The sequence below is a fragment of the Neoarius graeffei genome, chromosome 1 (assembly GCF_027579695.1).
Source record: "Neoarius graeffei isolate fNeoGra1 chromosome 1, fNeoGra1.pri, whole genome shotgun sequence".
NCBI classification, from domain to species: Eukaryota; Metazoa; Chordata; class Actinopteri; order Siluriformes; family Ariidae; genus Neoarius; species Neoarius graeffei.
In genome coordinates, this window is record NC_083569.1 from 84,500,014 (window position 1) to 84,607,493 (window position 107,480).

Here is a 107,480-nt window from a genome sequence, read left to right on the forward strand (position 1 = left end):
CAACTATTGAAAAACTAAATGTAGAACAGGGGGAAGAAAACTGTTATGTAACTATATGTGTATATGTTGATATTGAATATAGTACAAGGGAAATACTAGTTTACTATATGTTATGTTGTGCTGCTTTCCTATTTTTTTTTCTCAGCACTTTGATGTCTGTCCTGTCTCTGTCCACGTATGGGAGAGTGAAAAACGTAATTTCAGCTCCTTTGTATTTATGCTATTTGTAAAGAGAACACATCTGAGTGCTTGTTTCGTTTCCCTGCAGTCTTGACGCACTGAGATTGTTTCTTGTTTTCAACGCGTTTATTATATTTTCCTCCAGGAAGCTCTTCGCAACATGGTTGCTTGAATGAGCTGCTAAACTGTCATTTTAATGAGAACACAGATCAACAAAGCAACTTTGTTTTATTAAAAAAAAAATGTGCCAGGCACCATTGGAATATCTCGCTGCGAAATGTGTTCGGTGCATAAAAGACCTTTACTTCAGCCCAGACTGCTCAACGACACCGACAGACTGCTCCAAGTGCAGCCATATTCAAAACAAGCAACAGATCTATGTCAGTTATCTACGTTATGCAAAAACACTCTTTAGCCAACAACACTTAGGCTATTACATGGCCAAAACAGAGAATAGCCGCGGATGCGCACTTGCGCGCCCGAAGACACACTATAGACAGGGCGAACCATTGTTGAGCGCTTATTGTTTCATGATTAACAACCACCACCACACCCCGCTTTTTTTGACAAATCGCACCCTGACTACATGCTTTGCTGTACAATTAAATTAGGCTAAGACATTATAATGCTGACTTGTTTTCAGAATAGTGGAAGTCATAATTTTTCTCCCCCCGTTTCTGCGCCCCTGGATGGACACAGCGCCCTTACCATTTGCCTATATTGCCTATGCCACAGGCTGGCTCTGAATTACATGCCAACTAAAATGTTTCAAGCATTTTTCTATTTTAATTTTGATAATTATGGCCAACAGCACAAAAAAATCTCATGAGAGAATATTTAATTTTGAGTCTGAGGTTTTTTTTTTTTAATAAAAAGTAAAAATAAATCTGTCTAGTTCAGTACATGTTCAACAAGCATATATGGGCATACTGATCAGGTGTAATAATCAGACTATTGACCATATATTGAAGTTAATTAGACCTGTTATAATGTATTAGCACACAGACTGCAATTTGTCTTAAAGGTGCCCTTCCACCAAAAAGGTTTAATACTGGCTCTTTTTGAAATACCATAGTTCACTCCGAGTTGCATATGCATGCGAAAATGTAATTCTACTCCCATTCCCTGTATCAGCTTATGAAAGAAAATAGTCGGAAAAACGAGTGAATCTGAAAAAGCCCTACGAACTTACGTCACTTCCAAAATTAGTATTCATGGCCTCGCCCACCTTGGCTTGCGACTGCCCACAGGAAGAAAGTTCGGATTTAAGCACGAGGAGAGATAGCAGAGCCCATCTCGTCAGTAGCTAACGAAGAGGACCTAACAGCAAGTTGAAAACATGTCTGAACAAGTTCGTGCCTGTGTTATTTGTGGCATTTTTTGCCCAAGATAGAAGAGCTGAAGAAGAAATGGTTGGAATTTATCTTTGGAACACCACCAGTGAAGTATAATGCAGCGTTAGTACTGTGTTCTGATCATTTCAACCACAATGACTTTTCAAACTTCGGTGCCTTCAGTAGTGGTTTTGCTTCGAGGTTGTTTTTAATACCTGGATCTGTGCCGTCAAGACGATCGACCACCAGCTCACAAGCTGTACTGTAAGTAAAACAACTTTTTGTTCGAAGGTTTTTGTCACAAAATAGCATGTTCATATTCTCCATGTTAGCATGCATGACATGGTTACAAGCTAGGCAGGGATGAGAGTTTTCTGCTTTTTCTGAGTAAAAAAAAAAAAAAAATGACCTTTTTATATTATGCCAAATCCGTTGAGAATTTTTTTTTTATTAATTTCGGGGGGTTGGGGTATGTTCCTTCATGCTGTTCAAACTTTATTAACTCCAACGATGTTTACACATTATTTGTAAGTTGCCATCTTTAGTCTCGTTTAAATCTCGTTGAATGTGATGTAAAATTCGTGTTATCTACATTGTTATTCGTCAAAACATCAATGTTGAGACCATAATAGCCAATCAAAACAGTTTTTACAAAAAGACACCAACATCCGCTTGTTCTGACCCACTGGAGGTAGCGTCACAGTGCTGTTAGCCAATCAGAGGTAACACGTTTACATGTCATGAATATTAATGAGTAAGAGCTGAAATCCTGTCATTCTCCCGCCACCCGCTCCTCCACCAAACTAGAACAGCCTGAAACAGGAGAACCACAGCATTTTTCACCAAAACCGGCTCACAGGGCATTCATTCATACTAGAGACCACCACACAATTAATGACAAAACGATGCAATGAGACCTTTAAAAGTAACAATTCCACACTTCCTGGTGGCTTCTGTACCTTGTTAGTGCTTTGCATAAGTGACACATTTTATATACACTTACTGTATACTGTATGTTTAAATCAATAAATTAAAAATCCAAATCCAGAGTTTTGCATCATTTTATTAAAAATAGTCAGCGTGCATAAAATGTACATCACATCAGGGCACTGGATTCTGTACAGTCCACACGCCACAGTCACAGGTCTCCTGATCAAACTGAGGTGTCCAGTGTACGTGTGTGTTAGTGTCCCTGCTCTGTCTGTAGATGTGGAGGGAGACTGAGGCCTTTCTCCTGAGCGTGGCATCTCCAGTGCTCATCATCCGAGTCATGAGTGAGGTAACGGCAACCCAGACGCTGCTCAAACTGACGCAGGTCACACCACAGTTGGAAGTTCTGTAGGCACACATGCACATGAAAACATATTTACAAATTATATTACTGCATCATTTTCACATTTTCTTTCTTTCTGATTCAGCCCAAGTTTTGTTTTTCAGCTTTGTTGGACTCATTGTTGGAAGTAGAAGATCCTCCACAAGTGGGTGCTGCTGTATAACTGAATCCTGGCAATATTTTATCCTCTTCAATAGTCTTCTCTCTGTCGTTTTGGCTTTTATAAGCACAAAATCAAGCATTGCACGTGGATTGAAAACACAACACACTGTTTTATAAGTGTGAGGGATTTTAAGGGTTAAAACACTTTACCCTGATTAACTAGAATCACAATCATCTTGTGCCATGGTACTCATAGTGTGACCCCTGAAGCAGAGCCAGATGATCTGTGATTTGTTTTAATATTAGTATAATTCGGTACAGCTGAGGTCTGTAAATTTTTTTCTCTTTTTTACAGGATCCAAAAAGTTAAACTCCTGATCTTGTGCATCACATAAAAATATGTGTGGATGTATAGGATTTTAGGATTTACTATCATCAGCTTGCCTCGCCTCAACCCCCATACTGAGACCAGGATTAAAAGGTAATTTTACCTGGAGCCAGGGGTGTCCCATAGCTTTCCCCACACTGAACCTGCGGCGCACCACCACCTGCAGCAGGTTATTAATCAAACTCACCGCTGTGAGAAAAAAGCAGAGAAAATCAGTCATCAGTAAAAGTCAAGTTGATTAATCACAGATTCATCAAAGTTTTCAGCATCAATTTAATCAAGCCAGATGTACATTCAGGTTTCTAGAACAGTCTGAGTTTTATGTCTCACCCTCGAGAGAAATGAGGGCCCACAGATGACGTGGGTACATGAAGGCAGCGTTAGTGATCTGCTGGTGAATGTCTTCATCCTCGTTGAAGGGAAACGTGCCGCTCAGGCTGACATGCAGGATCACCCCTACAGCCCACATGTCCAGGGAGCAGTTATAGCCATGGCTGCTGATCACCTCGGGGGCAAGATACACTGGCGTACCCACCACCGAGTGCCGGAAAGACTTCTCACCAATGATCCGCGCAAAACCAAAGTCACACAGTTTCACCTGAAACAGACTGTGTGGATATGTTTCAGCTTGTACTGCAAATGTCTGGGGTTTATTTAAATGTAGATATTGATACACTCACTGTGCAAATCATCCTATATCATATAGTAGTACAATAGTAAAAAAAGAGCACACCATTTAAATAGACAAGTCCAAAATCCTGTTCCTTGATGACTTCATCCAGTCTACAATCCTACTCTATTACAACTCATAAAACGTTTGATCCAATAAATCTGCGCTAATACAAGTAAACCGTACAGGGAGATTAGGAGCATGGACAGAATCTGATCTCTGCTCGGACATGTTTGGGGAAAGTAGGCACTGGACAAAGCGAGTCAAGAGACACACCTGAGGAAAAGGATCTGGTGAGGCAAGCAGCACGTTCTCAGGTTTAAGGTCACAGTGAGCGATGTGTCTCATGTGCAGGTAGCGCAGAGCCTCCAAAATCTACAGAAACGCCCAGACACACCCAGATATCAACATCTGACATCCAATAGCAAACAAGCATCATCATGGTGTGGCAAAATATGTAAGGAATAGAACACCTGAGGGTGCGCAGTTACAGGAAAACAAGTACCATACAGTGTCTTGCAAAAGTATTCTCCCTTGGTGTTTGGCCTGTTTTGTCACATTACAAGCTGGAATTAAAATGGATTTTATGGAAGGTCAGCACCATTTGATTTACACAACATGCCTACAACTTTAAAAGTGAAAATTGTTGTTTTATTGTGACACAAACAATAAAGATGAAAAAACAAAACTGGAGTGTGCATAGGTATAATGGATGTCAGATGTTGATATCTGGGTGTGTCTGGGCGTTTCTGTAGATTTTGGAGGCTCTGCGCTACCTGCACATGAGACACATCGCTCACTGTGACCTTAAACCTGAGAACGTGCTGCTTGCCTCACCAGATCCTTTTCCTCAGGTGTGTCTCTTGACTCGCTTTGTCCAGTTCATACCCTTTTATACGGTATGAAACCCCTAAATAAGAGCTGTAAAGTTCTTGAATTAAACACCAAGACAAAGAAAATTCTGTAAATGAATATTTCTTGACTTCACTCTCTCGAACACATTACAGATTATGTTATCCGCCTTCTGGCTTCTTCCTCTCTCGCTCCTTCCGCTTCCCACCTTTCTAGCTTACCCCCAAACAGTAAACCTAGCGCCCCCTTGTGGACTGAATTAAACAATGAACATATCATTGTGAATCATGAACATTACAAGAGCCGGTCCAGAGTGCGAATTACCCCACCATAAATGGGGGGGGGGGGGGGGGGGGGGGGGGTACCATCATGGTCCACTATCATATCAATCGCCCCCCCCCGGTCCCGTCTCGTCTATGGAAGTCGGTGTCAGTAACTCAACACAATAACTCTGAACAATAATTTTTAATGTCATTAAGAAGCATGACAAACCATACAGTACTACCACAGAAGGAAAAACAGCAGTACAACCTGATAACCTTCTTTGTCAGAACAAACTGGGTATCAACACTACAAATGAGTCACATACAGTATATACACACATGCAGAACAGTCCTGCTGAATGTCTTGCTCTCTTTCGTCCTGCTGTGCTTCTCCTGTCTGCTGGAAACCCATTTTCTTTATTCACATGAACAGTGTATAAAACCTAACTGCACCTACACTTGTACTGTAATTGTCTGTAGATCTTAGTGCTAATATTTACTACTTTTTTAGCACCAAAAAAATGCCTGATGTCTGGCCCTTTTCTTTTCCTCATGTTTGGCCTACTGTCTCTGTGAATAAAATCAAACAGGGTACTCAGATGAAACTATGAATATCTTAAAAATAATACAAAAGGAATGTAAGTAAAAACAATAGAAAACAAATTCAAATACTAGCATATGTACTAGGCTATTTTGCCTAGGCTTGCCTACTACCTGGCTCTTTTTATGTTGCCCCCAGAGGTTCTGATTGTAATTGTACATAGGCTTAGCTCGGCCTACATCAGAACTTCTTGTGCCTAATCACACACACAGGATGGGCCTATGTGCCAAATGAATTTCAGGAGGGCACAATTTATTCATGATAAAATGAGAATGGAAACATATGGAGTTCTCCTTTGAAATGAGAATCGTTTCTATACCACACTGTAATAAGCTTGATTTAAATAGAGACTTAGCTTATCTTGCTAATTAACGTTGGTAACTAACGTTAACGTCCGTCCACTGTAGCCTACTGGCCTCAGTGGGTAAGTAATTCAACATATAAAGACGTGACATGAGCTGAAAGAAGAACAAATCACTTTAATAAATTAAAGTTGTAACATAACACATTTTCAACAGGCTAAAAGTTGGTTAGCAACTAACATTACCAATGCACGGCTTCTGCTGCAAACCATAGATTGTATAATTTGCTGCAAACCCATGGACTGTATCTGATGAATCCACTGAATACGGTGTGGACTAGAAGCTGTTGCTTCTAGTGCATTCTAGCGCTGCGGTGACTAAAAATGGTACGGTCCATAATAGGGGTGTCTGTCTGAAATCGATTTACATTAAAATGTTCCTACAATAAGAATGCTGAATGGGAGTTGGTTTGAATTACATATTCCTTTTCACAATATCAGAAAAAATATCAGACCCCCCCAAAACTTATATTTTTGTCTCTTTGGGGGGTACTGGGTCTTCATTGGGGGGTATAGTACCCCCCAGTACCCCCCGTAATTCGAACTATGAGCCGGTCCAACCAATTCACTTCACAAGTCACATAATTAGTTGATTAAGATTCACCTGTGTGCAATCAAAGTGTCACATGATCTGTCACATGATATCTATATAAATCCACCTGTTCGGGAAGGACCCTGACTCTGCTACAGTACTAAGCAAGCAACATGGAAACAGGGATGAGAATAAAAAATATTTAAAAAGTCTGAAAAAACCAGGGCGGGGCCCATGGCCCAGGGGTTCCAGGCGCTAATGATTTTTGGCTATTTTTTTATTTATTTATTTTATTATTAGACAGGGAGATGATTATTAGACACGGAGATTATTATTAGACACGGAGATCTGTGTAATCTGAGCTGAAGTGGGTTTTGTGCTTTGGTTTTTTGGGGCACTCGCGTGCTCTCTCTGCCATGCCGATCCTGTAGGCTGCGCTGACTCAGCTGAAAACTCCGGTCCTCGAGAAAAAGAGATAAAAGCCCTCCCACACTGAAAGCTGATTGGCTTATCTTGCTGAGTAACCCAATCAGGATGCTCTTTGTCTGGCATGCGCTACATGAACAAGCACACAGTCTCCCTCGCGCGCGCACATTCTAAGATGCATGATGCAGACCTTAATGTTGCGCGCGCATGCTCAAAAACAATCATTTTGGTCTGAAAAAGTCGGAAATCCGCCGATCGGCGGAAAATTCTCATCCCTGTGGAAATCAAGGAGCCTCCAAACAGGTCAGAGACAAAGTTGTGAAGACGTATAGGATCAGGGTTGGGTTATAAAAAAATATCCCAAACTTTGAATATCCCACGGAGCACCATTAAATCCATTATAAGAACATGGAAAGAATGTCACCACTACAAACCTGACAAGAGAATGGTGGTGGTGTGGTTAGCGCTGTCGCCTCACAGCAAGAAGGTCCTGGGTTCGAGCCCAGTGGCCAGTGAGGGCCTTTCTGTGTGGAGTTTGCATGTTCTCCCCATGTCAGCGCGGGTTTTCTCCGGGTGCTCCGGTTTCCCCCACAGTTCAAAGACATGCAGTTAGGTTAACATGGGGTGGCCTTGGGCTGAAGTGCCCTTGAGCAAGATACTTAACCCCTGACTGCTCCCCGGGTGCTGTAGCGTGGCTGCCCACTGCTCTGGGTGTGTGCGCGCGCGCGTTCACTGCTTCAGATGGGTTAAATGCAGAGGATGAATCTCACTGTGCTTGAAGTGTGCATGTGACAAATAAAGGTTTCTTCTTTCTGCTGCTTCTTCTTCTTGAAAGAGAAGGCCACCCGCCAAAGTTCACAGACCAGACAAAGAGAGCATTTGATGCAACAAAGACACCAAAGATAACACTGAAGGAGCTGCAAAGACCCACAGTGGAGATGGGAGTATCTGTCCATAGAACCACTTTAAGCCATACACTCCACAGAAAGGGGCTTTATAGAAACGGGGCCAGAAAAAAGCCATTGCTTAAGAAAAAACGTTTGGAGTTTGCCTAACAACATGCGGCAGACTCCCCAAACACATGGAAGAAGATTGATGAGACTAAACTTGATCGTTTTGGCCATCATGGGAAATGCTATGTGTGGCACAAACCCAACACCCTGAGAATACGATTCCCACAGTGAAGCATGGTGGTAGCAGCATCATGCTGTGGGGATATTTTTCATCTGCAGGGACAGGAAAGCTGGTCAGGACTGAAGAAAAGGTGGATGGCACTAAATACAGGGCAATTCTGAAGGAAAACCTGTTTGAGTCAGCCAGAGGTTTGAGACTTGACGAAGGTTCACGTTCCAGCAGGACAGTGACCCTAAACATACCGCTAAAGCTACATTGGAGTGGTTTAAAGGGAAACATTTAAATGTCTTGGAATGGCCATGTCAAAGCCCAGACCTCAATCCAATTGAGAATCTGTGGTCAGACTTGAAGATTGCTGTTCACCAGCGGAACCCATCCAACTTGAAGGAGTTGGAGCAGTTTTGCCTTGAGGAATGGGCAAAAATCCCAGTGGCTAGATGTGCTAAGCTAATAGAGACATACCCCAAGAGACTTGCAACTGTAATTGCAGCAAAAGGTGGCTCTACAAAGTACTGACTTTGGGGGAGGGGGTGAATACATATGCACACTCCAGATTTCGGGGGGGGATCTTAATGATCTTTTGTGTCACAATTTTAAAAAAATACAAAAAAAGCCTTTAAAGTTGTAGGCATGTTGAGTAAATCAAATGGTACTAACCTCCCCAAAAATCCATTTTAATTCCAGCTTCTAATGTGACAAAACAGGACAAACACCAAGGGGGATGAATACTTTTGCAAGACACTGTATCTTATCCTTTCTAAATTAAGACCAGGAACATCCATAGTGCTACAGATTCCAGTGTTTTCCTGGTTTAATACTTAAATAACAAGAGCTTGAGAATCAGTATCTGAGTGGTGGTGTGGAGTAAACACAATAGAATAGTTTCCATTTCAGACTGATAATAATAATAATAATAATAAAATAATAATATAATAATAAAACAACATCTGATTATAATATAGCACAGATTTCCATGGCTACCTGCATAACAAGGAAGCGTGTGGTGCATTCAGGAAGACGTCCGTTCTCGTTGGACAGAATCATCTCCAGCATGTCGCTATGGAGCTTCTCCATGATGACAAAAGTCTGCTCAGGTGTCTCAAACATGCCTTCGAGTACAATGACTCCAGGATGGGACAGACTCTGGACACACAAACATACAGCATTCTCATCTCATCTCATTATCTCTAGCCGCTTTATCCTTCTACAGGGTCGCAGGCAAGCTGGAGCCTATCCCAGCTGACTACGGGCGAAAGGCGGGGTACACCCTGGACAAGTCACCAGGTCATCACAGGGCTGACACATAGACACAGACAACCATTCACACTCACATTCACACCTACGGTCAATTTAGAGTCATCAGTTAACCTAACCTGCATGTCTTTGGACTGTGGGGGAAACCGGAGCACCCGGAGGAAACCCACGCGGACACGGGGAGAACATGCAAACTCCACACAGAAAGGCCCTCGCCGGCCCCGGGGCTCGAACCCAGGACCTTCTTGCTGTGAGGCGACAGCGCTAACCACTACACCACCGCGCCGCCCAATATAGCAATCATTTTCTGAAACTAATTCCACTATAAAGAACACACTCATTCAACAGACCTGCAGTATTGCCACCTCATTTGTGCTCGGTCTCTCCTGCTTGGCCGGGAAGCGAGTTTTCTCAATGACCTTAATGGCTACTGGTCGTCCCGTCTGCCTGTGAGTACCTGCACACAAACCCAACTCTGTACATGGCCAGCTCTTAATGGACTAACAGTGTAAATTACTTATCACTCTGAATGAACACCTTACCTCCGTACACCACTCCAAACTGACCTGATCCCAACACTTCAGAGAAAACCTGATACAGCAAACTAATATCCTGAGAAACACCCATGACAGTGTTAGCCCACACAGAATACAGGTATTTCCTGCAACAGCTGTATGAGAATAAATACTCACCTGGATTTCTTCACTGATGGCTCGATCATCTAGATAAATAACAAACAGCAAAACTTTATTCTCAAGCAATTTTTTTTCTGTTCTCTCATATTACATTCACCAATCCTTACACTTCAGTGATTAATGCACACTGTGCTTTCCTCAATAAATATGGATCAAAAAGATTTATATTAAAAAAAAAAAACCTCATACAGGAGACATAGTGGGCCTAAAGTGTGAAAGTGGACTTATAGATTATCATTTAATTCTAATCTGATTTGCGTATTTAGTAGTTTTCAATACTTTTGCATCATTTCATTTACAGAACATGCCTACAACTTTGAAGATGTGATTTTTTTTTTTTAAATTGAGAAGCAAACAACAAATCGCCAGATTTGACCTAGACACAGAAACGCTGTGTCCAGGTTCACTGCCGCTGTTTCCCAAATGCAGGAAATTCCAATCTTGGACACCGCCACTCTCGACCAGTCAGAAAGAACAAAACAGCAATCTCTTTCTTCCGGTCAAATCTGGCAGGCATTTAAACTGTTGAAGATGGGGGGGGTCGGAGATGCTCGACACACCATTTGAAAGTTGGGAGCACTTCAAAGGGGTTTTTAGTGTGTGGTGCAAAACAAAATGGTCACCTTTTTACTGTGAAGAATTCCAGAACCGTTGAAAAAGCTAATAAGAACATCAGGCCTGGACAGCCACTGTATGATGCCAAGTTTACGTACTCCTACGTGCGCTTTGAGTGCAAACACCTTTGATGACCTTTACTTAGCTGATGTACACTAAGGCCGGTAACATACAGGGCCCTTGGCCCATTTTTTAGTGATATTAATGTAAGATCAGTACATGAATAAATATATACATGTGTCAAAATTATGGCTCTCTTCGAGTATGGACATGGAAGGATTTTTCTTTTCGTTTACATGAATGTGCATGCACAAATAGACCGTCATACTTGAATAAAGTACATAAGCATGTGTATGCACACGTCAGTGCAGAAATTTAGTGCCACGGCACAACTTGACACGTATTGGTGTCCTGCAGATGTTCTATATATGGAAAATGTAATAATTATTATTTTTTTTTATCTATGCGCTATATACCGGCATATTTTACAACAAGTTGTAGTTTCCTAATTAACCATTTTTTTGAGGAGAAAGTGTGCCCGGTACCCGCAAGTAGGAACATTATTTTAGGGAAATAGCGGCAGTGCCCACAAGTAAGATATTTATTTTAGGGAAACAGCGGCGGTGTCCTTAGCCTCAGCCAAACAGAAAACTTCAACGTGCATAACTATTCACCCCCCTAATGTCAGTACTTTGTAGAGCCACTTTTGCTGCAATTATAGCTGCAAGTCATTTGGATAAGTCTCTGTGAGCTTGCCACATCTAGCCACTGGGATTTTTGCCCATTCCTCAAGGCAAAACTGCTCCAGCTCCTTCAAGTTGGATGGGCTCCACTGGTGAACAGCAATCTTCAAGTCTGACCACAGATTCTCAGTTGGATTGAGGTCTGGGCTTTGACTAGGCCATTCCAACACATTTAAATGTTTCCCTTTAAACCACTCCAGTGTAGCCTTAGCAGTATGTTTAGGGTCATTGTCCTGCCGGAACGTGAGCCTTCGTCCAAGTCTCAAACTTCTGGCCAACTCAAACAGGTTTTCCTCCAGAATTGCCCTGTATTTAGTGCCATCCATGTTTCCTTCAGTCCTGACCAGCTTTCCTGTCCCTGCAGATGAAAAATATCCCCACAGCATGATGCTGCCACCACCATGCTTCACTGTAGGAATGGTGTTCTCAGGATGTTGGGTTTGCGCCACACATGGCATTTCCCATGATGGCCAAAATGATCAAGTTTAGTCTCATCTGAGCAGAGAATCTTCTTCCATGTGTTTGGAGAGTCTGCCACATGCTGTTGGGCAAACTCCAAACGTGTTTTCTTAAGCAATGACTTTTTTTCTGGCCACTCTTCCATGAAGCCCCATTCTGTGGAATGTACAACTTATTGGGATTCTATGGATAGATATTCCAGTCTCTGCTGTGGAACTCTGCAGCTCCTTCAGGGTTACCTTTGGTCTCTGTGCTGCCTCTCTGATTAATGCCCTCTTTGCCTGGTCCATGAGTTGTGGTGGGCGGCCCTCTCTTGGCAGGTTTGTTGTGGTACCATATTCTTTCCATTTGATGATGGATTTGATGGTGCTCCGGGGTATCATTAAAGATTTGGATTTTTTTTTTTTTAAGAACCCAACCCTGACTTGTACTTCTCAACAACTTTGTCCCTGACTTGTTAGGAGAGCTCCTTAGTCCTAATGGTGTTATTTGGTTAGTGGTGCCTCTTGCTTAGTGGTGTTGCAGCCTCTGGGGCCTTTCAGAAAAGGTGTATTATATACAACCCTGATTCCAAAAAAGTTGGGACAAAGTACAAATTGTAAATAAAAACGGAATGCAATAATTTACAAAAATCTCAAAAACTGATATTGTATTCACAATAGAACATAGACAACATATCAAATGTCGAAAGTGAGACATTTTGAAATTGCATGCCAAATATTGGCTCATTTGAAATTTCATGACACCAACACATCTCAAAAAAGTTGGGACAGGGGCAATAAGAGGCTGGAAAAGTTAAAGGTACAAAAAAGGAACAGCTGGAGGACCAAATTGCAACTCATTAGGTCAATTGGCAATAGGTCATTAACATGACTGGGTATAAAAAGAGCATCTTGGAGTGGCAGCGGCTCTCAGAAGTAAAGATGGGAAGAGGATCACCAATCCCCCTAATTCTGTGCCAAGAAATAGTGGAGCAATATCAGAAAGGAGTTCGACAGTGTAAAATTGCAAAGAGTTTGAACATATCATCTACAGTGCATAATATCATCAAAAGATTCAGAGAATCTGGAAGTAAGTATCTCTGTGCATAAGGGTCAAGGCCGGAAAACCATACTGGGTGCCCGTGATCTTCGGGCCCTTAGACGGCACTGCATCACATACAGGCATGCTTCTGTATTGGAAATCACAAAATGGGCTCAGGAATATTTCCAGAGAACATTATCTGTGAACACAATTCACCATGCCATCCGCTGTTGCCAGCTAAAACTCTAATTCAAAGAAGAAGCCGTATCTAAACATGATCTAGAAGGGCAGACGTCTTCTCTGGGCCAAGGCTCATTTAAAATGGACTGTGGCAAAGTGGAAAACTGTTCTGTGGTCAGAAAAAATCAAAATTTGAAGTTCTTTATGGAAATCAGGGATGCTGTGTCATTCGGACTAAAGAGGAGAAGGACGACCCAAGTTGTTATCAGCGCTCAGTTCAGAAGCCTGCATCTCTGATGGTATGGGGTTGCATTAGTGCATGTGGCATGGGCAGCTTACACATCTGGAAAGACACCATCAATGCTGAAAGATATACAGGTTCTAGAGCAACATATGCTCCCATCCAGACGACGTCTCTTTCAGGTAAGACCTTGCATTTTCCAACATGACAATGCCAAACCACATACTGCATCAATTACAGCATCATGGCTGCGTAGAAGAAGGGTCCGGGTACTGAACTAGCCAGCCTGCAGTCCAGATCTTTCACCCATAGAAAACATTTGGTGCATCATAAAACGGAAGATACGACAAAAAAGACCTAAGACAGTTGAGCAACTAGAATCCTACATTAGACAAGAATGGGTTAACGTTCCTATCCCTAAACTTGAGCAACTTGTCTCCTCAGTCCCCAGACGTTTACAGACTGTTGTAAAGAGAAAAGGGGATGTCTCACAGTGGTAAACATGGCCTTGTCCCAACTTTTTTGAGATGTGTTGTCATGAAATTTAAAAATCACCTAATTTTTCTCTTTAAATGATACATTTTCTCAGTTTAAACATTTGATGTGTCATCTATGTTCTATTCTGAATAAAATATGGAATTTTGAAACTTCCACATCATTGCATTCCGTTTTTATTTACAATTTGTACTTTGTCCCAACTTTTTTGGAATCGGGGTTGAACCAACAGATCATGTGACACTTGATCTGTTGGTATATAATACACAGGTGGACTTTATTTCACTAATTATGTGACTTATTAAAGTAATTGGTTGCACCAGAACTTTTTAGGGGCTTCATAGCAAATGGGGTGAATATATATGTACACGCCAATTTTCAGTTTATTTATATTTTTATCTTCATTTCACTTCACCAACTTAGACCATTTTGTGCAGAACCATTACATAAAATTCAATTTAAAAAAAAAAAAATTAAATTACAGGTTGTAATGTAACTAAATGGGTAAAAAGCCGGGGGGGGGGAATAATTTTGCAAGGCACTGTAATAAGTAAGGAATGAAACACTTTGGGGCATGCTGTAATAGGAAAATAATCAATGACAGGCTGGTGTAACTGTTACAGCTCTGAATTTGACCCACACCCCAAACAACAGCACTTACCTCTTCTACCACAAAAATGTTTCAACAATTACATTTTTAATTATTAAAGAATGGCACGTCATGCTTTTTAACTGTTACTCTAGTTAGAAACAAGTTACTTCCTGCTAGCACTTGTATTGTAGGTGTTAGAGTCACTCCTTCACCAGCCTCTCTTTTTTCAGCTTGTGGAAGAGAAACCACAAAGTGTAACATCCTCTGGCTTGTAGACTTGTTGGAACATTTGCTGACCATTACAAAGCTGACACAAACCCTAACCCTTACAGAAAATGGCACATTTTTCTTTGATAACTAACAAAGTCTTAGGTTTTGTAGAGTATCCACCATACAAGGCTCTGTGAAAGAACCGTTACTATAATAATACTAGTGTAACAGAATGATTGCATTAAATATAAAGATATTGCACTTGAATTACAGCCAGAGCTGCTGTTACGGAAAAGTAAGCAACACCCTTATGACCAGTCAGATTAAAAAATTTAAACGGTACTGTCGTCCAAGAGTTTTTTTTTTTTAATTTACTTGTTTGCGCCATTAAACCTTGCAGCACCAGTGCAGAACTAAAGAAGCAAACATGTCTCGGTTGCTTGACTGCATTTGGGTTAAAGTGGAAAGTGCTGTAATTTTTATTTTTTGTAAAGGTTTTAATTTCGGGTGTAATATTATGGGACATTTAGGAATACCTGGAATAAGTTCGTATAAACAATTTGTGTGTGTGTGTGTGTGTGTGTGTGTGTGTGTGTGTGTGTGTGTGTGTGTGAGAGAGAGAGAGAGAGACCGAGACCGAGACCTGCAGGCCATGCTGTGCTGAGGCCAATGCTCTGTAAAGGCATGAGCGCGAGTCTGATGGCCGACTCCCAGGCTGCTCCTTCTGTATTTGCGAACACACAGTAGACCACAAAACTCGTCAGCAGCTCAAATGAATGACCAGCGTCATCCGACTGCACAGTAACAGTGAGCTGAGATGAACCTCGAACCTGCAGCACTTCAGACAGAGGCAGCTCCTGTACAGCAAGAAGGAAGGATTAGGAACAATGTGTGACAGCTTATGAGAGCCAAACACAGAACATTTACATTTTTAAAGATGCCATATGAGATAAACAACAAATTATTTTTTATAAGTGGACATACTAAAAAGGATGTACTAAAAAGGATGTGTTAGATTTTTGTGAAGTGAGGAATAGAACACCTGGGTGGGGGGGCATGATGTTATAGGAAAATTATCAAAGGCGGAGTGGTGTGTGGGAGAGTTACTGTTAAAACCCACAAAATGATTATTCTGCATTATACACCAGTTAGTTCCATTTGACTAATTTGACTGGTCACACAGTTTACCAAGAGTGCCCATATTTCCGATAAATGCACTGGGACATTTCACGGTGTTGACCACTCTGCTTGTCTGTGTCCACCACGTAAATTACACTTCCTATTTTGAAACCGTTACTGCAGTGGTGTTCGTGACATCAACAACAAACATGGCAAAAATGACACTTTTCAGGAATATAACTTTTGGTTGATAATATGAAAGCTCATCAGATGAAGATGAAAGAGAATGCAGGATGCCGATTTTACCTGAGGTACTTTTAACGGGAATGTACGAATCAATGTGAGCTAGCTAGCCAGTTACCTGATGTGCTATAAAGTGAGTGTGGCTTCTTTGGGATCAAAAAGAAACAGTGTTTGGCCATACTGGCGTTGAGTAGTACGTATATCAGATATATTCCATTCAGCTAGCATGATATTGAATAAGTCGAAGATGAGTTCAATATTATGCTAGCTGAATGGAATATATCTGATATACCATGAAAAAAGCCAGCCAATATTATTAATAAGTCCCAGGTATGATTTTAAACTGCAACCAGTTGAGAGTCTTAGGTCCAGGAGGACTTGAGCATTGGGGGAAGTGGAGTTACCCCTTAATCACCATTGCCCCCAGGTCCGCGCTGACCCAAAGTGGCTTCCAGCTATGGGTTAAATAGTACATCACCAATAAGGCGCTGGCAGCTGGGCACTTTTCGGTGCAATGTGGTAGATGAACCCAACAGGGTCAATGGCACACCACTAGATGGCATGCAGAAGTGCCACTGAAATGGCCAACGGATGGCATCACTCGGCAAGTCGGTTGTCACTGTGGGGCAACTTCTATACCCGTCAGGTCTGTGGCACTTTTGTGCACCAACTGGCATCAGGTCTGGAGGTCCAGAGACAACATGATGGGGGCATGACATTGTTTGTCTGACCTTACCGTGCAACTCTCAGTTTTTCGATGTCTGTTGGTATGTTTCTCTCTTGTAAATCTATGAGAAGAATATCTAATGAAGTTTTGGGAGTCTTTTGGGTGTTCAATGCATCTTTCTCTTTCCCAGCGAACAAAGAAATGCTTCTGTGCATGAGCAGCAGAAGCCTCTCACTGAATATTTGTATCAGCTCCAATGTGTGACATGTTGTCTTGACAACCATGCAATATAAACCATATTCAACGCTCATTCTCCATTAGGTAGAGTGACGTAATGCACATAGGATAAACGATATGCTAGCAATACTGCATGCTATCAAACCAAATGAATTAAACCTGCTAGAAGGGAATAGAAAATTTTTATTCCATCGAAAAAGTGCCCTGTATGTATAATAATCAATATTAATGTCTTGCTTATAGAACCGTTGTATAAAAGTAATATTGCACTCGTAATTGTGTGGTTATACTGAATAATCAGCACAGCTGTAATTACCTATTGCACTTGGCCTGCAGGCTGGTACCTACACAGAACCAGTAGATATTCATTATAATCACACTCTTGCTTGTATGATACTGCTTAAATAACGCATCCTGAAGTGTTTCATTCCTCTAATATCACATCTGCTATTATGGAAAATTAATCAACACCTTCTGACCAATCAGATTTGAGAATTGAATAGTGCTGTAGTATAAGGTACAATAACGTTCTGGGAGGTTGTGTGATTCACAGGGAATACAAAGCACCTTGTAGTACTTGTTGCTGTTCTCGTTCTGGTACAGTGTGATGCTTTTCCCATCTAGAACCCAGTAGTGCCTTTTTCTCTGCAAGACAAACCAAACTGATGTTCATTATCTAACATTTACAAATCGACACAATTTTCCCCTGACAACAAATGTCAGTGTGTTCTTCTGGTGTGTGTATTAGTGTTCACTCACCAGTGTATCTACATTGGTATGGTGCAACAGCCAGCCTTTCTTCAATATTCCACTGGATCTCCTCTTAGTTTGTTTAACTGACTGCACCACCCTCATCAAGGGGATATTACTGCTGAAACATGGACTGAAAGACAGACAGGGACAGAGAGAAGAGATGGATGGCTGGCGAGTGTAGTGTTTATGCAGGATACATGATGTACTGTATAAACACTAAATGTAATATTAGTACAGACTATAGTACTGTACTATAGTCCATGATGTGTGGTTACCCGATTGGTGGTTGTTCGGCAGAGTCCTCAACGTGAGGTCGCGCTTTAAAGGGATACTCTTCATAAATAGCGTTCACTGTTACCACAGCAATGTCCTCCTCAGATTCAGGCTTCTGGTTTGAGTTGCTCTCTGTGTGAGATGGGTGGGAGAAAGCATGTGGTTTGTCACTTCTTGTGTTAACTGGAAGTGTGTGTGGGTTCTGACTCTTCGAAAAAAAATTTAATTTGTTACAATAAATTGCCCCTAGGAGTGAATGTGTGTGTGATGGGTCTTAATTCCTTTCCAGGGGGTATTCCTGCCTCAGTAGACTCTAGATCTATTGTGGCCCTGACCAGGATAAACCACTTACTGAAGATGAACGAATAATGAGTCACAACATCTGTATTTTCTCCATTTCCTGTTTTGTAGACGAGAATTTAACTGATTGGTTTGTACGGTGTGGTAGAAATGTAACAATACATTGCAATGCAAAAACATGTGTAATATCAGTGATCTATTAATTAGTGTGAGTGCACAAACTGTCACTTATTGTTCATGTTTTTCCAACTCGAACACCTCATTATGTTTAAGCTTTTCTATTTCCAATAAACGATCTTTTTCCCTTTCCTGCGTTTCCAATTTCTTTTGTTCCAACTGCATCCTTAGCAACTCCACTTGTTGCTCGAAAGTCAGCTGGCTAGAGGAGCGCATACTGGAACTCGAGGACGTGTCTAACAATTGTGTTGCCGTCGGATCTACCCCAGCTGATGTATCTACAAGTGGTATTTCCAGCTTACCAGTCTCGCTCGGTGAACCCACCGGCAGCACCTCTCTCTCTCGCTATTAATTTGTTATGAATAAAGTCAAACAATTGGTCTTTTTTAGATGACTTAGGAATGGTTATTTCCGGCTCATAATGGTCCGCTATACTAAACAGCGGATCTTTCGTGAACTTCACACAACTCCTCTGATGGAGCTCGCAAAAACTCCTCCACTGCACTCATAACAGCGCTGTAAGTGTACCAACTACCCACTCAACAAACTAACAACCAACACTCATACAAAATAAACAAATTGATCTTCCAGACTATCCAACCCAAATAACTACCACGCGAAGTACAGACAGCTCACAAAACTGGACAAACTATGGAGCTTCCCCATATCTAAAGCATTTACCCACCATATGCTAACCTAGCTTCGCAATGTGCCCAAGAGCCAAGTTCTTTACTCACCCGTACCGCTGGAGTCGAGCTGCCCCGACCAAAGCCAGTTCAGCCCGAATTCCCACGGCGATGTCCTCGGCCCAGGCACAGTGACAGTCCAGCCTAAAGCCCCAGCGCAATGGCGCTCTAAGCCGAGGATGAACGATAGCTCCAAAATATTTTCATCCAGTTACATAAACTGCCAAAATACACCGCGAAAAAAATAAGGCTGGACATAAAACTAAACCAAATTTATCTCCCACAAACCCAAACAAAAATGCAACCTGTGGCTCCCCCCAAACAGTAAGCCAAACTGACGCCAATTGAGGTTTTTCACCTGACGTCACAGGGTCACGTGACGCCCCGGTGTCTGCCATTTTGAAGGTCAAGCTAGCTAATGTCAACATCATAGTAGCTAGTATGTTACTGTAGCAATGTTTACGTTCAGTCATTTGGATGACTGTTAAAACCTTTCAGTCTCAAGTTTTTCCTTTACTGTATTTACTAGTTTACTGAGCTAGCGCGCTCCGGCAGGCTGGGAGCTAGCGCGCTCCGGCAGGCTGGGAGCTAGCGCGCTCCGGCAGGCTGGGAGCTAGCGCGCTCCGGCAGGCTGGGAGCTAGCGCGCTCCGGCAGGCTGGGAGCTAGCGCGCTCCGGCAGGCTGGGAGCTAGCGCGCTCCGGCAGGCTGGGAGCTAGCGCGCTCCGGCAGGCTGGGAGCTAGCGCGCTCCGGCAGGCTGAGCACGCTAGCTCCCAGCTTGCCCGAGCGCGCTAGCTCAGTAAACTAGTAAATGAAAAACTTGAGACTGAAAGGTTTTAACAGTCATCCAAATGACTGAACGTAAACATTGCTACAGTAACATACTAGCTACGATGTTGTTGACATTCGCTAGTGCTAACAGCTAGCTGCTAGTACACTGCTACAACACAGACACCGACCCTAATAATACAGTTCTTGGTCATTGCCTGGTAACAGCAAATTTATAACGGGCCATGTCTCAACAGACTAAGAAGTTATTTCAATGACATTTAATAACATTTTGTTTATCCTGAGGACCGAAAGTGAATGAAAATGTGAACAAACCTTAGCTGTAATAAGATGGCGACCACCGGCTCCAGGGACGACCCGCTGATGTAGGCATGTTACCCAGCCTGACAAAATATTTGTAGGCATCCAAACTCATACACTTTCAGATCAATACCTGTGTATGGCGATGGGTTTTTAACGACATAGGTATACAGATCATGTGGGCCGAAGTCAGGTAAAGACGAGGGCTTCGTGTACTTCCGTACGTCAGTGAACAATCCTGGTGGAAGCAGGTAAACGTCGTTCTCTAAGCCTGCTAACCTCAGTTTTTGCAAATACCTCTCCCTCTGCTCGCCCTGTAAATGCCCTACGTCGCTGGATAGTGATGGTGTTTTCTGCATCTCGCTCCTTTTTCTTTTATGTTTTTCGTTTGTCGCCTTCCTCGCATTCAAACTGATTCGAGCCGTGACGTCCAAAATGGCAGCCTCACATGACTTGGCCACGTGGGTGAAAAACCTCAATACGTTTCATTCAACACCCCAACGTTACCCCAACGTCAATTACGTAACTAATGGGAATCGCAGCGTAGCCTACCTTCCAAAGTCCAAAGTGCACCGAAAAGTGCAGGTCAATTTAACCAGATCGAGCCCCCACATATCATGGTCACCTGGCTCAAGGCAGGCACAACATAAAGGGGAGACCACACAGTTGCTCCAATTAACGAAAGATATTTATTAAAATAAACTATGTACAAAAATCAGGGAATAAGAGATAAAGCAAGACTATAATATATATCAACATAGTAAAGTGCAAAAAAACCCCAAACCATAAACCACAGCCCGCTCCGGCTGCCAGCGCCGCCGCCAGGCGAGGAAGGGGGGGTGGGGGGGAGGGAAGGAGAGAGAGAGCTCTCTCGCAAACTGCCAGGACCCGGCTTATACCGAGGTATTTCACCTGACGTCACAGGGTCACGTGACGCCCCGGTGTCCACCATTTTGGACGGCAAGCTAGCTAATGTCAACAACATAGTAGCTGGTATGTTACTGTAGCAATATTTACGTTCAGTCATTTGGATGACTGTTAAAACCTTTCAGTCTCAAGTTTTTCCTTTACTGGATTTACTAGTTTACTGAGCTAGCGCGCGATGGCTCCGGGCTCGGCCGGAGAGCGCGCGATGGCTCCGGGCTCGGCCGGAGAGCGCGCGATGGCTCCGGGCTCGGCCGGAGAGCGCGCGATGGCTCCGGGCTCGGCCGGAGAGCGCGCGATGGCTCCGGGCTCGGCCGGAGAGCGCGCGATGGCTCCGGGCTCGGCCGGAGAGCGCGCGATGGCTCCGGGCTCGGCCGGAGAGCGCGCGATGGCTCCGGGCTCGGCCGGAGAGCGCGCGATGGCTCCGGGCTCGGCCGGAGAGCGCGCGATGGCTCCGGGCTCGGCCGGAGAGCGCGCGATGGCTCCGGGCTCGGCCGGAGAGCGCGCGATGGCTCCGGGCTCGGCCGGAGAGCGCGCGATGGCTCCGGGCTCGGCCGGAGAGCGCGCGATGGCTCCGGGCTCGGCCGGAGAGCGCGCGATGGCTCCGGGCTCGGCCGGAGAGCGCGCGATGGCTCCGGGCTCGGCCGGAGAGCGCGCGATGGCTCCGGGCTCGGCCGGAGAGCGCGCGATGGCTCCGGGCTCGGCCGGAGAGCGCGCGATGGCTCCGGGCTCGGCCGGAGAGCGCGCGATGGCTCCGGGCTCCGCCGGAGAGCGCGCGATGGCTCCGGGCTCCGCCGGAGAGCGCGCGATGGCTCCGGGCTCCGCCGGAGAGCGCGCGATGGCTCCGGGCTCCGCCGGAGAGCGCGCGATGGCTCCGGGCTCCGCCGGAGAGCGCGCGATGGCTCCCGGCTCCGCCGGAGAGCGCGCGATGGCTCCCGGCTCCGCCGGAGAGCGCGCGATGGCTCCCGGCTCCGCCGGAGAGCGCGCGATGGCTCCCGGCTCGGCCGGAGAGCGCGCGATGGCTCAGTAAACTAGTAAATCCAGTAAAGGAAAAACTTGAGACTGAAAGGTTTTAACAGTCATCCAAATGACTGAACGTAAACATTGCTACAGTAACATACCAGCTACTATGTTGTTGACATTAGCTAGTGCTAACAGCTAGTTGCTAATACACTGCTACAACTACACCGACCCTAATAATACAGTTCTTAGTCATTGCCTGGTAACAGCAAATTTATAACGGGCCATGTCTCAACAGACTAAGAAGTTATTTCAATGACATTTAATAACATTTTGTTTATCCTGAGGACCGAAAGTAAATGAAAATGTGAACAAACCTTAGCTGTAATCAGATGGCGACCACCGGCTCCAGGGACGACCCGCTGATGTAGGCATGTTACCCAGCCTGACAAAATATTTGTAGGCATCCAGACTCGTATACGCTTTCAGATCAATACCTGTGTATGGCGATGGGTTTTTAACGACATAGGTATACAGATCATGTGGGCCGAAGTCAGGTAAAGACGAGGGCTTCGTGTACTTCCGTACGTCAGTGAACAATCCTGGTGGAAGCAGGTAAACGTCGTTCTCTAAGCCTGCTAACCTCAATTTTTACAAATACCTCTCCCTCTGCTCGCCCTGTAAATGCCCTACGTCGCTGGATAGTGAAGGTGTTTTCTGCATCTCGCTCCTTTTTCTTTTATGTTTTTCGTTTGTCGCCTTCCTCGCATTCAAACTGATTCGAGCCGTGCCGTCCAAAATGGCAGCGTCACATGACTTGGTCACGTGAGTGAAATACCTCAATACCCACCTCCCAATCACCTGAGCAATTAGCCTACATCACACTGATGGCAAGCTCCCCCTGCAGGCCAAAGAGAGAAACAACAACCAACAGACAGACAGGACGGGACACGTGACAGACCCAGCACAAACCAGCTGGGGCGTCACAACAGCGAGGCCAAGATGGCGGCGGAGGGAACTACATGGTTCAGAACTCGCTCCGTCCTAATATCTTTTAAAAGCCGCAAAACTACCTTTTACAGTCGAAAAGTTTAGATGCAAGTGATGGCAAAAAACCCAGGTCCAACTAAGCGACCGTCTATTACTCCTGACTCGACTCCAACAAAATCTTCCAACAAGAAAATAATAATAGTTACATTTTATTTATAAGCGCCTTTCAAGGTACCCAAGGACACTGAACAGTAAAAAATAAATAAATAAAAAGCAAAACAATAAGATAAGAACCATAATAAAATCATGAGAAATCAATAATGATAACGTTATTAAAAATCAGAGAGAAAAGGCCAAGCTAAAGAGATGTGTTTTTAGCTGTTTTTTGAAAGTGGACAGTGTTGAGCATTGGCGCAACACTAGTGGCAGGGCATTCCACAGCTTAGGGCCATTAACACTGAAAGCCCCGTCACCCATAGAGCAGAGCCGAGAGTAAGGGACTACTAATAGGTGGACATCTGTGGAACGAAGATTTAGAGGTAGCTGATATGGAGTTAGAAGATTTGATAAACAGGGAGAAAAGAGCAATGGAACATGATGCTGCGGAGAGCATTATTGCTACATTGAAAATGGCTATCAAAGCACAGGGAAACAGCATCGAAAAGAGTATCAGCGAATTAAAAGCTGCAATCAACTTCATTTCTGAAGATATCAAGGAGCTGAAAGGAAAGGTATCCCATAGGCTTTCATCTAAACGGGGGAACAGGGGCGCTGCGCCCTCTTACTCTCGGCGTGCGCCCCCTTACCGACTCCGTGAAAACATCCCAGCAACACTATGTGACAATGTGTCTGATCATCAAATACGTTATAATTGCTCTAAAAATATTCCAATCATAGTAGATACACCGCCAGACGGTGCAAAAACAATCCGAATTGGCGTTTTCCAGACTGAGGCGCCATGTTGTTTAGTTGTTTACTTGTCGCGGCTGCTCTCGCAAGATTTGACATGGGTTACATACAAGGTCAGCTGACTTGTAGAGCGAGATTTCTCGAGACTGAATGACCTTTCACCCACCGGCGTGGGAGCTTTTGACAGAAGTAGTTCGTGAGTTGTTTTTGTTGACACTTGGGCATTTAAAGATGTCATCCCGCGGCACGAAACGGAAGAAAGCCAAAGACTGTCCGGGGCAGAAGATTACTTCTTTCTTTTTCAATGTTGACAGACAATTTGTTACAATTTCCCTCTCAGATAGCCTCAGAATGTCCCATTGGAGCATTTTTCAAAGGCTTTGCACGGCGGCGGCGGCGGCGGGGGGGGACAACCGGCACCATCTTCCACCCCCCGCCATGGTGAGCGCCCTCATACTAATTTTTTTTCTAGAAAAAACCCCGAAAACCGAGGAAGCAAAGCCGAAGAGAAAATCCAAATCCTCGAAAGCAAAGTGCTGGATCTGTCTCGTTACAAACGGAGATGGAATTTGCGTCTGTACGGGCTTAAAGAAGAAGACGGGGAGGACGCGCGCCAGAAGGTGATTGAAATCTGCCAAAACATGACGCCAAAATACCGTGAAAAGTTGCCGGAGGTGCTGGACTCGGTGCATAGGCTCGGTCAGAAACGTCAGATTGCATCTCAACCACAGCCCCGGACCATAATCCTACAGTTTATGATGAGGCGCTTTCGCGACATCATCTGGAAGGCTGCAAAGCGTTCGGAGTTCCTGGCGGAAAAAAGCTGCGTTTTAAAGAGGATCTGTCTCCCGAGGACCGAGAGCGTCGCAATCAGCTCTGGCCACAGATTGAAAAGGCACGCAAGGAGGGGAAGATTGCTTATTTTGTTGGAGCCCGGGCGTTTGTGGACAGAAAGGAAATTAAATGACGCACTTCATGTAAGCTGATCTGGCCTGGTGTTTAAAATGCTTAAGTTCGACTGTTTAAAAATGCACCTCTTATCCTACAATACTGTTGCTGCTGCGAACGCATGTATTGCGCTGTTTTACACAGAGGAGTTCTGTTTTCACTGAAGTTTACTCGTTTTTCTCAGGGTGAAAAGCTAGTTACATTACAAAATGTCTTCTTTAACTTTTATTTCTATTAATGCTCGAGGTCTAAAGGACAAGACCAAACGGAAAGCCTTATTTATTTATGCGAAAAGTTTCAATGCCGATTTTTGTTTAATTCAAGAATCACATTCTGGTTCTAATGACATCAGTTTTTGGAAATCGCAATGGGGGGATGATGTGTGGATGTCTCATGGGACAAATCATTCTGATGGAACTTTGACTTTGAAACAAGTTCAATGGGAAAATTATTTCTTCAGTAACAGATTTGAATGGGCACTTTGTTCTGTTGGTTATTTCATTCAATGATCAGTTATTTTTACTGGGTAATGTTTATGGTTACAATAACAAACGAGAATATTGCTTTAATGCAGTTACTGAATACCAAAATTGGGTTTTTAGTAAGCACTTTCCCAGATCTAAGAATTGTTTTAGGTGGGGATTTTAATTGCTCCTTAAATGATGCGTTAGATAGATGGCCAATTAAAAATAATGATAATTTATATATGCTTGATTTCATAAATGAAAGAGATTTGATTGATATTTGGAGACATAGGTATCCTGCAATCAAAGAATACACCTGGAAGAAAAGGTCAGGCTTTTTACAATCACGGATTGATTTTTGGTTAATTTCTGATTCCCTAATTCATTTTATTTCCTCAGTTAAAATTTTACCTACGCCCCTGACGAATCATAAGACGATCCTATTAGAGGTATGTATTTCTGCTCGGCAACAACCTAAGCGAGTAAGCTCATATTGGAAATTAAATAACTATCTTTTATCAAATGATTCACTGACTAAGGACATTAAAGCAAAGATATCTGAATGTTGGGAAAAGGCCTGAGCTGAAAATATCTATGGCAAGCATTGGGAATTTCTTAAGTTTGAATTAAGAACACTTATGAAAACAGGAGCTGAAATGGCCAAGAAACGAAAAAAAAAGGAGGAATCAAATCTAATCTCTGAAATAATCTCTTTGTCCCATACAAAAAAAAAACAGTAAAGAACAAGAATTTACCACTGTCTTAGTAGTAAATCCTTATAAATAAGGATAAATCCTTATAAGGATTTATAAATAAATATATATGCCATGTATGATTTACTCCTGAAAGTGGCCACTTTTGCATTTTCTTCAGACAAATTTTTTACGAAAATCTAGTATGTATGAAGTGAACATTGTGCATGGTTTTTACAGATAATGTGTATGATGAATTACACCGTCTTTGTATGCTTCATGTAATGTTTGTAGTTTTAAATTATATTTTACAGTTTAAAATGTATATGCCTTTTATATGTAAATCCACACAAAATGTTTTTGTTTGAATTGTGGATGTATCGTAAAGGTATTCTATGATGGCTCTCTATGTTTTTTATATGTCAACCTACTGAAAAAGACAGGTATATTGTATGACTTCTTTAGGTTTATAGATGTTTTTATATGTCGATCAATTACTCATTCATCTCATCTCATTATCTCTAGCCACTTTATCCTTCTACAGGGTCGCAGGCAAGCTGGAGCCTATCCCAGCTGACTACGGGCGAAAGGCGGGGTACACCCTGGACAAGTCGCCAGGTCATCACAGGGCTGACACATAGACACAGACAACCATTCACACTCACATTCACACCTACGGTCAATTTAGAGTCACCAGTTAACCTAACCTGCATGTCTTTGGACTGTGGGGGAAACCGGAGCACCCGGAGGAAACCCACGCGGACTCAGGGAGAACATGCAAACTCCGCACAGAAAGGCCCTCGCTGGCCACGGGGCTCGAACCCGGACCTTCTTGCTGTGAGGCGACAGCGCTAACCACTACACCACCGTGCCACCTCAATCAATTACTATAAATGTAAAAATAGAAGATTTTTTTTTGTATGAATTTTTCAGGTTTATCTATGTTTTTAAAATGTCAACCAATTAATGTCAATGTAATGTTGACATATAAAAAACATAGAGAGCTATCATAGAATACCTTTACAATACATCCACAATTCAAACAAAAACATATATGTTTGTGTGGATTTACATATAAAAGGCATATACATTTTAAACTGTAAAATATAATTTAAAACTACAAACATTACATGAAGCATACAAAGACGGTGTAATTCATCATACACATTATCTGTAAAAACCATGCACAATGTTCACTTCATACATACTAGATTTTCATAAAAAATTTGTATGAGGAAAATGCAAAAGGGGCCACTTTCAGGAGTAAATCATACATGGCATATATATATATATATATATATATATATATATATATATATATATATATATAAATCCTTATAAGGATTTATCCTTATATTTATAAGGATTTACTACTAACACAGTGGTAAATTCTTATAAGTTCTTTACTGGTTTTTTTTTCGTATGGGTAGAAACAGGCTTCAAATTTTACAACTAAAACTAGACAAAATGTATACTCAGAAAGCAAAGGGGGCCTTTGTACGCTCTAGGCAAAGATGGAGAGAAGAGGGAGAGAAAAGCCAGTTATTTTTTTAAGTTGGAGAAACGACGTCATAAAGTTAATAGCTTAACAAAACTTCATTCAGATGGAGTCATTACAGAAGAGCCTCAGAAGATTTCTGAAATTTGTGAATTATTTTATAAGAACTTATATAGTTCTAAATTATCAATAAATGATATGGAATGTTTCTTTAATTCTTTGGGTGATATTAAAACTAAGTTATACTAATAAAACATCATGTGATGCTTTAATCACATTAATGGATATCAAAGATGCTATTAAACAGCTGAAGCTTAATAAGAGTCCTGGGACAGATGGTCTGACATCTGAGATATACAAAATGTTTTCTAAGGAGTTATCCCCCTTTCTGCATAAGGTCTATCTGGAAAGTCTTGGTCATGAAAAGCTCCCTCCCTCTTTAACCCAAGGCATAATTACTTTGATCCCCAAACTGCAAAAAGACACCTTACTTTTAGATAATTGGAGACCAATATCACTCCTAAATATTGATTATAAAATTATTGCTCTTTGTTTAGCTAAAAGACTTTAAAAAAAACTCTCATGATATCATTGATGAGACACAATCTGGGTTCATGTGTGGCAGGCATATAACAAATAACATTCAAGTAGTACTTGATCTTTTAGATTACTCAGAGTTAATAGAAGAACATAGCTTTATTCTTTTCTTGGATTTTTATAAAGCGTTCGATTCTATCGAACATCAATTTATGTTTAGGGCACTGGATGTATTTGGATTTGGTGACATGTTTATAAAATCTGTTAAAACTTTATATGCCAACACAAATAGCTCAATTAAACTTCCTTTTGGCACAACCAAAAGATTTAATATTAACCGTGGAATACGTCAGGGTTGCCCAATTTCAGCATTTTTATTTCTTCTCCCTATGCAATTACTCTCTATTCATGTTAAAAATAGTGATGTAATGGGGCTCTCTATTGCTGGTAACATACTGTCCATAACTCAACTGGGCTCAAGTTAAACATTTCTAAATGTGAGCTTCTGCCAGTCAAAGAATGCACGGATATTGTTATCTCAGGAATTCCGGTAAAATACAGTGTCAAATATCTAGGTATTATAGTAGAGAAAGACAAATGTAATGGACTATCAGTTAATTTTAACCTCCTTATAGACTCTGTCCAAAAGAGATTCAATCTTTGGCTTCAAAGAGATTTGTCCATAACTGGAAGATCTTTAGTTGCTAAAGTTGAAGGCCTCTCCAGACTTCTATATGCATCTATGGCTCTTGATGTATCTAAAAACTTATGGACAAAATCATCTTTGATTTTATATGGAAAAAGAAAATACATTACATAAAAAGAGTGTTATAATAAACAAACTGCAATCAGGTGGTCTTAACGCTATAGACTTCACATCTTTGAATTACTCTTTTAAAATTAAATGGATTAAACTTTTCTTTAAAACCCCCAATTCAATCTGGAATTGCATTGCTACCCAAATATTCAATTCTCTTGGAGGGCTGAATTTTTTTTGCTGAGATGTAATTATATCATCTCCAAGTTACCTGTAAAGCTGTCCAATTTTCACAAGCAGCTTTTACTTTCCTGGTCAATGATGAAAACACAATTTCTCTCCCCACAAATATTTCATTTGGAATAATCAGGAAAATATATTTAAAAATAAGTCCTTATTCTTTAAAAGATGGATTGATGATAATATTGTACTTGTTAAGTCAACTATTGAATGAAAATGGTCAACTGTTCACTTGTGAAGAATTTCTTTCAGTCTATAGTTTCCCTGTTACACTGAGGGAATTTTCAATTGTTTTTGATGCAATACCAGAAGGTGCTAGAACATTGTTGATGTCTGCCCCAAAGGCTTGAATCTTAATAATTTTTTATATATGTCATATCTGCACTCTAATGAGTGTCAAAGCTACTAATCAATGTGTTAGGAATATCATCCAGAGAGAAATTGTGTCCAAACCACCAGCTATATACTATTGGAATAACTTGTACAATGACATAGACTGGAAAAGTACTTGGGTCTTATCAAGGAAATTTCTTCTCACGAACAAAGTACGAGAGGTTACATTTAAATTGCTTCACAGATGTTATCCTGTCAAGTCTAATCTAATAAAATATAAGAAAGATAATGACACACAATGCTCTTTCTGTGGTAATGCTGAAGAAACAATATCCCACTTATTTTGGGATTGTACATATGGTCATATTTTCTGGGTTGATTTAAATAACTTCATAAATACTAAAATTGACCACTTTTTCAAAATTAAAATTCAATATGTTTTATTTGGTCTTATGAAATCTGAGAAAATAACCATAGACAAAATGTATGTTATCAACCTTCTTTTAATGCTCGCCAAGTTTCATATTCATTGGACAAAATTTCGAAATCAAAGACCAGATGTTATTGTTTTCAAGGCTGTATGTTCTTCATATTTGGAAAGCCTAAAACACTCCACTAACCCTGGTAAAGTTATCAATTGGTTAAAATCATACTTTAAAGATAGAAGCTTCTTTGTTACCATGAGAAATTGTACCTCAACATCAATGTCCTTGACCTGTGGTGTCCCCCAGGGGTCGATTCTTGGACCATTACTATTCAACCTTTATATGCTCCCACTTGGGCAAATTATCAAGAACAACTCAATTTTGTATCACTGCTATGCAGATGACACCCAAAGTTATTTTGCTCTATCACCTAATGATTATACCCCCCTTGAATGTCTCTACCAGTGTATCGACCAAATCAACAACTGGATGTCACAAAATTTTCTTCAGCTGAACACAGATAAAACAGAAGTAATTCTATTTGGGAAAAAAGATGAAAGACTCAGGATTACCAGTATTCTTGACACAAAGGGGATTAAAACGAAAGATATGGTTAAAAATCTTGGTGTTTTCATTGACAGCGAGCTAAACTTTGACAGTCACATGAAAGCAATCACTAAAACGGCATTTTATCACCTAAAAAACATTTCCAAACTAAGAGGACTTATGTCAAAAAATGATCTGGAAAAACTAATACATGCCTTCATCTCTAGTAGGGTTGATTACTGCAATGGCCTTTTCACAGGCCTGCCAAAAAAGACCATCAAACGACTTCAGCTGGTTCAAAATGCAGCGGCTAGGGTTCTCACACGAACAAAAAGAACAGAGCACATTACTCCAATTCTAAGGTCCCTTCACTGGCTTCCAGTAAGCTACATAATTGACTTTAAAGCATTGCTGCTGGTGTACAAATCTCTAAATGGTACAGGGCCCAATTACCTCTCTGATATGTTGCAGCGGCCTAACCCAATCAGATCTACCAGATCGCAGCAGCAAAATTTACTGGTAAAACCTGTTGTTAAAACAAAGTGTGGTGAAGCAGGCCTAACCCAATCAGATCTACCAGATCGCAGCAGCAAAATTTACTGGTAAAACCTGTTGTTAAAACAAAGTGTGGTGAAGCAGCTTTTAGCTACTATGCAGTACAGCAATGGAACCAACTCCCAGAGGACATCAAAAATGCTCCTGCTGTTGGCAGCTTCAAATCTAGACTAAAGACCAAGCTGTTTTCAGATGCTTTCTGCTAAATTATTAATATTGTCATCTTTACGTTTTAAACTCTTAACTTTTACAGTCTCTGCATGTTTTAAACTTTACTTAACTTTTATTCTATTTTATTCTGCTGTTTTTTAATGAACTTTTACTTCATTTTATTATTTTATTTCTACTATTGTTTAATTCTTATTATTTTTCTTCCCCATTTATTTTATGTAATTTTATTTTCTATTGTTTACTGTCTTGCTTTTACTTCTGTAAAGCACATTGAACTGCCACTGTGTATGAAATGCGCTATATAAGTAAACTTGCCTTGCCTTAAAAGCAGCTGCTGATGTCTGTGTGGATAAAATTGAACAAACGTGTTTCTCCTTTCAAAAAAATACAAACATTATTGTTTTATTTAGAACTAAAAATGTTCCTTAAAAATACAGCATGACCAAAACAAGTGTGAATCAGGAATAAAATAATTGCAGCATGTGATCATGAATGAATGAAGTCTCCATTTGGGCCAAATGCTGCCATCTTCTGGGACAAAGATGAAATGACGTGGCCCACGATCTTCTCCAATAATCACGATAATCTGCAGGAGAAATAAACCACATTATTGTTATTTCATGTGCAGTTTGAATGACTGTATTAATCCACATGAGCAGAGGTGAAGTCAGGGAGGCGGAGACAAACTGCACTGTGATCATATGAGGAACCGCCCCTTTATCAACCCCTACAAAGGTAACAAGGAAGGGACTAAAGTCAAAGTGAAAGCAGTTACAGCTCACATCGAGAAGAAACCCTTATTTTCACATTAATTTCTGAAATCAACTGCAGGATTTTCACCGACTCTGAAATATAAACACAGACAATTCTCACTCCCTGAAAAGAGGCGAGTAAAATAAAGGTATGTTCTTCAGTGAATGTTTTATAGTTCAGAGGTTTTGTCAGTGTGTGATTTATCAGGATAAACTGTACATGTTAACAATGTCAGACAGAGACAGAGTCTCTAACACACTGCTGAAACACTGACACTGAAATACAAGCTGATTATAAGTGTTTTTATTGAGTTTAGTTTAAAAACTGTGTCTTTAATGATCAGTGATCAACCGAGACAACAAAGCTGAAAAACAGGTTTAAAGGTTGCTGTGTTTTATTAACTGCTCAAAACTAAACTGATTCCAGCATGAACACTGAAATACAAGTAAAAATACAATTATACCTTATACTTGATGACCTAATTTCCCAACTGTGTGAGCTGTGCTGAATTTACTGGATGAAAGGTGTGTGTTAGAAGTCCAGAGGTGATCACTGGATGAAACATAAACACTTATAGAAACATATCAGTCAGTGAGAAACTGTGAATGATCCAGTTCCTGAGCTGAGAGCTGTGAGAATGATCAGTGAAATCCTGTGTTTATTACAATCTAATGAAGATGAGAATGTTTACGTGTGTTTTATATCACAGTCTAAATGCTTCCAGTGTCATTGCTGAGGTTTAACACTGCAGACAGGCCTGTGGAGTCAAACAGACTAATCAGTAACACCTCATACTGTTACATGTGTGAACTGAATGATGTGATTTCTGACTGAAAAGGTTCAAAACACAGGAGGAAGAAAATGGCTGAATCTTCATCACCAGCAAAAGACAGAAGGAGAAGCATGGATGAACCACGTTCATCATGTAAGTTAAACAGCTCATACATGATTGTTTATGTTTATTAAATAGTTATGCAGCAGTAAGTTACTGTTTCTGTCATAACTAATTCACAGGGACTTGTACTGCATGGTGGATGAGCTACATAATTTAATGAAGGACTATGAAATTTTGGCTGAAATGAAGGGTTATAGAAATGATCTCAGTGAATGGTTTCATTGTTTTTCTGGTGACTTTGTGCCACTTTTCATATCACACTTGTGTTATAATGCAGGAACATCTTAGCCATTTATTGATGCTGTATATTGACATTGTGTATCTGTGGAGGATATTTTAGACTTTATGTATTTAAATATGTAACTCAAAGATATTCAATAATTAGATATGTGGTTAAATGTGACAGGAAATAAATTGTACTGGAGAAGTATTGGGGCAGGAAAAAATGTGACAATGTTTTGTTCTGATTTAAATGTTTATTTATTAAAACAAAAGTGAATGACAAAAAAGTAACATGAAATAAATAAAAATGAGCATCCTCTCTGAAATCTGTCACTTTCATCCATCCTTATTAAAATCTGATGAAACTCCATGTGTAATTAAATAAAATTTCTTTACAAACTAAAAAGACAAAAATAGTAACAAATATATAGAACCTGATAAAGAAATATGCACAGACATTACCTCATAATGTACAATATTCTTTTGTGAATTCTGTTACTGAATAATGTAGGATGGTGTCAGGGTGCAGGCACTTACAGCTGTATGTGCAGGGGAGAGCGGGGAAGCAAACTGGAGACCAAGCCAAATCACAAGATGAGAATCATAGTCGAGAAAACAGGCAGGGGTCGATCAGTCCACAGAGCAATACAGACTAGACTAGAGAGTGTGGTGAGAATAACGAGAAACAGGGTCAAGGAAACTAGAAGGCAAATAGAGTAAACAAACAGCTCGGTACACAGGAGTGAAGACTGGACAATACTTCGCGTCTTTGAGGTGTGAGAGGGGTTTAGTAGCAGGGATAGTGATTAGTGGAATCACAGACAGGTGTAATTAGAACTCAGGTGACAGAGGGCGCTGTGGATCTTAAGGTTGTAATTATTAGCGTCCATGTTTGTAGTCTGTCTTGAGCTGTCGCTCTTAACGTTATTACTGACAGAAACACCCCACCCCCGTGGGAGCTCCCTCTGGGAGCTAAACACTTCCTGGGGCGGCCTCTCCCCCTTGGTGCAGGCTTGTTGGGTTATTGGGAATGATACTCTTGAGTTAAGAGAGAATCTAAGATGTCCTTGGCTCCCACCCAGCTTCGCTCCTTGGGTCCGTAGCCCTCCCAATCTACCAAGTACTCTAGTTGACCCCTTCTGCATCTAGAGTCGAGGATCTTGTTTACCTGGTAGATGGGCCCTCTTTCAGGGCATAGGGGGAGATATTTTGGGTGGGAATATTTTGGTGAGTGACTTCGTGAAAGAAAAGTATTTTATTGTTGGAGTGTTGCACTGATTCTGTATAAGAGGAATAAAGCACTCAAGCCTGAACAGTTTTATGGAAAAATAATCAGCTCTGGGAGGAAAACAACTTTGTCATTCTTGTTAATGCAGGAGGTTCTGGGTTTTATTTCTGATGTAAGATCTACAGTACACCTGTAAATACCTTTGACTGTAAAATTCATTAAAAGTATTCTACAAAAATGGTTTGACCAAAACATTAAATGACGCACTGATAAGTGCCTTTAGATGTCAGCTGTAAGTGAGTTTAGAATAAAAAGCCTTTTTGGTATCAGTCCAGAAAAACGTGTAGAAATTCTGGTGTGTGATTTTCACACCTACACTACAGATGCAGTGGACTGAATAGAGACAAGGTTGAAACAAATTCCAGTATTTCTACACTATTTATAAACAATGTATAACATTATTTTCTCTCAACCCTAGTTTCTGGTGACTCCAGCAGCCTCCTGTCTGAAGAGCAGCTGCTGTGTTCGATCTGTCTGGATGTGTTCACTGATCCAGTCACCACTCCATGTGGACACAACTTCTGTAAGAGCTGCCTTACACAGTGCTGGGAGAAGAGTCAACACTGTCACTGTCCATTATGTAAAGAGAAATTCACCAAGAAACCTGAACTGAAGATTAACACAACATTGAGAGAGGTTGCAGATCTCTTCAAGAAGAAACGTGGTCCTGACAAACCTCAGGTTCTGTGTGATGCCTGCACTGGAGAGAAGCTGAAGGCCCTGAAATCCTGTCTGGATTGTTCTGCAAGTTTGTGTAAAACTCATCTAGAGTTTCATAATTATGTGCCCAAACTTAAGAAACACAAATTAATAAACCCTGTGGAGAACCTGGAGGACTACATATGCCAGAAACATGAGAGACCGCTGGAGCTGTTCTGTAGAGATGATCAGATGTGTGTGTGTCAGTTCTGCACTGAAGGAGACCACAAGAATCACAACACTGTTCCTATAGAGGAGGAGAGCGGAGAGAGGAAGGTGAGAAACACTGATTAACATCAACTTTAGACATTATTATAGAAAATACAAATTAATTTATCCAGTGGTAGATCAGATTGGAAATTTCTGAGATCAAATTCCAGGACAAAAGGTACAAAAGTATTAAAAATATCAATTATTTATCTTCTGCTCTGTCCTCAGACTCAGCTGGGGAAAACACAGACAGATGTGCAGCAGATGATTCAGGACCGACTGAAGAAGATCCAAGAGATCAAACACTCAGTCGAGCTCAGCAAAGTGTGTGGAAAATAGTTTATGTATTGTTTGCTTGAATCTGTAGAAATGAACAATCTGCAATAAAGATTAGTTCATTATTCAGTGTGATGTAAAGAAAGTGAAAATGTGTTGCTCCTTTAGAGAAGCACAGAGAAAGAGAAAGCAGACAGTGTTGAAGTCTTCACTGCTCTGATTCGCTCCATTGAGAGAAGTCAGGCTGAGCTGCTCGAGGTGATGGAGGAGAAGCAGAGCGCAGCAGAGAGGCAGGCTGAAGGACTCATTAAAGAGCTGGAGCAGGAAATCACTGTGCTAAAGAGGAGAGACACTGAGCTGGAGCAGCTCTCACACACTGAGGAGCATCTCCACCTCCTACAGGTCAGTGTTCCTCTCTCTGCTCACTGGCAATGCAGAACATCACAGAACAACACTCACCATGCTGAGGGATTTCTCCTCTCTCCTGCTCTACTGTAGATTTACTCCTCCATGTGCAGCCCTCCACACACCAAGAACTGGACTGAGATCAGTATTAACACTGATCTGAGTGGGGACACTGTGAGGACAGCTCTGTCTCAGCTTCAGCAGACTCTGAATGAGAAGTTGACAGAAACAGGTGAGAAATTTTCAGAATGAACTTTTTTTGCGACATAAATCTAAAATGTGTTCTATACAAACCATCTGAAATCTAATGAAAGTGATGTTTTGTTGTAATTATTTTCCACAGAACTGAAGAGGATTCAGCAGTATGCAGGTACAGTGAGGTTTCTGTTTCCTCTCATATTATAATGTACAGATCATCATTACACCACTGCATCATCAGACTTATTTTCATCTGTAGATCTCTCCAGCTAAAAGGAAGTCTTAAAGTGTCTCTCATTATCCTCCTCACTACACTGTAAAAACGAAAATGTTGAGAAAACTCAAATTATCAAGGAAACATGATGCAATAGATTTTTGAATTGTCTCAACTTTTGACTACTGTCATTGACTTTTACTAGTTTTCAAGTTTAGACAAGAGTTCTGCAGACTTTAATTTTCTTGTTCACATAATTTTGATAATCTTACGAGGCTAACCATGAAATTCTTGCTTCAATAACATGTATTTCTATCTTCAACAAATACAGAAATTCCTGCTGAATAAACACACAATTCTTGATTCAGTGAGATAGAAATATTGCTTTGTAAATCAATAAAAATGCATGCTGCTGTAATAAGTAAATTAATATTTAACTAAAATGAAGAGCACAAAGCGTTAAGTTAGCCGACACTGTTTATTTCTCTTGGTAAACATCGTGGTGAACAGGACATGCATACATAAAATAATTGCCTGTCCAAGTGTATCTTGAAGTTGTAAATGAGCGCTAATCACAATGAACTAGACAAGTTTAAAATTGCACAAACATTGAAATTTTAGTAGAGATGAAAGTGGAGCAAAGAAAAAAATCCTGAACTTTTGAAAGTCAAACTAAGATGGGGGGGGCAACGTCCCCCAAAAAATTTTTAATAACATAACACGCAAAACCCTGCATTCTAGTACTTATTTTCACTAAAACAAGTTATAACTTTTAAGCCTTTTTCATGTACATTAACCTCCTAAGGCCCAAGCTGTTTTTTTTACATGCATTTTTTATTTCTCTTTGCTATTTGGGCTTCTTAGAACCTGATTAGAATAAAAACTAAGCATCATCTTTTGATAAGATGTACTTTTAGAGAAAAAGTATGTCCACATATGTGGATTCTTGTTCCGAATTTCCATAAAGTGCTGTCTACGCATGTGACCGCTAAGCCCAAGGAGGTTAATGATTAACCTGTCAAAAATATCAAATTTAATTCCCCTCGTTAATGAGTAATTTTCAGGAGTGCATTTAGAAAACGCGGAGATTTTCCTGCTACGCAGTTCATTACTTTGAAAAAAATCAGACAGTTGAAGGTAAAGTCAGCAAAATCCCAAAACGGTACTGTTAAAAAGTAAAGGTCTGTTAGAGTTTCTAAAGCTTTCAGGTTTCAATGTTGGGGACATTGAGCCTCGTTTATCAATCTTTTAGTCGAGTTGTGCGTTTGCAGAAGCTAAAGTGAACTAAACATTTACAATTCATATTTTTGCGAGTTGAAGCCAATTGTTTACATTAGTTCGTATTGTCTGTAAATGTAAACACACCAATGAATACCAAATTTCTCATGTAAATCAGGGGCGTAGTGTGTGTGTGCTGAATTAATCAAACTCTAAGCCTTAAATATATTTCTTCTGTTTTTTACCATGTCTGTTTAATTTAAGTGAATGTTTTAAAAATGGTTTTTGTGTTGTATTTGCTTGTACAGTTATTTCATTATTTAAGGTCTGAACGCATAGAATTACTGCCCAAATCTGATGAGACGAGAGTTTTGCCCTAAAGAGCTGCTTTTTCTTTTATCCAGTGCGCATGCCCAGTTCACAAGCATCATGGGAACTGGAGTTCTCATAATTTTGAAAACTTTGTATTCATCATTTATAAGATCTAGACATGAAACTGTATTAATAGCTGCACTATTAATTATTAAAACACATTAATAGTCTTGTAGAGTGCTCGCGGACCACTCGTGACTTTCCTGATAACTTTCCAGTTACAAGTTTCGGACTATCAACACACAATGAATATAAAATAAAATACAGATGATCTACTCACCAAACGCTGAAACTAACTGATTAAGAAGCAGATTTTTTCCTCTGATGATGTTAAGGGAAGAGGATCTCTTCTCTTGGATTTCTAACAGTGATGAGATTCACAAACGATTCGGATCTTCTTCGGGACGAAACATAAATGACTCGATCGAGCGAATCGATACAGACGCATGGACTGCATTTGTTGAGTTCATGCACACGTAATGGGTTGAGGAAAGTTCATACTTTAATTTCATGCAGCATGAGAGTGTGATTATTGTTTACAATTTGAAAACAGGAATACAAATAAGGTTTCCGTAGATTCTGAGTCAAGAATCAAGAGTGAATCAAGTAAATTGATTCATACGCATGCGAGTTTGTTCTAAAGAATCGATTCAGTGAAGCTTTCGTTGAGATCATAATGCACAATGTACAGAATGTCCGTATTTTATACGGATTTGATTCAATAAACATAGTATACGGGCGTACAAATAAAGTTATACGGATTCTTTTTAACAAAAAAAAAACTTCAATATTTATTTAGAGCTATAATCAATTCCCACAATGATAAAAGAGCACATAACATTTACACTTTGTGGTTTTTTTGTCAAACATTGCAGCTTTGTATTCATTCTTAAAGTTTATTGAATAAAAAGTACCTGGGATATATCATTGTTAATTATCATTCAAATTTTAGGTAAATCATTTTAATTTGCATCTTATAAGGATTTTATAAGGGAAATAAGGATTTTGGAAGTTGGTTATACAGGTTTGATTGACCAAAGGTTTGACATTTATGCACACCAGGAACACAGTTCTGACTGTTCATGTCCAGAGTACTGATTTGTTGTTTCATTATTTTGTGCATATCCAGTAATGCCTTATATAAATGCTAAAACAATTACATTACACAGCTTCCAGAGATTGCAAATACCTGAATGAGGATAAATCAAAACTGAGCCGGCCAAATTGTCTAGAATCTGTGTAGAATGCTAAACCACAGCAATTCATCCAATCCTGTGGGTTTTTTCTCGGGGTCCGGGTACCTTAATACAATAATACAATTAATATAATACAATTTTTCCCCCCATGGTGGCACGAAGGAATCAGTCCCGAGATTAATTAGGGTAATTATTATGGGTTTAACATAAAAAGCGCGCTCTTCCCGTGACCGCTCCTTCACTTCACGAGGGTCACCTTCCCGTAAACAAATTACGAGGATAGCCTTCCCGTGTTTTTACACGAGGTTTAACCAATCTTCCCGTGGCTCTAAAGAACATCCCGTAAACAAATTCTACGAGGATCACCAAAATAAAAACATCCCGTAAACAAAAGTCTACGAGGATCACACGAGGATTATCATCGTCCCTTTACACGAGGATTACCAATAAAATCGTCCCGCAGACAAAATCTACGAGGATTACCAAATAAAAACAACTGTTTTTTTTTTTTTCTGATACTACCAACCAGGCGGAAGTCCAACCAATCAAATTAATCAATTAAAATAATTTACTCCTTACCTGATTGGGAAGTATCATCCCGGACGAGCCCCCAAATTGTTAGGTTCAACCCAGTCTGAAACGGTCAATCGGTCAACTTATTTCTCGGGACCCCCGCCCTCGTACCACCTGCAGAATTCTGGGACGGAACACCGCAAAAAAACAGAGAACCAGAGATCGGTTTAACTACTGTTTATTCACAGTATTCTCGCCAAAGATGAAAGATTACAAACACCTTTTATAACAAATCATAATCTCTCCAAACGGCTATTGTGTCTGTCAAATGTGTGTGTGTTTGTATGTGACCTCAGAGAGGTGTGTGTGTGTGTGTGTGTGTGTGTCTATGGGAGGGTGTGAGTGAGTGACATCATTTTGATATCTGTGTCTATGTGCTAGGTCAGCAAATCGCATCTTAATTCCATATGTATGTGTGTGTGAATGAAACCTTCAGTCATAAGCAAAATAATATTTCAGCAATTCAGCAATTTCATTTACGCACGTCAAAGCGCGCGAGATGTTTTTACGACAATGTTTTAAACAAAGACTATGTTTGGTCTAACAAAGAAGGGTTCTTCTCCACTGGACGAAGGTCAGGCTACACAGGAACAGTTTAAAATCACTGCCATAGTATATGCAATAGTCCAAAATAATAAAGGATCTTAAAAAGCTCTAAAATATAAAGTCTTAACTCTTTGTTCAGCAATAAGGCTACCATTACATCCAACATTAAAGTGTGTGTGGGTCGATCTGACATCAAAACAGACCTTGGCGTCGTTCAGACACATCTCTGATCAAAAATACACATTTCATAAACAAAATGTTCCCAAACAATGTCCAGCCGAGACAGAAGGTCATTTTTAACTGAACCTTAAGTTTAACTGAACCTTAAGTTAATCCTTAATTTTGTCACCATTTTAATAAAGTACTGCCTTCTTGGTCAAGAATAATACTTATATAAACCTAACAGTCCCCAGGAGGCGGCACAGTGGTGTAGTGGTTAGCGCTGTCGCCTCACAGCAAGAAGGTCCTGGGTTCGAGCCCCGGGGCCGGCGAGGGCCTTTCTGTGTGGAGTTTGCATGTTCTCCCCGTGTCCGCGTGGGTTTCCTCCGGGTGCTCCGGTTTCCCCCACAGTCCAAAGACATGCAGGTTAGGTTAACTGGTGACTCTAAATTGACTGTAGGTGTGAGTGTGAATGGTTGTGTCTATGTGTCAGCCCTGTGATGACCTGGCGACTTGTCCAGGGTGTACCCCACCTTTCGCCCGTGGTCAGCTGGGATAGGCTCCGGCTTGCCTGCGACCCTGTAGAGGGATAAAGCGGCTAGAGATAATGAGATGAGATGAGTCCCCAGGAGGTCTTTGCTGGTGATTCGATTAAATTCTTCAGATATATGAATACAAACAATAAAATAATATAATTAATTGGACAATAATGATTCTGTTCGGGGTTTTTTTTCTTAACAGAACATTCCTAGGAAGCTACAATACAATTACTCTATAAAAATGTATATCATTTAGTTTTGGCAAAAAAGTTTCATTGTTTCACTGGCATCCGTAAAGACAAATCCTAAGGACTAACAATTAATCTGACTATGACACATCAATAATAATAATAATAATAATAATAATAAACAGATTAAATTTATATAGCACCTTTCTCAAAACCCAAGGTCGCTTTACAATTATAGACAGAGAGAAAATAAATAAATAAATAAATAAATAAAAGTCCACCAAATAGGGGTCAGGATGTCATTCCAGTGGTGTAGCAGCCACAGTTCCACCAAAAGACGCACGAAAACAAGTCCCACACCGCCAGCACAGCCACCGTGACGCCGCCAGCAACATGGCTCGAACACCACACCATGGATCCACAAAGCGAGCACAGAAGCACCGCCACGCAGAGCGCTGGTATGTCCTAAACCTATCTGTGAAGATTCTCAATCATCCAGGTCATAGTAAACTGTGGGTGGTAGAAAAGGGCAACTGGACTTGCTTGAAGATTCTTGAAAACGTTTCACCTCTCGTCCGAAAGGCTTCCTCAGTTCTGTCTGACGAATAGGGAGTATTAGATATTATCTGATACTCCCTATTAGTCAGACAGAACTGAGGAAGCCTTTCGGACGAGAGGTGAAACGTTTTCAAGAATCTTCAAGCAAGTCCAGCTGCCCTTTTCTACCACCCACAGTATGTCCTAAACCGCCTGCACAACCGCCACGATGCCACCGAGCAACATCGCTCGGAACGTCACGCCAAGCATTAAAGCACAGAGCGCTAGACAACCACAATGTTAAAATGAGCAACGAGCTCACTGCAGTCCATAGCTGGGAGCACAGGCATCACCCACAGCTAACCAAGGCCTGGAGGGAACCGACGTCCAAAACTGGGTCCGGAGCTACACCACAACCGGCGGACAAAACACTCAAATAAACATCAAACTACACAAACGCACAGAAAAAAGAAAAAAAATTGTTCTAATTTAAAAGTTGAATTAGGGAACATACTCCTTGGGAGGACAAATTCTATTACAAATTGTGGGGCTGATAGTGTAGTGAGTTGGAGTGTGTGGAGTGGCCTGTGCAGGGTTTTTTTTTTTTTTTAGAAAAATCTAGTATGAGGGCGCTCACCATGGCAGGGGGAGATGGTGCAGGGGTGTCCCCCCCCCCCCCCTTCCGCCGTGCGAAGCCTTTGAAAAATTGATGCTACAATGGGACATTCTGAGGCTATCTGAGAGGGAAATTGTAACAAAATTGTTTGTCAACATTGAAAAAAAAAATAAAACTGTCACAAACGCTTAAATCAAATTCTAATACCTCAATTCAAATTACACAATACTAATTCCTCATGATTCAAATAGAAATTTATAATTCAAATGAATCAAATGTAAAGTATTAAACATTCACCAGAGAAATCTGTTGTTTTTTTATTATACTAGAATAAGGTAAAGTTAGTTGTTCAAAATGAAAAAAATAATTCCAGAGCAAAATTATTTTCTTTAAAAGGAAACTAAAAAAGTAAACACTCTAAATTTGGAATCCAACCCAAAATCACAAAGTTTGAAACCATGCAAAAAATGTAAGAGCGCTAAAAAAAATTATTATTATTTTCTTTTTGTTTTATACACATATACACACACACGAACTTTTCCTGGAACTCGGCCTTTTTCTCATTTTGCTTTTCCACTGAATACTCATACCCCTTTTCCACCAAATCAGTTCCAGGGCTGGTTCGGGGCCAGTGCTGGTGCTGGTTCACAACTCGTTCAACTTGCGAGCAAGCTGAGAACCAGTTTACTTTTCCATAGCTCGGGGTGCTACGCGGAGCCACATCATTACGTCACTGTATATGTCAGTTACGTCACTGCGTTTGTATAAACCTTGGCGCGAACATCGTAGCAACAACAACACGGAAAAGAAGCAGCAGCAGCAACAACAACAATAATAATGGATGACTTCGCGTTTGTACAGCTGCTGCTTCTCGCCGCTTAAAAATGGTGACCTTTCACGATCTTGCTATTGTTGTTGGTCTTAACAACTCCGCACCCCCGCTGACATAAGCGGTTCTTTCCTCTGGCCCAGCAAAGAGTTGGTGCTAGCCTGGAACCAGTTTTTCTGGCCCCAGAGCCAGTTCTTTGTCAGTGGAAACAGAAAACCCGGTTCCAAACTAAGCACTGGCCCCGAACCAGCCCTAGAACTGCTTTGGTGGAAAAGGGGCATCAGTGCCTTCATCAGAGCAAGACATCTGTCTTTGTTCATCACGGATTCCGCGACGCCGCTGTCACAGCGCTCGGTTGGCATGTCCTTCAATGAGCACGACCGCTTCAATGAGCTTCAATTGGCAGCACGGACCGATCCCTCGATTGTTGCGATCTCGCCATCGGAAACATCTTTATCCGCTTTGTGACAGAAAAAAGAAGTCATCTTCTTCTGTCCCGGACAGTCTTTGGCTTTCTTCCATTTCGTGCCGCTGGATGACATCTTTAAATGCCCAAGTGTCAACAAAAACAACTCACAAACTTCTTCTGTCCAAAGCTCCTGTGCCAGTGGGTGAAACGTCATTCAGTCTCGAGAAATCTCTCTCGACAAGTCAGCTGACCTTGTATGTAACCTATGTCAAATCTCACGAGAGCAGCTGCGACAAGTAAACAACTAAACAACATGGCGCCTCGGTCTGGAAAAGGCCAATTCGGATCATTTTTGCACCATTTGACGGTGTATCTACTATGATTGGAATGGAGTCATTATAATGTATTTGATGATCAGACACATTGTCACGTGGTGTTGCTGGGATGTTTTCATGGAGAAAAGATCATTTTGAGAAAGACTGCATGTTGTGCAGTAGCATATAAGTGCATGGCCTAAGTGCGACTTGGGGTTCAATCGGCATTTCGGTAAGGGGGCGCACACCAAGAGTAAGAGGGTGCAGCGCCCCTGTTCCCCGGTTTAGAAGAAAGCATGGTATAGTATAGCTTGCCAATATAGCTTATAACAGATTGCGCATTTTGTCAGTTATAGACAATGTGGTAAAATCAGACCTACCCAATTGCACACACACTGCATTGGGCATTTGAACAATAAAATTAGGAAATAAATGAGCACAATCTTACCTCCTCAAAGGAAAACAGCGCAGGCCATCTCTCCTGGACCTCGGATACCATAGGCTGCCCCTCTACTACCTCTCTCCGCCTAAGGGAAAATGTCAGCTCCAGCTTGTGCCGCATCATTGTCAGGTTCTCTTTCTTCTTCATTTCATCAACCAGAGCAACTCTTCAAGAGTAGAATCATCATGGTGTTGTGGATAATCTGGAACATGGTTGACCTCTCCATGTTTGGGCTTTTTCAGGGTGAACAGGCGGTCATCCTCATCTCCACCTTTTCTTTTCCTGTTCACATCCACCTCATTGCAGCCTGCCTGGTGCAGCTTTGACCTGTAGTTTCCAAGCTTGTACTGGATACTTGTTTTCCATCCTTCATAGCCTGTGATGCTACCTAGCTCCTTAAGAACCAGGGAAGAGGTAACTGATTGAAGTTCATCTTTGTCAGGGTAGCTTTTGATTTCAAAAATTGCCTGTGCAATTTAATCCAAAATGCCCATTTTATTGTCTCTTGTCACGTCAAGGCCCTTCTTTGACTTTTCGTACATCTCATTACCCTTACGCAATTTCAACTCAACATCATATGAGAACTTAGGGATCGGGAACGGAGAGAGACGCTCAGCAACATGCCTTAAATTGCTCTGGATAGAGTCTGAGCTAGACCTGAAATGCTCAGAGTGAACACTGGCTGTATCAAGAGCGGACACTGAACCAATCGAATGGTCACTGGATTGGTTAAGTTGAGATGAATTACAGTCCCGCATAATATGCAGGACTGCATGCTCAGCTGGTAATTCAGACATTGTCAAATTGCATAATGCACTGCCAAAATCTGGATCCTCAAACTGTAGTGAGAAATCAGCTTCAAGTCTGTCTCTCTTTCAGTCCATCAATCAGTTCACTGACAGATTCTGGTACAGCAAGCTGTATTTGTCTGGCTTCTTTGGAGAAGACAACCACCCAAAGTAACAAAGTCTGAAAACAAGAGCAAAATAAAGAGCGGGAAATAGTCAAACTTGGTTCAAAAACATTTGACAAAATAAAGCCAAAGTCTTAGGTGATCACAGCCCAGAGTGATGTCTTCAAATTGCTTTCTTAATCTGAGCAGCAGCCAAAGTATTAATTTTATAATAAAAGCAAAAGAACCTTGACATCTCAGTGAAGCTAGTATAAGAAAATGTTTCATATATTAACCAGTTTTCAAAAGAATACATTAGTTTAATCTCAAATAATCAAGCAATTGCAGATACATGTCATCTCATCTCATCTCATTATCTCTAGCCGATTTATCCTGTTCTACAGGGTCGCAGGCAAGCTGGAGCCTATCCCAGCTGACTATGGGCGAAAGGCGGGGTACACCCTGGACAAGTCACCAGGTCATCACAGGGCTGACACATAGACACAGACAACCATTCACACTCACATTCACACCTACAGTCAATTTAGAGTCACCAGTTAACCTAACCTGCATGTCTTTGGACTGTGGGAGAAACCGGAGCACCCGGCACCCGGAGGAAACCCACGCGGACACGGGGAGAACATGCAAACTCCACACAGAAAGGCCCTCGCCGGCCACGGGGCTCGAACCCGGACCTTCTTGCTGTGAGGCGACAGCGCTAACCACTACACCACCGTGCCGCCCACAGATACATGTATATGTATGAAAATATAGATGTTCGTGTTTTATAACTGATTTGGTTCAGCATGAACTGAGAATGAAACATTTTCCCCCACATGCATGGACAGTTAAATGACTTAAATAAGACAGAATGTTCTGAGTAACTTAAATGGATTTCAATTTAAGCACAATTTTGAACAATGAAAACAATCCTACAGAATCTTAAAACTTGGACTATTTTTCCTCACATTTCACACATGAAAAGGTTAAATAAGTTCTTTGTTGAATCGACCCTTTAGTGTAAACAGCTGGCACAAGGAAACATACCATTCTGAGTTGCTTTAATGGAGATACGATCGATACTTTAGATCGATACTTTAGATCGATCCGCCCACCACTAGCTTTTCCATTCCTGCCGCAGCGTCCATTCGGGAGGCACTGGGAAGACTGTGCTCTTCTCCTGGGCCCAAGTCTAACCAACTTCGAAGCCCCTTCACTTTAATCAGCGAGTTTCCCGCATGGCGCTATACACTGGCTTGGATCTGCAGAATTGTAACATTTCTGACTGACAAATCACCCCGCGTTTGCGTTCATTGTGCGGCTACTGCTAACTGCAGAACCAGGTCACCCCTCCCCCTCCTCCCAGTGCTCATGGGCATCATTTCCTCCTCAAACAAAACTACACCATAATTCAATTACAACGCATTATAAACACACGCAGTGCGTTCCAACACACTAAAGTTAGCATAAAGTCGTGTTTGTGCAAGAATTCTTTTGAGGGTCACTAAGCTTGGAGTGCCATCTGTAGTAGGGTTGCCACCATTCAGAAATGAAAATAAGGGACGCCCACCACGGCTCCTTGGGGCCATGACCACCACGGGCACGACTCCCATGGGGTGGGGTGCCCGCAGCAGTGGTATGTTTTATTTTGTAGGTGTTTTTAGTAAACGGGTGATCAAGAAAGCAATTACTCATACTTAAAGCTTGAAATGCCTTATTGCCGATTCTGTAAAAGTGTATAATGTACAAGTGGGCAACAATGAACTTTTAAAATATAATCTAAATATATTGAGAACTTAATATCACTGTAAATGTAAGTGCGTAACTGTTCTTGGTGTAGGGACTCTCTTTGTGAACCTTGGGGACATTTTTACTTAGAGAGGAAAAAAGAGAACAAAAAACAACAAAAACACAACAAACATGTATGTCTGCTTATTCAAGAATGCAGAAAACAAGAAAGTGCAAAACATTACTCCTTCCCTCAACAGTCCGGAGTTCATCAGGAACTGTTGTGTTTCTCTTGTCTGTGGAGTAGACCAGATTTAAACAGTCAACAGATTTCCCTCACTTCTTTTTCCAAGTGTACTTCTTGTTACTCCTTGCTGCACTGAGTAACTCTTTGTCTTTCAAAGCGCTGTTGTAAAACTCTGAACAGGACTGCTCAAAGTTTAGAGTGATCAGGAGCTCACTCCTTATGAACTCCATGGAGCACCTGTTCCTGCAGTCACTCCATTTGTTGGCCATTCTTGAAAATACCCTTTCCACATATCCAGTGGATGCTGGGATGCTCAAGATGTGGCTGATGACAGACAGCATGTGAGGCAGGTCAGCTACTTGAAAGAGAGCCACCCACCTGGCAGCCACACCTTTGGACTTCCATTCATCCTCAGCATCTTCTTTGAGCCTCTTCAGAATGGGCTTTGCTGTGGAGCATGCATCATAAAGTTCATCCATGTTGACTTTATGGATGAGGTTGAGCTTTGTGGTTACCCTCTCAACATCACTGAAGGTCAAGGTGCCATGGTGCAGAGAAAGAGGTAGACATTTTTAAAAGGCCCGGGTTTTTTGAGCAGCGCCGGTGTGTGTGTGTCTGTCTGTCTCTAGGCAACCGTGACAGCGCCACACGCAGTGACGCAGGCAGCCAGGCGCAGACGCACAGAGCGGGACGCAGAGGGGAGGGGTTTGTGTCCTGGGTAGATCCCGCAACGGAGGATTTCCTGTTTTATTTTGTTCATTATTGTTAGATTTAGTGTTGATATGTGTGAGACAGACATGTGTATTGGACATTTATGAAAATACGGAACAAATCGCGTCCCGTATCTGTTCAATACGGGCATGGGCGTCGCCACCATTGAATATGAAGGGGACATGTCCCCCTCACATTTCATAATTCTTCGTTTGGACCCGCCCACATTTAACATAAAATATTAGTTCACCCAGCGCCGTTTCTATTGCTTCGTGAAAGAATCCATTCCACTTGACCGATAAGAGAATACACAGAGCACTGAAAATCCACTCCGGGTTTTCCGGGCGCTCCCTAGAACAGCTCGCCGCGCGCGAGGGAAGTGAATCTCAGCGCGGGTAGACATTTTTGGTGCAGCTGCTGGAAAGTGGAGGAGGTGACGTCAGCCCTATTGCAACCTCACAATGTCTAGCTTTTGCTAAAACCTTATTCTTTTGTTATCTGCCCTCAAAATTAACCCTAGGCCACGTTAAATTAATATGCAACTAAACAATGAAATAAGCTTAGCCTAATGGGGTATTCTTGGTTGATGATGAATTGTTTGCAGTATTTGCTCCTCCCCCAGACACAATGGACATAAGGAAATTCTTTACAAAGAAGCGGAAAGTCAGTCAGAATTTCCCCACAGGACAGGGTTTTTTTTTTGTCCCAATGGAAATGTCTAGTCAATGTTAGGAGATATATCAGCTAGCTTAACCTTAGCTATCATTTAATTCAAACCCAGTAGGCCTGCCTGACTGTAATGCCAAGAATGAGGTCAAGTCTGCTCTGATGATATTTATTGATTCCCTGTTTGATTTGAAGAACTTGTTTTGTCTGGTCTTTGGCAGTTTTCTGGAAAGTAAGATGGGAAATCAGTGTATGGGGAAGGAATAGTAGAGAGGAAAGCGATGGAGAGAGATGGATGTTATTCCAGGTGGATTGTGAAGGAAAGGGGGATAAAAGTTATGAAGTCGTAGAAATTGTGGTGGCACCAATGTAAGAAGGAGTTATATCTATAAATCTATTTGTTATACTAATCTGTAAATGTTACTGTAGTACCACCATTGCATGTAGGTTGACAAAACTGCACTTGTTCATTGTGTGAAGTTATCTTTTATGTGTCATTGCTTGACCCAGTGTAATTTTGTGTTATGAAGACTGCATGATGCCATGCCATTTTTGTTATGAGTATCGCTAAATCGGAAAAAAGTAAAATGCACCCACTAAAGTCACTGTTGGTGGTGAACAAAATTGCACCTGTTCATTGTGTGAAGTTATTTTTTATGTCACCGTTGCTTGACACAGTGTGATTTTGTGTTATGAAGTTTGCATGATGCCATGTCATGCCTGTTCATTGTGTGAGATTATGAATATTCTTATTTTTAAACATACAGTTGAGTGTCACTATTGCTTGGGCCAGTGGCATGTTGTGTTACATCTAAAATTAAATAGAAAACACAAAATAAAAAGTAAAATGCACCCATGAAGTCATTGTTGGTGATAAATTGTGTCACATTCATCTCATCATCTTAGGCAGAGCAGTGGGTTTAAAAACAGGCTGATGAATATATGGACTAGTTGAATGAGGACTTATTGTTGAGTCTCTAAAATAGTCATTGAATTAAGTGACTTTTGTAGGTAAAATTAGGTGTTTAACAACCTGTTAAAAATACACCAGAATGCAGGAAATGGCATCTAATTAATTAAAAATTTTCTGCCGGAGGACCCCCCGCCAGTGTGTCCCCCCCACATTAAAAATGCTTCTGACGCCCCTGAATACGGGACACAAGATTTAATTGCCAAATAAAGGACGATTCCGTATTTTACGGGACGGGTGGCGACCCTAGTCTGTAGCCTCGCTAGCAATGTTAGCTTTGGTGGTCGGACAAAATGAACCCATATTTCGTTTGAAACAGTAAACTGCGCTTCACTGTTAAATCCCTAGTCTAGTAAAACAACACTTACCTGCTTATCCAAACGTAAACGGTGGCAGTATTTTAAGAAACTCGCATCCACGGTGTCCCACAAGTTGAGTCGGAGTTCAAAATGTCCGACCAGCAAGTGACTCCCACAGCTCATGTGGCCACTACGGAGTTTCCATCAAGGGGCTAAACGGAACCTCTCTCTGCTCAGAAACCGGTGTTTACCTGTTATTAAAATGTGTGTTAAGATATGTAAATGCTACAAATGATCCTCACTACTGGATGATGATTTAATCTTTTTTACCTGCAAACTCACATCACACACTGTGTGTTTCTCTCAGTGGATGTGACTCTGGATCCTGATACAGCTCATCCCAAACTCATCCTGTCTGCTGATGGAAAACAAGTGACACATGGAGACAAGCGGCAGAAACTCACTGATACACCACAGAGGTTTGATTATTGTGTCTGTGTTGTGGGAAAGCAGAGTTTCTCCTCAGGGAGATTTTATTATGAGGTGCAGGTCAGAGGGAAAACTAAGTGGGATTTAGGAGTTGTGAGAGAGAACATTAACAGGAAGGGGGAGATTACAGCGACTCCTCAGAATGGATTCTGGACTGTGGTACTGAGGGATGAGAATCAGTACTGGGCTCGTGCTGGTCCCGATGTCCGCCTCCCACTGAGAGAGAAGGTGGAAACGGTGGGGGTGTTTGTGGATTATGATGAGGGTCTGGTCTCCTTTTATGATGTGAAGTCCAGATCTCATATCTACTCTTTCACTGGTCAGTCTTTCACTCAGAAACTCTATCCATACTTCAATCCTTGTTTAAATGATGTAGGTAAAAATTCAGCCCCACTGATCATCTCTCCTGTATTAAAGACTGAATGAATTTTCAACTCACAAATTTAATCATCTATTAAATGGTGAGAATAAATAGAAATATTTTACATTTTCTGGTTAATTTTAGAAATACATATTCCCCTTTAAAATGCTGTACAGTTTATTTTAATACCTGGGTTACTTTTTTGCAGAAACAAATAATTTTACTCCTACTGTCTGTTTTTACACATTTTGATTGTGGAACTTTGTCATGACAAATCAAATATTAATAAAGATTATTTACAGTTCACACTGAGTTTTACTGCAGAATTTAATCTGATCAGTAAAATGTATGAAGTTCAGCTGCTGATGTCTGTGTAAATGAAACCAAACAAAACTGTTTCTCCTTCAAACCTCATCAAACACAAACAAACTTGTATTTTATTTCGAAATAAAAGTGTCAGGGTTTTTCTGTTCTTCAAAATAGAAACGAATGAAGAAATGAATCCTCAATCTGCACTAAATCCTTCCATCTGCTGGTACAAAGGTGAAATGACGTGGGCCATTTGGGCTCAAAATACTAAATTAAAACAAATATGTTAAATGTAGGATGGCAGAGGGAGTCTCATTAATAGCGGAGCTCCAGTGGAGCACCATACCTAAGAAAAAATGGTAAACCCATCGAGTCGATTTTTTTTTGTGGTTGTACCACTAGCAGTGGCATAGTCAGGATTTTTTACATGGGGTGGCCAAAGGGGAACCAAGGATATACCAGGGGTGGCCATATTTCCTGTATTCTGATGTATCTGGTGGCATATCTGGTGCCTAACTCATGAACAAAACCCATGTGAGCCAATAGGTCAGAAATCTCATCTCATTATCTCTAGCCGCTTTATCCTGTTCTACAGGGTCGCAGGCGAGCTGGAGCCTATCCCAGCTGACTACGGGCGAAAGGCAGGGTACACCCTGGACAAGTCGCCAGGTCATCACAGGGCTGACCAGGCCCGACCCTTACCAATTTGACACCCTAGGCAAGATTTTAGGTGGCGCCCCCTCCCCAACACCAGGTAAAGCCACTGATAGTGTATCTATACTAACAAGAAATGGAATAGCTTTGTCTTAAAACATTCTTTTATTTAAACAAAAAAATTGCACATTCAAAATACTTAATTAAAGGCATTAAATAAAGAAATTGCACATTCAAAATATTTAATACTGAATTAAAGAAACAAATACAAAATATGAACTGAATATATGAAACAATATAAATGGCTTACATAAAGTATTACATTTACAGTACTCCCAAAATAAAAAATGTAAACAAGTGTTGTAATTCGTAAATGCAATATAAATAAGGCATTGCACAAAATAAGATATTAAAGAAACCAGTGTGCATGAAAAATACAAGGATTTAAATAAAAATAAAAATATATAAAATTGTGATATTAAAAATACCTCTAGTGGTGTTTTTTGGTACTGCCTTCAACTTCAACTATTGAAAAACTAAATGTAGAACAGGGGGGAAAAACTGTTGATATGTAACTATATGTGTATATGTTGATATTGAATATAGTACAAGGGAAATACTAGTTTACTATATGTTGATATGTTGTGCTGCTTTCCTATTTTTTTTTCTCAGCACTTTGATGTCTGTCCTGTCTCTTTCCACGTATGGGAGAGTGAAAAACCTAATTTCAGCTCCTTTGTATTTATGCTATTTGTAAAGAGAACACATCCGAGTGCTTGTTTCGTTTCCCTGCAGTCTTGACGCACTGAGATTGTTTCTTGTTTTCAACGCGTTTATTATATTTTCCTCCAGGAAGCTCTTCGCAACATGGTTGCTTGAATGAGCTGCTAAACTGTCATTTTAATGAGAACACAGATCAACAAAGCAACTTTGTTTTATTAAAAAAAAATGTGCCAGGCACCATTGGAATATCTCGCTGCGAAACGTGTTCGGTGCATAAAAGACCTTTACTTCAGCCCAGACTGCTCAACGACACCAACAGACTGCTCCAAGTGCAGCCATATTCAAAACAAGCAACAGATCTATGTCAGTTATCTACATTATGCAAAAACACTCTTTAGCCAACAACACTTAGGCTATTACATGGCCAAAACAGACAATAGCCGCGAATGTGCACTTGCGCGCCCGAAGACACACTATGGACCCTTTTCACGTGACGTCACAACAAACGCTGCCGCCATTTTGGACATGTACTACCAGTAGTTTACCACAGCCAACATTGAGGAACGGCAGCAAAGAAAGTGTTTATTTTCAGCAAGACTTCCATCATGCCACTATATTGTTGTGCACCTGGATGTAGTAACCATCAACAAACAAGGCAAGGGTTATCATTTTATCGGATCCCGGTAGATGCTGACCGACGGAGAAGATGGATAGCGGCATACCAACGCTTGTGTATTGACCACTTTGTTGGAGGTAAGACGAATAAAATTAGCCAGAAAAGGCATTACATTGCTGTTAACATTCCATTCTCGTTTACTGTAATTATGATCTGGCAGCTATTTACACTGGATCCAATGTAAATAGCTGCCGGAGCCAACGTCCGAGGTTCCGGAGCGCGCTAGCTCGTGGCTGGCCGGAGCGCGCTCCGGCAAGCTCGGACGTTGGCTCCGGCAGCTATTTACATTGGATCCGGTGTAAATAGCTGCCAGATCATAATTACAGTAAACTAGTAAATACAGTTTTCTGCATCTCGCTCCTTTTTCTTTTGTTTGTCGCCTTCCTCGCATTCAAACCGATTCGAGCCGAAGCCCACTACATGTCCAAAATGGCAGTTGCATTTACGAAGGTCACGTGACTGAAAAGGGTCTATAGACAGGGTGAACCACTGTTGAGCGCTTATTGTTTCATGATTAACAACCACCACCACACCACACCCCACCCCGCTTTTTTTTGACAAATCGCACCCTGACTACATGCTTTGCTGTACAATTAAATGAGGCTAAGACATTATAATGCTGACTCGTTTTCAGAATAGTGGAAGTCATAATTTTTCTCCCCCCGTTTCTGCGCCCCTGGATGGACGCAGCGCCCTTAGCATTTGCCTATATTGCCTATGCCACGGGCCGGCTCTGAATTACATGCCAACTAAAATGTTTCAAGCATTTTTCTATTTTAATTTGGATAATTATGGCCAACAGCACAAAAAATCTCATGAGAGAATATTTAATTTTGAGTCTGAGGGTTTTTTTTTTAATAAAAAGTAAAAATAAATCTGTCTAGTTCAGTACATGTTCAACAAGCATATATGGGCGTACTGATCAGGTGTAATAATCAGACTTTTGACCATATAATGAAGTTAATTAGGCCTGTTATAATGTATTAGCACACAGACTGTAATTTGTCTTAAAGGTGCCCTTCCACCAAAAACATTTAATACTGGCTCTTTTTGAAATACCATAGTTCACTCTGAGTTGCATATGCATGCGAAAACGTAATTCTACTCCCATTCCCTGTATCAGCTTATGAAAGAAAATAGTCGGAAAAACGAGCAAATCTGAAAAAGCCCTACGAACTTACGTCACTTCGAAAATTAGTATTCATGGCCTCGCCCACCTTGGCTTGCGACCGCCCACGGGAAGAAAGTTCGGATTTAAGCACGAGGAGAGAGAGCAGAGCCCACCTCGTCAGTAGCTAACGAAGGGGACCTAACAGCAAGTTGAAAACATGTCTGAACAAGTTCGTGCCTGTGTTATTTGTGGCAGTAAGACATCAATCTTGCATTTCTTGCCCAAGATAGAAGAGCTGAAGAAGAAATGGTTGGAATTTATCTTTGGAACACCACCAGCGAAGTATAATGCAGCGTTAGTACTGTGTTCTGATCATTTCAACCACAGTGACTTTTCAAACTTCGGTGCCTTCAGTAGTGGTTTTGCTTCGAGGTTGTTTTTAATACCTGGATCTGTGCCATCAAGATGATCGACCACCAGCTCACAAGCTGTACTGTAAGTAAAACATGAACTTTTTGTTCGAAGGTTTTTGTCACAAAATAGCATGTTCATATTCTCCATGTAAGCATGCATGACATGGTCACAAGCTAGGCAGGGATGAGAGTTTTCCACTTTTTCTGAGTAAAAAACGACCTTTTTATATTATGCCAAATCCGTTGAGAATTTTTTTTATTAATTTCGGGGGGTTGGGGTATGTTCCTTCATGCTGTTCAAACTTTATTAACTCCAACGATGTTTACACATTATTTGTAAGTCGCCATCTTTAGTCTCGTTTAAATCTCGTTGAATGTGATGTAAAATTCGTGTTATCTACATTGTTATTCATCAAAACATCGATGTCGAGACCATAATAGCCAATCAAAACAGTTTTTACAAAAAGACACCAACATCCGCTTGTTCTGACCCACTGGAGGTAGCGTCACAGTGCTGTTAGCCAATCAGAGGTAACACGTTTACATGTCATGAATATTAATGAGTAAGAGCTGAAATCCTGTCATTCTCCTGCCACCCGCTCCTCCACCAAACTAGAACAGCCTGAAACAGGACAACCACAGCATTTTTCACCAAAGCGGGCTCACAGGGCATTCATTCATACTAGAGACCACCGCACAATTAATGAAAAAACGATGCAATGAGACCTTTAAAAGTAACAATTCTACACTTCCTGATGGCTTCTTTATTTTGTTAGTGCTTTGCATAAGTGACACATTTTATATACACTTACTGTATACTGTATTTTTAAATCAATAAATTAAAAACCCAAATCCAGAGTTTTGCATCATTTTATTAAAAATAGTCAGTGTGCATAAAATGTACATCACATCAGGGCACTGGATTCTGTACAGTCCACACGCCACAGTCACAGGTCTCCTGATCAAACTGAGGTGTCCAGTGTACGTGTGTGTTAGTGTCCCTGCTCTGTCTGTAGATGTGGAGGGAGACTGAGGCCTTTCTCCTGAGCGTGGCATCTCCAGTGCTCATCATCCGAGTCATGAGTGAGGTAACGGCAACCCAGACGCTGCTCAAACTGACGCAGGTCACACCACAGTTGGAAGTTCTGTAGGCACACATGCACATGAAAACATATTTACAAATTATATTACTGCATCATTTTCACATTTTCTTTCTTTCGTTCTGATTCAGCCCAAGTTTTGTTTTTTCAGCTTTTTAGCTTTCTTGTTGGACTCGTTGTTGGAAGTAGAAGATCCTCCACAAGTGGGTGCTGCTGTATAACTGTGAATCCTGGCAATATTTTATCCTCTTCAATAGACCCCTTTCACATGACGTCACCGCGCCGCGAGATTTTGTTAGGCGCCATATTGGAAGACCAAGTACATGCACTCACAATATAAAACAAAGTGCGAGCGAGAGTAAAGTGACACGATGGATGATAATTCTGGTTATGTGAGTACATTACCAGCTGCAGAAAGGGCACGGTATGTGGAGAAACTGGCTGTGATTGATGGGTTTGACCCATATGATAAGACTCGCGGCAAGGGAGAATGGAAACATAAGGAGGACCTGACACCAATTCTGCCATCTGTTTGCTACCCAGACATTGTAAACTATTTGTTGTTTACACCCAGTGCCTACACTCAGTGTTCGAACTATGCCGATATTTTCGGGGGGCCCCTTTTTTTCCCTTGGGTGTGTGTGTGCTTGCGCTTGTCTCGGAGCGCGGATCTCCAAACACATGAGAAGCCTATCTTACGCACATATCACGTGGACTCCACACCTCCACGCACGCATCGCGTCTGAAGTCATAACTCATCAGGGGAAATCGTGTCCGCATTGGCATGTTCAAAAAACAACCTCGCGTCAACAATGATACCACACGCAAGAAAAAAAAAACAAAACCACAGTCAGGCTACTCAACAACCAACCTGGCAGCAGCGAGCAAGCCCCAAACCATCCTAAATTATTATTATTATTATTATTATTATTATTAAATTGTAGAAGTCTGGGAGGCTTGCTCCTCATACAGTTATCAACTTGGGGCCAGGTTAGCATGTTTTAAATCTGAATTTCTTGCGTTTGCTTAACTCAAAGTGTCCACAGATCATGCACAGACTTATCCATTATATCCACAGTTTTTTGCCAAGTCTCACACAGGTTTCTTTCAAGTCTACTGTTGGGCCAATAAATCATAAATAAAACAGCTCAGATTTGTTTGTTTAAGTCGTTTACCACTCCACTTTATTCTCGTGGGTTCACATACCGCTGCCGTTATTATCCCCTCATCACGAGTTTGTTGGTCTTCCAAAATGGCGCAGGGTCTGTTTACTTCCGGTTTCGGGTGACGTCAGTGAAAGGGGTCTATAGTCTTCTCTCTGTCGTTTTGGCTTTTATAAGCACAAAATCAAGCATTGCACGTGGATTGAAAGCACAACACACTGTTTTATATGTGTGAGGGATTTTAAGGGTTAAAACACTTTACCCTGATTAACTAGAATCACAATCATCTTGTGCCATGGTACTCATAGTGTGATCCCTGAAGCAGAGCCAGATGATCTGTGATTTGTTTTAATATTAGTATAATTCGGTACAGCTGAGGTCTGTAAATTTTTTTTCTCTTTTTAACAGGATCCAAAAAGTTAAACAACTCCTGATCTTGTGCATCACATAAAAATATGTGCGGATGTATAGGATTTACTATCATCAGCTTGCCTCGCCTCGCCTCCACCCCCCATACTGAGACCAGGATTAAAAGGTAATGTTACCTGGAGCCAGGGGTGTCCCATAGCTTTCCCCACACTGAACCTGCGGCGCACCACCACCTGCAGCAGGTTATTAATCAAACTCACCGCTGTGAGAAAAAAGCAGAGAAAATCAGTCATCAGTAAAAGTCAAGTTGATTAATCACAGATTCATCAAAGTTTTCAGCATCAATTTAATCAAGCCAGATGTACATTCAGGTTTCTAGAACAGTCTGAGTTTTATGTCTCACCCTCGAGAGAAATGAGGGCCCACAGATGACGTGGGTACATGAAGGCAGCGTTAGTGATCTGCTGGTGAATGTCTTCATCCTCGTTGAACGGAAACGTGCCGCTCAGGCTGACATACAGGATCACCCCTACAGCCCACATGTTCAGGGAGCGGTTATAGCCATGGCTGCTGATCACCTCGGGGGCAAGATACGCCGGCGTACCCACCACCGAGCGCCGGAAAGACTCCTCACCGATGATCCGCGCAAAACCAAAGTCACACAGTTTCACCTGAAACACAGACAGTGTGGATATGTTTCAGCTTGTACTGCAAATGTCTGGGGCTTATTTAAATGTAGATATTGATACACTCACTGTGCAAATCATCCTATATCATATAGTAGTACAATAGTAAAAAAGAAAACATCATTTAAATAGACAGGTTCAAAATCCTGTTCCTTGATGACTTCATCCAGTCTACAATCCTACTCTATTACAACTCATAAAACATTTGATCCAATAAATCTGCGCTAATACAAGTAAACCGTACAGGGAGATTAGGAGCATGGACAGAATCTGATCTCTGCTCGGACATGTTTGGGGAAAGCAGGCACTGGACAAAGCGAGTCAAGAGACACACCTGAGGAAAAGGATCTGGTGAGGCAAGCAGCACGTTCTCAGGTTTAAGGTCACAGTGAGCGATGTGTCTCATGTGCAGGTAGCGCAGAGCCTCCAAAATCTACAGAAACACCCAGACACACCCAGATATCAACATCTGACATCCAATAGCAAACAAGCATCATCATGGTGTGGCAAAATATGTAAGGAATAGAACACCTGAGGGTGCGCAGTTACAGGAAAACAAGTACCATACAGTGTCTTGCAAAAGTATTCTCCCTTGGTGTTTGGCCTGTTTTGTCCCATTACAAGCTGGAATTAAAATGGATTTTATGGAAGGTTAGCACCATTTGATTTACACAACATGCCTACAACTTTAAAAGTGAGAATTGTTGTTTTATTGTGACACAAACAATAAAGATGAAAAAACAAAACTGGAGTGTGCATAGGTATTCACCCCCTTTTATACGGTATGAAACCCCTAAATAAGAGCTGTAAAGTTCTTGAATTAAACACTCAGACAAAGGAAATTCTGTAAATGAATATTTCTTTACTTCACTCTCTCGAACACATTACAGATTATGTTATCCGCCTTCTGGCTTCTTCCTCTCTCGCTCCTTCCGCTTCCCACCTTTCTAGCTTACCCCCAAAGAGTAAACCTAGCGCCCCCTTGTGGACTGAATTAAACAATGAACATATCATTGTGAATCATGAACATTACAACACTTCCTTTTTTTTAAGTTTAAATTGTGAAATGAAATTATCCACATTATTCAAAGTCAGCGAGATATGATGGGGGCCCTCTGTTCATCCTGACTGGGTTCCAGCAGGACAGTGACCCTAAACATACCGCTAAAGCTACATTGGAGTGGTTTAAAGGGAAACATTTAAATGTCTTGCAATGGCCATGTCAAAGCCCAGACCTCAATCCAACTGAGAATCTGTGGTCAGACTTGAAGATTGCTGTTCACCAGCAGAACCCATCCAACTTGAAGGAGTTGGAGCAGTTTTGCCTTGAGGAATGGGCAAAAATCCCAGTGGCTAGATGTGCTAAGCTAATAGAGACATACCCCAAGAGACTTGCAGCTGTAATTGCAGCAAAAGGTGGCTCTACAAAGTACTGACTTTGGGGGAGGGGGGTGAATACATATGCACACTCCAGATTTCGGGGGGGGGGGGGGGCATCTTAATGATCTTTTGTGTCACAATTTTAAAAAAAATAAAAAAAAGCCTTTAAAGTTGTAGGCATGTTGAGTAAATCAAATGGTACTAACCTCCCCCAAAATCCATTTTAATTCCAGCTTCTAATGTGACAAAACAGGACAAACACCAAGGGGGATGAATACTTTTGCAAGAGACTGTATCTTATCCTTTCTAAATTAAGACCAGGAACATCCATAGTGCTACAGATTCCAGTGTTTTCCTGGTTTAATACTTAAATAACAAGAGCTTGAGAATCGGTATCTGAGTGGTGGTGTGGAGTAAACACAATAGAATAGTTTCCATTTCAGACTGATAATTAAAATAATAATAATAATAATAATAATAAAACATTGATTATAATATAGCACAGATTTCCATGGCTACCTGCATAACAAGGAAGCATGTGGTGCGTTCAGGAAGACGTCCATTCTCGTTGGACAGAATCATCTCCAGCATGTCGCTATGGAGCTTCTCCATGATGACAAATGTCCGCTCAGGTGTCTCAAACATGCCTTCGAGTACAATGACTCCAGGATGGGACAGACTCTGGACACACAAACATCCAGCATTAACAAGGCAATATAGCAATCATTTTCTGAAACTAATTCCACTATAAAGAACACACTCATTCAACAGACCTGCAGTATTGCCACCTCATTTTTGCTCTGTCTCTCCTGCTTGGCCGGGAAGCGAGTTTTATCAATGACCTTAATGGCTACTGGTCGTCCCGTCTGCCTGTGAGTACCTGCACACAAACCCAACTCTCTGTACATGGCCAGCTCTTCATGGACTAACAGTGTAGATTACTTATCACTCTGAATGAACACCTTACCTCCGTACACCACTCCAAACTGACCTGATCCCAACACTTCATCAGAGAAAACCTGATACAGCAAACTAATATCCTGAGAAACACCCATGACAGTGTTAGCCCACACAGAATACAGGTATTTCCTGCAACAGCTGTATGAGAATAAATACTCACCTGGATTTCTTCACTGATGGCTCGATCATCTAGATAAATAACAAACAGCAAAACTTTATTCTCAAGCAATTTTTTTTCTGTTCTCACTCATTACATTCACCAATCCTTACACTTCAGTGATTAATGCACACTGTGCTTTCCTCTATAAATATGGATCAAAAAGATTTATATTAAAAAAAAAACTCATACAGGAGACATAGTGGGCCTAAAGTGTGAAAGTGGACTTATAGATTATCATTTAATTCTAATCTGATTTGCGTATTTAGTAGTTTTCAATACTTTTGCATCATTTCATTTACAGAACATGCCTACAACTGTGAAGATGTGATTTTTTTTTTAATTGTGAAGCAAACAACAAATCGCCAGATTTGACCTAGACACAGAAACGCTGTGTCCAGGTCCACTGCCACTGTTTCCCAAATGCAGGAAATTCCAATCTTGGACACCGCTACTCTCAACCAATCAGAAAGAACAAAACAACAATCTCTTTCTTCCGGTCAAATCTGGCAGGCGTTTAAACTGTTGAAGATGTGGGGGGGGGGGGGGGGGGGGATGCTCGACACCCCATTTGAAAGTTGGGAGCACTTCAAAGGGGTTTTTAGTGTGTGGTGCAAAACAAATGGTCACCTTTTTACTGTGAAGAATTCCAGAACCGTTGAAAAAGCTAATAAGAACATCAGGCCTAGACAGCCACTGTACGATGCCAAGTTTACGTACTCCTACGTGCGCTTTGAGTGCAAGCACCTTTGATGACCTTTACTTAGTTGATATACACTAAGGCCGGTAACATACAGGGCCCTTGGCCATTTTTTATTGATATTAATGTAAGATCAGTACATGAATAAATATATACATGTGTCAAAATTATGGCTCTCTTCGAGTATGGACATGGAAGGATTTTTCTTTTCGTTTACATGAATGTGCATACACAAATAGACCGTCATACTTGAATAAAGTACATAAGCACGTGTATGCACACATCAGTGCAGAAATTTAGTGCCACGGCACAACTTGACACATATTGGTGTCCTGCAGATGTTCTATATATGGAAAATGTAATAATTTTTTTTTTATCTATGCGCTATATACCGGCATATCTTACAACAAGTTGTAGTTTCCTAATTAACCATTTTTTTGAGGAGAAAGCGTGCCCGGTACCCGCAAGTAAGAACATTATTTTAGGGAAACAGCGGCGGTGACCGCAAGTAAGATATTTATTTTAGGGAAACAGCAGCGGTGGCCGCAAGTAAGATATTTAATTTAGGGAAACAGCGGCGGTGTCCTTAGCCTCAGCCAAACAGAAAACTTCAACGTGCATAACTACAACCCCGATGCCAAAAAAGTTGGGACAAAGTACAAATTGTAAATAAAAACGGAATGCAATGATGTGGAAGTTTCAAAATCCCATATTTTATTCAGAATAGTACATAGATGACATATCAAATGTTTAAACTGAGAAAATGTATCATTTAAAGAGAAAAATTAGGTGATTTTAAATTTCATGACAACACCACATCTCAAAAAAGTTGGGACAAGGCCATGTTTACCACTGTGAGACATCCCCTTTTCTCTTTACAACAGTCTGTAAACGTCTGGGGACTGAGGAGACAAGTTGCTCAAGTTTAGGGATAGGAATGTTAACCCATTCTTGTCTAATGTAGGATTCTAGTTGCTCAACTGTCTTAGGTCTTTTTTGTCGTATCTTCCGTTTTATGATGCGTCAAATGTTTTCTATGGGTGAAAGATCTGGACTGCAGGCTGGCCAGTTCAGTACCCGGACCCTTCTTCTATGCAGCCATGATGCTGTAATTGATGCAGTATGTGGTTTGGCATTGTCATGTTGGAAAGCGCAAGGTCTTCCCTGAAAGAGACGTCGTCTGGATGGGAGCATATGTTGCTCTAGAACCTGGATATACCTTTCAGCATTGATGGTGTCTTTCCAGATGTGTAAGCTGCCCATGCCACACGCACTAATGCAACCCCATACCATCAGAGATGCAGGCTTCTGAACTGAGCACTGATAACAACTTGGGTTGTCCTTCTCCTCTTTAGTCCAAATGACACGGCATCCCTGATTTCCATAAAGAACTTCAAATTTTGATTTGTCTGACCACAGAACAGTTTTCCACTTTGCCACAGTCCATCTTAAATGAGCCTTGGCCCAGAGAAGACGTCTGCGCTTCTGGATCGTGTTTAGATACAGCTTCTTCTTTGAACTATAGAGTTTTAGCTGGCAACGGCGGATGGCACGGTGAATTGTGTTCACAGATAATGTTCTCTGGAAATATTCCTGAGCACATTTTGTGATTTCCAATACAGAAGCATGCCTGTATGTGATGCAGTGCCGTCTAAGGGCCCGAAGATCACAGGCACCCAGTATGGTTTTCCGGCCTTGACCCTTACGCACAGAGATTCTTCCAGATTCTCTGAATCTTTTGATGATATTATGCACTGTAGATGATGACATGTTCAAACTCTTTGCAATTTTACACTGTCAAACTCCTTTCTGATATTGCTCCACTATTTGTCGGTGCAGAATTAGGGGGATTGGTGATCTTCTTCCCATCTTTACTTCTGAGAGCCGCTGCCACTCCAAGATGCTCTTTTTATACCCAGTCATGTTAATGACCTATTTCCAGTTGACCTAATGAGTTGCAATTTGGTCCTCCAGCTGTTCCTTTTTTGTTCCTTTAACTTTTCCAGCCTCTTATTGCCCCTGTCCCAACTTTTTTGAGATGTGTTGCTGTCATGAAATTTCAAATGAGACAATATTTGGCATGACATTTCAAAATGTCTCACTTTCGACATTTGATATGTTGTCTATGTTCTATTGTGAATACAATATCAGTTTTTGAGATTTGTAAATTATTACATTCCGTTTTTATTTACAATTTGTACTTTGTCCCAGCTTTTTTGGAATCGGGGTTGTATTCACCCCCCTAATGTCAGTACTTTGTAGAGCCACTTTTGCTGCAATTATAGCTGCAAGTCATTTGGATAAGTCTCTATGAGCTTGCCACATCTAGCCACTGGGATTTTTGTCCATTCCTCAAGGCAAAACTGCTCCAGCTCCTTCAAGTTGGATGGGCTCCACTGGTGAACAGCAATCTTCAAGTCTGACCACAGATTCTCAGTTGGATTGAGGTCTGGGCTTTGACATGGCCATTCCAACACATTTAAATGTTTCTCTTTAAACCACTCCAGTGTAGCCTTAGCAGTATGTTTAGGGTCATTGTCCTGCCGGAACGTGAGCCTTTGTCCAAGTCTCAAACCTCTGGCCGACTCAAACAGGTTTTCCTCCAGAATTGCCCTGTATTTAGTGCCATCCATGTTTCCTTCAGTCCTGACCAGCTTTCCTGTCCCTGCAGATGAAAAATATCCCCACAGCATGATGCTGCCACCACCATGCTTCACTGTAGGAATGGTGTTCTCAGGGTGTTGGGTTTGCGCCACACATGGCATTTCCCATGATGGCCAAAATGATCAAGTTTAGTTAATCTGAGCAGAGAATCTTCTTCCATGTGTTTGGGGAGTCTGCCACATGCTGTTGGGCAAACTCCAAACGTGTTTTCTTAAGCAATTACTTTTTTCTGGCCACTATTCCATGAAGCCCCATTCTGTGGAATGTACGACTTATTGGGATTCTATGGATAGATATTCCAGTCTCTGCTGTGGAACTCTTCAGCTCCATCAGGGTTACCTTTGGTCTCTGTGCTGCCTCTCTGATTAATGCCCTCTTTGCCTGGTCTATGAGTTGTGGTGGGCGGCCCTCTCTTGGCAGGTTTGTTGTGGTACCATGTTCTTTCCATTTGATGATGATGGATTTGATGGTGTTCCGGGGTATCATTAAAGATTTGGATTTTTTTTTTTAAGAACCCAACCCTGACTTGTACTTCTCAACAACTTTGTCCCTAACTTGTTGGGAGAGCTCCTTAGTCTTCATGGTGTTATTTGGTTAGTGGTGCCTCTTGCTAAGTGGTGTTGCAGCCTCTGGGGCCTTTCAGAACAGGTGTATTATATACAACCCCGATTCCAAAAAAGATGGGACAAAGTACAAATTGTAAATAAAAACGGAATGCAATAATTTACTAATCTCAAAAACTGATATTGTATTCACAATAGAACATAGACAACATATCAAATGTCGAAAGTGAGACATTTTGAAATGTCATGCCAAATATTGGCTCATTTGAAATTTCATGACACCAACACATCTCAAAAAAGTTGGGACAGGGACAATAAGAGGCTGGAAAAGTTAAAGGTACAAAAAAGGAACAGCTGGAGGACCAAATTGCAACTCATTAGGTCAATTGGCAATAGGTCATTAACATGACTGGGTATAAAAAGAGCATCTTGGAGTGGCAGCGGCTCTCAGAAGTAAAGATGGGAAGAGGATCACCAATCCACCTAATTCTGTGCCGACAAATAGTGGAGCAATATCAGAAAGAAGTTCGACAGTGTAAAATTGCAAAGAGTTTTAACATATCATCTACAGTGCATAATATCATCAAAAGATTCAGAGAATCTGGAAGAATCTCTGTGCGTAAGGGTCAAGGCCGGAAAACCATACTGGGTGCCCGTGATCTTCGGGCCCTTAGACGGCACTGCATCACATACAGGCATGCTTCTGTATTGGAAATCACAAAATGGGCTCATTAATATTTCCAGAGAACATTATCTGTGAACACTATTCACTGCGCCATCCGCCGTTGCCAGCTAAAACTCTATAGTTCAAAGAAGAAGCCGTATCTAAACATGATCCAGAAGCGCAGACGTCTTCTCTGGGCCAAGGCTCATTTAAAATGGACTGTGGCAAAGTGGAAAACTGTTCTGTGGTCAGACGAATCAAAATTTGAAGTTCTTTATGGAAATCAGGGATGCCGTGTCATTCGGACTAAAGAGGAGAAGGACGACCCAAGTTGTTATCAGCGCTCAGTTCAGAAGCCTGCATCTCTGATGGTATGGGGTTGCATTAGTGCGTGTGGCATGGGCAGCTTACACATCTGGAAAGACACCATCAATGCTGAAAGGTATATCCAGGTTCTAGAGCAACATATGCTCCCATCCAGACGACGTCTCTTTCAGGGAAGACCTTGCATTTTCCAACATGACAATGCCAAACCACATACTGCATCAATTACAGCATCATGGCTGTGTAGAAGAAGGGTCCGGGTACTGAACTGGCCAGCCTGCAGTCCAGATCTTTCACCAATAGAAAACATTTGGTGCATCATAAAATGGAAGATACGACAAAAAAGACCTAAGACAGTTGAGCAACTAGAATCCTACATTAGACAAGAATGGGTTAACGTTCCTATCCCTAAACTTGAGCAACTTGTCTCCTCAGTCCCCAGATGTTTACAGACTGTTGTAAAGAGAAAAGGGGATGTCTCACAGTGGTAAACATGGCCTTGTCCCAACTTTTTTGAGATGTGTTGTCATGAAATTTAAAATCACCTAATTTTTCTCTTTAAATGATACATTTTCTCAGTTTAAACATTTGATGTGTCATTTATGTTCTATTCTGAATAAAATATGGAATTTTGAAACTTCCACATCATTGCATTCCGTTTTTATTTACAATTTGTACTTTGTCCCAACTTTTTTGGAATCGGGGTTGAACCAACAGAACATGTGACACTTGATCTGTTGGTATATAATACACAGGTGGACTTTATTTCACTAATTATGTGACTTATTAAAGTAATTGGTTACACCAGAACTTTTTAGGGGCTTCATAGCAAATGGGGTGAATATATATGTACATGCCAATTTTCAGTTTTTTATTTGTATTTTTTTTTTCATTTCACTTCACCAACTTAGACTATTTTGTGCAGAACCATTACATAAAATTCCATAAAAAAAAAAACACATTTAAATTACAGGTTGTAATGTAACAAAATGGGTAAAAAGCTGGGGGGGGGAGTGAATAATTTTGCAAGGCACTGTAATAAGTAAGGAATGAAACACTTTGGAGCATGCTGTAATAGGAAAATCAATGACAGGCTGGTGTAACAGTTACAGCTCTGAATTTGACCCACACCCCAAACAACAGCACTTACCTCTTCTACCACAAAAATGTTTCAACAATTACATTTTTAATTATTAAAGAATGGCACGTCATGCTTTTTAACTGTTACTCTAGTTAGAAACAAGTTACTTCCTGCTAGCACTTGTATTTTAGGTGTTAGAGTCACTCCTTCACCAGCCTCTCTTTTTTCAGCTTGTGCAAGAGAAACCACAAAGTGTAACATCCTCTGGCTTGTAGACTTGTTGGAACATTTGCTGACCATTACAAAGCATTGACACAAACCCTAACCCTTACAGAAAATTTCACGTTTTTCTTTGATAACTAACAAAGTCTTAGGTTTTGTAGAGTATCCACCATACAAGTCTCTGTGAAAGAGACGTTACTATAATAATACTAGTGTAACAGAATGATTGCATTAAATATAAAGATATTGCACTTGAATTACAGCCAGAGCTGCTGTTATGGAAAAGTAAGCAACACCCTTATGACCAGTCAGATTTAAAAATTTAACGGTACTGTCGTCCAAGAGTATTTTTTTTTTAATTTACTTGTTTGCGCCATTAAACCTTGCAGCACCAGTGCAGAACTAAAGAAGCAAACATGTCTTGGTTGCTTGACTGCGTTTGGGTTAAAGTGGAAAGTGCTGTCATTGTTATTTTTTGTAAAGGTTTTAATTTCGGGTGTAATAATATTATGGGACATTTAGGAATACCTGGAATAAGTTCTTATAAACAATTGTGTGTGTGTGTGTGTGTGTGTGTGTGTGTGTGTGTGTGTGTGTGTGTGTGTGTGTGTGTGTGAGAGAGAGAGAGACTTGACTTTCAAACTTCATTTAATACAAATTGCTTACACAAGCATACCATGTCCTTAAAACAAAGTCTTTACAAGTCTTTACCAGTATTTAAAAATCATTAAAAAAAATAAATAAAAAAGAGTAAAAATGCAGCCTAAAATAGATAAATAAATAAATAAATAAATACACACATGCACAATTCTGATAAAATTGACACAGTTAATCAGGCTGCAAGTCCTCTAACAGGCTGTTAAAATTAAGTGTATCATCCTCCAGATAACACACAGCATCTTTATAACACCATATCCTCTCAAAAGCCCCAAGATCATTCATTTCACTGTAAAAACGAAAATCAATTAAAATTCTTGATTTCACCAACATCATAAAAACCATTAAAATATTGTAACCGGAGTCAAACTCTATTTTATTTCGCCTACTCACATAAATAGCCATTTTGGATTGTCCAAGTAAAAAGTTTAATAATTGACATTTAAACCTGCGTTTCTGGCAATATTTGAACCCTAAAATAAAAGTTTCCATTAAAAAGTTTTCATTAAAACCACCAAATAACCTTTCTAAAAGGGTAAAAAGAGGTTTCAGTCTCACACATTGCATGAAAGCATGAAAAATGGTTTCCTTCATTGTGCAAAAAGGACACTGTTCACTTACACTAGGATTTAAAACTGAAATAAAAGCATTAACCGCCACTGCCCCATGTAAAATCCTCCATTGTAAGTCCCCGCATTTCTTAGGTAATGGTGACTTGTGAAAGACCCGCCATTGTGGTTTAACCTCCTCAGTGATTTGCAAAACAGCACGCCATGGAGTGTCAATTCTTTTATCAAGGTTTTTTTTGTTCATAGCCAGAACACATAGTTTATACAATGCCTTACCAGAGGCAAGGTTACATCCAAGAAAAAATATAGGCTCGGATTTAAGTAAAACACCTGAGGAGTCATCCAAATTTGCAGTTACAGTAAAATCAGGAAATAACATCAGAGTCATTTGGAGACAACAAGCCCGCAGAAAAATCGTTCAACAACTTATTTTCATCTTCTGTAAAGAACCCCTTCCACTTTCCAAGAAGATGCTTTGTCATTCGAAATGACCTTACTCCTAATTGGTTAGCCACTGGATTCGCATTTTGAAACAAAGGACCTGCTAAATTGATCAAGTCATTCAGGGTGAGAGCCTTACAGAGAACTCCATTGAGGGCAGGAAAAGACTGATCATGTGAGAGGTCTAATATGGAGCCAGTGATCAAAGGCTCTTGCAGAAACCAAAAAAGAGATGTAGAGCTCATAGTCCTCCCAATCTTGAAAAGACTCCATACTTTAAAAAGGTTCCGATAAAAAATAGGAAATTTCTTCAAGTTCAGACGTTTAGGGTCCATCCAGAAAAGCGTCTTGTCAAGCCCCAGCCCCTCAAAAGTGCGCAGAATGACACAAGTTACAGCTTCCCAGCTGCTCTTCGCAGTCCCACTAAGCGGTCTCTGTATGAACTGTAGACGAAAAGCAGCCGTCCTGCTCTGTAAATGAACCAACCCGTGTCCCCCTTCTTCTCTGGGTAAAAACAAAACACTTTGTGGCACCCAGTGTAGGTTGTCCCAAAAAAAATTGACCAGAACAGATTGAATTTTTGAAAGCACATTGACAGGAGGGTCTATACAGGCCAGCCGGTGCCAGAGGGATGATGCAACCAGGTTGTTTATTATAAGCGCTCTGCCTCTATAAGACAGTTTATTCATTAAAAAGTCCCATCTACCAAGACGGCCTTTCACTTTCTCTAAAACACCTTCAAAGTTTTTCTGCATAAAATCATTATTCCCGATAAACACCCCCAGGTATTTAAAACCTTCTCTGCACCAATGTAGGTCCTCAGGTAAACTGGGTGGGCCATTCTTCCAGTCCCCCATCAACAAAGCCACACTCTTTCCCCAATTTACTTTAGTAGAGGATAGCAATTTAAAATCATTAAATAATCCCAACATGGCATTCACATCCCTCTGGCTCTTAACAAGAATAACCACATCGTCAGCATAAGCTGATAATTTAAACTTAAAAGTGCAATTTGGAAGCATTACACCTTCAACCTCATTTCTCAGTTTAATCAAAAGTGGCTCTATCGCCAAGGAATATAACATCCCAGACAAGGGACAGCCTTGTCTAATACCTCTAAACACTTTAAAAGGGGCACACAAGTCACCATTAACCTTTATTATGCTTTCAATGTCACGATATAAGACTTTTATATATTTAATAAAATCAGAATTAAAACCAAATGCGGCCAAGACATTCCATAAATAGTTATGCTCAATTCTGTCAAACGCTTTCTGATTGTCTATTGAGATAAGTCCAAAATCTAAATTTAGACGCCGTCCAACATCTACAATATCTCTAATGAACCAAATGTTGTCATAAATCAACCTTCCAGGCACACAGTAAGTCTGGTCAGGATGGATGACCTCTCCTACCACTTTCCTAAGCCTACTGGCCAGAACCTTTGAGAGCACTTTATATTCCACACATAGGACAGAGACAGGTCTCCATGACCTTATGTCATTTAGATCCCCTTTTTTTGGCAACAATGTCACCACAGCTCTTCAGCAACTTTGTGGCAGCCACCCATTGGTTAAACTGTCACTAAGCACCTCCAGCAAATCTGTGCCTACTTCAGGCCAGAAAGCTTTGTAGAATGCAACCGGTAGACCATCAATCCCCGGAGCCTTTCCACTCTCCTTCTACTTTGGAGCGCTGTAAACACTTCCTCCAGGGTTATCACCCCTCCGAGGATTGCATTTGCCGAGCTGGACATCTGGGGTAAATTGTTCAGAAAGACATTCTCTGGAGCCTGCTCATAGGAGATCTCACTCTTGTAAAGATTCTCAAAAAATACCCGTGCTCTTTTACGAATGTCAGTGTGAGCATACAGAATAGTGCCATCTTCTGACGACAAAGATTGCATTAGCTTTTTTTGACCGTTTTTCTTTTCCAAATTAAAAAAGAATTTGGTAGGTGCATCCATGAGTTCAATAGACTGAAAACGTGACCTGACCAGAGCTCCTTGAGCCTTAACCCCTAATAACTCGGCCAGTAAGTTCTTTTTAATTTTCAATTTTTCCGTTATATTGCCAGTTGTGTCCCCTTGAAGATTCAAAATCTCAATCTCTAAGGCAGTCATACGATCGGAGATGTCCCTCGTGACACTGAAGCTATACTGTTGGGACAACATTTTTATCTGGACCTTAGCAAAATCCCACCACTGCTGTATTGACCTAAAAACAGGCTTTGTACTCTTACACTGATCCCAAAAAAAATTAAAAACATCCCTAAAATGCTTGTCTTGCAATAAACTGGTATTAAAATGCCAGTAAGCGCTCTTTGGTTTAAAAGTACTAATAAATATGTTGCATGTTACCATACAGTGATCAGAAAACCCAACTGGTACAATGTTACAACTCCTAAAGAAATTGAACTGGTGTTTGAACCCCATAAAATCTATCTAGCCTTGCCAAGGACAGCATGTTATTATACGAGTGGACCCATGTATACTGCCTCTGATTTAAATGGAGACTTCTCCAAACATCTACAAGATTGTGAACCTTTAAAATTTCAACTAACTTTTTACGAGATGGCATGTGAGGCTCTATATGATTGCGATCTATGCCATTCTCCGTGCAATTAAAATCTCCCCCAACAAGCAAGATGTCTTCACAATCACAAGTTTTAAGAACATCATCCAGTGTTTGTAGAAAAAGTATGCGCTCTAACGCATCAGTAGGTGCATAAACACAAACAAACAAAGGTTTTACCATCATATTTGGCTCTTATTTTTAAAAGCCTGCCTTTAATAATTTCATTAATTTCATAGGAGCATGGAATAAAATTGTGGCTAAAAAGAATACCAACACCCCCACTATTTGAGGTGTTATGACTCAAAACTGATACACCAGTAAATTCACTCGCCCAGTCATCACTATTCCTTATATCTGTGTGAGTTTCTTGAACAAACGCAACATCAATTCTCTTTTGTTTAAAAGTTTCAAACACAATAGCTCTCTTATTTCGTTCCCTTGCTCCATTTAAATTCAACAAAGCAATTAGAAATTCACACATAAGGAAATATAAAATATAGAACTTAAGATACATAATGATCATAGAGAAAAAATACAATTGATTTTTAACATCACTATCATTTAACTTGCCCAGTATCTTTTTTAAACGGAAGCCCTCTTGATCAGTAAATCCCCCTTCTGACAAACAGTTTGGTCTTTGCAATAAACTGATCAACATCTGCAAAATGATCATCAATCCTTACATTCCTTGCATGTTTAGTTTTGGTTAAAAACGCTTTGATATCTTCCACACTGTAATTCTGTTGAGAAAAGCCGCTTGTGCGTAGACTGCAGGTAACACTACAGTCAGACGCATAATTGCTCTCACTATCAGGCACATCAACTGTCAGACTCTTCTTCTTTGCTTTGCCTTTAGAGCCTGGATGACCCCTTTTCTTAGACGGCATTTTAAAAACATTTTCAGTTTCTGTAGGAGGGTTATGTTCGTTAATAACTTCATTAAAGATTTGTTCCACTAGATCTGTGTAACTACCCTGCGAAGCAGCGGGCATTTCAGATTCCGAAGCGAGATCCATTGAGTCACCATCTTCTGGTGTCTCAGCCGGAGGGGCTACCTCTCCTTCTCCATTCCCATCACCCACACCTTCACCCTCCTCACCCGCAGGTGCCTCATCATTCTTAGTATTGGGTGTTTCCTGAGATCTTTCGTCACTGGGGATACCCTCTTTTAAATTCACATTGTTCGGTTTCACCTTATCTGGGCAATTTCGCGCCAGGTGCCCCAGCTGTCCACATCCAAAACATTTCAATGTATTTGTGGTCACATAAATCATGTAATTAAAATCGTCCACCTTAATATTCAGAGAGACTTCTCCTTTGTCCTTCAAAATTATATAAGCGAACCTTCGAAATGAGACAACATGCTTTAATAGCGGAGATTTGGTTGCCATTGGTATCATTTTTGGGGGAGATACTACTTTTCCGTAACGGGATAAGACCTCTGTAAGCACATCATTGCTAATAAAAGGGGGCACATTAGAAAGCAATACTTGTCTTGAAGGTCTCGACAAAGGTAAAACGGGGAGAAAAACCTCTTCAACCACTACCCCAGTCTCCTCCATTTCGTTTACCAAATCAACAGAAGCAAGGAATAAAACCACTGCCCTGTTCATGCGAGACGCAGACAAAACATTATCATGGCCAATTAAACCTCCCACAGCCAAACTGATCTCCTCCACTGAAAGAGGTGAATCTATTTTAATACCATGCTTCCTCGTTAGAAAGCCAAAACGCTGCTCAGGTGCACTTCGCGCCACCATACTTCCAAAAGTAAGCAGACGCCTGGCACGTGCACTTTTAACAAAATTCAAACAACAATAAACTAACAAACCGTATACAAAAAAAAAAGAAAAAGATAGAAAAAAGGTAGAAAAAGGACAAAAGTTTATGGCACAGCGGCCAAACTTTCAGCACGCACTCACTCACACACGCTCCACTCCACCCACTCGCACCGCACATGCGCAGAGAGAGAGAGAGAGAGAGAGAGAGAGACCTGCAGGCCCTGCTGTGCTGAGGCCAATGCTCTGTAAAGGCATGAGCGCGAGTCTGATGGCCGACTCCCAGGCTGCTCCTTCTGTATTTGCGAACACACAGTAGACCACAGAACTCGTCAGCAGCTCAAATGAATGACCAGCGTCATCCGACTGCACAGTAACAGTGAGCTGAGATGAACCTCGAACCTGCAGCACTTCAGACAGAGGCAGCTCCTGTACAGCAAGGAGGAAGGATTAGGAACAATGTGTGACAGCTTATGAGAGCCAAACACAGAACATTTACATTTTTAAAGATGCCATATGAGATAAACAACAAATTATGTTATATGTTTTATATATATATATATATATATATATATATATATATATATATATATATATATATATATAAAATAAAAGTAAATAAAGTGGACATACTAAAAAGGATGTTAGATTTTTGCAAAGTGAGGACGAGAACACCTGGGTGGGGGGGGGGCATGATGTTATAGGAAAATTATCAAAGGCGGAGTGGTGTGTGGGAGAGTTACTGTTAAAACCCACAAAATGATCATTCTGCATTATACATCAGTTAGTTCCATTTGACTAATTTGACTGGTCATGCAGTTTACCAAGAGTGCCCATATTTCCAATAAATGCACTGGGACATTTCACTGTGTTGACCACTCTGCTTGTCTGTGTCCACCACGTAAATTACACTTCCTATTTTGAAACCATTACTGCAGTGGTGTTCGTGACATCAACAACAAACATGGCAAAAATGACACTTTTCAGGAATATAACTTTTGGGAAAATATGAAAGCTCATCAGATGATGATGAAAAAGAATACAGGATGCCGATTTTACCTGAAGTACTTTTAACGGGAATGTACAAATCAATCAATGTGAGCTAGCTAGCCAGTTACCTGATGTGCTATAAAGTGAGTGTGGCTTCTTTGGGATCAAAAAGAAACACAGTGTTTGGCCATACTGGCGTTGAGTAGTACAAATATCGGATATATTCCATTCAGCTAGCATGATACTGAATAAGTCGAAGATGAGTTCAATATTATGCTAGCTGAATGGAATGTATCTGATATACCATGAAAAAAGCCAGCCAATATTATTAATAAGTCCCGGGTATGATTTTAAACTGCAACCAGTTGAGAGTCTCAGGTCCAGGAGGACTTGAGCATTGGGGGAAGTGGAGTTACCCCTTAATCACCATTGCCCCCAGGTCCGCTCTGACCCGGAGTGGCTTCCAGCTATGGGTTAAATAGTACATCACCAATAAGGCGCTGGCAGCTGGGCACTTTTTGGTGCAGTGTGGCAGATGAACCCAACAGGGTCAATGTCACACCACTAGATGGCATGCAGAAGTGCCACTGAAATGGCCAACGGATGGCATCACTCGGCAAGTCGGTTGTCACTGTGGGGCAACTTCTATACCCCTCAGGTCTGTGGCACTTTTGTGCACCAATTGGCATCAGGTCTGGAGGTCCAGAGACAACATGATGGAGGCATGACATTGTTTGTCTGACCTTACCGTGCAACTCTCTTTTTCAGTTTTTCGATGTCTGTTGGTATGTTTTTCTCTTGTAAATCTACGAGAAAAATATCTTATGAAGTTTTGGGAGTCTTTTGGGTGTTCAATGCATCTTTGTCTTTCCCAGCGAACAAAGAAATGCTTCTGTGCATGCGCAGCAGAAACCTCTCACTGAATATTTGTATCAGCTCCAATGTGTGACATGTTGTCTTGACAACCATGCAATATAAACCATATTCAACGCTCATTCTCCATTGGGTAGAGTGACGTAATGCACATAGGATAAACGATATGCTAGCAATACTGCATGCTATCAAACCAAATGAAGGAAACCTGCTAGAAGGGAATAGAACGCGTTTTTATTCCATCGAAAAAGTGCCCTGTATGTATAATAATCAATATTAATGTCTTGCTTATAGAACCGTTGTATAAAAGTAATATTGCACTCGTAATTGTGTGGTTATACTGAATAATCAGCACAGCTGTAATTACCTATTGCACTTGGCCTGCAGGCTGGTACCTACACAGAACCAGTAGATATTCATTATAATCACACTCTTGCTTGTATGATACTGCTTAAATAACGCATCCTGAAGTGTTTCATTCCTCTAATATCACATCTGCTATTATGGAAAATTAATCAGCACCTTCAGACCAATCAGATTTGAGAATTGAATAGTGCTGTAGTATAAGGTACAATAACGTTCTGGGAGGTTGTGTGATTCACAGGGAATACAAAGCACCTTGTAGTACTTGTTGCTGTTCTCGTTCTGGTACAGTGTGATGCTTTTCCCATCTAGAACCCAGTAGTGCCTTTTTCTCTGCAAGACAAACTGAACTGATGTTCATTATCTAACATTTACAAATCTACACAATTTTCCCCTGACAACAAATGTCAGTGTGTTCTTCTGGTGTGTGTATTAGTGTTCACTCACCAGTGTATCTACATTGGTATGGTGCAACAGCCAGCCTTTCTTCAATATTCCACTGGATCTCCTCTTAGTTTGCTTAACTGACTGCATCACCCTCATCAAGGGGATATTACTGCTGAAACATGGACTGAAAGAGACAAGAGATGGATGGATGGCGAGTGTAGTGTTTATGCAGGATACATGATGTACTGTATAAACACTAAATGTAATATTAGTACAGACTATAGTACTGTTGTAGCGGCCAAAGTATAATTCATATAGACGTGAATTACAATTTATGTTAAAAGGTATAAATAATTTCATTTGAGTGTGTAATTTCATATAAGTAATTTACAGCGATGGGAATAACGGCGTTAGAAATAAATGGCGTTACTAACGGCATTACTTTTTTTAGTAACGAGTAATCTAACTAATTACTTTTTACATCGTTATAACGCCGTTCCCGTTACTTACAATAAAATACAATGCGTTACTTTATTAAAGCTGTTTTCATCTGGCACGCTGCTCGTTCAGCCTTTCTTTACTCTGCTTTAGTGTGGGGCGGGGAGACGCGAGACAACGGCACAGTAAGCCAATCAGAGTAGATTTGGACAACATACGTAGGTAGGCCACGCCTACTGCACTACTGCACACTCTTTCAATCAGAAGACACAGTGATGGCGAGCGGTCAGCCCAGCACTGCGCTTTCAAATTGGAAGCCATTGCTTTTCATTACTTGAAATAAAAGGCAAAAATGTGTACGTGCAATGCACATTATGTCAAGGAACAAAGCGTTTGTCCTCGTCAGTGGCCAGTAATTCGTAACAATTTTAATAACTACAAAAAAATATTAAATTTGATAGATGTCTTCTCACATTGTCCCACAAAAATATTAATATAGTGTAGATAATGTTACTGATTGGTTCTGTTAAGTGTCCATTTCAGTCATTAAACACATTTAACATTCACTTTTATTATGATTACACTAATTAAATGTAATTTGATTTTTTTTTTTTGGGGGGGGGGTGACAAAATGTAACAGAATCATTACTTTCCCTGGTAATTAGTTACTTTAATGACAAAGTAACTCCGTTACTAATTCAGTTACTTTTTGGGAAAAGTAACTAGTAACTATAACTAATTACTTTTTGAAAGTAACGTGCCCAACACTGGTAATTTATTTCATGATTAAAATGATGAATAACATGTGGCAAGGTTAGAAGAATTAGAATTAGAAGCATTAGAATTAGAATTCATATGTGAAGAATTAGAACTGTCTCACGCTTCTCAAGAATTAGAATTAATTCAGCTATATAAGAACCCAGATAGCAAAAGGGCGTTGATTCGACGGGGAATCATCGGCATGTTCTTCGACCACACGCCGTCGAATCATCGTGGATCACCGGCGTTGATTCAACACCGCTTTGCTCATACGAGTTTGCGTTGAAACGACGTTGAAAAGTGGATGGTGGCCGACAGAGAATAGACCCCCTGCACCCTTTATTCAACTACGGATTTCGGTCGATTTATAGTTTAATTTTCGGCGATGATTCATCCAACTTTACTTCCTGTTTTATGTACAACAGGAAGGCTACAAATTAAGCAAAACAAGCTAAATTAAAGTAGCTAACAATAAAGCATCGGGGCTCTTGCCTAGGATGAACACACACATGCATACTTCAACCATGAAAGTGAAACTTAATTTATATCAATGTGCGTAGGCTACGTCCTGTTTAATGTACAACAGGATATAAAAATGCATGCAACAATGCACCTCTCCTAATGTTTGTCAAGCTATCTAATGAGGCATAACTTTTATAAGGAACAGAACACACTTGAACAAGTTCTTAGAAACATTTTATGATTTATTTATAATTGTGGCCTATTCCTCCTGCGGCGCAGACACCTGTACATGGAAACAGAAAAACATAACCAAAATTAATTTGATGCAGCATTGATAAAGAAAGTCAGCAGTAGGCTATGGGTTTCGAAATGCCACCCTACCTCATTATTTGGACATGGGGAAAAACTATATTTAAAATCCAAAGAGGGATGGAGGGAGGAAAATTAAAACAAAAGAAAGAAATGAAATATAGAGTAGAGAATATTTGATAAAATTAAGGATGTTTTTATTCAGTAAACATTTAAAAAAATGTTCTACAACACTCTAGCCTAGTGACTTACCAGTAACAAAATAGACTTGAAGTATTCAGATCCGCTTGAGAACAAGAAAGTTAAAGAGAAGAAACCAAACAGGAACATGGCTTTCGTGAAACCGTGCATCTTCTGTCAGGGAGATCATACCATGGAACAGTGCAAGAAACTTCAAAAAAAGCTGCACAAAGAAAAATTGGAATTCCTTAAAAGTAAAGGACTCTGCTTCAGCTGTCTTATAGGAGGGCACATGAGCAGTGCCTGTGAAGAAAAGAAGAGCTGTGAGATGTGTTCAGCTAAACACCCTACACTGTTACACATAAAGCAGACCCCTAAAGACATACCAAAAGAAGACACTTCAAGGGAGGAACCAAAAGAGGAGTCTTTACAGGAAGAACAAACTGTGGTCAGTGGATTCGTGGATGCAGGGAAAACTTGCTCTCAGATGGGGGCCGGGGGTGCAGGAACCGTCCTCGCCATCGTTCCGGTGAGAGTGAATGCAAAGAAAGGCAACAAGGTGCTGACTTGTTATGCGTTCCTGGATCCAGGGAGCAACGCCTCCTTTTGCACTAACAAGCTAGCCAACAACCTTAACCTGCAAGGAAAAAATGTGAACATTCTACTTACCACTATGGGAGACCAAAGGACCGTCTCGTGCAAGATGTTGCCAGACCTAGAAATCAGCAGTCTGGAGGGGGATGACTTTGTCGGGCTCACTGGTGTGTTTATGCAAAGGGCCATACCTGCTAGTCAGGAGAATATCCCAACCCAAGAGGACGTGGATAGGTGGCCACACTTACGAGGTGTACGAATTCCATTGATCAAGGCGGATATCGATCTTCTAATTGGGACTGATGTCGCAAAGGCTTTAGAGCCAAAAGAGGTAATCTGCAGCGTGAAAGATGGGCCGTATGCAGTACGTACAGTCTTGGGATGGACAGTGAATGGGCCGCTGCGTGAGAACATCGGAAGCTGGTCAAAGGACGGATACCCACAGATCCAAATGAATCGGATATCGGTGGCTCGACTTGAAGAATTGTGGACCCAGCAATTCAAATATGATTTTCCCAAGAATGCTCAAGGAGAGCAGCTTGAGATGTCAAAGGAAGATCAACTGTTTATGGACAGAGTCACCACATCCACAAAACTGGTTGACGGTTACTACTCTATCGGATTGCCATTGAAGAACAAAGATGTGAAAATGCCTAACAATAGAGCAATGACGGAGCAACGAGCGCTCAACATGAAAAAGAAGCTTCAGAGAAACCAGACGTTCCGAGAAGAATACGTCAGCTTCATGAACCAGGTCATAACCAAGGGATACGCCGTCAAAGTCCCAGATGAAGAGCTTAACAGGAGTGATGGAAAGGTGTGGTTTATTCCACATCATGCCGTCTACCACCCCAAGAAGCATAAACTTCTAGTGGTATTCGACTGCGGCGCGTCATATCAGGGAATCACACTCAGTGAGCAACTTCTGCAAGGGCTGACATGACAAGCAGTCTGGTTGGAGTCTTAACACGATTTCGTCAGGAGCCAAGCGCAGTCATGGCAGATGTGGAGGCCATGTTCCACCAGGTCAAGGTCCCATCTGAAGACGCAGACCTTCTTAGGTTTTTATGGTGGCCTGACGGGGATATCTCAAAGGAGCTGCAGGAGTACAGAATGGAGGTACACTTGTTCGGAGCCACCTCCTCACCCAACTGCGAGAACTATGCGCTGAGAAGATGTGCCGAGGACAACAGGAGTACTTTTGATGCAGCAGCTGTGGGGACAGTGTTGAACAATTTTTACGTCGACGATTGTCTAAAATCGGTTAACTCAGAACAGGAAGCGATCAAGCTACTCCACAACTTGACGGCCATCTGTCAAACAGGAGGCTTTAGACTGACAAAATGGACGACCAACAGTCGAAACGTGTTGTTAACCATTCCGCTTGAGGACCGAGCAACAGAAGTCAAAGATCTTGATCTCGACCAGGACTCACTCGCCATCAAGAGAGCCTTGGGAGTACAATGGTGCATCTGGTCAGATCAATTCAAGTTTCAGGTGAACATCGAGCAGAAGCCTCTCACCAGGAGAGGAATCCTGTCTACAATGAGCTCTGTCTATGATCCGCTAGGAATGTTGTCACCAGTCATACTACCTGCTAGAAACATTCTGCAAGAATTGTGTAGACTAAGAACAGCCTGGGATGACACTGTGCCAGAACACCTCGCACAACAATGGACCAAGTGGACTGAAGAACTCCAACAGCTCACTGACTTTGGAGTAACTCAATGCTTTAAGCCACCTGAATTTGGCAAAACTTCATCGACGAATCAGCCCCCAGAGGATCATGGCTAATGGGAAGAGTCGTGAAGACTGTGGAGGATGAACATGGAGTCGTCCGCAAGGTTTGAGTCAAGACAAAGATGAATGAACTTGAGCGGCCGATCACCAAACTCTGCCTGCTTCAAGAAGCAGAATGAAAAGGACTGTTAAGTACATTCAATATTGTAATTGTTTCTAGGATAGAAAGCAATTAGGGGCCGGGTATGTAGCGGCCAAAGTAGAATTCATATAGACGTGAATTACAATTTATGTTAAAAGGTATAAATAATTTCATTTGAGTGTGTAATTTCATATAAGTAATTTATTTCATGATTAAAATGATGAATAACGTGGCAAGGTTAGAAGAATTAGAATTAGAAGCATTAGAATTAGAATTCATATGTGAAGAATTAGAACTGTCTCACGCTTCTCAAGAATTAGAATTAGAATTCATTCAGCTATATAAGAACGGTCTCGCGCTTCTCAGGGTAGATCTCGAGAAGCCGTGGAAGCGAACAGTTTTTCTTACCTGACTCACTGACTCTTTGATATTGACTCACCGACTCTCTGTATCTTAGAACCTTTGTAATAGTTAAACGAGGATTAAAGTTCAACTTTCAAGACGTTTCAAGTGGATTTATTGCAAGGCACACAGACACTGAGAGTGGAAACAGTTACTTTGGGACAGAGACTTCGTCAGCGTAAGCTATAGCACTTTTCTCAAGGTCTCACTACGAACGAGCCTCTACAACTGTACTATAGTCCATGATGTGTGGTTACCCGATGGGTGGTTGTTCGGCAGAGTCCTCAACGTGAGGTCGCGCGTTAAAGGGATACTCTTCATAAAATAGAGTTGACTGTTACCACAGCAATGTCCTCCTCAGATTCAGGCTTCTGGTTTGAGTTGCTCTCTGTGCGAGATGGGTGGGAGAAAGCATGTGGTTTGTCACTTCTTGTGTTAACTGGAAGTGTGTGTGGGTTCTGACTCTTCAAAAAAAATTTTTAATTTTGGTTACAATAAATTGCCCCTAGGAGTGAATGAGTGTGTGATGGGTCTTAATTCCTTTCCAGGGGGCATTCCTGCCTCGGTAGACTCTAGATCTATTGTGGCCCTGACCAGGATAAACCACTTGCTGAAGATGAACGAATAATGAGTCACAACATCTGTATTTTCTCCATTTCCTGTTTTGTAGATGAGAATTTAACTGAGTGGTTTGTATGTGTGGTAGAAATGTAACAATACATTGCAATGCAAAAACATGATGTGCAATATCAGTGATCTATTAATTAGTGTGAGTGCACAAGCTGTCACTTATTGTTCATGTTCCGGGTGGAGCTGTTTAGCCCAGGAAGCTGTATTTGTTATGCTACAGATGCTCACTGCTGTGTTTATACTCAGCATGTACCTCCATCAGAGGTTTAGCATGGTATGTTATAAAGCTTTACTGTCTGTCATCCTGATATGTCATTCATTCACAATGTAAAGTTTGTGCTTGCTGTTTATTGATTGTGTTTTGTTTGTGTTCAGTGCAGTGGTTGAACTGTAGTTTAGCACTAGACTTTGAGCACAGAGGCTAACGGTGCATGTTTAGCGAACTTGTAGAGGTCTGCACCCTTGGTTTAGTTGAGCAAGGTGTGTAAAGTTCAGAAAATAGTCTGTAAAAATGACTGCAAAATTGTGTATTTGTTTACAACCATCCATCTATCATCTGTAACCGCTTATCCTGTGGAGGGTCGCGTGCAAGCTGGAGCCTATCCCAGCTGACTATGGGTGAGAGGCGGGGTACACCCTAGACAAGTCACCAGGTCATCACAGGGCTGACACATAGACACAGACAACCATTCACACTCACATTCACACCTACGGTCAATTTAGAGCCACCAGTTATCCTAACTGCATGTCTTTGGACTGTGGGGGAAACCGGAGCACCCGGAGGAAACCCATGCAGACACAGGGAGAACATGCAAACTCCACACAGAAAGACCCTCGCTGGCCGCTGGGCTCAAACCCAGGACCTTCTTGCTGTGAGGTGACCGTGTTTACAACCATGTTACGCTAACTTTGTTTTCTTTAATTTTATTACTTTTGTTTTCTTTAGTTTTCATGGTGCTCGGTGTATGATGTCTGGTGTTCGAAGCTATACTCGTGTTCAAGAGGAATAAAACGCATCTGCACCTGTCATAGACTCTTTCCTGTTGTTCTTAATTCCAAGGGCTGCTACACAGTGTTAGTAAATCCACATTATTTTTTAAAAAGCAAATTAAAAATAAGCGCTGGATAAAAACCCAGTATATCTTATGTAAACAAAGATACAAATTTTGTTGTCTGGTGGTCAAGTGTTTATATGTTGCCTTGCACTTACGATCCAGTTCCCTGTGGTGGTGCACGTATGTTGTTCACCAAAGTCATCAAAAATCTGGTGACTTGTCGAGGGTGTACCCTGCCTCTCACCCATAGTCAGCTGGGATAGGCTCCAGCTTGCCCGTGACCCTGCACTGGATAAGCGGTTACGGATGATGGATGGTTGTAAACAAATACACAATTAGTTGATGCATTACCGCAGGGGTGGGCAATTATTTTTTCCATGGGGCCACATGAGAAACAGAAAATTTTGTGGCGGGCCGGACCAAAAGGCTGAACTAAATTCTGCATAATATTAATTGTATTTCTTTATATAAAGCAATAAATAACATTGTTTTTACAAGCTGCTAAGACTGGTAAGAGTATGGAAAAAACAAGGTTGCCTTACAAAAAATGTCATTCAATCAAATTTCCCAAAACAATGGTTAACAAAATGTGAACGTTTGTACCATTTTTTTTAGTCACATTCACCCCAAAACACAATAAAGACATCACAATATTGTCTTTCTACTCCAAATATCAAGCAAGATACATCATATTATAATAATGATGCCCACATTTGTAGTCAAATCACCTCATTTGGTGTTTTTCAGTTTTTTATTTGTTCAGTGAGAGAAATCTAGTCTCTGTTGGTCTTTAACGAGTGCATCAGAGTCAGGTTGAATGTCTGAGGTGGAGATGCGAAGCACAGCTGACAGATGATCATCAGTCGATTCGGTGTAGGAATCAGATCTACAGATCGGCTCGGGCTCCAGCGCCTGCTGGTAACGTCACACTATGTGATTGGCTGGACCGTTTGAAGGATGACGTACAAGTTTGTGGTTGGTCTGGACAAATTACGGAAGTAGTTATCGCGGGATTAGGTTTCGTGGGATTTCATGTCATGTTCATGTCGCGCGCATTGCATTTTTGTTGAACACAACTTCAAAATAAAAGCAATGCACATTCAGTCCATGCATGAGGTAAAATTAGAAAATACGTTTATTTTGTAATTTCTAATTAACCTTACGCGGGCCGGTCAGAATGAACCAAAGGGCCAGATGCAGCCCGCGGGCCGTAAAATGCCCAGGTCTGCATTACCGTATTCTCTTCAGTATGGAGCTCTGCTTCACGCACGGAAGCGCCGCTAAAAGACACTGCCCGCAAAAAATTTAAAAAATTGCACATACTAATATTTAGTTGAACTGCCTTTAGCATGACTTACAGCCCATATTTGCTGTGGCACTGTTTCAACAACCTTATGTAATGTCACAACATTTATTTGTGTTCAGAGTTGCATTAATTTTTCGCCAAGATCTTGTACTGATGACGGGAGAATCGAACCACCCTGTAAAGTGTTCTCCAGTACATCCCGAAGACTTTCAATGGGGACCTGTCAGGACCCTGTGATGGTCAATTCATGTGTGAAAATGATTCCTCATGCTTTCTGAACCACTCTTTCACAATCTGAGCCTTAATTTTATGCCCGTGCCATCAGGGAAGAAATAATCCATTGATATGATAATAACCTGGTCATTCAGTACATTCAGGCCATCAGCTGACTTCATTTTATTGCCCCATAACGTTGCTGAGCCTCGACCTGACCAACTGAATCAACCCCAGATCATAACACTGTCTCCAGAGGCTTGTACAGTGCATGATGGGTTCATTGCTTCATGTGATTCCCTTCTTACCCGGACACGCCCATCACTCAGGGACAGGGTCAATCTGGACTCATCAGACCACGTGACCTTTCTCCATTGCTCCAGAGTCCAATCTTTATGCTCCCTAGCAAATCGAAGCCTTTTCTCCTGATTAGTCTCACTAACAAGTGGTTTTCTTATGGACACACAGCTGTTTAGTTACTATGGGTGGTAAAAGAGAGCAACTGGACTTGCTTGAAAATTCTTGAAGACGTTTCACCTCTCATCCGAAAGGCTTCTTCAGTTCTGTCTGACTGGTAGGGAGTATCGGGTATTTATCCTCTCATGGATGAAAAGCTCATCTAAGGTGTCGTTGAGTCATCCTGTTGGCGTGGGTCACTGGGGGCTGAATGTGAATGGCCTTGAGAGTCGTTAGGGTGATCAATGGATTGCCCGTTAAGGTGATCAATGGAATGCTGATTCTCTCTGTCCTCCTGTGAGCCACTGAAAACAGCTGGGTTTTGGTGTGCATTCAGTTGTCTGGGAAGTGTGCCAAGGACTGCATTGTATGTGGCTGATAAATTATGTCTTAGACCCCCACCTCTGTTCAGTGATGGCCGTTCCAGGTTGACAAAAATGGCTTCTTTAACTCCTCGCTCATACCAACGATCCTCTCTGGCTAAAATGCGTACGTTGGAATCCTGAAATGAGTGTCCTTTGTTGTTAAGATGAAGGTAGACAGCAGAGTCCTGGCCTGAGGAACTGGCTCTCCTGTGTTGAGCCATACGCCTGTGAAGCGGTTGCTTGGTTTCACCAATATACGAGTCCGTGCATTGCTCACTGCACTGAATGCATACACCACGTTGTCCTGTTTGTGTCTGGGTATTCTGTCCTTAGGGTGGACCAATTTCTGCTTCAGGGTGTTACTGGGTCTGAAACGTACCGGAATGTTGTGTTTGTAGAAAATCCTCCTGAGTTTCTCAGATAGACCAGAAATGTAGGGAATGACAATGTTCTTGCGTTTGTTCCTGTTATCCTCCTTGTCCGTTATGTTCCTTTTCCTGCTCTTGAAGAAAGACCAGTTGGGATACCCACAGTTCTGAAGTGCTTTCCTGATGTGATTCTGCTCCTTCTCTTTTCCCTCTACCGTTGTAGGGATGTTCTGAGCCCTGTGTTGCAAGGTCCTAATGACCCCCAATTTGTGTTCCAGTGGGTGGTGAGAATCGAAGAGTAGGTACTGGTCCGTGTGTGTGGGTTTCCGGTAGACCTCGATGCTAAGGCTTCTGTCTTGTCTAATGTGTACATCACAATCCAAGAAGGCTAGATTATTCCCACTTACGTCCTCCCGAGTGAAATTGATGTTGATATCCACTGCATTGATGTGTTTAGAGAAGGCTTCCACTTCATGGGCTTTGATTTTAACCCAGGTGTCATCCACGTATCTGAACCAGTGGCTGGGAGCATCTCCTGAAAAAGTGGTCAAAGCTTTATGTTCCACTTCCTCCATGTAAAGATTGGCCACAATAGGGGACACCGGTGAGCCCATGGCACATCCATGCTTCTGTCTGTAGAAACTTTCATTAAACTGGAAATAAGTGGTAGTCAGGCAGAGGTCAAGCAGGGTGCAAATCTGGTCCGTGGTGAGGTTCGTTCTATCCAGTAAGGTGTTGTCTTGAAGGAGTCGTTTTCTAACAGCTTCAACTGCTTCTGTGGTGGGAATGCAGGTGAAAAGAGAAGTGACATCATAAGAAACCATGGTTTCATCTAAGTCTAGTTTGAGGTCTGCAACTTTAGTAGCAAAATCTTGGGAGTTTTTGACGTGATGTAGCGTATTCCCAACAAGAGGAGCCAGGATGGTGGCTAAGTGTTTGGCAATGTTATAGGTGACAGAGTTTATACTGCTGATGATAGGTCTGAGTGGAGCTCCTTCCTTGTGAATCTTGGGGAGTCCGTATATGAGAGGAACGGCTTCCCCGGGGTACAATCTGTAGTACAGAGATCTGTTGATGGCTTGGTCCTTTTCTAGTTGTTGCAGGCAGCTAACAACTTTCTTTTTGTAACAACTGGTGGGGTCCCGTCTTAAGGTTTCATAGGTGGTTGTGTCTCTGAGGAGACTGGACATCTTTGAGTGGTAGTCCGCTGTGTTTAGCACCACTGTGCATCTCCCTTTGTCAGCAGGAAGGATGGTGATGTCCCGGTCTCTTTGAAGCAATGTAAGAGCCCTCCTTTCTTGGCTGGTGAGGTTGGAGGGGGGTGCTTTTGCACCGGACACCCCCCTCCAACCTCACCAGCCAAGAAAGGAGGGCTCTTACATTGCTTCAAAGAGACCGGGACATCACCATCCTTCCTGCTGACAAAGGGAGATGCACAGTGGTGCTAAACACAGCGGACTACCACTCAAAGATGTCCAGTCTCCTCAGAGACACAACCACCTATGAAACCTTAAGACGGGACCCCACCAGTTGTTACAAAAAGAAAGTTGTTAGCTGCCTGCAACAACTAGAAAAGGACCAAGCCATCAACAGATCTCTGTACTACAGATTGTACCCCGGGGAAGCCGTTCCTCTCATATACAGACTCCCCAAGATTCACAAGGAAGGAGCTCCACTCAGACCTATCATCAGCAGTATAAACTCTGTCACCTATAACATTGCCAAACACTTAGCCACCATCCTGGCTCCTCTTGTTGGGAATACGCTACATCACGTCAAAAACTCCCAAGATTTTGCTACTAAAGTTGCAGACCTCAAACTAGACTTAGATGAAACCATGGTTTCTTATGATGTCACTTCTCTTTTCACCTGCATTCCCACCACAGAAGCAGTTGAAGCTGTTAGAAAACGACTCCTTCAAGACAACACCTTACTGGATAGAACGAACCTCACCACGGACCAGATTTGCACCCTGCTTGACCTCTGCCTGACTACCACTTATTTCCAGTTTAATGAAAGTTTCTACAGACAGAAGCATGGATGTGCCATGGGCTCACCGGTGTCCCCTATTGTGGCCAATCTTTACATGGAGGAAGTGGAACATAAAGCTTTGACCACTTTTTCAGGAGATGCTCCCAGCCACTGGTTCAGATACGTGGATGACACCTGGGTTAAAATCAAAGCCCATGAAGTGGAAGCCTTCTCTAAACACATCAATGCAGTGGATATCAACATCAATTTCACTCGGGAGGACGTAAGTGGGAATAATCTAGCCTTCTTGGATTGTGATGTACACATTAGACAAGACAGAAGCCTTAGCATCGAGGTCTACCGGAAACCCACACACACGGACCAGTACCTACTCTTCGATTCTCACCACCCACTGGAACACAAATTGGGGGTCATTAGGACCTTGCAACACAGGGCTCAGAACATCCCTACAACGGTAGAGGGAAAAGAGAAGGAGCAGAATCACATCAGGAAAGCACTTCAGAACTGTGGGTATCCCAACTGGTCTTTCTTCAAGAGCAGGAAAAGGAACATAACGGACAAGGAGGATAACAGGAACAAACGCAAGAACATTGTCATTCCCTACATTTCTGGTCTATCTGAGAAACTCAGGAGGATTTTCTACAAACACAACATTCCGGTACGTTTCAGACCCAGTAACACCCTGAAGCAGAAATTGGTCCACCCTAAGGACAGAATACCCAGACACAAACAGGACAACGTGGTGTATGCAATTCAGTGCAGTGAGCAATGCACGGACTCGTATATTGGTGAAACCAAGCAACCGCTTCACAGGCGTATGGCTCAACACAGGAGAGCCAGTTCCTCAGGCCAGGACTCTGCTGTCTACCTTCATCTTAACAACAAAGGACACTCATTTCAGGATTCCAACGTACGCATTTTAGCCAGAGAGGATCGTTGGTATGAGCGAGGAGTTAAAGAAGCCATTTTTGTCAACCTGGAACGGCCATCACTGAACAGAGGTGGGGGTCTAAGACATAATTTATCAGCCACATACAATGCAGTCCTTGGCACACTTCCCAGACAACTGAATGCACACCAAAACCCAGCTGTTTTCAGTGGCTCACAGGAGGACAGAGAGAATCAGCATTCCATTGATCACCTTAACGGGCAATCCATTGATCACCCTAACGACTCTCAAGGCCATTCACATTCAGCCCCCAGTGACCCATGCCAACAGGATGACTCAACGACACCTTAGATGAGCTTTTCATCCATGAGAGGATAAATACCCGATACTCCCTACCAGTCAGACAGAACTGAAGAAGCCTTTCGGATGAGAGGTGAAACGTCTTCAAGAATTTTCAAGCAAGTCCAGTTGCTCTCTTTTACCACCCATAGTTACTATGACCTGGATGACTGAGAATATTCACAGACAGCTGTTTAGTTCCAATTCAGTGAGGGGTTCTTGCATCGTGTGTGGAAATGCTCTTAATTTCACTATTAAACATAGCTGTGAGTTCTACTGTCAGTTTTTTTTTTTACAATTTGACTTCAAGTGTTTAAAGTGATCTCTGATCATGGACAGTCTGGATTTTTTCCTGACCATATTTCTTCTGCAAAGTTGATGGTTCATCACTATCCTTCCAGGTTTTAATAATGTGTTGTACAGTTCTTAATCCAATTCCAGCAATCTCCTAAGTTGTTTTCTTTGCTTGTTCCAGGCCAATAATTTGACCCTTCTGAAACACAGTAACATCTTTTCCACGACCATGGGATATGTCTACCGATATAATTGTTTAAGAAATGAGAAGTTACTCACTGCATCAGTTACGGGTAAAAGAATTATTGCTAGCTGAAACACAATAATCACTGCAGTAATTATCCAATCAAAGGCTCTTAAATAGTTGTGCATTTAACAGCAGTGTAAATGGAGAGCAGGCTGGTCACATGATCGCATTCTTTCACGGAAAGACAAGAATCATCAGCACTTATGAAGCGACCAGTTGCAATGAACACCACGCACTATACGTTATATCAGAAATAATCAACCTTTCTACTGAACTGAATCATGACCAGAGTGCATCATTATACCAGTAAAATGTAGTTGTTTGTATGCATGTAATTTGGCAAACCTTCTCCATTGGCTCGCTCCCCTCTACAGTCCGGTGGAACCTGAGACTCACAGCGGCGATGACAGTTAAACTTGCAGTCTGCATAAAGAAGACAAGATGAAAAAAATTCAAAAGGCAAATCAGTAAAATACAAACTAAGAGCAAGCATAAAGAAATAACATCACATGCCTCTATATGCACTGGGCTAACGCTGCATTAAAGAATTACATCCCTGTTTTCCTCCATTATCTCTATCCACTGCATCTTTAGTGTATGTTAAGTTACCTTTCAAAATTCACCAAGGACAGATTTTGAACTCTGAATATACAAAACATTTTTATTGATTGCTTTAATAAATTCCCAAATATATTTATAAATTAAGCTCTAAATTTGTGTAAATTGTTTTTTTCAGTAATCAGATTAACTTTTACGAAGTAGTTGTTTATAGTTATGTGTAAACTTTAAAGTACTGTATAAGTAATCAGAATTATTGTTTTGCTCTAGAGTAATGACAGTTTTGGAAGGACTCCCCCCCCATCATTACTGTCGAAGAATTGTTAATAGTATTAATAGCGCTAATAGAGGAATAGTTTTAGATCTGAATTTGCTTTGTACAGTCACATGTTTAAAGTGCATATTCTGGATCAATTTCATGTTTTTTTTTTATATGAAAGTATGTCCCCTTACATACTCATCCAGAAGGGTAATTTTGCACAAGGCCATCTGTCTACAGCAGAAAAAAATAAAATAACAAAATGCGCCTAGAAAAATCCCAAGGGAGTCTGGAGCCAGATTCGTGACGTCACCTGCGGAAGCGCCAGCAGGCTGTGAGAGCTTTGCATGGTTTCAGTGCACAGCCTGTGTAGACCAAGCGCTCCCATTTCTCTCTCATTGCCCGGTCTTTTGGAAAACGATGAGTACTAATCCCATCAAGATTGGTGTTGCTACACCCTCCTACAATACATCTGTTAACCATTTTAATAATTACGCGATAACGTTGAAGAAATTTGCAGAAAACCACCAGGTCGTTTTCTCATAAACAAACCAGCGCTGACATAGGATTCAGAGGGAGGCGTCCTGCACGCGACGTCACGAAAATCAATGTTTCTCGGGAAATCCAAATGCCAAGTTTTTTCAGAGGCAGACCAATTCGCCTCAAATGGCTTGATTTCAACTGAATTTTTCTGGTATTGCGCAAGGTAAAAAAATTGCAGAGAATGCAGAATGTTACAGATATTTGACCAAAGTTTAATATAAAATAGGAGAATTACATTGATCTTCACATCCATTATCAAATCCATAAAGAGATGCTTTGTAAATATCTCATCTCATTATCTCTAGCCGCTTTATCCTTCTACAGGGTCGCAGGCAAGCTGGAGCCTATCCCAGCTGACTACGGGTGAAAGGCAGGGTACACCCTGGACAAGTCGCCAGGTCATCACAGGGCCGACACATAGACACAGACAACCATTCACACTCACATTCACACCTATGGTCAATTTAGAGTCACCAGTTAACCTAACCTGCATGTCTTTGGACTGTGGGGGAAACCGGAGCACCCGGAGGAAACCCACGCGGACACGGGGAGAACATGCAAACTCCACACAGAAAGGCCCTCGCCGGCCCCAGGGCTCGAACCCAGGACCTTCTTGCTGTGAGGCGACAGCGCTAACCACTGCTTTGTAAATATAATTATGAAATTGGTAAAGCAAGACAGTCTTTCTTCTCCAACATCATCAACAGGAATATGAACAATGCCCGTGTGCTATTTTCAACAGTAGAGAAGCTAACTAATCCCCCACCACAATTAGCACCTGAACTTCTCTCAGTTAATAAATGCAATGAGTTTGCATCCTTCTTCAAAGTTAAAATTGATAAAATATGGCAGAATATTGCTCATAATATATCTCGGTTGCAAATAACTGAAAAGCTGCAATCACCAGTGACACAGACAGACAATTTCAACACAATGTCAGAATTTTGTTTGATTGATTACGAGACTCTTGAAAAAACTGTACAAAATCTCAGTTCCTCAACATCTGAATTGGACATTCTGCCCACCAACTTTCTTAAGTCTGTTCTTCACCTCATAATTACAGATGTGCTTCAGATCATGAATACATCCCTAGAGACTGGCATTGTTCCTGTGTCCCTGAAAAAAGCCGTTGTAAAGCCCCTACTTAAAAAGAATAATCTGGATGCTTCAGTATTAAACAACTACAGGCCAATATCAAATCTACCATTCATTGGGAAAATCCTTGAAAAAATTGTCTTCAATCAATTAACTGCCTTCTTGATATCAAACAGCTGTTTTGATAACTTTCAGTCAGGATCTCGTGCCAATCATAGCACTGAAACAGCGCTGATTAAAGTTATAAATGACATACGTCTTAATACTGATGCAGGCAAAACATCGGTCCTGGTGTTACTGGACCTCAGTGCAGCTTTTGATACTGTTGATCACAACATACTGCTATATCGACTTGAACACTGGGTTGGGTTGACTGGTAAAGTTATCAATTGGTTAAAATCATACTTAAAAGATAGAAGCTTCTTTGTTACCATGGGAAATTGTACCTCAACATCAATGTCCTTGACCTGTGGTGTCCCCCAGGGGTCGATCCTTGGACCATTACTATTCAACCTTTATATGCTCCCACTTGGACAAATTATCAAGAACAACTAAATTTTGTATCACTGCTATGCAGATGACACCCAAATTTATTTTGCTCTATCACCTCATGATTATGCCCCCCTTGAAAGTCTCTACCAGTGTATCGACCAAATCAACAACTGGATGTCACAATTTTCTTCAGCTGAACACAGATAAAACAGAAGTAATTCTATTTGGGGAAAAAAGATGAAAGACTCAGGATTACCACTATTCTTGACACAAAGGGGATTAAAACAAAAGATATGGTTAAAAATCTTGGTGTTTTCATTGACAGCGAGCTAAACTTTGACAGTCACATGAAAGCAATCACTAAATCGGCATTTTATCACCTATAAAACATTTCCAAACTGAGGACTTGTGTCAAAAAATGATCTGGAAAAACTTATACATGCCTTTATCTCTAGTAGGGTTGATTACTGCAATGGCCTTTTCACAGGCCTGCCAAAAAAGACCATCAAACGACTTCAGGTGATTCAAAATGCAGCGGCCAGCGTTCTCACACGAACAAAAAGAACAGAGCACATTACTCAAATTCTAAGGTCCCTTCACTGGCTTCCAGTAAGCTACAGAATTGACTTTAAAGCATTGCTGCCGGTGTACAAATCTCAAATGGTACAGGGCCCAATTACCTCTCTGATATGTTGCAGTGGCCTAACCCACTCAGATCTACCAGATCGCAGCAGCAAAATTTACTGGTAAAACCTGTTGTTCAAACAAAGTGTGGTGACGCAGCTTTTAGCTACTATGCAGTACAGCGATGGAACCAACTCCCAGAGGACATCAAAAAATGCTCCTGCTGTTGGCAGCTTCAAATCTAGATTAAAGACCAAGCTGTTCTCAGATGCTTTCTGCTAACTGATAAATATCATCTTTACATGTTTTAAACTTTACTTAACTTTTATTCTATTTTATTCTGCTGTTTTTTTTACTGAACTTTTACTTCATTTATTATTTTATTTCTACTATTGTTTAATTCTTCTTATTTTTTTCTCTCTTCTTCCCCATTTATTTTATGTAATTTTATTTTCTATTGTTTACTGTTTTGGGACCAAGCAGTTGTGATTTGTTGTTGCTGAGAAAAGTGTTACAAATAATTTGTAAATCCACGCTATGTTACGTAAATATGTTCAGTTGGTAAACAGGGAGTTGATGTGCGACAGACCTGAAAATGGTATAAATGGTATAGAACCCCAAGATGAAGCTCAGTACTAAATATCAAGCAGTTGTGATTTGTAGTTGCTGAGAAGTGTTACGAAAATTTTGTAAATCCATCCTATATATTTCGTAAATAATTCCTTCCAGTAGACTTAGATCAAGTTTAAAAAAAAAAACGATTTCTTTTATTATGGTCTTTGAGCCAAAAGGTCAAGAGTCCAGCATCTTCCTGCTCAAGCACATAGACTTAACCTAGATGTGTAACTAAAGTGTGTTAGAGCACAGAAGATACAAAACTGTTCAACCTTGACCTCAGTTATGTCCTTCATGTGTAACCTTTGACCCAGAAGTGTTAGCAGCTCTCACCGGAGCACTACAGGCCTTGGCGGAACAGACCCTTCAGCAGCGGGTGACAGTGCTGACACACTGTAGGCTTGGTGTATGTGTGGATGTGAAAGGTGTGTGGCACCAGGGGTCTGCCTCCTTTAGTTCCATCGCACAGCCCCAACCACACAGGCCTGTCTGCCCACGATGGGGGCAGAGAGCGTGACGGCTTGGAAAGACTGATCTGGAAAAGAGAGGAGACAGACAACAGCATGAGTAAAGGAAAAATGGAAAATATAATTGTGTATTATTACTGAGCATTTTGTATTATTCTTGAGTGTTTATATGCCTGTCTTGTAGTGACGAACAATTACTATGAGAGCTGGGACTTCAGCTCAGCCAAACCTTAGCCAGACACCAAAAAAGCAACAGGGCCAAGGATTTTGCAAGGGATTAGCAGCAGGCTGCCAGGTTGCTCCGTTGTGTGTAGTTGTCGAAGGTCATTTTAAAAGTAACTAAGTAAATCACACAGGGAAATGAATACTTAAGTTTGAGTAAAAAATACTGTTGCAAGTGTGCGTGGAAGAAGAATCTGGAGGCAGAAATCTTAGTTGCTAGGTTGTTAGCCTGTACTACTTGCTCTCGGTAGCACTGCTTTATTAGCATTCGTTAACACTACTGATGAACACTACACCAGCTGGAAGGTGACTTCACTGCTGCGCTGATGGTGCTGACTCACAGTTAAGCTCGCGTTGGACTTCTCCGCACTGCTCTCCAAACTAAAAACCATGGAATTGATAAACTGGTCTCTTCATGCAATTGACACAATCTTCTCAACGAGAAGCCTGGGTTCGGGGGAACCAGCCTGTCCTGCCGGAATGTTCGCAGCTGGCTACACGATGGATGTGTGGGAGCGGTGGCGGGTCGTGTGCCTGGCGGTTCTTTCTGTGGAGGGCATTGAAAACATCTACCTATTCGGAACCATGATTACAGGACTTTTGCTGATTGGATTAGGCATTGCCCTGGTTTATTGAGGAAATCAGAAAACGGTGACAGCTGTCCAAAGCCCCATAAAGCTGCCCGACATGATTGAAGTGGTGGGCAGAGCTGTTGGCACTCAGACTGTGGCTATTCAGAACTTGAACCGCAACATGGATAACATCATGGAGAAGCTTTCGGCTTTGCAGAGGAAAACGGATTCGGAGACCAGAATGGACAGAGTAGTCGTGTAAAGGAACGCGTCTACTCACCCCAAGATCAAACAATCCCAATATTATTTGCTTTTGGCTCCCTCAGACAGCACAGGCCTTGGCCAAGGCCGTTGCTGGGAAAACAATTCCCCCCGGAGGTCACTGCTGTTAGACTCTCTTGTATTCCTCCCCCCTCTTCCCGTGGTCACCGCTACCCACAGTGTGACAAGTGGGTGCGTGACCAGCGCCATCATGGCTGCAGGAACAGACGGCTGCTTGCTTGCGCTGGGTTACCTCCATCTCCTCCCCTCCCCCCTTTCCCCCTCCCCCCATCAAGTCCCAAGTTTTCGTGTTGTAAAGTGTACTTGTGTTATTTTGTGCTTATGTGCTGAGGTGTTTTTTTAATGTTCCCACACTGTACTCCTCACAGGAGCATAGTGTGGGGGTTGTTTTTTTTCTCCTCCCCTATCCTCATGTTACTCTGTATTTTTTTTTCATCCCTGTCTTCCTGTCCTGTCTACTCCCCCTCTGTCAATTGTATGTGTGTATGTAAGGACAGGTTGATGGTCAATTTCGCTGGTACTTGTGACTAGTGATAATAAAGGGTTCATTCATTACATACATACACACACACATTTTATATATATATATATATATATATATATATATATATATATATATATATATATATTTGCCTATAGAGACCGTACTTTGTGCAGCGAAATATATATATATACACATGCATGCGTATGTGTGTAAAGAATATTAATGCGTATTTATATATATATATATATATATATATATATATATATATATATATATACACACACACACACACACACACACACACATTTATATACACACATGCATGCGCACTAAACATGTACTGACAATCTGTGATACAATATATTGCAATATTCGACATGCACAATATTAACACACCACTTGCGTTAAGTCCTGGAGGAGGTTGCCTATAGAGACCGTACTTTGTGCAGCGAAATATATATATATATATAATATATTTCGCTGCACAAAGTACGGTCTCTATAGGCAACCTCCTCCAGGACTTAACACAAGAGGTGTGTTAATATTGTGCATGTCGAATATTGCAATATATTGTATCACAGATTGTCAGCACATGTTTAGTGCACATGCATGTGTGTGAGAGAGAATTTGGAATTTTGTTTTGCCACACTGAAGTGAGTAATGTGCTACAGAAGTGTGTATGAGGTTTAAAGTGGTGAGTATTTACTACAGCGTCAGTGTGAGAGAGAGCACTTACATAGTTTCTTTAAAACTCTTTTCCATTAGAGTGTGCTGAAATAGTTTTTACATCTCTCACACACACACACTTTCTTGCCCTTTAACTGTACATGCATTGTAAAAGTATGCGTTTGTGTAGGTTGTGACTGTTGCGACGACTTGGAGGTTTGGACAACGTGTGTGTATTTAATTATACTATGAGGTTAATGATGGTAAATACATGGACTTTGCCATATTGCACTACATTTACATTGCACTTCAACTTTCAACTTTTTTGAACCTTTTTGACCTTTTTCACCTGAAGGACTTTACCTGCCCTGTTTAAAAAAAAAACTGTCTAAGGTCCTTAGTTTGGATTAACTGAATGTGATGATGATGATGCCCTTTATTGTCACTAGTCACATGTACCAGCGAAATTACCCGTCCACCTGTCCGTACATAAACAAACATACAATTGACATAGGGTAGACAGGACAGGAAGACAGGAATAAAGATAAAAAGAAAACACAACATGAGGAGAGATAAGGAAAAAAAAGAACACCCCCACATATGCTCCTGTCAGGAGTACAGTGTGGGAACATAAAAAAAAAAAAACCCTTGCATAAGCACAACTACAACACAGGTACACTTTAAACACGGGACTTGAGGGGGGGAATCAGGGGTAAGGGAGGAGGTAATCCAGTGCAAGCAAGCAGCCGTCCGCTCCTGCAGCCATGAAGGCGCTGGTCACGCACCCGCTTGTCACACTGGGGGTAAAAATGGCGACCGCGAAGAGTTAGAGAGGAATGCGAGGAATGAGAGCATCTCCCGACATTGACCTTCAGGGGGAAATGTTTTCTTAGCAACGGCCTAAAACAAGGCTGGTGCTGTCTCAGGGCGCCGAATGTCGATAAGATATGAATTGTTTTGGTCTTTCCAGACGCAGTCTTCAAATCAAATCAAATCAAATCAAATCAAGTTTTTTTGTATAGCGCTTTTAACAATAAACATTGTCGCAAAGCAGCTTTACAGAATTTGAACGACTTGAAACATGAGCTAATTTTATCCCTAATCTATCCCCAATGAGCAAGCCTGTGGCGACGGTGGCAAGGAAAAACTCCCTCAGACGACATGAGGAAGAAACCTTGAGAGGAACCAGACTCAAAAGGGAACCCATCCTCATTTGGGCAACAACAGACAGCCTGACTATAATATTAACAGTTTTAACAGGTATAACCCTCAACTGTCCTCATGGGGCCGTCCTTCACAGGAGCGGTGCGATAAAACTCCGACCAGACACAGGGCACCAGGATGGATCAAGCAGGTCCGAGGGGCAGAAGAGGCCAGCATCTCAATCCCAGGATCAACATGTAACTCAGAGGGACAGATTGGGGGGGGGGGAGAAAGAAAACACGTTAAACACGTAGTCTTTGCACGTCTACACCGCTCGTCCATATCTGTCCATTCTATTCAAATTGATCTCCGAAAAACGTATTCCTTGCAAAGCTGGAGCTGCTCCGAGATAACAACCATTTTGTGGCTAAAGTTTTGAATGTCCACAGATCGAGTGCCAACAGCTTTGCCCACCACTCCAATATCGGGCAGCTTTGTGGGGCTTTGAACAGCTGTCACCGTTGTCTGATTTCCTCGATATACCAGGGCAATGCCTAATCCAATCAGCAAAAGTCCTGTAATCATGGTTCCGAATAGGTAGATATCTTCAATGTCCTCCACAGAAAGAATCGCCAGGCACACGACCCGCCACCGCTCCCACGCGTCCATCGTGTAACCAGCCGCAAACGTTCCGGCAAGACAAACGGGTTCCCCCGAACCCAAAACTGTGTCAATTTCGTTAGGAGACCAATTTATCAATTCCATGCTTTTTTAATTTAGAAAGTAATGCAGGAAGAGTCTCTTCAAAAGCAGATGAGACAAACACCAAAGCACAAGCAGGGAAAAAAAAAAAAGGAGGGAGAGGGAGAGCAGAAAAATGCGACCGCCTTCCGTGGAAGCACGGAGAGAGAATGTGTTCTTGATGGTGAAGGCAAAGTTTGCAAACATTATTCCAACACAGGAAGATCACGCATTTTTAAGAATAATATTCTCATCGTATCATAAACCAGGTTTAAAGGTTAGGCAATTGTGCCAATATCGAAATGTAATATTGACATGTATACATGCAGAGTCCTGTCTCGGAAAATGCGACTGGGGGTAGGCCTGTAACGATAACAGATTTTGCTGGACGATTAATTGACCAAGAAATTATTGCGATAAATGATAATATTGACATTTTAAGACCATTTTCAACTAATATAATGATAATGGAATAATAATGCAAATACACCTTTCAAAGATCAACTTTACTTTCTAAAGAACATTTAACACAGGAACTGCAAGACAACCAAAAACAATAGGCCTAAATAAAATGGACTTGTTAACATAAGAATAGCCTAATGTAGTCTGGCTTACGGCAAGGACTTAACAAAAAACTGCAGTTGAATAAAAATCAAACAACCAAAACAATAAATAAAATGGATTATTAAGTCTCTGTAACAAGATTGCCCTTAAAAGATATTAAACATTAGGCTCAGACAGGGAAAACAAACTGCCAGTTAGGACCTTTGTAAACAAAAAGTGCAAACTAACAACAAAAACAAGTGTGTGTCTGATCTGCGGTGCCAGCGTGTCCATCAGTAAAAGATGTAATGTGGAGCGCCATTTCACCAAAGTCCACGGCAACTTTTCGCGGGACATTCCTGCGGGTAGCAGTCTACAAAAAGACAAGATAACAGAGCTGAAGACAACGCTTCAACGGCAACAGTCTCTGTTCACCAAACCGGCAAAGGCGGCCAATTCAGCAACTGAGGCTTCGTTTAAAGTGGCGCACGTTTTAACGAAGCGGAAAAAGCCGTTCACCGATGGCGGGATCGTAAAGGCTGAAACGTTGTTCAGGGACCATAAAAATAAGGAGGAAATTTTGTCTGCTATTGCCGATGTACAGCTTGGTGCCAATACCATGGCAAGGAGTGTCTGCGCTGTCTGCGGATGCGGTAAAACAGCTGGAATCGGACATGAACAGGTGCAAATGGTTCTCTATTCAGTGCGAGGAGTCTGTGGACCACAGTGATGCAGCCCAGCTGGCTGATTTCATTCGGATGGTGTTTGATGACTTTTCCACCAAAGAGGAGTTTTTGACCTTACTCCCATTGAAAACTACAACCAGGGGAGTTGATATTTATAACGCAGTAAAGGATTACTTTGTGGAAAAAAGATCCCTATTGAAAAGCTGGTGTCTGTTACAACTGACGGAGCACCTGCAATGACGGGTCGTCACTCCGGATTTATTGCACTCTGCAAAGCGGACCCGGACTTTCCAAAGTTTTTTGTTGGGTAAAGTTTTTGATTCTTGGTTTGTAGAAATTGTAAGTGATCCATGATAACATTTCATTTTCAGATGTCTTGGTGCATGTAAATAGTTTTGTGACGTGTGATACAGGGACATGGACATAGATAACAAGGATAAGTGAATAAGTAACAATATCTGTATTTGTAGTAATAATAATGATAATAATAATAATATTTGTGATGTTTTAATACAGAATGTGAGATGTGGACAGTAACATATTGTACCGTAATGTTCAGGAAAAGAAAGCTTATTGAGTTTGTTTCTTCGAAATGAGCGATGAGAATAAATGTTACAAAACATGAGTAGCTCTCGGCCATTTTTATTTTGTAAAAGTAGCTCTCAGAGGAAAAAAGGTTGGAGACCTGGAAGCGAGAGGAGTCAGTAGAGACCGATAGAAGCCTTTTGACATTCAGTCTCTTTGGGAGAGGGAGAGAGAGAGAGACGAGGAAAACAAACAAGCATGCAAATAGAAATTATCGCGGCCGGAAAAGTTATCGAGCTCATTAAAAGTTATCTTGCGATGAATTGATTTATTGATTATCATTAGAGGCCTAACTGGGGGCCCTGCTACACGAATCTATAAATAAATATTTAATGCAATATCAGTTGCATGACAAATGACCGATGCACAATGAGTGGACACACTGACATTTGACATGAGCTCAGGATATTTGTTGTATGTAGTGTGTTGCCAAAACATCCCTCAAGTGAATCTTACCACTGAAGAATCCCTAATTTAGTATGGAGACAGCGATGGTTTTGCTGTGCATGAAATATTTATACAAAACTGAAATCTGAGTATGCTGTTTATCTGTTAATGAATAAGGGCCCTAATACACCAAGCCGATCACAGTCTATAGTAAGTGGAAATAACACCTCATTTTGGGTTGATATCAATATTAATATCGACTCTGTACAACCAGATAATGGGAACAGCAATTGTGAAAATATAAATCATGATCAATGGTTGAGGATTCAGTCTTTTTGACCGCAACTGCAGTATTCATTGCTTGAGAAAGTTTAAATCTATGTTTCTCATTTGTTCAAGTAACCTGTCCTTGATTTGCAATGTCTACAAAGCTCCAATGAAGCACATGAAGACGAGGACATGGAGTGCAAGCAAGTAGGTCAAGAAGCAGTAGAGCAATTCCAGCGTTATGGACGTGACACTTGAACTCAAAATGGCAACAAATGACCCAGTGCATGTTTTATTGTCTCCCAGTATTTAAACAGGTGTTGCATATTTTAAGGCTGTACCATACTGGAGAAGTGATAGAACAAGAACAATTCCCTTAGTACATCTAGGGCATGCCAGAAAACGCCAATAAAAGATGCGTTATGGATGTGACAGAAAAAGTATCACTTTTCTTGGGTGACTGTACATTTTTATCAAACTCTGTGAAATTGTAAACCTAATGTCGAAATGGAGATATCCGTTTGATAGAGGGGTCCAAGGTGAATATTAAAAAATCTTTGTTTAAAATATTTTGCATTTCATGCAGAGTTTCGGAAGGAAAAGTCAGCGTTATGGATGTGACGAAATTCCGTTATGGATGTGACGAGTAGCGAGATTTTGATCTGGATGTCAACATCTTGGAGCAGCAAAGACTGCGACCTTGCAGCCAGCGACGGCATGAGTGAACACCACCCTTCATTGTGGCATAAGCAGGTGTTGCTTCGGATCTAAAATGAGCGCTTCCCATTCCTCTTCAGGTTCTAACTGGATACTGAAGTCTCACTGAGAAGATCTGGAAGGGCTGGGTTCCATACTCTTAATCCTCTGCTCAGCCAATCCCAGTGCTTCTTCCACTGCTTGTCTCCGCACTTGTTCTTCCTCCAGTCTGTCGTTGAGCAGAGACACATATTGCTGGGTAGAGTCAAGCTGGAGCTCTGCTTCTGCCAGTCTGCTCTTAAGTTCTCTGATGTCCAATCCATCCAGATCACCTGCAGCGCTGCTGTTTTCCTGTTTTCCAGGAGCAACTTCCACACATACCGAGCCCTGTGCAGGTGAGTGTTGGGCTTGTTGATTTGCTACCCAGTAATAGCGGTTCTGCGGCTCACTCAAACTAAGCTGGGTTTCTCTCAGAGTCTGAGATACGGCTCTCAATTGAGCAGAAACAGCAGGTTTCTCCTCTACAGCCTGCTGCAACTTGATGTTGAGCTGCTGGAAGCCAATATCTCTCTGCTGAATCTCTACTAGGCAGAGCTGTAGGTGAGACTGTAGCTGCATAACCTGTTCTGAAGTTGGGCCTTTACCTGGAACAAATTGTGAGTCCCTGCTGGTCTCCCTGAGAGCTTGACATTCAGACTGCAGTCGACTCTGTTCAGACCTCAGCTCTGCTAGCTCTGCCTGGTATCCCAGAATGTCTTTTTCACAGTGACTACGTTTACATGCACGTCCAAATCGAGCTGCTGTTGGTAATCGAGCAAAGGGTCCCAGCAGGGGTGCCAGAGAAATCCAATCCTACATGCACAAGTGAAATCGGGCTATTGTGCAAGGTGCATTGTGCACCCGAGCCACACGTGGCGCTACACGCCCTATCGTGTTGGTACACTTCCGGTTGTCGTCATGAAGAAGAGCTATAGTGTTGCCAGATACTGCTGACGTTTTCCAGCCCAAAACATGTTCAAATCCGCTAAAATGCACTTAAAACCCCCAATCTGGCAACACTAGCAGTTCCGTGTTCAAGCTGTTAGGCTTGCTCTAACAGACTATGGCTACAAACTGTCTGGCGCAGACCACTGTTTTGTAAGACAACTTATTTTGCACAATAATATTTTTCTAAAGTCCATTTTTTGCTTACAAAAAAATTTTTTTTTTGCTTACAATTTAACTTATGTCTTAATAAACACACAAAAAGTTCAATTGTTTTGTTTTTATTGACATTCTTCAGATGTTGGACATTATATATATATATATATATATATATATATATATATATATATATATATATACACACACACAAATACAATGACTTGTTTATGTACACAATTCACAGCTATGCAACAGCTGTACAGATGTATTTGGTGATACAGTAAGTGAGCTAAATTTTAACAGTGCAAACAATGCCACAAAAAGAAAAGATTCATGCCGTTGTCATGCCGACCGAGGCTGTTGTGTTTCCCGCTTGTGGTCTCGTCACTTGTCACTTCCGGAAGTAGCTCGACAAGTAGCTCGATAGGGTATACATGCACAAAGTAGCTCGGCAGAAATCGCATAAACTAGGTCGTGTAGCTCGATTCAGAGAAATCAAGTTCGGTTCAATTTCAGCCGAATTAAGGTGTATACATGGCATTTTGAACTTCGATTTCAGTCGAGCAACGGCAAAAATTCGATTCTCTCTATGTGCATGTAAACGTAGTGACTGTTGTTTGAAAGTGTGTGCTTCTTGTAGTGCCCTCTGTTGGTCATCATATTTTTGCTTCAACTCCACTAGCTTAGTGTTTTCAGACTGCAAATTTCCAACCTCCTTAAACAGTCTATCTCTCTCAGTCTGAAGAGCACCGACACTGACGCTAAGGCTATTTGAATCCTCCAATTTGATTGAGTTGAGTAAATCAGGGCTTGTTTGCTGTCTATGTTCGACTTCCTTCTTGGCCTTCCTGAGTTCCTCCATCAGTCTGTCTCAGTCAGACTACAGACTGACCATTGCTTTAGAAAACGCATTAACCTGTCTACTATAGGAACTCTTCTCCAGCGATGCGTGTTTAAGCTGGGCCTCTTTCTCAGACAGGGTTTGTGAAAGACCGTTCACCAGCGCCGATAATTTCATTTCGAGTGTGGAGCTTTGCTTTCCAGGGCCAGAAGCTTTTGGACCAAGACATTCTTTTCTGTAGCAAGAGCTGATATCTCCGAGGTGGAATCATTTAGCTGATGCTCAAATTTATTTATGGATGCTGTAGCTTCCCTGAGTTCTTCATCATATCTGCTGCGTAAAATCTTGAACTCCTCAATGAGCTGATCACGGTCATTTTGCAGTGCTGCCATGGCTTTCCTAAGCGATTCATTCTGAGATTTCAGATTCTTGTTTTGGCTTTTAGCTTCAGACAAATCCTGCTCTGCTTGCATAATGTCTCTGGCCAAATCTGCAACTCTCTGGTCTGCAGTTTCTCTCTCGTTTCTCAGTAAATTAACTTCACGCTCAAAAGCATTTAATTCTACATTGTACTTTTCTTCAGCCTCCACCAATTTCCTCTCGGACTCACTGATCGCTTCCTTTAGGCTCTTGTTTAAGTCATCTGCAGGTACCTTCTGGGCGAACAACTTTTGCTGAAGTTCATTACATTGAGACGCTTTCGCTGCTACGGCCTGCTGCAAATCAGCAATCACTTTACTCTCGTTTGTCTGCTGCTTGTGGTCGGCGTGGTCAACGTGCAGCAGTGTGGGGTGTCTTCCTTTACATGTTTGGCATTCTAGTCTTTTCTCACAGGTTTTGCTCATGTGACCCCTTCTAAGACAGCCAAAGCAGTGACTGTTGTTTTTCAGATGTTCTACTTTCACAACATGAGGCTCCACTGCAAACTTGGTGCAGTAAATGACTGAATGGGCATCATCACAGAAACTGCATGTTGGCAAGGTAGGTAGCTGTCTATGTTTTTGGCCCACAGTTGATGCCATAGTGGCTGCAAAGCTCTTCTTGGGAGTCTTTGAACTGGTCAGTCTTGATTTTGATGTTACGCTTTTGCAGACATGCCAACCCTGTATGACAGCAAACTGTAATGGTTGTTTTGAGATATTTGTCCATGTCTGCCAACGCAGAGCATGTATGGGGGGGGGGGTTCCAAAGGGGGGTGTGCCCCCCTTTGGGCTCTGAAAATTTTATAAAATGCATTCAGAAATGGTGACCTCTGGTGGCTTTTTACAGTGAAAATAAAGGGCAATCAGTACCATTTGAATACTTATAATATTAAATCATACAACTTCAGTTATTCTGTCAAACTTCAAAAATATTTGCAAATGAACATAAACTGTTTTTTTTAGAATATATATTCTGTAAAGAAATCAAATGATTATCAAATAACTGAGAAAACTTTATTCTATAACTTCAAGCAACAAGAAGTGTTTTCTCTCAAAAATGACAAATTACAATATAAAAATATCAGCAATTAACAAAACATTGGTTCAAACACAGTACATCTATTCCAGTTCTACATGAATTTGATAGACAGGATCCCTATCATAACATTCTTCAGACCTTGATTAGCTAAAAAGCATGCAAACCTACTGTAAAACTTTCCACATTCATATATATGAGCAAATTAAAAATGGAAAAATGCTTGAATCCCTGAGTACATATATAAATGAATCATAAATGAAAATCTAAAGATATACATATTATAAAAACAAGTATTTGAAAAACAAGTATTTGGTATAGAGCAATTCCAGCGTTATGGATGTGACACTTGAACTCAAAATGGCAACAAATGACCCAGTGCATGTTTTATTGTCTCCCAGTATTTAAACAGGTGTTGCATATTTTAAAGCTGTACCATACTGGAGAAGTGATAGAACAAGAACAATTCCCATAGTACATCTAGGGCATGCCAGAAAATGCCAATAAAAGATGCGTTATGGATGTGACAGAAAAAGTATCACTTTTCTTGGGTGACTGTACATTTTTATCAAACTCTGAAATTGTAAACCTAATGTCGAAATGGAGATATCCATTTGATAGAGGGGTCCAAGGTGAATATTAAAAAAATCTTTGTTTAAAATATTTTGTATTTCATGCAGAGTTTCGGAAGGAAAAGTCAGCGTTATGGATGTGACGAAATTCCGTTATGGATGTGACGCGTCTGAAATAGACATGGCATATGTTTAGAAAATCAGCAATTTAACCACCATAACCCTTTGAAAAACTCTCTAAATATCAGCTAAAACTATCAAAGTTCTTAAATAATATTTAGGATGGCTATTATTTTGCTGTTTTGTGGATTTTAGCATACATTTCTGTGGCTTGTGGCAATAATATAGAATTGTACATGATCAAAGTTGATTTTAGCTTGGGTTTTACATTATAAGAAAGAAAGACTGACATATTAAGGCGAAGGGAACAATTCTTGTGACAAATTGGTTCAACTTATTCACATCTGTAAAATACAGGCCTAGGTGATATCTCCGGGAGTGGTTTTGATGCATTACATGTTGCTTTATTTTTGCATGGTGAGGTTGACATTTACATGGAATTGCCCTATAAACACATAGAACTAATCTGACTAGAGACAGCAGATATTGAAAAAGTTTACCTGTACATATACCTTGATTTTGGAAAGCACCAAAAACTGGATACAAGGTACTGTATTCCTCTTTAAATTTTTGGTACACAGTCTTAGTTTTGCCGATCGTTTTTCTTGCTTTTTTCGGCGGCGGGTCAGATGGATCGGCTGAACTGTCAGCGATTTTTTGCTTCTTCTAAAGCAGGGGTGTCCAAACTGATCCATAAAGGGCCGTGTGGCTGCAGGTTTTCATTCCAGCTATGCAGCAGCACACCTGACTTGGCTCATTCAATCAACTGAACTGTCTTCACACAGTCAAATACTTGCAGCCACACCCACCCTTGATTAAAGGGTGGGTGTGTCAGTTGATTGAATGAGCCAAATCAGGTGTGCTGCTGCATGGCTGGAATGAAAACCTGCAGCCACACGGCCCTTTATGGATCAGTTTGGACACCCCTGGTGTAGAGAGCTTGGGAAAGTAGCTCAAACTTTCTCATTTAAACTGTGTTTTCAGCCCCAATTTTCACTCTACACACAATTTTCTCAAAAGTGGTAGCCACACTTGTCCTGATTCACACAATGTGTCTACCTACACGATAGGACTTGCAGTTTTTGAATGAGAAGCCTGAAAGTGAGGACAGCACAGCCGCCCAGCCCCATAGACTTCCATTATAAACTTGGCAGAAAAGTCACTCGTTTTTAACTCGCTCTAGTGACCTCATTTTTTTTACAATACAGACAAAAAAAATTACATCAGTATGTTCAGGAGATCCTTGTGGCGCTCACTGTGAAAGAATTTTGTGAATATCTCCTTCCGTTTTTGTGTAAATCCCCATTGTTTGGAGGGACCTTTTTCTGTGCATTTCTGTCTCTCCCTGCTCGCTCTCTCTCTCTCACACACACACACACACACACACACACACACACACAGAGAGGGCTGCTCGCGGGCTTCAGTCTGATTGACATGTCAGTATCCAAACATTTTGAGGTGGTACCTCGATAGGATCGGATGGCGTTTTTCCTTTATTTTACACTGTAGACTGGATTAAAATATTTCACTTTTGGGTCAAACCTTCTATTGTACTGCTTGCAACATGGGTGTGAGGAGCTTTTCAAGCAATATGGTAAAAAATACTCCTGAAAAAATCTCATACCCCAGCTTTAAGTTCTAGTTGTTCCATTTTTGATTTTAAAGCAGTTTCTTCCATCTTCAGCGCATGCAATGCAGGCAGAGCTTTGGCGTGCGCCTCCAGCGCAGCCTTCTCAGCCGCAGCGACTTTAAAGGAACAGTCCACCATACTTCCATAATGAAATATGCTCTTATCTGAATTGAGACGAGCTGCTCCATACCTGTCCGAGCTTTGCGCGACCTCCCAGTCAGTCAGACGCAGTCCAACACGCTGTCACTCCTGTTAGCAATGTAGCTAGGCTCAGTATGGCCAATGGTATTTTTTTGGGGCTGTAGTTAGATGCGACCAAACTCTTCAGCGTTTTTCCTGTTTACATAGGTTTTTATGACCAGTGATATGAAACAAGTTCAGTTACACAAATTGAAACGTAGCGATTTTCTATGCTATGGAAAGTCCGCACTATAATGACAGGCGTACTAACACCTTCTGCGCGCTTCGGCAGCGCATTGATACGGAGCTCAGATATCAATGCGCTGCTGAAGCGCGCAGAAGGTGTTAGTACGCCTGTCATTATAGTGCGCACTTTCCATAGCATAGAAAATCGCCACGTTTCAATTTGTGTAACTAAACTTGTTTCATGTCACTGGTCATATAAACCTATGTAAACAGGAAAAACACGGAAGAGTTTGGTCGCATCTAACTACAGCCCCAAAAAAATACCATTGGCCATACTGAGCCTAGCTACAATGCTAACAGGAGTGACAGCGCGTCTGACTGCGTCTGACTGACTGGGAGGTCGCGCAAAGCTCGGACAGGTATGGAGCAGCTCGTCTCAATTCAGATAACAGCATATTTCATTATGGAAGTATGGTGGACTGTTCCTTTAACAGAAGAGGAGGAGGAGGAAGACGATTTAGTCGAGACCCGGGAAACAATGGAAACACTGTCTTTGTGGTCAACGAGCTCTTGCAGCTTGCACTGTTGCGTTTTCCAAGTGTCCACATCCTTCATAAAATATTCAAAGTTCATCATTCGGGGCTCGTACCACTCCACGTAATCAGTCTCCCTTTCATCTTCGCCGACAAGATCCTGCACCTTTCCATGTACATCTTTAAAGTCATTTAAGTATGCTGCAAAGTCTTTCATAAGCAGCTCTACTTTTTCCACATCTCCATTTTCGATAAGCAGGGCTTTAATTTCGTTGCTTTTCCTCGTACATGTTCCTAATTTTCCTCTTCGCGTTGCACAGAGTGATTTTAAAAGTTCCTCCGCTTCCGCGGCGCTCTGGGCTTCCGGGTCACTCATTTTAACTTAAACAATTAACTGTCCGTTTTTAACAAATGATGGAGGATCAAAGAATAAAGTTCTGCTGCTTTTGTGTCCGTCAAAGTAATTTCCAAAAGTTCATTCATTAATTCCTCACAATGCCAGGTGAAGTCTCTTCAGTGCG

General features: G+C 41.3%; 2 protein-coding genes and 1 pseudogene across 2 annotated transcripts; 1 reads left to right on the forward strand and 2 right to left on the reverse strand.

The window, feature by feature from the left end:
• Positions 1–2,559: 2,559 nt before the first annotated feature.
• LOC132885334 (serine/threonine-protein kinase D1-like) lies at positions 2,560–19,118 on the reverse strand. The gene is made up of 13 exons (XM_060919896.1): positions 19,103–19,118; positions 17,978–18,107; positions 17,709–17,832; positions 17,517–17,594; positions 15,327–15,540; positions 10,123–10,151; positions 9,973–10,042; positions 9,781–9,887; positions 9,158–9,319; positions 4,284–4,382; positions 3,668–3,935; positions 3,441–3,526; positions 2,560–2,850 (listed from the first exon to the last, which is right to left on the reverse strand). The coding sequence occupies exons 1-13, from the start codon at positions 19,116–19,118 to the stop codon at positions 2,698–2,700; spliced, it is 1,536 nt and encodes a 511-aa protein (XP_060775879.1). The 3' UTR covers positions 2,560–2,697.
• Positions 19,119–32,768: 13,650 nt separating this feature from the next.
• On the forward strand, positions 32,769–50,858 carry LOC132900033 (zinc finger protein RFP-like). Its single transcript, XM_060942101.1, has 7 exons — positions 32,769–32,853; positions 34,752–35,308; positions 35,471–35,566; positions 35,687–35,920; positions 36,017–36,155; positions 36,267–36,293; positions 50,154–50,858. The coding sequence occupies exons 1-7, from the start codon at positions 32,790–32,792 to the stop codon at positions 50,699–50,701; spliced, it is 1,665 nt and encodes a 554-aa protein (XP_060798084.1). The 5' UTR covers positions 32,769–32,789; the 3' UTR covers positions 50,702–50,858.
• Positions 50,859–55,374: 4,516 nt separating this feature from the next.
• On the reverse strand, positions 55,375–102,457 carry LOC132885336 (serine/threonine-protein kinase D3-like; annotated as a pseudogene).
• Between the last annotated feature and the right edge of the window lie 5,023 nt (positions 102,458–107,480).

Coding starts and splice junctions, on each gene's coding strand:
- LOC132885334 (XM_060919896.1), bottom strand. Junction 4,383..9,157: donor CACGCTTCCTTGTTATGCAG/GTAGCCATGGAA, acceptor GCGTTTCTGTAG/ATTTTGGAGGCTCTGCGCTA. Junction 3,936..4,283: donor CACCAGATCCTTTTCCTCAG/GTGTGTCTCTTG, acceptor AGTCTGTTTCAG/GTGAAACTGTGTGACTTTGG.
- LOC132900033 (XM_060942101.1), top strand. CDS start 32,790: ATGGCTGAATCTTCATCACCAGCAAAAGACAGAAGGAGAAGCATGGAT. Junction 32,854..34,751: donor GGATGAACCACGTTCATCAT/GTAAGTTAAACA, acceptor TCTCAACCCTAG/TTTCTGGTGACTCCAGCAGC. Junction 36,294..50,153: donor GAGGATTCAGCAGTATGCAG/GTACAGTGAGGT, acceptor TGTTTCTCTCAG/TGGATGTGACTCTGGATCCT.